The sequence below is a fragment of the Cricetulus griseus genome, chromosome 3 (genome assembly GCF_003668045.3).
Source record: "Cricetulus griseus strain 17A/GY chromosome 3, alternate assembly CriGri-PICRH-1.0, whole genome shotgun sequence".
Classification (NCBI taxonomy): Eukaryota; Metazoa; Chordata; class Mammalia; order Rodentia; family Cricetidae; genus Cricetulus; species Cricetulus griseus.
In genome coordinates this window covers 59,513,210-59,641,158 of record NC_048596.1, presented here as the reverse complement: position 1 = coordinate 59,641,158, position 127,949 = coordinate 59,513,210, and the positions used below count along the sequence as shown (strand labels likewise).

The 127,949-nt window shown below is 47.8% G+C and overlaps 2 protein-coding genes across 3 annotated transcripts; one reads left to right on the top strand and one right to left on the bottom strand.

Annotated features, from left to right (window-relative positions):
* The first annotated feature begins 15,695 nt into the window (after positions 1 to 15,695).
* Ap2a2 (adaptor related protein complex 2 subunit alpha 2) lies at positions 15,696 to 80,282 on the top strand. 2 transcript variants are annotated; one of them, XM_027408920.2, is made up of 22 exons: positions 15,696 to 15,901; positions 40,046 to 40,114; positions 47,644 to 47,786; positions 48,924 to 49,117; positions 52,374 to 52,503; positions 55,432 to 55,533; positions 60,147 to 60,255; positions 61,802 to 61,952; positions 63,082 to 63,250; positions 64,804 to 64,941; positions 66,700 to 66,882; positions 67,336 to 67,433; positions 67,728 to 67,959; positions 68,045 to 68,218; positions 70,802 to 70,965; positions 73,444 to 73,526; positions 75,108 to 75,197; positions 76,431 to 76,554; positions 77,254 to 77,370; positions 77,480 to 77,549; positions 77,625 to 77,759; positions 78,497 to 80,282. In XM_027408920.2, the coding sequence occupies exons 1-22, from the start codon at positions 15,835 to 15,837 to the stop codon at positions 78,572 to 78,574; spliced, it is 2,820 nt and encodes a 939-aa protein (XP_027264721.1). In that variant the 5' UTR covers positions 15,696 to 15,834; the 3' UTR covers positions 78,575 to 80,282. The 2 variants fall into 2 exon arrangements, with proteins under 2 accessions (XP_027264721.1, XP_027264722.1); XM_027408921.2 differs by having other exon boundaries at positions 15,697 to 15,901; positions 61,805 to 61,952.
* A 1,155-nt stretch (positions 80,283 to 81,437) lies between these two features.
* On the bottom strand, positions 81,438 to 107,934 carry Muc6 (mucin 6, oligomeric mucus/gel-forming). The gene is given in 40 exon segments (XM_035442098.1): positions 81,438 to 81,615; positions 82,097 to 82,199; positions 83,773 to 84,338; positions 85,542 to 86,331; positions 86,818 to 87,465; positions 87,958 to 88,464; positions 88,957 to 89,463; positions 89,956 to 90,561; positions 91,267 to 91,461; positions 91,954 to 92,259; positions 92,895 to 93,155; positions 93,706 to 93,885; positions 94,286 to 94,321; positions 94,730 to 94,792; positions 95,609 to 95,752; positions 95,983 to 96,139; positions 96,789 to 97,028; positions 97,131 to 97,316; positions 97,835 to 97,945; positions 98,029 to 98,170; positions 98,360 to 98,511; positions 98,987 to 99,096; positions 99,198 to 99,250; positions 99,337 to 99,586; positions 99,818 to 99,950; positions 100,040 to 100,134; positions 100,226 to 100,387; positions 100,628 to 100,765; positions 100,861 to 100,933; positions 101,043 to 101,147; positions 101,226 to 101,364; positions 101,471 to 101,591; positions 101,929 to 102,051; positions 102,177 to 102,384; positions 102,557 to 102,666; positions 102,755 to 102,965; positions 103,155 to 103,281; positions 103,351 to 103,591; positions 103,756 to 103,809; positions 107,874 to 107,934. Coding segments are annotated over 40 exon segments (8,592 nt in total).
* Between the last annotated feature and the right edge of the window lie 20,015 nt (positions 107,935 to 127,949).

Below are 127,949 nucleotides of genomic sequence, written 5' to 3'. Positions count from 1 at the left end.
CAAGTTTTCGAATCTGTCTGGTGATTGGGGTGACCGAGGTCCTGGGCTGGGACCCAGGAGGCCTGAGTTTTCCGGGGGTCTAACAGCACTGCTGTTTTCCAAGCCTAATAGGATGGTCCATTAAGATCTGCTTACAGCTGGGCGTTGGTGAGATCTCTGTGAGTTCGAGACCAGCCTGGTCTACAAGAGCTAGTTCCAGGACAGCCTCCAAAGCCACAGAGAAACCCGGGCTCGAAAAACCCAAAAAAAAAAAAAAAAAAAAAGATCTGCTTACAAAAGCTGGGTGGTGGTGTACACCTTTAATGGCAGCACTTGGCAGGTGGAGGCAGGTGGATTTCTGAGTTTGAGAGCAGCCTGGTTTTCAGATTGAGTTCCAGGACAGAGAAACCCTGTTTTGAAAAAACAAACAAAAATCTTCTTACAGTATTCAACTGTTTTTCTAATCCAAAGTCCAAAAGTCTTTCGATTTTCTCAAAAACAAACAAACCTAAAACAAAACAAACAACAAAAGTCCCACATGGGCTGGGCAGTGGTGGCACACACCTTTAGTCTCAGCACTCGGGAGGCAGAGGCAGGTGGATCTCTGTGAGTTCGCAACCTGCCTGGTCTACAAGAGCTAGTTCCAGGACAGCCTCTAAAGCCACGGAGAAACCCTGTCTAAGTCCCACATGGTCAGGTCTCTCACAGTAATACTCTACTTCTAGTACCAACTTCTGTCTTAGTTACTTTTCTATAATGATAAAATACCATGACAAAGGCAGCTTATAAAAGAAAGTTTTTGATTTGGTTTACAGTTTCAGAGGGTTAGAGGCCATGATAATGGAGCAAAGGAACAGCTGTGAATATATGTCTTGATTCACAATCATGAGGCAGAGAGACAGAGACAGAGAGAGATAGAGAGAGAGAGAGAGAGAGAGAGAGAGAGAGAGAGAGAGAGCATTTGGAATCCCACAAGTCTTTTCAAAACTCAAAAGTCAGTCCCAGTGACATATTTCCTTCAATGAAGCCACATCTCTTAATCCTTCCCAAAGGGTTGCATCAACTGCAGACCAAATATTCAAACATATATAAGCCTATAGGGCATTCTCATTCAAACTATCACACTTCCAATTTGATGACAATATCTCAATAGCTTCAGGAAAATCATTCAGTGGTGTTGAAAGGCCCAAAGGACCATTCCCAGTGTCCTGGGTTTCTGTTGTTATTATTGTTTGTTTTGTTTTTTGTTTTTCCGAGACAGTGTTTCTCTGTGGTATTATTTTTTTCTAATGTGAACTTGACAGAAGCTAGAGTTATCTGAGAAAAAACCACAATTAAGAAAATAACTCTGAAGCCAGATGTTGGCGGCACACGCCTTTGATTCCAGTACTTGGGAGGCAGAGGCATGCAGATCTCTATGAGTTCGAGGCCAGCCTGGTCTACAGAGCCAGTTCCAGGACAACCTCCAAAGCAATACAGAGAACCCTGTCTCGAAAAAAATACAAAACAAAACAAAACAAAACAAAAGAAAAACAAAAAAAGAAAAGAAAAGGAAAAACCTCTAGGGGCTGGAGAGATGGCTCAGGCTGCTCTTTCAGAGGTCCTGAGTTCAATTCCCAGCAACCACATGGTGGCTCACAACCATCTGTAATGAGATCTGGTGCCCTATTCTGACCTGCAAGGGTATATGCAGACAGGACACTGTATGTATAATAAATAAATTATTTTTTGGTTTTTTGTATATATGCACACACATATATATACACATATATTTGTGTACACACACACACACACACACACACACACACACACACACACACACCTATTAAGCCAAGGTTGGTTAGATGGCTCTATAGGTAAAGGCACTGGCTGCCAAGCCTAAAGACCCTTGTTTAATCTCCAGCACCACTTGATAGAAGGAGAGAAATGACTCCTCCTGAAAATTGTCCACTGACCTCCACACATGTGCTGTGTGAAGGGACCAGCTCCTCACCCAGCCCCCTGCCTTAGCAGCCGTGACAGTCTTCAGAAAAGACCCAGCAAGATGTAGGCATCTGACTCAGCAACATGTTGAGCTTCCTGACCTTGCCCAACCTCCTAGTCACTAGGAGGTCAGATACCCTCCGTGTGGCAAGGAAACTATCAAAAGTTAGCTGGCCAGCTCTTTACTGTAACAGAGGCTTACAGAACATAGTAACTGCCCTGGGAGGGCCTATAGGCCATAGCAACCAGTTGACCAATCAACACAGGACAGGTCACCCAAGCCCGGAAGTGCACCAATCCTGAGACTGTTGCAGACCCGAGACACTCCCCTTGTTCTATCCCAATAAATTCCCTGCCCCTTGGTACCTCTGGGTCCTTTTTGCTCCACCCACTAGTCTGATGGCTAGAGTAACCCAGTAGATACAGTTAGCTCGTTAATAAAAGACTCTGCTTTTGCATTGGATCGGGTCTCTTGTTGATTTTGGGGTTCAGAATTTGGGCACAACAATTGTGGCACCCCCACAAACTTACCTCCACCACACAAAACAATTAATTTGTTAGTTAAATGTTAAAAACAAACAAGCAAACCTTAAAACACCAGGTTTCTAGGAGAGAGGTTAGGAACTCAAACCGTGTCTCCAAATATGCACACATCACTTCTATTATGGCCTAAATTGTATCTCTAACAATTCCTGTGTTGAAGCCTGACTTAGTACTGCAGAATGAATAGACAGGATTAGGGTAGGTGTAATTATTTCAGATGAAGCCAAGAGGGAAGATGGTTCTTAATCATATATGGTAGAATTAAGATTTATTTATTTTTATGTATGTGAGTGCTTCCTGCATGTATGTATGTGTACCACATGCATGTTCAGTGCCCATAGAGGCCAAAAGAGGGTGTCAGGTCCCTGAAACTGAAATTATGATGAGTTGAGAGCTGTCATGTGGGTGTTGTAAACTAAATCCTGGTTCTCTGCAAGAGCAGTTACATGCCCTTAACCACTGAGCCATCTCACCAGTCCTGGTAGAATTCTTATAAGAAGGGGGAGCAGGACACAAACAAACACAACACCACCACGTGAGGACACGCGGGAAAGACGCTCCCTACAGGCCAAAGAGAGAGACCTTGGGAGGAGCCAGTTCTTGATCTTGGAATTTTAACTGTGTCAAAGAACTCGAGGACTTGCCGGCCGGTGGTGGGGCATGCCTTTAGCGCCTTTAGTCCCAGCACTCCAGAAGCAGAGGCAGGTGGATCTCTGTGAGTTCTGAGGCCAGCGTGGCCTACAAAGCAAATGCCAGGACAGGCTCCAAAGCTACACGGAGAAACCCTGGCTCGAAAAACAAAAACAAAAACAAAAACCAAACAAACAAAAAGAACTCCAGGACTATGTGAAAACCAGTGCTTGCTATATATTCAATGTGGCCCACTGTGGTACTAGTTATGGAAGGTGCAAGAAATTAATACTATCCTTCATGTTCTGTTACCACCTGGCAATGTCTAGATGCAGAGAAGGCTGGCAAATGTCTTTATTGTAGTTTTTATTCTGGGTAGCTGTAGGTCCACTTTAGGGTTAGGCTCAGGAGTTCACTTAGTGTAAAAGGAGGAAGACTTAGTGTGAGGAGTCAGCTGTAATCTCTACCATTGGCATACAAGTCTCCTCAGAGCTACTTCCTGCTCAGCAGGTCCTCTTTGTGTAATGGCTGTGGGCTGATGCAATGAACAAAGGCCTCAGAAACTCAACTCTGCAGAAAGGCCTCAAGAGGAGTTCTTTTGTGGCTCTATGGGGATTTTTCTAAAAAAAAAAAAATTATTTTAGTTGGCAGTGATCGAGTGTGCCTTTAATTCCATCACTTGAGAGGCAGAGGCAGGTGGATCTCTGTGAGTTGGAGGCCAGCCTGGTCTACAAAGTGAAGTTCTAGGACAGCCAGTGCCATGGAGAGAAACCCTGTCTTGAAAAACAAAACAAAACAAAAATATTTATTGCTGGGTGGTGGTGGTGCACACCTATAATCCCGGCACTCAGGAGGCAGAGGCAGGTAGATCTCTGAGTTCCAGGTCAGCCTGGTCTACAAAGCAAGTTTCAGGACAGCCAGAGCTGTTACACAGAGAAACCCTGTCTCAAACAAACAAACAAACAAACAGACAAACAAACAAACAATTATTTTAGTGTGTGAAAGGTTCAGGCATTATGCTGGCCTGCCCCTGTTACCTGGCAGAATCCACTCAGGCAGTACTCTGGTCAGCCCAGGGTTCCATGGGAACTAAGTCTGCACACAGGTGTAGAGGACCCCTCTAAAAGACAGACCCCTGACCACTCACTCTCTCTCTTACTCTCTCTTTCCGGTGGTCGACCATTATCTCTCGCTTCTCTCTTACTCTCTGCCCTGCTCTATTCTTCCATTTCTCTCTCTCTCTCTCTCTCTCTCTCTCTCTCTCTCTCTCTCTCTGTGTGTCTCTGTCTGTCTTTCTCCCTCTCTCTCTCTCCCTCTCGCTCTCCTACCCTATAATAAACTGGTTAATGTGCTCTCTATAGTTCGTGTTCATCTCTCGACTTCTAATTTAAGCAAAAACTCAACAGTGTGTGTGTGTGTGTGTGTGTGTGTGTGTGTGTGTGTGTGTGTGTGTGTGTGTGTGTGTGTACAGCTGTTCTCAGAGGCCAGAAAAGAGTGTCAGATCTAGAGCACTGGAAATCTAATGGGTTCCTTGTAAGAGCAGCAAGCACCTTCAACTGTTGAGCCATCTCTCCAGCCTCTCCAGCTCTCCTCCTGCCCTCCCTCCCTCCCTCCCTCCCTCCCTCCCTCCCCTCCCTCCCTCCCTCCCTCCTCCCTCCCTCCCTCCCTCCCTCTCTTCCTCCCTTCTTCCTTCCCTTTTTTTCTTCTTCCTTTTTTAAAAAATTGTTTTATATGTAGGGATGTTTTGCCTCTGCGTAATGTCTGTGGACCGTAAGTGTGTCTGGTGCCTGAGAAGCCAGTAGAGGGCATTGGATTCTCTGGAACTAGAGTTACAGATGCCACCTCATGAGTGCTGAGAATCCATCCTGGGTCCTTGGAAGAGCAACAGGTACTCTTAACTGCCGAGATATCTATCTAGCCCTGCAGCGTATCTTCCACTGTAGCCCAGAATAACCTGAAATTCACTAGGTAGCCAGATTAGCTTTGAATTTGTGAAAGTCCTCCTGACTTAACCCCTTGATGCTGGGACTATAGACTTAAACCACCAAGTCCAGTGCCCTGTTTTGTGTATACAGTGCTAAGGATCAACTCAGCGCCTCTTGCATGATGTGCAAACCCCAGCTCTAACTTTCCTTTTCTACTACCTGAGAATGACAGGTGAAACAACTATTCAGAAGCCAGAGACAAGTGATATGTGTTGGGGAACAGAAAGCCCTGCCAGCCCTGCAGAGTGAACATTCCATAGGGAACAATAACATTCTTCTCCAAGTCACTATTTCTGAAGTTCCCTTGTTAATCAGCTTGGCCTCTGTCCTCATGCATTTGAGAAAACAAAGGACTTTTAGCCAGGTCAACAGCTATGGGTGTGGGCCTGAGCTGATGGGCTTTATTGCAGAAAGAGGAGAAAATATTTCCCTTGGAGTCCCCTGCAAGGAAGTTAATGCTGAACCAGAAATATTTTTTGTTTTTGAGACAGGGTTTCTTTGTGTAGCCTTGGCTGTCCTGGAATTTGCTTTGTAGACCAAGCTGGCCTCGAACTCAGAGATCTGCCTGCCTCTGTTACCCCAGAAAGAATTTTAACAGTGTAACCTAATGTCCCTGCTGAGAGTGGGACAGCCTGGGGCATAATCACAGGAAGAGCTGCCTTTCCCCTGGAAAGGGCATTGATTTGTCTCATGGCTGAATTTACACACTTCTGCTGTTTCATCTGTTCTGTAAACTGTAAGACTGAGGGACTTCGGATATAGCTCAGCCAGTAAAGGGCTTGTCTTGAGAACCTGAATGATGCACGTATCTATGTAAAATGCTGTCATACCAGCATGCCTGTAAACTCAGCACTGAAGAGGATGGTATCCAAGGTTTTCCTTTGGTTTTTACATGCATGTGCACGTAGACAGACAGATGACAGACAGACAGACATAGACACACCAGGCACACACGCATACATAATTAAAAAATTGTAAGAGTACCACAGGGAAGGCGGAGATAAATTAAGATGGTTTTTGTTGTTTTCTAGTTCAAGTTTGGCCAACCTGTAATCAATCCCATATCCTTTATCAAGTCCTGGCCTCTCAGTATTTATTTATTTATTTATTTATTTATTTATTTATATTTTGTATATATTTATGCATGTGCTTGCACGTGTGTGTGTGTGTGTGTGTGTGTGTGTGTGTGTGTGTGTAGAGGTTAGATGACAACCTTGAGTGTCATCCTCAGAAACTCAAGCCACCTCCTTTGAGGAAGAGTCCCATCAGCCCACAACTGACTAATTTTGTGTTAGACTTGTGCTCTTGTGGATTTAATGATCCAAGGGATCATTAAATCGCCACCTCTCTCCTGGCTAGACTTTTTGTTTGTTTTATATTGTATTTTGAGACAGGGTTGGGGTCTCTCCTTGTAGCTTTGGCTGTCCCAGAACTTGCTCTGTAGACCATGTTGGCCTTGAACTCACAGAGATCCCCTGATTTCTGCCTCCTGAGTGTTAGGATTAAAGGTGTGCATCACCACCTCCAGGCTTCTGGCTAGTTTTATGTCAAGTTGACATAGGCAAGAGTGATCTAAGAGGAAGAACCTTCAATTGAGAAAATGCCTCTATAAGATGGGGCTGCAGGCAAGCCTATAGGGATTTTCTTAATTAGTGATTGATATAGAAAGGCCCAACCCATCATGGGTGGTGCCATCCCTGCACTGGTGGTCTTGGATTCTATAAGAAGCAGGCTGAGCAAGCCATACGGAGTAAGCCAGTAAACAACACTCCTCCATGGCCTCTGCATCAGCTTCTGCCTCCAGGTTCCTGTCCTTCTTGAGCTCTTGCCATGACTCCCTTTTGTGATGAATTGTGATATGAAAATGCAAGTCAAATAAACTCTTTCCCTCACAAGTTGGTTTTGGTCATGGTGTTTATCACAGCAATAGAAACTAAGACAAGCCCTTCAGTACTGGGATTCAGGATGTTACCAGGCCCAGCCTCTTCACCTGGTTTCTAGGGATTGAAATTTAGGAGCTTGTTCAACAAACATTTTCAATCTTGCTTGTTTTCTAAGACAGGTTTGAGGTAGCTCAGTCTGGCCTTGAACTTACTCTGTAACTGAGGTGGAGGCTGAAGTTCTGATCTTCCTGCTTCCATCTCCCAAGTGCTGGGATTACAGATGTTTGACATCATGCATGGTAAATGTTGACTTTTTTTCCCCTCTCTGGTGTTGAAATTGAGCCCAGGGCCTCATACATATTAGGCAGTGTTCTATTTTCATTCCATTGCTGTGATAAAACACCGACCAAAAGCAACGTGAGGAGGTAAGAGTTTATTTGGCTTACATGTCCAGGTCACAGTCCATCACTGAAGGAAGGTATGGCTGGAACTCAAGGCATAAACCTGGAAGACAGCTCACAGCCTCCTGCTTAGATAGCTTTTTCATTCAGCCCAGGATCACTTGCCTAGGGATAGTGCCACCCACAGTGGGCCAAGCGTTCCTTCATCAGTTAATATTCAAGACAATCATCAGACATGCCCACAGGCCAATCTGATCCAAACAATTCCTCAGTCAAGAGGCTTTCTTCTCAGATGAGTTTAGACTGTATCAAATTGACAAACCTAATTAGGACAGGTAAAAACTCTACATTTGTGCTTCATCCTAGCATTTATTTATTTATTTAATTTTGAAGTAGAGTCTCTTGTATTCCAGGCTTGCCTTCAACTCACTGTCTAGCTGAGGATGACCTTGAAGTTTTGATCCTCTTGCTTGTATGTATGTATGTATGTATGTATGTATGTATGTATGTATGTGTCCATGTATGTCTTTCCCTATTTTGAGACAGGGTTTTGCTGTATAGCTCTATCTGATTTGGCATGTACTTTGTAGCTCAGGCTGGCCTCAAACTCATGGTAATTCTCCTGCCTTAGCTAGGATTTCAGGTATGCATCATTATTCATAGAACCAGTTTTTCTTTTCTTCTCTTTCCTTTCCTTTCCTTTCCTTTTCTTTCTTTCTTTCTTTCTTTCTTTTTTCTTTCTTTCTTTTTTTTTTTTGAGACAGGGTCTGTGTATTTACAAGCTGACTATTTTTTCTTTTAGATGTTGTGAATAATAAAACTGAGATACAGCCAGGTGGTGGTGGCACATGCCTTTAGTCCCAGCACTCAGGAGGCAGGAGGCAGGCAGATCTCTGTGAGTTTGAGACCAGCCTGGTCTATAAGAGCTAGTTCCAGAACAGCCTCCAAAGCCACAGAGAAACCCTGTCTCAAAAAAACAAATATATATATATATATATATATATATACATATATATATATATATATATATATATATATATCTGAGTTGTAGAGCACTTCTTCAGCATGTTTGAGGTTCAACCCCTACAACACAACACACACACACATACACAGACATATACAGACACACACAGACACAGACATATACACAGACACACATACAGACACACACAGATACACACAGACACACACACACAGACATACACAGAGACTCACACAGACACACATATAGACACACACACAGATACAGACACATACACATACAGAGGCACACACACGTAGACACACACACAGCATTACTAAAATAAAAAATGTCCTCCTACATCTATAATCCTAGTACTTTGAAAATGGTGATAGGGGGATCAAGAGTTCAATATTATCCTTAGCCACATATTTATTTTACCAGGCTATTTCATCAGAACTTCTGAAGGTGGCCTGGCATCAGCAAGCACCAAGGATGTTCCCTCCCAAGGTCTCTACCTAGCTATCCTACCCTAGTTCTACCCAATGGTCATTTCTTACTCTCCCAGCCAGGAGGCCAAAGGGGAGTTTCTATTGTGGAGTTCAGTGCTTTGTCTTTTTTCTCCATTTTGCTGATAATCCACCAGGAAGGGAGGGCAGAGTTGAAATGTTACTTCAGGCTTTGTTTCTTCTCAGCAGCGCCTATCTCCTCTTCTGGGAGGCTCTGGGGTCTGGATCCTGGCCTGTTCTTGGAAATCAGGGAGGAACTAATGGTTTATACTAGGCATGTTCATCAAATCTGGAATTTTCTTGACTGAACAGGGATTAGAGAGTTGGCAATCTGTTGGCTCAAGGGTCCCCTGTGCAAGTGGCCTCCTCTAGTGCCTGTTAAACAGATCATTGATGTCACAGACTCTGTGGCCAGCAGGATATTCTGTTCCTTGGGCCATGATCATCTTAGCCAACCTCTTTTTAAAGCAGGGAGCTCACCTTTGCAACCGTTTCTGCTAGTCTAAGGGGATGATCTGCAGAGTACGAGACGATTCTGACTTTCTGTGTCTTATACAGTTCCAAAGTCAAAGGAGGGGCCAGACAGGCTCAAGCACTGAAGTTTGTGAATTCCTTTCTTTGCATTAATTATAGGAATTTCTGGAATCTTAGTTGTATTTGACAACAGGAGCAATGGTAGGGACAAGGGGCTGCCCAAACTGGACATGCTTGTGTCTTTCCACTGCATTAGATTTTACTGAATAACAATAAATTCATAAGTCATATCAGTTTTGCTGCCTGTGATTTACTAAGTAGTCCCAATTTCTCAATATAGTAATTAGCAATGGCAGGTTCTTTCTTTTTCACTAAAAAAGAAAAAAGGATTTATTTATCAGTATGCATATTTGGCTGCATGTATCACATGTGTGTCTGGTGCTCTTGGAAGTAAGAAGAGAGATCAGATTTCCTAGATTTGAAGTTATGGATGGCTATGAGCCACCATGTGGGTGCTGGGAACCGAACCCAAGTCCTCTGCAAGAGCAGCTAGTGATCTTAACTACTGAACCGTCTCTCCAGTATCCACAAGTTCTTTTATAGTGATCTTTTACTTTTGAAGACAGGATATCACATAGCCCAGGTTGTCCTTGAACTTGCTAAGGAGCAGAAATATGACTCTGAACTTCCTGATTTTCTTGTCTCTATTTTTAACAATGGTGGACTTGTAGGCACCATCACATCCAGTTTTATGTCCTACTAAGCATCAAACCCAGGGCTTTGTATATATTAGGCAAGTGCTCTACCAACTGAGTTTTATCCCCAGTGTTTCATTTTTTGTTTCAGTATTAATTGCTAATATTAACTCTCAGATCACACATTACACCTCACATAAGCGCGCGCACGCACGCACGCACGCGTGCGCACACACACACACACACACACACACACACACACACACAAACATATATGTGTATGTCTTTCCACAATGTGAGAACGTTGGTTACAGAATGACTAATGAAGAGTTAAACGGAAAAAAAGGGGGAAAAAAAAGAGTTAAACGGATGAGTATGGTAAGCATTTGGGAAGTGAAGGTAGGAAAACCAGGCGTTGAAGGTCATTCTTGACTCCATAGTGTGTTTGAGAGCTGCCTGGACTGCAGAAGACTCTGTCTCAAAAAAACAGAAACAACCCCAACCCCCAGCCAATCCTAAAACTGAAAACAGAAGCAAAAACAAACATATACAAAACAAATAAGGGAGCTAAAGACATGGCTCAGTGATTAAAAGAACTGGCTGCTTTTTCAGAGAACCCAAGATCAGTTCCCAGCATCCACATGGTAGTTCACAACCATCTGTAACTCCAGTTCCAGGGGATCCAAAGTCCCTTTCTGACCTCTCTCTGCAGGCACCCACATAGTGTGTGTGTGTGTATGTAGGTAAGCACTTATACCCATAAGCTAAAAGTAAATTTTTCTTTCTTTTCTTTTTTCTTTTTCTTTTTTTTTTTTTTTTTTTTTTTTTTTTTTTTTTTTTTTTTTTTTGGTTTTTCAAGACGAGGTTTCTCTGTGGCTTTAGAGGCTGTCCTGGAACTAGTTCTTGTAGACCAGGCTGGTTTCGAATTCACAGAGATCTGCCTGCCTTTGCCTACCAAGTGCTGGGACTAAAGGCATGTGCCACCACCCCCCAGCAAGTAAATATTTTTTAAAACAGCAGCAATAACAACAAAAAGGTTGTGCTAGCTAATTTTATGCCAAATTGACACAAGCCAGAGTCAGAAAGGAAGAAACATTACTGGAGAAAATGCCTCCATAAGATTGAGTTGTAGGCAAGCCTGTAGGAATTTTCTTTTCCTTTCTTTCTTTCTTTCTTTCTTTCTTTCTTTCTTTCTTTCTTTCTTTCTTCTCCTCCTCCTCCTCCTCCTTTTTTTTTTTTTTTTTTTTTTTGAGACAAGTTTTCTCTGTGTAACAGCCCTTGGCTGTCCCGGAGCTAGCTCTGTAGACCAGACTGGCCTGGAACTCACTGTCTCTGCCTCCTAAGTTCTGGGATTAAAGGCGTGCATTTTCTTAGTGATTGATATAGGAAGACACAGCACATTGTGGGTGGGGGATACCTCTGGGCTGGAGGTCCTTGGTTCTAGAAAAAAGCAGGTTGACTTGTGTTTAGTGTTGCCTGCTTTTAATCCCAGCACTCAGGAGACTGAGGCAGGCATATCTCTGTGAATTGGAGGCCAGCCTGGTCTACAGAGTGAGTTTCAGAACAATCAGGGCTACACAAAGAAACCCTTTCTTGAAAAACCGAGAGAGAGAGAGAGAGAGAGAGAGAGAGAGAGAGAGAGAGAGAGAGAGAGCTGAACAAGCTATGATGAGCAAGCCGGGTTTGAGTTTTTTAGTTTCCTGCCTTGGCTTCCCTTAGTGGATTGTGACTCCAGATGTGTAAACCAAACAAACCTTTTCTTCCTCAAATTGCTGTTTTGGTCATGATGTTTCATCACAGCGATAGTAACCCCAACTAAGACAAAGATAAAGAGGCCTCAAGATTCAAAGAAGTCTTACTGAGGACAGAGGCAGAGAGCTTATGTGCACGTGGTTAGATAAGATATTAGCAAGGAAGAGCTCCTGGTGATGTGCAGGAGCAGGGCCGTGAAGTGAAGGCAGGACTGGGCCAGATGGAAGGATGGACAGACTGAAATGTGAGTGGGCAGTGACAAGTAGTCAGGTATCATGCTGAGCCAAAGCCCCAGCCCCAGGGGACAATAGGATCCCCCCCCCCAACCTATCCATCCCTTGAGGCACATACTGCATGGGTTGGTCAGATGACAGTTTATTGGGTACTATCTGTGCCACAACTGCTGCCACAAAAGTGTTAGCTCTCTCTCTCTCTCTCTCTCTCTCTCTCTCTCTCTCTCTCTCTCTCTCGTTTTTCGAGACAGGGTTTCTCTGTAGCTTTGGAGACTCCTGGAACTCGCTCTGTAGACCAGGCTAGCCTCGAACTCACAGAGATCCCCCTGCCTCTGCCTCCCGAGTGCTGGGATTAAAGGCGTGCGCCACCACTCCCGGCAGGTGTCTCTTCTTTTAAGTGATCCATTGTATCCTTTGTGGCCTGGTGTGTTCAGTACATTCAAAATAACTGGATTTTCTTTCTTTCTTTCTTTCTTTCTTTCTTTCTTTCTTTCTTTCTTTCTTTTTCTTTTTGGTTGTTAGAGACAGGATTTCTCTGTGTATCCCTGGACCAGGTTGGTCTTGAACTCAGAGATTCACCTGCCTCTGGCCCCCCAAGTGATGGGATCAAAGGTGTTTACCACCACCACCCAGAAAGGCCTGACTTTCCTGAGACCTTTTAATGCATGCATATGTCCCTGTGTTCCAATATACTTTGATAAGGTCATAGGTGGTAACTTTGCAACTTGTTAGGGATGTCATTTATCAGTCTGTGCCTCATGGGTGGTGCTGGAAATGCCAGTGCCTATGTGCATGAATGAGATACAGAGTCGCCCTGCCTCTACATCTGCACTCAGAATACAGCCAAAGGCTGCCTGTAAAATGGAGTCACCCAAGGCAAGGCACAGCCTGAAAGCCATGGTTTTGCACAAAATGTAGTGACTTTGGGCAGGGCACAGTCTGATATATATATATATATATATATATATATATATATATATATATCACTTGGCCACTGAGCTACATCACCAGCGTTTAAAAAGATTATTTTGAAGGCCACTATCAGCTACAGAGCAAGTTTGAGGCCAGCCTGAGCCACATGAGACCCTTTCTAAACTAAAATTAATTTAAGTAGAGTCTCATTAACTTGCCTGTCTGGTCTTATACTTCCAATCCCCTTAGCATCTGAAGTAGCTGGGATTACAAGGTATGAACATTTATTTTATTTTTCTATGGTCCTGCGGATTGCATGTATGGTCTCATACATACAGGGAAAATGTTCTACCACTGAGCCACACCCACAACCACTTTAGAGTTTTTGAGTTCCTCCATATGTTCACATCATTTTTGGCAAGTGTTACTCTGCTTTTGGGACCTGGCTTTCCCTGTTTTTTTTTTTTTTCATTTCTGATGACCACAGGTAATTACCTATACAGAAATAGCCACTGGGTCTGAGGTCTACTGCATCCTTGTCCTTCAATAAGCCAGGATCTAGGCACATCTGTACTAGACAGAGAACCCCAATATTCTGTAAGCTTCGTTATCTGTAACCTACTGAAGCAATAAAAGGAAGAAAACTGGGTCATTTGTAAAAATGACAGGAGGTGTGAGCAGACATAGGTGAGCATAGGAAAGGCCAGGCTGTGTTGCAGAAGCTGTCTGTCTGGGATGTTCTGCTATTCTCTCTAAACAACCCCAGCTGGAGCTTGCAGAGCCCTTATTACCTAGTGGCTATGGTGGAAGGTAGAGCTGTTAGTACTGTTCTGACCTTGGGAAAATATGCTGTGATGAGGCTAATGTGACGTCTCTCGTTCAGACAACTTAAGAAACAGAATTGTTCCCAAGGATTGCACATTAGCAGCCTCTCAAGGAGGAGTGGCCTTTGTTTGGAAGGACGGTGTGCTCAGGTTCCAGGCTTGGGTGGGGAAAGTGATATGGGTATTTGTGTATCTGGGAGGGCAAAGGTGCTGGCAGTCCTTCCTGTGGCCACTTGTCTGGCCTGCTGTGGCACACTTGTGTGATCCTGTGTTAGTTAGTATTTTTTTTTTCCTGTGAGAAAACATTTGACTAAAGCAAGTTAAGAAAAGGAGACTTTGTTGAAGTTCACAGTTGGATGACAGTCCATCAAGGTGGGGAAGTCATGGCAGTAAGAGCTTAGGCAGCTGGTCACACATTATGATCACAGCCAGGAAACTCGTTCTTTTTGCTGGTGGGCCTTCCCATCTCAATTAAACTAATCTAGAAACGTCCTGACAGGCTTGCCCAGAAGTTTGTTCTCATGGGTGATTATAAATCCCATCAAATTGACAATCAAGATTAACCATCTTTCGAGATGGCTCAGCAGGTAAAGGTCCTTCCTGGGACTCACAAGATGGAAGGAGAGAGTGGACTCTCACATGGTGTCCTCTGATCTCCACACTGCATACCCCTCAATAAATAAATTACAATAAAATTTTATTTAAATATTAACCATCACAGGTAGGATGGATGTGGTGAATCTCAGAGTCAGTGTAATGGAGGAGTCCGAAATCCTCCTGCAGCCTCGTTCCTGTCTGGGCATAGGCGTTGGGGGGTTCCTATTGCTGCTGTCCAGCACTCATACGGCCCAGAAGCATCCTTTTGATGGGGAGGACAAGCTGGAGGGTAAACGCCTCTGCCAGGAGGTGGCTGTGGAAGTTTATTCTCCGGGGCTGGCCCTTTGCCTCTTAGAATCTCATCAGGCAAACTCAGCAACCTTGCCAGAGATTTGGTTTATTATGTTCTCAATTTCTTCTATCAGTCTTGGGGTCTTAGTGAGGGGCCTGATTCCTATGAGGGTCCTGTCTCTTCCATCTCCTGCCTAGGCTCCACCCGGAATGTGTAAAAGAGCATGGGAAGGGAAAAGTCTGCCTGGTGGGTCTGGGCCGGATAACCACCTGAAGTGGGGAGCTTCCTTTTCAAAACCATCTGGTTTCACAGAAGAGATCTGTGGAAGGATACTCTCCATTTCCCGGAGTGTCAGCTCCAGCCAGGTGCTCTGCAAAATGGGTTCATAGGAAGGATCCAATGGTCCACTTGACTAGGGAAGGAGACAGGGGAGCAGAAGCAAGAAATAAAGTGGCCTAGATGGTTGTTGAGAGATGTACTCCACATAGCAGTCACCTAGGCAAGGGTGGTCAGTCTATTCTCAGGTCTCAACTTCCCCATTTGTAAAGGGAGTGGGGTCCTGGAGCAGTGCGTGCTTTTGTCCCAGCTTAGAGGCTCGCAAGCGTCTTCGGCTATGGCTCCATGCGGGTGGCTTGGGGAAGGAGAAGGTTAGTCCCACCGCAAGGGAGCTAGGCTTGGGGCTGGTTTGACAGGCGAAGGTTGACCACTGCAGGTGGTAACGCAGCAACCTCCCCTCCCCCGCCCCGGTCTTCTGTGTGACACAGGGTTGGTCCGGCTATGGTGTCGGTATCCCTGTGTACATGAGCGAGATCTGGGGGCTAGACAGGTTTACATTAGAAGAATCCTTCGCCTGGAGATGGTAACAGGAGGCGCGGCGCCTGCGCGCTCCGCACAGCTTGGGTCCTCCCAGTCGCGACCCGGCCCTATCCAGGGCCACGCCCCTCGCCCCGCCCACACCGCGAGAATGCGCACGCCCTCTCGCACCGCCCATAGCCGGGCGCGAGGCTCAGCGTGCGCGTCGGCGCGTGCGTCGTGCGTGCTCGCGCGCGCGGCCCAGCGAGCGGCGCTCGGGGGCCCGAGTCGGCTGTGGCTAGGCGGCTCCGCGCTCCAGGGCTCCTCGGCGTGACGGCCGCGCCCGCGCTGTTCCAGCCCGCCGCCGAGGCCGCTCCCGGGGCGCGAAGATGCCGGCCGTATCCAAGGGGGACGGGATGCGGGGCCTAGCGGTCTTCATCTCCGACATTCGCAACTGTGAGTGCCAGGCGCCGAGCGGGCCTGAGCGGGGGCGCGGCTGGGGGTCCGCAGGTGCGGCCGGGGGCCTGGGGGTGCGGCCCGGACGGGAAGGGGGCTGTGGTCGGGCGCGCGGGTCGGCTCAGGCCTGAGAAGGAGGGCTGCGGGGTGCAGATCGCGCGGTGGGGCGGGGGTCCCGCGCGGGCACTTAGGGTGCAGAGCGCGCGTCCTGGGTGCACATCTGGCGGGAGTTGGTTGCCTGCTGCGGGGGCTCAGACTGGGGCGGGGGTGGTGGTGTCCCTGGTGCTGGACCGACGGTGGGGTGTAGAGTGGAGATTCAGACCAGCGTGTTGGGCAGGGTCCTGGACGTGCTGTCTGGCAGTGGGGTGGGGATAGGAAGCAGGGGTGCCAGGCAGAGATCAGGGGGTGCGGATCCCTGGTAGAGTGGGTGCATGTATCGGTTTGGACGACTGGGTATTGCCTGTAGGTGTTCAGACTGAGGTGCGGGGTTTAGGTGTCTTGAGATCTAGGGGTAGCGACGGGAATGTGGGGCGGGGTAGGGTGTCTGTGAGGTTTGTGGCACCGTCGAGGGGCTTCCGGCCCAAGACGCCCCTCCCCAGCATGATGTCATCTTGGTCTTTCTAGTAATGGAGCTTTTAACCCAGCCTTTCCCAAAACAGCGTGGATTTTCTCTTTGGGCGGGGATCGGGACACCGTACGTCTCGGACCTGATTCTGGAGGCATGTTGGACGATGATTAGATCTCACCCACTGCGATTAAAGTGACTCATTCCCCCAGGGAACCGGCAGCAGCCGGGTGTGGATGCTGGAAGCTGCTCCTGCTTCTCTTCTGAGCAGTTCTGTAGCCAATGTCCCCTGGGTTGGGGAAAAAAAAAATCCGCCGAAAGAGAAATGGGTCGGAAGGTTAAAGGTCAGGCAAGGCGAGTGCCTAGGACTTTGGCTTACAGAAACTTCTGAGGGTTATCAGACATCCCCTTACTAAAGAGAAGAAAAACCATTTTCCTGTCAGTTTTTTTTTTTTTCCTGGTATCCAGCAAATAGCTGACTCTATGACTTTTGTTACTTTAGAGATTAATGTGTGCCCTGAGGAATTTTGCCCAGTGCTGTCATCTCACTTCATTTTATACTGTGTTCCCTAAGGCTGGGTGCAGGACCCCGGCTTGCCTGGTTCTGTAGGATTCTGGAAGAGTAGACTTCTGCTCTGCAAAGATACAGGCATCCTTGGATTAGGGTGTACCAAAATTGTAGACAATAACATTCATTGTCATGATGTATTTTTCTTTTCTTAAAATTTTTGTAAAAAACTACATTTATAGGTGTGTGTATTTGTGTGTGTGTGTGTGTGTGTGTGTGTGTGTGTGTAGGTGTATTCACCTACAAACCATGGTGCCTGTATTGTGGTCAGAGGACAGCTCTGAGAAATCCCTTTTCCTCTTCCATCATGTAGATCTTCAGGGGTGGCAGCAAGTACCTTTACCCATGCCCCTATCTCCCCAGCCCATCCCTATCTTTTCTGAAGATGGTAACACTGAGCAGGACATTAAAAATGAAAGCCAGTTTCTTACCCAACTAGTTACCACTTGTTAGACAGGCATTCAATGCTTGATCCGAGGCGGCACAAGGTGAGAACTTGGTAAATAACTTATTGGCTGACTGTAGAGCAAGCCTTCCCTGCCTTAGCACAGGGCGATTGGCATTTGTTGTGGGGAGACCGTTCTGTGTCTTAGAGTATGTTTGGCAGCACTAGGTGCCTCAGTTGTAATAGTGGTAAATTGTTCCCCAAAGGTGTGGGGAATGTATAAGACCATCCCTAGAGGAGACATTGAAAGAGGGGGTACCTGGGCCTCTCTAGGAGCCAGGTCTCTGTGTAACCTAGCCATTCTCTCAGAAGTACCTTCCTTACTGTCAGGCCTCCATCGACACTGTGGCCCTCTTCTAAGGAGTAGTGTCCTCTATTGTGATGTCTTTTCCAGTGGAGTCTATGTCCGGCTGTATAGGAAGCACCAAAGTAAGGGCCCTCTGTGCTGTGCTCTTCATTTTGCCCCTTCCATGCCCCTCAGTGTCTGGCACACAATATGTGCTCTGTGAGTGAGTCAGCTCCAGGCAAGACACAGAAGCTCTCACTAGGGAGCAGGGACCAGATCTGGTGCAAATTTGATCCCTAGGCCATGGGGAGGGGGTCACTGCTTCCCCTTGTCCTAAGTTTGTGTTTATTGTTTTCCCTCATGATGAAAGCGAGTGGTAAGCTCTGTGGAGAGGGGGTTCCACCCAGGTGCAGTGTTGGATCCTGACTCCACTACCAGCCCCATAAGTGGAAGCCACCAGCCAGTGAGCCTCGGTTCTCAAGTGTTGCTTACAGGCTGAACTGTCATCAGAGTCTGTTTCACCTCTGTTTCAGCAGCATTTTTAACCTGACATTTCTCTCTTTGGAGGCCTTTGTTGAACATTGAGAGGAAGGGAAGGGTCAAGGGGAGCAAAGCTGGGAGGTTCTGCATCTGTTTGCACTTGGGTTACTAGTTTACCTTCTTAGCATAAAACTAACTTGCTCTTTCCTAATCTACTTCAGCCAGGGCTATGAATTTAGTATGTGATTTCAGTGTGTCAGAGTCCTGTAAATTGCTTCTGTTTCTCTTGCCTTTATTTTTATTTATGTGTATGTATGTGTGTGTGTACCTGCTTGTTTATATGTATCATGTGCCTGCAGGTGCTGGAAGAGGCCAGAAGGTATTGTATTCCCTGGAATGGCAGTTACAGTGGTTATCATATACCCATGTGGTTGGTGGATACTGGGATCTGAACCTGTGTCCTTTGCAAGAGCCGCAAGTGTTCTTGACTGTTGGGCCATCTTGGCTTGTTTCTTCTTTAAATAACAACACACTATACATCTGTATCTATATAGGTATATAGATAAAGTGTATGAATGTTTTTGCCTGCTTGTCGGTTTGTATGTATACATGCCACATGTGTGCCTGGTGCCTGTGGTGGTCAGAAGAGGATATCAGATTCCTTGGAATAATTGGAGTTACAGGCACTCGTTGGCAGCCATGTGGGTGTTAGGAATTGAACCAGTATCCTTTGCAAGAGAAGCCAGTATTCATTCATTCTTCTCGTCGTCGTCTTTCTCCTTCTCCTCTTTCTTTCTTGAGACAGGGTTTCTCTGTATAGCCTTAGCTGTCCTGAACTCAGAGATGTGCTAGTGTTATTAACTGCTGAGCCATTGATGTTTCTCTCTTCTTCTTTTTTTTTAATTAAAATAAATTTTATTTTTATTTCATGTACATTGGTGTTTTTGCCTGCATATATACCAGTATGAGGGTGTTGAATTCCCTGGAACTGGAGTTACAGACAGTGTGAGCTGTCATGTGGGTGCTGGGAATTAAACCTGGGTCATCTGGAAGAACAGTCAGTGCTCTTAATCTCTGAGTATCTCCCCAGCCCCATTTTCTCTCAAGTTATCAGGAAAAAAATTTTTGGACTGGTAAGATAGCTCAGCTGATGACCGAAGCTCCGTCCCTGGAACGCACATGGTGGAAGGAGAGAATGACTCACAAAAATTGCTCTTTGACATCTACATGCACACTGGCGTGTCTGCTGTGGTACATGTGCCTCACCAAAGGTTAAAAAAGAAAAATCCTAGCCTTTTTTTTTTTAAGTCCAAGTTTTAAAATAATTTTCTTTTCTTTCTCTCTCTCATTTGGTTTTTCAAGACAGGGTTTCTTTGTGTAGCCCTGGATATCCTGGAACTTGTTTTGTAGGCCAGGCTGGTCTCAAACTCACAGAGATCTTCCTGCCTCTGCCTTCCAAGTGCTGGGACTAAAGGTATGTGCCACCACTGCCTGACTATAATTTGTTATTTTGAAATAATTATAGATTCATAGGAAGTTGGGGTTTTTATTGTGATGATGAAACACCATGACCGAAAAGCAAGTTGGGGAGGGAAGGGCTTATTTGGCTTACACTTCAGCATTGCTGTTCATCACTGAAGGAAGTCAGGACAGGAACTCAAACAGCGCAGGATCCTGGAGACAGGAGCAGAGGCCATCGAAAACTGCTTACTGGCTTGTTTTCCATGGCTTGCTCAGCTCACTTTCTTATAGAACTCAGGACCACCAGCCCTGTGATGGCACCACCCACCGTGGTCTGGGCCCTTCCCATTTGATCACTAAATGAGAAAATGCCTTACAGCTGGATATCATGGAGGCATTTCCTCAGCTGAGGTTCCTTCCTCTCTGATGACTCTAGCTTGTGTCAAGTTGACACACAAACCAGCCAGTACAGAATTTGTGAAGAAATTGACAGGAAGGTCCTTGGGATCCTTTACCCCACCTTTCCTGTTGTGGACATCTTTTGTAAATAGGGTTTTTTTGTTTTTTTTTTTTGCTGTTCGAGACAGGGTTTCTCTGTATTGTTTTGGAGCCTGTCCTAGCACTCACTCTGTAGACCAGGCTGGCCTCTAATTCACAGAGATCCACCTGCCTCTGCCTCCCAAGTGCTGGGATTAAAGGCATGTGCCACCAACGCCCGTAAATAGGGTATTTTCTTTTTTCTTTTTTATTTTTTCCATTCATTTATTTAGGTCATAAATAAAGTCATGTACAATTATGATACACAATACGGTATGTTCACATTGTCATGGCTAAATTAAACCAATTAACATGTTATATCACACATATTCATCATTTTTGTTTTGAGAACACTTAAAGTATACTATCTCACAACTTTTAAAATAAATAGGGTATTTTCAACATGGGAAAACAGACAGTATAAACCACTGGGCTATTTAGTTTTCATTATTTTGATTATTTATTTGTTTATCTATTTGGTGCTGGGGATTAAACTGAGGGTCTTTGAGTATTTCAGCCCCTAGATGTCAGTAGTTTTTACCTGTACTCATGTGTATCTGAGTGTGTGTGTGTGTGTATGTGTGGTGCTGTGTGGCTTTAAGTGTGAAAAGCCTTGTGTGACTTCTACCTTTGTGAGAGACTACTCTGCTTTGTTACAATGAAGCTTCCTGGCATCAGCTCTTATAGCCACACCCACCGCCTCCCACCATGGCAACCACTAATCTGCTCACCAGCTCTGTAATTTTGTGATCTCAAGGATGTCACATAAATGGAATTGTACAGCATGTGACCTTTGGAGGTTGGCTTTTTCACTCAGTAAGGTCCTTGACACCCATATAGGCTGTTGTGTTGATAGTGTTCCAAGGAAACCACAACCCTTCTCATATTGGGGGTTTGGACTTTTATGTCCATGAAAGAGAACCATAGCATGTCTTACTCTTTCGTTTTTGCAGTGCTGAGAGTGGAACCCAGGCCTCACTCATGTTAGGCTAGAGCACTGTCATTGACCTACAACCCCAGACAAGTGGAATTTGTCTTTGTGCACTGTTGTTGACATATCAACAATCCAATATGACTGGAAATACTAGTGATCCCCAACTAAGATGGTTTGGCCTGATGGAGTTTTTGTTCTTGTTAATATGTATGAAAGCAATGCACAGTTCATGAAAATGTGGCTTTGAATTTGGTCTTTCCCTGGGCTGCTTATGGCGGTGAGTGCAGCATCCCCTCAGTCCTGGTTATCAATATAGACAAGTGTGATTCTGCAGTGTGTTGTGCTGCTGAGCTTGAGGCTCTGGGTTTAGTGTGTCCAGTGCTTTGTCTGCTGCGCTATTTTCACTTTACAGTGGGTTTACTCGGGCACAGCTTCATCACAAGTTGAAGAGCATCTTTCTATAACAGTGCTGAACACATGTTCTGAGAATTGATGTAGAACAGGCAGGACTTCAGCAGAAAGACGGTAGGTCCTTGTGAGTGTAGTCATGTTGCCACGGGCAGGAAATCGCAAAAATTGCCATTTATCCCTGTGTGGGGCTGGAGTTGGGGCTTGGAGGTAATGCAGGTGCTTTTATCATGCTTGGATGCCTCGTGGTTAATCACTGTAGAAGCTCAAGTGAAGGAAGACAGGAGGGTGGCCAAATGGTGTGTCTCTGAGGTTCCTAAGAGAAGAATGTAGTTTGCTGTGCTCAGCTGGCAGGGTCTGCTGCCGTGAATGTCCCTTTGAATTGTACTTTAGCATTACTAAAGTCCCAAACATTTATTTATTGATAGTATCTCAGTTATTAGCCATAAGCTGGACATGGAGAAATGAAACCTAACAACTCAAATTATGCTTCAGTTCTGTGTAAACATTAAAGTTGGTACTTGATTTTTCTGCGTAATGGTAAAAATAAGTTAGACCTGGTTTGTTGAATGTTTTTATTTATTTATTTAAAGGCTTTTTTTTTTTTTGTTTTTTGAGACAGGATTTCCCTGTTTTATTTTTTTGTCTGACTTTTTAAATTTTAATTATGCTTGATATGGTTTTGTGCACATGAGTGCAGGTGCCTGTGGGGCATCAGATGCTCTAGAGCTGGAGTTGAAGGTGGTTGTGAGTTGCCTGATGTGGGTGCTGGGGACCGAACTCAGGTCCTGTGTAAGAGCAGCAAACTGCTGAGCCGTCTCTCCAACCCTTTGTTTTAGTTTTTAAAATATTTTTACTTTTGTGAGACACGGTCTCATACTGTAGTCCAGGCTGACCTGGAACTCACTGTGTAGTCTTACTGTCTTAGCCCTCTGAGTACAGTGTGGGCTATCATGCTTGACATATTTATTAATTGGAAATAATTAACTAATTTGGAAATAAGGTCTTCCTAGGTATCCCAGGCAGCCTCTACAGTGCTGAGATTATAGTCATGTGTCACCATGCCCGATTTTTTGTTGAATTTTAAAAAGAACCTTCAAAAAGTCCATGCAGTTCACTTTGTCTTCTTTCTCAACTGTCCCATTGGAAGTGCTGACTTTTTGAGAAGAATGCTTGTCTTGCACATTTTCTTTTGCAATCTTCTGCATAATTCATATTCCTTAGAAACCTATTTTGAAAACTTGTGACAGTATGAAGAGGGATGAGATGAGGAAGGAAGTCTGCTAAAGCAGGGCTCCTATGCTGCACTGTTGGTTGGGGGCTTCTAGCATATGCCCACATGATCTTCATAGCACTTTCTCTCCCTCCTCTTCTGACGGGTGATGTCACTGTTTCTTTTATGACAAGTTGGTTATCCCATTGGTGGCACCTTCCCATCTCAGTACTTAGCAGTAATTCCCCCCCCCCCCGTGTTTCCCAGGCTTTTCTTGAATTCACATATACTCCAGGTTAGCCTTTGGAGTGCTAGGATTGCAGGTGTGTGGTACCATGCTAGGTACCTCTTTCCCTTAGAGTGATTCTCTGCTGCTTTGGCAACTGCTTGAAGCAGGGTTCTTAGAAAGGCTGTCTTTGTGGGATTAAATGGCATTTCCTTGGCTCTTTAAAAAAACAAATGAGTCAGACTAGAAGGGTAGCTGAGCATCTGCTGTAGAAATTTTTTTTTTAAGTCAGTTTTGTTTTATGTGTGTGAGTGTTTTGTTTGCATGTATGTCTGAGCACCGAACACATGCCTAGTGCCTGCAGAGGTCAGAAGGTGCAACTGGAGTTCTGGATGGCTGTGAGTGCCTTGTAGGTACTGGGAAACAAACCCTGGGCTACTGCAAGAAAACAAGTGCTCGTAACCACTGAACAGTCTTCCCATTCCCAGAAATGGTATTTTGAAGAGATTCACATTAGTGTGAGAAGAGTGGAAATGGATAGTGTGAACTCCTGAGCAGAAGGGCGGAAGTCTGGTGGATCTTACCTGTGGCAGATTCTTGAGCATGAGGCCAACTTTAGGATTTATTAGGTTCCAAAAATAAAAGTAGTTTTGTTAATCTGTAGTACATTTGTCAAAAATGTTGGTTGGCCTAGATTGTCAAAATAGGTAAGAGGGTTAAGGTGCTTGTGCCAAGCCTGACAACCAGAGTTTTTTTTTTTTTTTTTAAAGATTTTATTTATTTATCATGTATACAACATTCTGCTTCCATATATATCTGCACACTAGAAGAGGGCACCAGATCTCATAACGGATGGTTGTGAGCCACCATGTGGTTGCTGGGAATTGAACTCAGGACCTCTGGAAGAGCAGTTGGTGCTCTTAACCTCTGAGCCATCTCTCCAGCCCAACACAACCAGAGTTTGATCCATGGGATTCACATGATGGAAGGAGAAAACCAATTTCCTCAAGCTGTCCTCTGACTTCAATACATGTACGATGGCACATGTGTACATTCACACACATGCACGAATAAATAAATGTAATTTAAAAAGAAAGAAACAACAACAACAACAACAACAAAACACTATTCTGAAGCTATGCATGGTAGTGTAACCCTTTAATTACAGAGGCAAGACTGCATTTAATGTCAGCCTGGGCTTTACAGTGAAATGTACGATGGTCACAAAGAAAAAACACTCCGAAATCAGAAAACAAAACAAAACAACAGCAATAACAACAACAAAAAACCAGTAGACCAGCACTGCCATTGGGATGGACATGATGGGCCCTTGCCTGAGATTTCTCAGATCTGGAGGTGGAGTGGAATAGACACCTTTTTTCTTGATGAACTTCTTTGATTGGAGATGGGTGGTCCTACAGGAAACATAGAGATGTAATAGAGATAAGATACATAAGGTATTTGGATGTTACAAATCAGCAATTCCAAGGTAACTTTGGAGGACTGTGTACTTGGGTTCGGTGTTGCCCGGCAAGCATTCTTTTCAGGTGGAAATGTGTGGTGTAGTCCCCACCTGACTGCAGGTTAATAAAATACCGGAATGTTCCCCTCCCACCCTTCCTCATTTGGTCAGCAGTGAATGGCATGTGGCCTGATATAAGGCCTGATATGGAAGCTATGGGAGGTATAAAGTTGGATGGCTTCTTTCAGCTTCTATATGTAGAAGCTAAATAAAAATCTCCCCAGTTAGAAAGAAATGCAAGGTGAATGGCACTTAAAACACAAATAAACAAGCTGGGTGTTGTACACACCTGTAATCTCAGCACCGCCCAGGCTGAAGCAGGAGGAGCATCAATTTTAGACCATTCTGGACTACAGGGGAAGACCCTGCTCAAAAACAGCAGCAAGAACAAACCTCAAACCAAACCAAAGAGCAACACCAAATGGATTGTTTTTACTAAGTTGTATACTGCCTTACACTTAGATTACAAAAAAAGTAATGGCATGAAAGCTCAGGTGGCCCTGGAGCTCAGGCTGTTGCTCTCTGGGCTCCCAGGAAGCTGCTTAAGTGCAGGCTATGCTTCTTCTGTGAAGTAAGTGGTGGAGAGTGAGTCTGTATTCTAGTTGCAGTTTAAAAAGCACTAGGTTGATGGTGAAATCTTTTAAAATGATGAAAATGAGTATTTTGGAATATTTCTGGTTTGCGTTTTCGTAGTTCAAAATATAGTTCTGAGGCTGGGTGTGATGGTTCATATCTTTAATCCAGAACATGTGAACACTGGCAGGTGGATCGCTGTGAGTCTGAGGCCAGCCTGAGCTACATAGTTCCAGGACAGCCAGAGCTATGTAATAATAGACATATCTCAAACAACAACAAAACAAGCAAACAAGAAAATACAGTTCTGAAACCCAGCATTATAGTGCATTTCCATAACCCTGGCACTTGGGAAGCAGAGTCAGACAGGGGTGTCAGGCTATCCTTGACTAAGTAGCAAGTTTGAGGCTAACCTTAGATCACTTGAGAACCTTTCTGAAAACAAACCAAACCATAGCAAAAACACCAAACCACCCACAAAACAACAATACAAACCGGTTTAGTAGCTTTTTTATTTTTTATTTTTGGTGTAGGTGGTCACTGCTGGCCACAGTACCAGCAGATCAGAGCTTTGCTTTGAACCCCATTGTGCATATAGATGTTAGAAAGTCTTTGACCAGTTCTAAGCTTATTGGTACTGTGGGCTGTTGTGAGTCTGCATCCTAGTATTCCTTACCACCACACACACACATGCACACACAAACACACACAGAGTGGTGATGGCTATATGGTTTAGACTGGCCTCTATTTCCTGGGTTCAGTCATTTTCCTGTCTCAGCCTCAGGAGTAGCTGAGAAGACAGGTGTGCTTCACCCTGTTAGCTGCATTTAGTCAGTTCTCCGAGTTAAACTTTTGTTGCTGTGTTTTACACCCTGACTTGTCTCTGCACAGGGTAGCAAATCCCTCTTTCCGATGAAGTGAGTGTACAGCTGGAGGGAACTGCAGGTTGGCCTTCTGCCCCTGAGGCTGGCTCAGCCTCTGAAGCTGACCTTCCTTCCTTCCTTCCTTCCTTCCTTCCTTCCTTCCTTCCTTCCTTCCTTCCTTCCTTCCTTCCTTCTTTCCTTCCTTCCTACCTTCCTTTCTTCTTTTCTTTTCTTTCCCCCAAGATCAGGTCTCACTAAGTAGCTCTGGATGTCCTGGAACTCAGTATGTAGACCAGGCTGGCCTGGGATTCTCAGGGATTAAAGGCGTGCACCACTATGCTTGGATTTTGAAGCTGACATTGTCATTGTTTTCCTTATGGTGGAGGGTGTGGATCCAGTTCTGTGAAGTGCTATTTCCTTGATATTTTCTGATGTGACATTTACAGCAGACCTAATTTAAATCTTCTTCTTCTTCTTCTTCTTCTTCTTCTTCTTCTTCTTCTTCTTCTTCTTCTTCTTCTCCCCCCCCCCCCAGAAAACAAGCAGGTGTCTGTGGAGGTGTATACTTAGAATCGGAGCACTCTGGAGGCCTAGGCAGGAGGATAGTGGGTTTGAGGTGAGAAAAATAAAAATAAAATAAAAACCGCAGACCTGTGTGTTATGTTCTTGTCTTTTGCTATACTTTTATTTTCTTTTAGCTTTGCCAGGAGTAGAAGCCGGGACTGTGGGATCCCTAGGCACATGCTCTGCCGTACTATAAAGTAAATTACAGGTGATTTTTCCTTTAAACCAAGATCTCACTATGTAGCCTAGATTGGCCTTGATCCTTGATCCTCATCTTAGCCTTCTTAGTGCTGCTGGAATTCCACATACTACCACAGCTGACTCGTGTTGCTATGGTTACCCCCACCCCTAAAGACAAGGTCTCACTGTATAGACCAGGCTAGTCTTGAACTCAGAGATCCACCTGCTTCTGCCTCCTGAGTGCTGGGATAGGGCTTTTTTTTTGATATATTTTGGTGTAACCTCATCCTCGAAGGGTATTCTGAGGACATATATTTCAAATTTCCTGTATTTTTTTTTAGATTGTGTGTATGCATGAACACTCGATTGCATATTTTTTAAATTAATTGGTCAGGGATTGTGACACACATCTTAAATGCCAACACTAAATAAGTACATAAGGTTTTTTTTTTTTTTTCCTGTTTTGAGACAGGGTTTTTCTACATAGCCCTGGATGTTCTGGAACTTGCTATATAGATCAGAGCTGGCCTCAAACTCACAGAGATCTGTCTGCCTCTGCCTCCTAGGGGCTAGGATTAAAGGCGTGCACCACCACACCCATCTAAAATTAATTTTTTTGACACAGGTTGCACTATGTAGCCTTTACTTGCCTGGAACTCTCTATGTAGACTAGGTTAGCCTTACACAGAGATTGCTTGTTCTACCTCTTTAGTGCTTGGATTAAAGGCACGGGCCCTGTACCTGACCGAGATCTACCTTGATGCTATTCTGCCCTGTCACCTTTCATCCTGAATGATACATCAGGAAGGCAGATGTCTGATCTCTTGACTATGGATGCCCAACTTTTAAAATTGTTTGAAATAGGCACTGAAGAGATTGATTAGTGGATATAATAAGCACTTGCTGCTTTCCCTAGAACTCGCACTTAGTGCACCACCATCACCTGGCTGATGTTAATGTTTCTTATGCTTGGGATTTCAGTTTTTTAGATCAATGAGTGATGGGGGAAGTCTTTCTGTGTATATGTTTGTCTTATTGGTTGATAAATAAAGCACTGTTGGCAATAGGGAAGCAAGTTAGTTAGGTGGGGCTAGGAGTCTAGGAGGATTCTGGGAAATGTAGTAAAAAGGAAGTTGAAGCCGGGTGGTGGTGGCACACGCCTTTAATCCCAGCACTTGGGAGGCAGAGGCAAGCGGATCTCTGTGAGTTCGAGACCAGCCTGGTCTACAAGAGCTAGTTCCAGGACAGCCTCCAAACCCACAGAGAAACCCTGTCTCGGAAAAAAAAAAAAAAAAAAAAAAAAAAAAGTGTGTGTGTGGGGAGTCGCCATGTGACCCCAGGGAAGGGAGGATGCATGCTGCTGGTGTCCTCAATAAGTCTTTATAAAATATATAGATTAATGGTTATGGTTGATACTTAAGACAGAGCTAACAAGAAATCCTAGTCATTGGCCAGCAGCATTGTAACTAATATTAACCTCTGTGTGTTACTTGGGGGTGGAACTCAGGCGGCTGGCGGAGAGAGTTATCGTTACAAGTGAGTTTATAGGTCCGAAGTTTGAAAGACAGATGAGATAATCTACTTAAACAGAGAAAAAGTTGATTTTTGTCTCACAGCTTTGGAGTTTTCAGCCCATGAGTGGTTGGTCCTATTGTTTGTGGGCTTGTGGTATGGCAGGACTTCATGGAAGGAACACATGGAGCAAAGCCACTTAACTAAGCATCAGGAAGTGAAAGAAGTAGAAGCGGAGGATGGGGTCCACAGTCCTGAGGAGAGCGAGTGCTCAGGACTCAAAGAACTGCCCTGTGTCCCACTTCTTATAGGTTGTTTCCACCCATGGCCTCCCATGCTGGGAGGTCATGTTCCTTTAACACTTTGGCTTTTGGGGGACATTCCAGATTTAAACAGTAGCAGTAGTTTTCATCAACTTTGAAACGTGTTTGCACTTTCACCCACCCTTTAGTAGTCTGATGTCAGCCCCCGATGCAGTTCCTTGGCCATCACTGGTGGGCTTCTCTCTGTCTGTTCCACCTGCTTCTGACTGTGCTTCCAGCGACTGACCTGCAGTAGTTATTGCGAACATGCTGGCCCTCACATGTCTCACTTACCTCTCTTTATGCCCTGTGCTGCCCCACCTGCTCTACCCTTCTCCACTCACAGCCTCTGCCTATTAGTCGGCTTCTTGCTCCTTTTAAGTTGCTTCTGTTATTTTGCCGCAGGATGACATTTTCCTTGGATTTAGACATTGTGAATCCCACCTTGGTTTTTAATCATTCTCTAGTCTATAAATACACAGAGCTTTGTTCTGGCTGAAGCCCTGTCATTTGGGGACAGTTTGGTCTGGCAAGGAAGGACCAGAGCAGCCTCATGCCTGGGGCTAATTTCACCTTTCTCTCTCTTTAAGTCTTATAGGCCAGGCTGACCTCCAACTTTCTGTGTACTTACTGTGTAGTGGATGCTGGATTTGAACTCATGACTTTCCTGCCTCTACTTACTGAGTACTGTAATTACAGGTGCGAGCCACAATACCCGGCTCATTCCCACTTTTAAGCCAGGGTCCTTCTCCAGAAGCAGACCACATTGGGCTTCTTGCAGCTGAGTGGTTTCCTGTTAACCTGGTCAGTTCCTGTCTAGTCAAGGATCTTCCCACAGAGTCCCTCTTCTGCTCAGTTCAGCGAGATAACAGGCCAGGATCCCTTCTCCTTGGCAGGAGGCTGGAGCCAGAGCTTAGCTTTGGTATCTTCTTCTGTGTAGCCCTGGCTGTCCTAGAACTCGTTCGGTAGACCAAGTCAACTTGGTCTTGACTTCAGAGATCCACCTGCTTCTGCCTCCTGAGTGCTGACTCTCTGGAATCTCCTTAGATCTTTGAGAGAGAGGATAAGTCTGGGCCCTGCTTATGACCGATAGAGAGATGTTTGTTACAGAGTGGAGTTTAGAGAAGAGGTCTGGGCTGGAGATAGAAATACAGGGTATTACAGTTGGTATTTAAAGCTGGAGTGGAGGGCTCACTGGGTGAGGGCATGAAGGTACAGGCCCAGGAGGAGAAATGGAGTCATTACTTCGGCTACTCTGGGTTTTGTGCATTTCCCTACTCTAGTTGAGCAAGTGAGGCAGCTGCTGTGGCTACTGCTGCTGCTTCTGAGTGCTGGGGCCCAGATTCAGATCATGCACACCACAGACTGCAGAGCATACCCTCTTTTGAGGATGTCCTAGATGTGCTGGGATGGAGAGGATCATATAGGCCAGTAAGGAAAGAGGTTTAGGTAAGTTTGGTGGGGTGGCTAAAGGAACAATAATAGTTGGCTTAACCCTTGTAAGAGTTTTGTTGTAAGGGGCAATGAGGATGGGTGGTGACTGCAGAGGTAGTAGGTGTGTTGGCTTCCTGTCACTTCATGACAGGTCCCTGTAAAACCATAGCACATCCAAGCACCACTGGGGCTTTGGAGATAGATCGCTTAGTACAGTGCTTGCTACACAATCATGAAAGCCTTAGTTCAACCCCCAGCACCCATTTAGAAAGCTGTGTAGGGCTAGTAGTGGTGGCATAGGCCTTAATCCCAGCACTGGAGAATCAAAGGTAGGCAAATCTGAGTTTGAGGGCAGTTTAGTCTACATAACGAGTTCCTGGCCAGCTACATAAGGCTACATAGGGAGATGGTGTCTTTCAGCACCCTTCCCCAACCAACGAAACAAAAAATTGCATGTGGTACGGACCCTTTGTGGAGACAGCAGGGTGTCTATATGTAGACCAGGTTAGCCTCAAACTCACAGAAATTTGCTTGCCTCTGCTTTCTGAGTCCTAGGATTATAAGGCATGTATCACCATGCCTGTGTTACACACTTTTAATACCAACACTGGGAAGGAGGAGATGGGGAATTTCTGGGGCTGACTGACCAGCCAGTCTAGTCTACTTGGTGAATTGTAGGTTTGGTGGCAAAACAAAGACAAACAAACAAATCACAAAACAAACAGAACTCAGGATGGGCCTGGTGGTGGTGGCCCATGTCTCGGAGTTCAAGGCCAGCCTGGTCTATAAGAGTTCAGGGGCTATACAGAGAAACCTTGTCTTGAAAAGCCAAAACTAACCAACCAAACAAACCAAAACAACCCAAGGTGTAGATAGTGCCTGAGGAATGATACATGAGGGTGATCTCTGGCTTCTACATGCACACATGGGCAGGCTCATCCATGTAGACATATATGCAGATATACACACATGGAAGACAAAGAAGGAACGAACCCTAGTCACTGGCTCACAACTTACTTGAGTGGATCTCACAGATAATATGGTGTCTGAAAGGGATCTGGGGTAAATTCTCTTTTTTACTTACAAGCTATGTGCTGAGTGTGGCTCCTGGTGTACCCCCTTGACAGTCTGCTAGTCTAGGGTTGGTACATTCAGTAAGGATGGTGGCTTAGTGTTAAATATGGTTACCACTCTGTGAGGCATGTGTCTAAGAAAAAGGAAGTGTGTATACAGAATCCTGCGTGTGAATATTACTAGTGATGCTTGTTTGTTTTTGAGACAGACCGGGTCTCACTGTGTAGCTTTGGCTGGATGTTAATTTATTAAATTTTTGTTTGTTTGGTTTGGTTTTTCAAGACAGGGTTTCTCTGTGTAATAGTGGAATTAGCTCTGTATACTGGACTGGTCTTGAACTCACAGAATCTACCTCTGTCTCCCAAGTGCTGGGATTAAAGGTGTACACCACCATTGCCTGGCAAGTTTTTTTTTTTTTTTTTTAGATTTATTTATATTTATCTTATGTGTATGGGTGTTTTTTCTGCGTGCATGTGAGTATTTTGTGCGTGCCTCATATGTGCCTGAGGAGGCCAGAAAATGGCATTGGGTCTCCTGGAATTGGAGGCAGACAGACAGTTGTCAACCACATGTGGGTGCTGGGAGTGGACCCTAGGTCCTCTGCAAGAATAAGTGCTCCTGACTGCTTAGCCATCTCTCTAGCCTCATAAGATTTTTAAGATTTACTTATTAATTAATTTTATGTCTATGAATGTTTAGCCTGCATGTATATATGTGCACCCTGTGCATGCTTGGTGCCCATGGAAGTCAGAAGAGTGTCAGAAGATGGTAGTAGTTACCCTAGAGCTGGTGCTAGGGAGTGGTCATGAACTCCCATGTGAGTGTGGCCACTGAACTTAGGTCCTCTGCAGGAACAAGTGCTGTTTACCACTGAGTCATCTCCAGTTCCCAGGAATGTTATTCTTGATAGCCTAGAAGTAGAAAGAACCCAAAAAGCCACTAGGTAGCAAACTATGGAGCCCAGTGTGTCACTAATAAAAACGAAGTGCTGTGCTGACTGCTGCTTGACAGCAGACTTGGATCACACATCCTGTGCTTTTCCACTTAGATGAAGGACTGAGAGGAGGCAAGCCTATTAAAAGCCAGTTGAAGTTGCCAGGGCTGGGGTAGGGGCTGGTGAGTGAGTGCTAATGGTTACGGGTTTCCTTTGGGGAGATAAAGGACAGATAGATCTGAGTATGTTGGAAGCCAGTGATGTGACGTACATGTTTTATGTGAGTGGATGATGTGGTTTGTAAATCAGATCCCAAAAAGCTGCTGAAAAAGATGAGCCAGCTAGTGTGTCAAAGCCACATGGGTTTATCTTCTGGGGCTTATTTGCAGAACGATTTTTAATGTTCTGTGAATTAGTCCTTCCTTCCTTCCTTCCTTCCTTCCTTCCTTCCTTCCTTCCTCCCCCCTCCCTCCCTCCCTCCCTCCTCCCTCTCCCTTCCTCTCTCCCTCCTTCCCCCCACCCTCCTCTGCAGTCAAACTGCTTTAGCCTCACATGCTCAGGATCACAGGCATGTACCACCAGGCTGTTGAGTTTGTTGGTGTGGATTTTGATCAGGGACCCCCCCCCACACACAAATATTAACACAGAATACAGTGGCGTTTCTAACCATAGCCATGTCAAGTCCATGGCCACTCACTGTCTTATGCCCATTATCTGAAGTTGAGTTCTTCAGAGCATTCTGATTGCTGGCAGTCTTCTGAGGTGGGAAAAGCCCAGCAGCCTGAGTCTTGCAACTTGTGGGTGGGCTGTGAGTGGCTACTGTGGTGAACACCTTCAGTGCTTATTAAGTGTCTTATCTTCATTAAGGTGTACAGTCCAGTCTTTGCATACATTTGACGGAAACTCTTCACTTTAGACAAAGTTTTGTTGTACATATCAAAGCTCACAGTTTTAAAGTCTGTCTGCCTATCTGTTTCTTTGTGTAAGGTCTTACTGGGCTTTTCAGGTTGGCCATGACTTTGTGATCCTCCTGCTTTAGCCTTCTGAATGCTAGGATTAGAGGTATCTGCCAACATGCCAGCCTAGGCAGGTATTTTGTAATCCAGGCCATTCACTACCAGTCCCGTTAGGGATAAGTTTGGTCTGAGGAGAAGAAATGATTAACTAGCTCATTGCTGAGGCCTGAGCTTTCTCCCAGGTGCTCAATCCCAGCCTGTCCCCATTCTGTGCATTCTTTGAGACTCACTGAGGCAAATCACAGCTTGCTCCTGGCCAATGTCTGCATCTAGTCTGGGTCACTTATTAGCTAGTGGTGCTCCAAAGTCCATGCCGAAATTACTGCTGCATTTCCGAGAGTCAAGGTAGCTAAGACCAGATTCCCACAGCTCAGACTGTCTGGCAGGCTTGTTGACACAGGCCTGCTAATTACTCAGGCTGGTGGTTACCCTTTCAAAATTGATTTCTAAACTCAGAATAGGTCAGAAATCCCTGTCCTTGCTTATATCTAATATATCTAATTTTAATTTATTTTTATATGGACGGGGCTTCACTTTGTAACCCTGACTGGCTTGGAACTCCCTGTGTAGACCTGGCTGACCCCAATGCCCAATGATCTCAAATTCACAGAGATCTGCCTGCCTCTGCCTCCTGAATACTGGGATTGAAGGCATCCACCACCACATCCGGGCCCAAACTGATTCTTTGTCACGAGAGTTTTCTTTCTTTTCTTTTCTTTTTTTTTTTTCTTCCTTTTTCTCCCTACATCTGTTCTTAGCAAGATGAGTCCCTTTGCCTGAGGGTTAGAAGTGTGACACGAGGAGCATGGGCCAGGTTCAGGGACACATTGGTAATATATGATGCAGATGCCTCCTGCAAACATCTGTACGATGAGGGCAGGTCTGCTAGTGTCCCCTGCACTCTAAATCCTGTGTGTCTCTTCATCTGGTGGGATTTCCCCTCTGGCATTTCCAGAGTTCAACATTTGGTGACCCCTGTGCTCAACTGAGTGTAACACCTGTGGAGGGCAGTGTTTATGTCCTGTGTCACTCTTGCTACCTAAAGCTCACAGAAACACTGGGTTCTATGATGCTGTCTTCTGTATCAGACCAGGCCTAGAGCCATCACAGAACTGGAGAGCATGAGCCTATCTTGGGCAGCAATTCAGAGTCTGGGTATACATGCTCAGCTCATGGTTACTCCTCACGTGGGAGGTTTTGACCTGCTCTCCCCTCTCTATATCCCCTGCTGCTCCTCAGTCTGCAGTGATGGGAGCTAGTAGGCATAGGGCTCTGGCCAGGGAAAGGAGAGATGGCCTGTGGGCATCGGATCCGGGAGAGGGTGAGATGCCTTAGTTTCTAGTTGAAGAGGCAGTGGCGCTGCAGCCAGACAGGGATGCCTGAGTACGTTAGAGGGTTTATCCTGTTGAGCTGCCCCAGGAGTGTGTTGGTGACAAGTGGAAGTTCTTTAAAGGAATAAGGTCATTCCTTGTTCTCGGAAGACTCGTTTCTATAGGGGAAGTCATGGTCAGATGGATTGAAGGACCCAGATGAAGGCAGGGATGTCCTCATGTCTATCATGGAGAGTGCCTTGAGCAGACTCAGGTGACTGCCAGGATGGTGGGGCTGGAATGGCCTGGCCAGGGCCCCATAGAGCAGAGGCAGGGTAGATCAGAAACATAGGAAAGGCCAGGTCCACTAAGAGCAAGCCTGAGATCTGTAGGCGTATATTCATCATCTCCACTTGGGGTACTCTGTTCTCTGTTTCAGGACATTGAGCTAGGGCTGACCTCTGTTTTCAGGGCAGTACTGCTTCTGTGTTGTGGGTAGGAACCACTGAGTGGGGAAACTTAAGTTTTCTGAGTGATCACTCTCCTACAGTGAGGTGCTGCTACCCTGGGTGAAGGCTGAGCTACTGCCACCTCCCTGTCCTGCTGTGCTCCTGTGGGAGGTGTGAGTGACAGTTGCACGTTGTTTACATTGTCTGGACACAGTGTTTCTGTACCTAACTTCCCTTTGCATATCATGCATGCCCTCCCCTTGCACCCTCACCATCCTGTACATTTAGACTGTCCCCAAAACACTTAGGCCTACTCTTGCAGTCACCCCCTCCCCAGCTCATTCCTATGTTGATGTTTTCTGTGGTTCTTCTTGTGACTCTGGATTTCTGAGGTCCATGGCCCACAAAGAATTTAGGGAACAGGGTGGTCAAGTGTTCGAGTCTTTCTCTGTCTCACCACCCACCTTCCAAATAATAATACAGAGAGGCTTATTAATTATGAAAACTTGGCCTTAGTTTAGGCTTGTTTCTAACTAGCTCTTATAATTTAAATGAACCTATTTCTATTAATCTATGTGTTGCCATGTGACTTGTGACTTTTACTTCTCTTCATATGTCCTGCTTCCTCTGCGTCTCACTGGTGACCCCGTTTCTTCTTCTCTGAGTCCTCTATGTCTCTAGAAGTTTGGTCTAACTTCTTTCTGCCTAGCTTTTGGCCATCCAGCTCTTTATTTATTTACTTATTCATTCATTTATTTATTTTTATTTTTCCAAGGCAGGGTTTCTCTGTGTAACAGCCTTAGCTGTCTTGGAACTAGCTCTGCAGACGAGGCTGGCCTTGAACTCACAGAGATCCACCTGCCTCTGTCCCCCCCCCCGTCCCCCTCCCCGTCCCCCCCCCCCCGTCCCACCCCTCAAAGTTCTGGGACTAAAGGCGTGTGCCACCACCTAGCCATTCAGCTCTTTATTAAACCAATCACAGTGACATATCTTCACACAGTGTAAAAGGAGTATTTCATAGCAGTCTGGACTTTATGTAGTTGGTCTATGACATTTATACGTGACAATAACTTTGCTGGATATAAAGACCCAATGTCTTGTTTCTTTTGCTTGACTTATCTTAGATATATTATATTCATTCTGATTCTAACACTACCTGGTGTCCCAAGTGTTCCATGTAGTAATTTTTTTCTTCCATTTTTGAGACATGTTCCTGGAACTTGCTGTGTATGTAGACCAGGCTAACCTTGAACTCACACGAAAGTCACCACACTCAGCTAATTTTTCTTTTCTTTTTCTTTTTGAGGCTGTTCCCTCCCCCTCTATACGTGATATCCTGCCTAAAGAACAACAACTAACTTACATATATAGCACCCCACACAACAAAAGCTCTGAAGCTTGATTTTGTATTCATGGGGGTGTAATTGTCACTGTTCTTGCGGTGGTTAGAGGACAACTTGTGGGGATTGAATTTAGTTCTTCAGTTTGGTAGTAGATGCCTTTACTCACTACTATCTCACCAGCCCCCCAAGTGTCACACTGTACTCCAGACTGCCTTTGAACTCATGACAATCATCCTGTCTTACTTTTTTTTTTTAATGTGTGTGGTGCTTGGAGTTGAACAAGCCCTGGTCTTGTCATCCAGGCAGTCTTTCTGTATCTCCTCAGTCCCGTTCTTTTCCATAAGACTGTTTCTTACTCTATGAATTTTTGTTAGCCAATATCTTGAGTTGTTGGGGTTGGGGATTTAGCTCAGTGGTAGAGCGCTTGCCTAGCAAGCTCAAGGCCCTGGGTTCGGTCCTCAGCCCTGGAAAAAAAAAAAAAAAACAAAGAATTTGTTTCCCAATAGAGGTCCCCTTTCCTTTATTATAAGAAAATGAGAGCCAGGTGTGGTGGTTGACACCAAGGCATGGGGATTGCCATGAGTTCTAGGCTAGTTGAGGCTACCACATTCTTTGTCAGACCCTGTCTCAAAGTGGGGTGGGGGAAGGGAAAAAACAATATGAAACGCTTTACAAGTTAAAGCTGTTTTAGTTAATGTAAAACACAGAACAATTTAAGCAAATCTTTTCATTTTTAAGATTTCTTCTCCATGGCCTAAATTTTAATTCTCTAGAATAACTGAAGCCTCCCACACCCTTTCTGCACTATCCAGCAGGTGAACTGCTTCTGGATAAAAAGTAGGCTCACAAATGGGCTGCACCATTCCCTGGCCCCTCTGATTTCAAACGTCTCTTTGCTGAAATGAAACTCCACAACACTCTTCTCTGTAAATGTCGTCTATAATGCAGTTCATAGCCACAGCCCCGAAAGGAGGATCTGCCTCAATGCCCATACACAGGTGCTCCCCTGTCACCATAGGAACTGTACAGCTACAGCCCAAGGGTTTTTTGGGACCTCAGGTGACAGCTGTGTGCTCCAAGAGCCTCTCCTAAGGCTGGGCCTCTTGCTGGGGATACGTTGCTATCTCTGGAGAGCAGGATGTGGCAGAGCCTCATGCTCAGAGGAGATGTGGAGATGATGCTTCTGCTAAGGTTAGGGTGGGTGTGGCTTAGGTGGGTGTGGCTTTTTATTCGCTCTTTTTCGTTTTCTTTTTCTGTTTATACTGTTAACCCAGGCTAGCCTCCAACTCCTCAGCCTCCTGAATACTGGGATTATAAATTTGAACTACTGTACCTGGATATAGACAGGATTAATAAACTTCAGACAAAAAGCTTCTCCTTACCTTGCCCCTGGCAGTTTATGGAGCACCAGAGCTAAACATGTGCTGGCTGTGTCTACCCTGATGGCGCCTTTAGCTGCTCAGGCATGGCAGATGGGAGCCTGGGTCCTAAGTCCTGCTCCATCAGTGTTGGTGACAGTGAGATGAGTATGTTGGGCTCTAGGCCTTGCTGCCCTTTGCCCTCCTAGCATCATAGAGTCCTGTTTGCCTGTCCTAGAGCTTGCTAGGGCAGAGCTAGACTCAGACATGTTCTCAGTTCAGCCATAGTGAGCTTTGTTCATGGGCAAGTATGCACAGGAGAGAAGTGATGCTTGGCCTGTCTTTCTGAGAAGCAGATAATCTGGGCAGCAGCAATGTGAAGCCCGAACCCTCAAGGTGTGATGTGGATAAATCATTGTTGGGACTCTGACAGTCTTGGGCCTGGGTCAGCCTGTGCTGTGGTTTTGTATTGCAGATGGGTCGTTCCTTCTGGAAGACCAACCATTGAATCATGATCAGCTTGAGAGGGTCCTTTATTTTTATCTTTTTTTTGTTTTGTTGTGTGTTCTTTTGCTTTTGTTTTTTTTCAAGACAGGGTTTCTCTGTGGCTTTGGAGCCTGCCCTGGAACTAGCTCTTGTAGACCAGGCTGGTCTCGAACTCACAGAGATCCACCTGCCTCTGCCTCCTGAGTGCTGGAACTAAAGGCCACCACACCTAGCTTATTTTTTTTATCTTTTATTTATATCTTATACTCATACATGAATGCAGTGTATTGGTCATGTCCATCCTCTTCAATTCCAACATTTCCATTCTCACCGTCATGGAGAGGGTTCTTTAACTTTTTTTTTTTCCCCCCCCAAGACAGGGTTTCTCTGTGTAGCTTTGGAGCCTATCCTGGCACTCGCTCTGGAGACCAGGCTGGCCTCGAACTCACAGAGATCCGCCTGCCTCTTCCTCCCGAATGCTGGGATTAAAGGCGTGCGCCACCAACGCCCGGCAACTTTTTCTTTAAAACTTTGATTATTTATTTCATGTGTACAGGTGTTCTGTCAGCACGGATGTCTGTGCACAGGAGGGCTTCAGATCCCTGGGACTGGACTTACAGATGGTTGTGAGATGCTGTGTGGGTGCTGGGGATCAAGTCTAGTCTTCTGGAAGAGCAGACAATGTTCTTAACTGCTGAGGCAATCTCTCCAGTGCCCTATCCCCCATTTAAGATTTATTTTTGTTTTATTTGTATGAGTTTTTGCTGTATGTATGTGGTGTATATGCACCATGTGTGTACAATGTTCTTGTAGGCCAGAATAGGGCATCAGATCCCTTGGAGCTGGAGTTAGAGGAGTTGTGAACTTCATGACATAGATGAGTCCTAGGAACTGAGCTTGAGTCCTCTACAACAGCAGCAAATGCTTGTAACCATCTCTCTGCCTGTGAATCTATTTTTTTTATTTGAAGCCATTTTAATTTTACCTAAAAAGAACCCTAAAATTCATTTATTTTTAAGTTGTTCATGCCTAGCAAAGCTATTTTTAAAGTTTTAATGTTATTTATTAGTGCTGCATGTGTGTGGGGAGTGTGATATGCATGTGGAGGCCAGAGGACAACTCTGTGGAGTCAATTCTCACCTTCCATCTTTACCTGGGTTCCTGGGGGTCAGTCTCAGAGTGCCAGCATTGTGCAGCAAGTACCCTACCCACTGTGCTGCCTTCTGAGTCTTTTAAACTGTTTGCTTGCTGTTTCAAAAGTGATTTAAACATACAGAGACTTGTTTTTATGCACAGCTACCTTTAAGCTATCTGGTAAGATGTGTGGTGTGGTTAATTCCCCTGATCTCTCTGGACTGTGATTCATGTGCCAGTCTGGGTAAAGTTAAAAGATAGGCATAAACAAGCCAGCATTTGTGGAAGGATGGGTGATATCCAGCAGCAGAAATTACATGTGTAGAAGTTTGACTGTCACGAAGTAGCTGTTCTTCCATTTCTTCTAACTTCGTTTCCTGTTGTGGGTAGACTTTCTAGGTTTAAAGGTTTGGGAGTGTCATGAGAGAAGACAGTTCTCCTCTGGGATTTAACTGTGGGGTAAAGCTGTTCTTTCATATGTGCTCATGGAAGTCAGCTTCCATGAGCTATAGCTGGTGGCTTACTGGGAGAAGCCCTCAGTGGATGTGGGTGCTTTCCAGCCTCAGGGCTGTGGCGCACAGGTAGAAAGAATTGAACCAGTGGTGTAGTGCATCCCTTGTGAGGTGCTGTGGGCCTAGTTCATCACTGTCTTGATGGGGTCCTCGCCTTGCTGTGACTACGATAGGCCAGTTAACTAGAGTCTTGCATTCTGCTGCTGGCCTTGAATCAATTTACTTCATTCCTTGGCCTTACTTCCTGTCTTCAAGTTATGAGGCTGAGTGGAGACCCCAGGACTTTGTCTGTGGTTGTGTCCCATGTAGTTGGACATCCATGTTGCTCAAAGCCCTTCCCTACCCCAGCACCACTGAAAACCATGATTCTGGCATCAGTTCTCAATGTGGGTCCTAGCAGTAATGATTGCTTCTTTGAGGCATTGAAACAATGTATTTCTATTCTTTTTTCCTAGGTAAAAGTAAAGAAGCCGAAATAAAGAGGATAAACAAGGAACTGGCAAATATTAGATCAAAATTCAAAGGTAAGTGCTACCTTTTTGTACAACAGTAAGGGTCTTATGAAGATTGTTAATCTTCCTTGTCAACCTGATGAGATCTGGAATCTGTCTGCGTGTCTGTGAGGGATATCTAGGTTTGGTTCATTGAAGAAGGAAGACACCCTAAATGTGTGTAGTATCATTCCATGGGATCCTGGACTAAATTAAAAGAAGAAAGTGAGCTGACTACATCCCCCTTGCTTCAGGAGTGTTCTCAGTTCAACCATAGTGATCCCTGCTCATAATCAAATGTTCACTGGAGATAAATGATGCTTAGATCTGTCTGTGGGTTTATCTTATATGTTTTCTGACTGGATGCAGTGATCAGTCACCTCAAGACGTCCTGCAGCTGACGTCTTCATCATGATGGACATACCCTTGAACTGTGAACCAAAATAAACTCTCCTCAAATTGCTTTTGTTAGGTATTTCTGTTGCAACTATCAGAAAAGTAATAAAAGTAAATAAATAAATAAAAGTAATAAATATCAGAAAAGTTCAATCTTTGAACATCTTTTTTTGTTTTGTTTTGTTTTTTGTTTTTTTAGACAATGTTTCTCTGTGTAGCTCTAGTTCTGGCCTCAAACTCGCAGAGGTCTACCTGCCCCTGCCTCCTGAGTGCTGGGATTAAAGGTGTGTACCATCACTGCCTGGCTTTTAACATTTCTTTAAAACTCCTAAAACACATCAAGTTCTTAGTACAGTGAATCCAGCCATTGAGGGATCCAGGCAGTGAGAAGAGCTTGTGTTGATTGGGTTGTCAGCCCCTTCCTAGCTGTGGCCTTGCTCTTTTCCTGGGGTTGGAAATAACACTGACCTCTTGTCTTGTCTAGAAAGTGCTGCTCAGCACAATTGCCGAGGTGGAGCTGCCTGTGTCTGCCCAGATGAAAAATTATTTTATCCTGTGTGTATGTGTGTTTTGCCTGCATATGTGTTTATGCACCGTGTCTGATACTCACAGAGGCAAGAAGAGGGCATCAGATCCCCTGGCACTGGAGTTTAGATAGTTGTGAGCTGTGAATGCTGGGAATTGAACCTGGGTCCCCTGGAAGAGTCCTCATAACCACTGAGCCGTCTCTCTAGCCCCAAATGTTGATGTTTTTGTCAGTTTTAAAGCCATAAAGACTTTGGGCCTGAGAGATATGTAGTCCTGGCTGTCCAAGAACTCACTAACTATGTAGACTAGGTTGGCCTTGAACTCACAGTTATCTGCCTGTCTCTGCCTCCCAAGTACTGGGATTAAAGGTGTGTGCTGCCACACCTTGCACTAATGGCTCACTGAAAAAAGTAAATAGACATAGATGAAACTAAACTTTGATAACATAGCCCAGACTTCTAAAATATTGCTGCAACATATTATTGGCAGCAAAAATTACAAAGGTGTACTCTGTTTTTTCATGTAACTCTTTGACCCCATTTGTGTTTCTTTCACATTTGAACCCGCTGTATCTCCAGATTTCTGGCAGTGTGGGTCACCTCTACTGAATACCACCGGAGACCAGTCCTGCCACTGAAGTCAGCTGGGGAGTAGATAGTGTTCTAAGACCTCCTGGGCGCATCAGAGTGCCATGAAAGAGTGCATCCCAGGAGGTGGCTATGATTTGAGGCCAGGAACAGCACTATTTGTGCCTTTACTCTTACTGTCCTGAGAAAAGGAGTCCAGACAGAGCTGTTTTGGTGGCCCTAAGGACTTTACAGCCACAATCATTGTTTGGAATGATCTTGTCTTCCTTCTAAGAAATGTGCTTTTGGTTGTCAGCTAGGGGGAGGCTATAGGTGTCATCTGGTAGGCAGAGGCTAGAGGCTTTGGACACTCATAGGACATAGCTCCTTCCTACTGAGAAATACCTGGCTCAGAATGGCAGGATCCCCTGTGTAGAGGGATAAAAGCCAAAGTCTGGAGCCCACCAGATTGGAGACCTTCTACATCAAACCAAAATCACCCTAGAGCTTTGGGAACTGGGCCCACTGGCTTCTCTCAGACTGCAGCTGGGCTCTCTTGGCACGTGGCACTGCATATAGCCTCACTGCATTTAGCCTTAGACTTGGGTTGAAGTGAGGAGCACTAGTACTTTTGGTAGGAAAGTGTTATCTTCCTGACCTCGAATGCAGTTGGTTTAAATACACTAGTGTGTGGTCAGAGAGAACAAAGGGTGCTCAGAGAAACACGATCCTGTGAGCCAGAGCCCACAGAGGCCCAGGAGATGTAATCATGAGGACTTTTAAGTCAGGTTCATGTTACAATGAACGAGGTTTACATCATTTTAAAGGTTTAACAGACAAACTCGGTAGGAAACTTAGAAAGTGTCAGAAGTGAGGACAGACTTTAAGACCAGTTGCAGTAACTTAAATGAAGATACAGTGGGTGGCTGTGGTGTTGGGTAATTTAAGAGAACTTTGGTGTTCTGGAAGACTAGTCAGATGAAAACTATAGCTCAGAGGGAGGAAAAGACCGTGGATAGATGGTGGGAAGCACAGACTAAAGTCGATGCCTGGAAGGTTGCTTGGTGTCTTGGAGAAATGAGGTGGGTGGGGTGGGCAGATCTGATGGATGGGCTTTAGAAAACTAAGAATCAGTGGAACAAAAAGAATAAATAAAAGGATATCTCCCCTGAGTATGGTAGTATACCATGTTTGAGTTCAAAGACAGATGCTTTGAGCAACCGGGGCAGAGGGCCTGTCTCCACAGCAGCTGTGCAAGGCTGGCAGCTTTTGAGCAGGAACAGCAGGGAGCAGGAAGAAGGATGCTAAGTCCAGACATTGAGGAAGTCCATTCTTGGCTCAAGGAAAAGAGAATTAAAAAACAACCACAGGGAGTGGAGAGGAGGAGGAAAGGGGGAGAGAGAGAGAGAGAGAGAGAGAGAGAGAGAGAGTGACTTGGCAGGTGTTATAGTGGGACCTTGTCTCAAAAAACAAAATAAGTGCTGAAGAGATGCCTTGGTGGTTAACAGTCTTACTCTTGCTGGGTTTAATTTGATTCCCAGTGCCCACAGAGTTGCTCACAACCATCTGTAACTCCAGTTTCAGAGGATCCAGTATCCTCTTCTGGGATTGGATGCACATGATGATGTATGCAGGCAAAATACCTGTACTCAAGAAACCAAACAAGCCAAATTAGAAGTCAGGCATGGTGGCACATGCCTGTAATCCCAGCACTTGGGAGGCAGAGGCAGGTGATCTCTGTGAGTTCGAGGTCAGCCTGGTCTACATGACAGCAAGTTCCAGGCCAGTCAATAACACATAGTGAGACCCCATCTCAAAAAACCAACGCTTCTAAAACTAAAATAATAGTAATAATAACAATAACAATAATGCTTAAAAATATGTTTTAAAGACAAGTGGAAGAGTTTCTTAACAGTAGGTTTCTCTGATAGAGGAACTTTTAGATTCATGATTCCAGGTACAAGGTCAGTTTATACAGAAAGGAATGATAAAGCAGAGGATGCTGAGTAAATTTTAAATGGTGATTGTGTGTGCTGTCTTGTAGAGTTTAAAGTCTATGTAGAAATTAAGTCCTTGATAGCAAGCAGATAAAATGTGAGCAGTGAACATTGGAGCATTGATCTGTATCTGCTTATTTTTATAGCACTCTAAACTTACTTAAAGATTAATGCTGGGTTATACAAAAGGCCACTACTTTAATTAAGACTTAGAAGGACCAGGCTGGCCTAGAAAGTGTGATGTCATGAAGGTTGACTTTGAACTTCTGATTCACCTACCTCCACCACCCTAGTTCTGAGATTATAAGGTGTTTGCTACCACACCTGGTTTCTGTGGTAGTCGATTTGTGGGGATCAAACCCAGGTTTTTGTGCATGTTGGGCAAACATTCTGTCAATGATCTATGTTTCCAGCCCTTTTAGTTTATACTTGGCCACCTCAAAATAGTTATAACATTGAATTGGTCTACTTAAATACAGTGGTTCTCTGTTAGATAGACATATAATATTTAATTTTTTAATGAGACATTGTCTCATATAGTCTACAATAGCATTAAACTTGCTATGCAGCCAAGGCTGGCCTTGTACTTTAGATCCTTTTGCCTCTTGCCAAGTACTGGAATTACAGGTGTGTGCCATTATACCACAGGAGAATTGCTATAAGTTCAAGGCCAGCCTGGGCTACATAGTGAGTAACAGGCAGAAATACCAAACCTGCATATTTGTTGCAAATCATATCTGTACATGAGCAAGCCAGGAATTCACTGTAGGAGTCTATAGCTGTAGACAGTGAGTTATAGGAATTGTGAACTCAGTGAAACATCATTATGAAAACAAGTACTTCTTGTTGCAGCCTTCCACTGAACAGTACAAATACTGTTCCCTATGTAAAAAAAAAGGAGTGAGGAACTTTGAAGAGTCTGGATGAAGAGTTAGGATGGCCTAGAACCCAAAGTGATCCATCTGCCTCTGCCATCTTTAGTACTGGGATTATAGGCGAGCACCACCATGTCTGGCTGGGTTTTTCTTTTCTTTTATTCCACTCCCCACCCCCGAAAGACAGGGTTTTTCTGTGTAGTGCTAGCTGTCCTGGAACTCACTCTGTGGAACAGGCTGTCATCCAACTCACAGAGATCTGCCTGTCTCTGCCTCCCAAGTGCTGCGACTAAAGACGTGCACTACCACCTCCTGGCTAATTAAAAAGTTTCTTAATTTTTTTAAAATTTGTTTCTATTTATTTTTTGTGTGTTCGTGCACATATGGAGGTCAAGGACAACTGTGGAAGGGAGTCTATTCTCTTCACCCGTCATGTGAGTCCTTGCAATGGAACTTAGGATGTCAGGTATGGTGTCCTTTGCCCACTGAGCCATTTCTCAGGGTTAGGTGGGTTTGGGATTTTCTTACTATATTAACATTGTGGTACTTTAAAGATTACTATTTTAAGTTAATCCCAGCACTCAGGAGACAGAGGCAGGTGGATCTCTGTGAGTTCAAGGCCAGCCTGATCTGTGGAGTTCTAGGACAGCCAGGGCTACACAGAGAAACCCTGTCTCAAAACAACAACAACAACAAAAAGATTTACCATTTTGCTCTCCAATGTATAGTATGAAGAGTCTGGTAGGTGAAGATTGTCTCTCAGCAGTAGTAATGGATGGGTATAGGCTTTGACCTTAGGAGCTGCACATTAGTCTGTGATTAGAATGCAGCTGGTACACTGGTATTTATCTGCTGGTTCAAGGTCACCACCACACACAGGAAATCTATTTAAGATGTTGGTAGGTTTGAGGCTGGGGATTTGGGTCTGTTGCTTTTCTAGCTCACATAAAGTCCCAGATACTATTCCTAGCACCACATAAAATCATGTATGGTGTGTTCAACTATAATCCCAGCACTCAAGAAGTAAAGGCAGGAAGATCAGAATTTCAAGGTTATCCTCTGTTACACAGTGAGTTTGAGACTAGTCTGAGTTACATGAGACCTTGTTTCAAAAAAAAAAAAAAAAAAAAAAAAAGTTAGCAGCTTGTGTACCTGTGCATGCTCAGAGGTCAGAAGAGGATGTTGAATCCTTCAGAGGTAGAGCTACGGATGTTTTTGGAACACCCAGTTTGTTACATGTATGCTAGAATCTGAAAGCCATTCTTCATGAGTTAGTTCCCTGTAAGCACCCACCACAGCCTGGCCATCTTTCCAGCCTGATCATTTTAGGGTTTAACAGAATTGGATCCTTGCTTTGTTTAATTGGGCATCAGAGCTACAATGTCTATTAAAGAAGCAGACAGGATGACTTTGACTTTCACAGGCCTTCCCAGACTCTGTCGGTTTTGTTATTTTACCATACTAGATTGTAAAAAATTTCATTAACCTTTATTTTTGGTTTTGCAGACAAGTCTACGAGTACATATTTGTTCATTGCCTTGCTAGATTTTGACCAATTCCTTTCCTTAGCTCTTTCATCTTCCATCCAGGATGCATTCCTCACCAATCAATGATTGGCACATCCTCAGTGTCTTTTTAAAAAGTTTTAATTTTAGCTGGGTGGTGGTGGTGCATGCCTTTAATTGTAGCACTCAGGAGGCAGAGGCAAGTGGTTCTCTGAATTTGAGGCCAGCCTGGTCTACAGAGTGAGTTACAGGACAGCCAGCGCTACACAGAGAAACCCTGTCTTGAAAAACAAAAAAAAAAGTTTTAATTTTTATTATTTTTAATTATGTGTATGTGTGTGTTTGTATGTGTATATACACATATGTGCAGGTGCCCGCAGGGGCTAGAGGTGCTGGATCATCTGAGCTGGAGTTACAGGTAGTTGTGAGCTGCCTGGTGTGGTGCTGGGAATGAACTCTGTCATAGTCCTGCCTATCCTGGAACTCACTCTGTAAAACAACCAGGCTCTGCCTTTGAACTCACAGAAACCACCTGCTTCTGCCTCTGCCTCTGCCTCTGCCTCTGCCTCTGCCTCTGCCTCTGCCTCTGCCTCTGCCTCCTGAGTGCTGGGATTAAAGGCATATGCCGCTGCCACCACTACCACCTGGCTCTTTTAACATTTTGAATATTATTATTATTATTGAGACAGTCTCACTGTGTAGCCCTGACTGAAACCCATTATGTAGACCAGGTTGGCCTCAAACTTGCAGAGATCTGCCTCTCTGCCTACGTGCTACTACACATGCCACATACACATCGTAAGTACTGAATATAGCAGCAAGCTGAGATTAAGTAGGAGGTACAGCCAGCTAGATAGGGCCTCACAGTGTTTGAATTCTAATTATATTCTGCTGCTAGAAAGGAAGAATGGTTTCGGGGAGCTCCACAGGTCACTTTGAGTTGGTCTTCACCCAATGTGCAGGTGTTCTGGGCACCTCTGTCACCCTGCCACTGCTCAGCTCTTACCAAACAGAAGGGTAGTATTGCTGCGATGGTCTTGACCAGCCACATACCTTTAGACTGTACGTACTTTCTACTGACTCAGTGTCATTGGAAGGCCCAGCCCAGTGAGAAGAGGGTATGCCACATCCCCTCCTTACTGCTCCAGATGATGAAGTGAGCAGCAGTGTTGATGGTCTTGGTTCCCTGTGGAGCTTTGTGGTGTAGTAAGTCTCCTGTTGAACTTTCTTTGCTGTGATCAGGAGGGAGCTCAGCCATGCCACATGTTCCTGGACTTGTCTGTGTGTGGTTTTATGACTAGGTGATTTGCCCCATAATTGTGAAATGGAAGATAATTTATAGTAAGTGTATCTGCCTGTTTAAAGGATTAACTTGATGGCTTATGCAGGGCTTGCAGATCTATCCCTTCAGGGCTTTTGGGGCCAAGGCAGGTTGAAGGAGGTCAAGGCCCCACTGGCAGGCACTAGCAGGTCTTCTTGGGTACAGAGCACTAACTGCTAGGTAGTCTGTATTCTGGTGTGCACCAGATTAACAAATGATTAACAAATGAGATAGCTGCTCTGCCTGTGTCTGTAGCTGCATGTCTGGCTGGAGGCCTGTGCCCTCTTTGAGGCCTTTACTGTTACTCTGCTGCACAGTTCTCTGCCTTCCTCACCTTGTTCACTAGATAACCTTTTCTTCACCTTTTTCTGTAGGTGACAAGGCTCTTGATGGCTACAGTAAAAAGAAGTATGTCTGCAAGTTGCTCTTCATCTTTCTCCTTGGTCATGACATTGATTTTGGGCATATGGAAGCTGTGAATCTTCTGAGCTCAAACAGATACACGGAAAAGCAGATTGTGAGTATGGTTGAGGGGCAGTTGGCAGACTGACCTCCTACTACTCTGTCCCATGTTGGGTACTAACCACCTGTGCCTCTGGCCTGTGTTACTGCGTGGTGCTGGTACCTAGCAGCTATGCTCGTTCCAAATTAGTTCTTTGCTTCTAGGAAGCAGTGGTGCCAAGGATGGACTTTGATGGGGTGGCCTTCTTCCCCCTGCAGCTCCCTGTTGGCTTAGACTGGTAGATTCTCTGTGCTCACACCTGTGTCTGCTGCCCACAGCCTTCATTGCTTTCTTTTCACAGGACCTTGTTAGTGAGTACAGTGCCAGCAGTAACTTTACTCCATGACCTTTTGCATGACTGTGGAAAACAGGATCTGTGCCCACAGGGGCAAGAAATAAAACCATAGAAGGTGCTGTCCCTTCCCTTTCCTCTTCTGTATCAGAATATGAGGGTCCCTGCTATGCAAGCTGCTAACACTTGCTTAGGCTTGGTGTTTTAGCTCTGCATTCTTTTGTAGTAAGACTGTTTGTGTTTCAATTAACAGCTTTCTCTTTTGGTTAAACATTTAACTTACAGAAATTAAAAAAAAAATAAGCCAAATGTCTTAGGATTTTCGTTAAGAAAATAAGCCTTCCGTGTTTTCAGGCTTCACATCCTCACCTTGTCAGTGACAGAATGGTGATATGAGACTGGGTTTGAACAGATAGTGAGGTAACAATGGGGATAAGCTTGTGAGAGGAGAGGATAGCAGTGAACTAGGTTTCTGGACAGATATGCATATTTATTAGTGACTGATGCCAGGCTTGGTTTTCGCACTGACAACTCCCTCCCATCCAGACCTGAGGATGGTGTGGCTTCTGGACACAGATGTGAGCTACTGAGAAGGACATGAGGCTTGGGGAAGGACTGAGTGGTCTGGATTCCTTGCGCCTCTGGCTGTGCACATATTTTAGTGGGAATGCTGCACCAGGGCTGGATGGTAGCAAAAGTGTTGTTCACGTGTACATTGTCTGAATGTGTACTGTTTTCAGGGACAAGTCTCTGTGGTACCTACTGGGACGGTGCTTGAGGCTTTCTAGGCTTGCTTATCTGTGCATTGTGTGCTAGGCATCTTGTCATACGCTTTTTGTCCTTGCCTCCTGGGAATATAGGGCTACCTTTTCATCTCTGTATTGGTGAACTCGAACAGTGAACTGATCCGATTGATTAACAATGCCATCAAGAACGACCTGGCCAGCCGCAATCCCACATTTATGGGCCTGGCCCTGCACTGCATTGCCAATGTGGGTAGCCGTGAGATGGCGGAGGCCTTCGCTGGAGAGATCCCCAAGATCCTCGTGGCAGGGTATGTATCTGGGTGCTGTTGATAGACAGTGCTTTCCTTCTAAACACATTCCACTATATATAGTGTGGGATATCATGAAGCCCCAATATAGAGCTCAGAGGCACTATCAGATTCTTTCCCTGAGATCACTGAGACTTACAGCAGATGACAGAAGAAAGCCCTTCTTAGCCTGCCAGCCGAGAAAGGACTCCAGCCTTGTATGGACTGCAGGGAGAAAGAAACAAAGTTGTTTGACATAGCCCAAGCCTCATCCCTTCCCAGAAGCATTGGGGCAAAGGCCAAGCCCTTGTATCTTGAGAATTCTGCATCATCTCTCCCCTTAGTTCATTTGGAAAGCTGTCAAGTGGTGCCAAGGGGCTGCTCTGGAAGAGTTTGAAGCAGCTCTGGGCTGTTTTGGCTTCAGGGTTGGCAGAGGCAAGGCTAGCTTCTGCCTGGTCACGTGCTTTATACTGTTGTCTAGGCAATCTACAAACGAAGTGGTTACATTCATCATGGTCCAGGGGACAGGATAGGATAGTTGTTAGTGAACTGAATAGGGTGTCAAGACCCCGGGCGCTGTGGCCACAGCCCTCTGCTGCCTATATAGCTGAAGTATACGTAGGGGATCCCAGAGATCAGAGCTAGCCTACCTTCTCTATTTAGTCAGCTATCTGAGGGGAAATGGATGGGGCTGGCACTGAACAAAGACTCAGAGCCGTTACCATTTGCATAGTGGGGGCCTACTTTGGTCATCTAGTAGGCAGGGGCCAAAGGTGCTACTAAATGTGGCACAGGCACAAAGTAGTGCTGGCCTCTGTCCTGTGCTGTGGTGTAGGAGCTTTAAGCCAGCCTTGGCACCTCAACCTTGAGTATTGTGGAGCTGGAGAGAACCGTCCTGTGGAAATGTAGATGTAGACCACAGGTGATTGATGAAGACAAGCATTACAGAGCTGAGTGGCAGTGGGAACTCGAAGGCTCATTACTGTAGACTGTAAGCAGAAATAGAAAACACCATGGTACCCAAGGTAGGAGATCACATTGGTTTTGGGGTAGGGAAAGGAAGTTGGGCAGAATGCAAGTGTGAGCTGCTAGCAAGGCCTCCCTGGCCATCCTCCCTAGTAGTCATAAGGAGTCCTGTGGACAGGACACTTGAGTGTTGCCTGCTGTGTTCCTTGAGGATTGGATGTCTTGTTATGTTGCTGCTTTCTGGAACTGCCTCAGGGCTGGTCTAATGGAGGAAGTGCAGACTTCCTCCAATGAAAAACACTGGAGGAACAGGCATGTTTCATAAACTGTACAAGAGCACATGCAGAGTGACCACAAGGCCCAATGCTGAGTAAAGGTTCTTTAGCAGAAGACAGGTGGTGCCTCCCAGCTGGAGAATGTTGGGCCGTAGGACAGTTCATATGCACCCTGTAAGCAAGAGGTGGGCCCCACTGAGCACTAGGTGATTATGTGAATAGTGTTTGCACGCTGTCAGCAGTTAGGATGTGGTGCTGAGGTGGGAGGTGGCATTGGTGCCCTAGGATACAGTAGAGGATCAGAGATAATACCTTCAACAGGTGGGAGCTGCTCTCGGCTCAGTGGGTATATGAGGGTGTTCTGTGTCCTTACCTCTGAGCTGGCAGGTGCTTGCTCCTTTTCTCTGACCTTTCTGGGAACAAGGGGAGATGGTCTCCTGGTTCAGCATCCTGGTTGAATGTGTAGAAACAGACACGGTTCTTGTTACACAGACCCTGCAGTTGTATCTGCAGTGAGGGCACCCGACAGTGGCTCCCATGGGATTGATAGGAGGCCAGAATGAAACATTGGCCTGCTCGTCTCCCCATGGCATGAGTATCTAACAGGACTTTCAGGCTAGGCTGCAGCTTAGGGGTAGAGAATTTATCTAATGTGTGTGAAACCCTTGTTTCCACCCCCAGCACCTCACATAAACCAAAATTATTCAGAGGGGTATTTTTCTTCATTGGAATAGTCCTGGGGGAGATTTAGAAGGTTTTCCTATTAGTTTTGTATCACTTGGGAATAAAAAATCCGATAACCAAGAGATAGCTGAACTAGAGTCCACAGGCTCTTCTCTTCCTTCTCATCATAGCCACAGTTCCTACCTCAATCGCAAGAACTCCAGCTGGTTCTCATGGGGATTTCTGATGGCCTCCTCCAGCTAACTTGGTCAGCCTATTTTGTTTTTCCACTGCTTGTTTGTTTGTTTGACTGTTTTGGGACAGGGTTTTAGTATGTAGTGCTGTTGGCCTGGAACTCACAGAGATCCTTCTGCCTCTGCTTCCTGAGTGCTGGGATTAAAGACTATACCTGCCTCTTTCCTACTTGTAGGCTGGGTCTGATAGGGTGAAGGGGAGCCCCCAGAGCTCCTGTCTTCAACAGAGCAGAAAACAGTTGCTTTGCTGCTTGGTATCTGCAAACAACTTTTGTTTTGGCCTCTGGGTGGCCTTGGAGAGAGTAGAGAGAAGACAGCACTCCTTGATCCTAGAGACTGTCTCAGGCCCTTGTATGTACAGCATGGCTGGAGGGCAGCAGCTGTGTGCAAGCCGTGTGTCTGTCAGCGAGGAAGGGGACACGACAGCTGTATGTAGATACTGACGTGGGACTGCAGGCCAGGCCAGGACACAGATTTGCTTTCTTTTAAGACTTTCTTAGATTTGGGCATGGTGACATATACTTGTAATCTTAGCATTCAGGAGGCTGAGATGGGAATCATGAGTTGAGGTGAGTAGAGGATACATTACTACACCCTGCATCAAACAACAACAAAAATCAAAGCAGAAGGAAGAGAGACCCCACTTCCTCACCGGGACAACCTGAGCCTGCTTCCTCAGCGTAGTGCAGCATGGTGAAGTGTGGGGAGCAGGACACATTTTGTAGAAACCACTCTGGTATTTCAGGCCTCCGGTCTGTTCCTGCTGTAATGAACTGGGGTAGGGGGAATGTCATATGGTTCAGAGAGGAGCATAATAGACATGGCTGGCCTCCATAGTCCATCTTGTATTCATTGTCCAGGAGGGGATGAGAATTGAAGCCCTTGGAGACCAAAGAGCAAACAGTGCAGGCTTTTGCCTGTGGGTCAGTGTCCTGCTTGAACTTTGTCCTTTAGAGTGACCTGTGCAGGGCTGGCATTTGAGCTATGCAGGCCTTCTTGACTCACTGATCTTCTGGTTATTACGCTGTGCTTGCTACTCAGCTTCATTCTCTGCTTGGCTTAGCTTACAGGACCTTGAGAGGCCACCATTCTCCATAGTGACTGATGTCTGTTTTCCAGAGATACCATGGATAGTGTGAAGCAGAGTGCAGCCCTGTGCTTGCTGCGTCTGTACAGGACATCACCTGACCTAGTTCCTATGGGTGACTGGACATCCCGAGTGGTACACCTCCTCAATGACCAGCACTTGGTAAGTGCATTCCATTCCACTCTTACCCACCCAGTCACCTTTTCAGAAGAATGTTGTAGAAGTGGCCCTTTGAGACTCAGGATGATGAAGGTGATGCACTGTCTCCTCTGCAGCTAGGTACACAGGCTGCCAGCATCTCTCTGCAGCAAGGCATTCCCCAGGGATTCCATCTATGCAGGTGATTTTCACTCAGCACCTATGTCCTTATAAGCTCCTTGTGTGGGCCTGTGATGGGTGTGTTCCATCTCTTGGCTAAGAATAGTGTGCCAGTCTTACTAAACTACCCATTTTATAGATGAGGATTAGAGGTCTGTGATGGTGACTATGGCTGTTCACCTGGGTGGGAAACAGCTGTGGGCCATGGCCTCTGTTGCTTGGACTGCTGAGCAAGTGAGTCTGATGACCTGGCTGGGGTTAGACAAGTGTGTTTGCTAGTTAATTTTTTTCCCCAGGAAAATCTGATGTGAAAGTTAAAGATTGCTACATGAACATTCAGAAGACAGTACACGGGCCTTGCATTGAACATTTTACTGTGGAATAGCAGCCACTCAAGCTGTCCCTGTGTTGTGACTTCTTGCGCTTGTTAAGATAGGAGTTGGAGTAGATCTTGGAGTGCAGAGAAGCAGAGGGCCCTGGAGGTGAGCCAGTGATGCTGCTTTGTGAGTGGGCCCTGAGCTCTGGTGCAGATAGTTTAGACCCTGAAGGTTTGAGTACCACCTGGGGATCAGAAGATGTTGCTGAAGGCCATCAGCTGTGTCAGATAAATGGTAGTTCATCAATAGACTTTGTAAACTGTAAATAGTGGAATTCCCCCCCACCCCAGAGACAGGGTTTCTCTGTGTAACTGCCCTAGCTGCCCTGCTGTGTAGATGAGGTGGTCTTGAACTCAGAGAGATCCACCTGCCTCCCAAGTGCTGGGATTAAAGGCGTGTGCCACCACCACCCAGCTGTTTTTGTTTTTCTGAGGCAGGGTTTCTCTGTGTAGCCTTGGCTGTCGTGGCACTATCTCAGACTGGCCTCGAACACACAGAGGAGATTCACCTGCCTCTGCCTCCTGAGTACTGGGATTAAAGGTGTGTACCACCACTGCTGGGTAGGACTTTCCAAGGTTTTTTTTTTTTAAAGATTTATTTATTTATTTATTATGTATACGATATTCTGCTTCCATGTAGAGAGCACCAGATCTCATAATGGATGGTTGTGAGCCACCATGTGGTTGCTGGGAACCGAACTCAGGACCTCTGTAAGAGCAGCCAGTGCTCTTAACCTCTGAGCCATCTCTCCAGCCTGGAATTTCCAAGTTTTATAGCTGAGGAACCTGAGGCTCAGAAAAATTAAGATTCTCATAGCCATAATGAACCAGGTTTTCAGAGGCCCTGAGAGTCAGGTGTCATGCAAATGTGCAGGGGAGGCAGCTTTGAGGAGCAGTTCAGCACCTTCTGTGCATAGTTTTGTCTGTAGAATTCTGGCGGAAGTTATTTCTTGCTTCCTGCAGTCACCTTGCCATGGCCATCAAGTCATTTCCAGGTAGCAAGGCTGGGTCTTTGGTGCCAGGACATTGCCTCTCTCTGGATACTGATTCTTTGACCTCAATTTCTTGGTTGTTTTTGGTTTTACATATGCACATTATTTTGCTAGCATCTTGGCTCATGACAGAAACTCAGTTCAAAGTAAAGAAGGTCAGGGCATCATATCCAGACCCTTAGGCCTTCCTCAACTGTGTGGCATGCTCTTCTTTCAGCTGCTCCAAACCCATGTCCAGCTTTGCCACTGTAGAAGGCCTGAGACACTGTTTTCCTAGCCTCAAGCTTAGGGACTCTGGTAAGATGTCAGATGCCTGCTTATGCTGAGCTTGGTGGCCTCTTCTGAGAACAGTGTATAATCAATCCCAAGGCCAAGGTCTTCAGATGAGATCAGGAATGCAGAGAGGCTGCCAGGAGAGGCGTATACTTGTGGGGAGGCAGAGTCAGCCTCGATGGCTCATAAGGGTGGTGCTGTGGACCAGATGACTTAGAGCTATGAGGACTGAAATGCCATCTGGGGAAGAGATGTGGAGAGGGAGCAAAAGGCCAAGGGATACTTGGGGACCATGTGTTAGCATATGGCAGTGTGCTTCTTTGTTTTTAGCTTCCTGTGAGACCACAGAGGAGCAAACCATGATGTGGAGAGAGACCTAGTCAATGGCCAATAGTTAGGTATTTGCATATACTGTATTTTCTTGTGAATTTGGCCTATTCCAAATGCTAGGAACCCAGCATCGCCTGTTTTGAACCAGTGTCTTTCTATATAGCTTGGGCTGATCTTGAAGTAACATTTCTTCCTCTTCCTCTGAAGTACTGTGATCATAGATGTGCTATACTGCCAGGCTAGAGATTTCTTAACCAAAATCTTTCCAGAGATAATGTATTGGAAACAGCTATTTGTTATCCTGGGACAGTGGTAGACCTAAGGCCTTGTGGGAAACTGCCATGCTGCACTGGGGTTTTAGATGTTCTGATCTGAGCCCAGGTAGGGTGTGGGGACTCTGCAGGGGAACAGCCCTGGGTCTGGGACCCATCCAGTGAAGACACAACAGGACTGTGAAGATTCTGTTTCTCTATAGTGGGCACAGTATCTTAAATTAAAGCAACTAGAGCATATGGGGACAGAGGCATGCAGGTGACAAGCAGAATAAGACTCACAGGCTTTCCAGTTGTAGCCAAAGTACTGCTTCACCTGCAAGTACCTGGGCCAAGCTGGGCTAGATTTCCAGTTTCCAGAGAGAAGGTAGACCCAGAAGGAGCCAGTATGCCCTGCCTCAGTTTTGCACACCTCCTGGGTTAGTCAGGGCAGGCCTGGGGCTCAGGTGCTGTGTACCATAGATTGTACTTTTCATGTACTGGCACCTGTGGTGCCTGTGGACCTCCTGATCGCATCTTTGTCTTTCAGGGTGTAGTGACTGCTGCAACTAGCCTCATCACCACACTGGCCCAGAAGAATCCTGAGGAGTTCAAGACCTCTGTCTCCCTAGCTGTCTCTCGACTGAGCAGAGTAAGTCTATGGTGGGGACAGACACAGGGTGGATTTGATCTTCATTGCTTGACCTAAGTATTAGTTCACATTTTAGAATGAAAGATATCTGGCCCACTTTGTAAATTCCAGAATAAAAATTGCCTCTGTCAGTCCTTGATGTTTCTTTCTCTGTTAGTTGAGAAGCACCTGCCCTATCCGGTGTGCATATTGAGGGGCAGCTGCCAGTGCCAAGCATTCTCCTGTCCCCTCTCCTAAAGGGGAGAGAGCCCGGTAACTGGTATACTTCTTACCACCTTCACGAGCTAGGACTGGCTTCTGGCTTTGTGTCTTGGATTTTGTCAGCAGGTCTGTGTGGCATGTTTTTTTATTTTTATTTTTATTTTTTTGTCTGTCTGGAAGCCTTGGGTGTGAACCCCTCACTTTTGTTTGGAATGGCTGTTACTACTTTTCTGATCCTGCAGAGAAGTGGCTATTTGATGGACTGCAGTGTAGTCATCCTTGTTCTCTCGAGCTTTTTCTTACCTTCTGCTTGGAGACAATCGTTAGTGGCTGACCGTGAGAAGCCCAGGGTGTTTCATGGTTTATGTGTGTGAGGTGTTGGAAGCAGGTGGCGGCATTTCTCAGGCTGTAGGGCTGTTGAGTAGCTTCTACAGTAGTTGCTGTGGTACCTACAGCAATGTGGCTGGTTCCTCTGCTTTGGTCTTGCCTGAGGGTGCTCGCACTGGCCTCTTGGACTTGTGTTTTGTTGTGATTGGGCCTGGTAGTCATTAAGGCTGGGAAGTATTCATGTGGATTGGCACTGTTGGCTGCATTGGACTGGAACATACAACTTGCCAGCACTTACCCTTTGTTGTTCTTCAAAGGCAGTGGGTGTATATGGCATTCCCTGATCTGAGTGTAGAGTTTTGCAGAGTTCTCTGGTTAGAGACTTTAAGTTGCTGAGCCTCCTCTGGTTGGCATGCTAAATCCTATTTGTGAAGCTGGCTGCTCTGAGGCCACATCTAGGTGGTACAGCTGGCACTGTAAAGATGCGAGGGACCCAATATCCTGGACCACACTGGAGAACCTGCTACTAGGTGAGTTCTACTTCTTGCTCTCCCGACACTGCTCTCTGGAACTTTGCCAGTCTGCGGTCTCGCAAATCATCTGTTTATCTGGTTCCTACCCACAAAGTCCTATGGGGCCACTTGCCTTTGCAAACAAGGTGTCTCTGTAATCTTTTGTAGCTTTTTAAAATTTAAGATTTTTAAGATACTGTACCAATTTTAAAAGACTGTCTTTTTTTTTTTTTAAACCTCTGGTTAATATTTTTATTGTAGCATTTCCTTTTAAAAATTTACCCAAGACAAAAAAGAAAACAAAGACAGTGGCCCTGGAAGGAACACAGAATTTGTTTTAGTTTATAGCACAGAGATCCTTTTCTTAATTGGAATTGTTCAGCAGTAAATGAAAAAAAAAATCTTGCTCTTTTGAGTTCTGAGGGGAGGAGTGGGTGTCCACGTTAGTACGTTGGATAGGATATGCTATTGCTGTAACACTTCATTGTTGGGCTGGTCTTCAGTCACCATGGCATCCACCTGCTACTGGCCTTAGTCCCAGGTCTTGATGAAGTTGTCCCAGGACCCTGTTGCTACTGCCATGCCATCATCAGTCACCCCCAAGTGCCTTATATTAGAATGACAGCTCTGTTTTATGTTTAAAATGCTATTCTCAGTGATTGCTTAAAATTTTTACTTTTTTTTTTTTATGAGGTTCAGGGGATCAAATCTAGTATCTTGTGTACCTAGGTAACCACTCCACTGCTGAATTGTCTAACCAGTCTAGTGTAACACAAAAATTAAAAGACCCAGAGACTGATATTGGGGTTCAAGCTTCAAGCTGAAGATCAGAGAAGCAAAGTAGCAAGCCACTAGCTCTTACCTCTACCTCAGCTCAAACCAAAGGGGTGATTCTCAAACTGCTCCCGACTTCTCTGCTCCTCAGATTCACTCAAACTGCTGAGTTCTCCTCAACATGGCTAGAGACTAACTTTCAGACTGAGAGCCTCTACTTTTTATATCTCTCAAATCCTGGGATTAAAGGTGTGAGCTCTGATTCACTATCCAGTAGCTCAGGGTGGTCTTGGACTCAGAGATCCACCTGCCTTTCTCCTGAGTCCTGGGATTCCAACTAGCTTCTATAGCTAACTAGTGTGGCTGGCTTTGCTTTCTGTGCCCTCAGGCAAGCTTTAATAAATCATAAATAATATATCACCACAGTCTAGAATTTGTACCTCTATTATATGATATTATCTTATGCAATGATTTTTTTGGGGGGGGCTAGGTTTGGTGGCACCTGCCTTTAACCCCTGCACTTGGGAGGCAGAGGCAGGTGGATCTCTGAGTTCAAGGCTAGCCAGGGCTACAGAGTGAGAATCTGTCTCAAAAATGAAATAAAAATTTTAGTGTGGTATAATACCCATAAAATCTGTCATTCTGACTTTAAAATGTACAGTTTATTGGTGTTAAGCTGTGTTTATTGCTATCTTTGTTTTTTAATGTATATTTATTATTCGTGTACAAATGTGAGCATATATGCCATAGCATGCATGTAGAGGTCAGAGGTCAGCTTATGGGTGTCAGTTCTCCCCTTCCACATGAGTCCCAGGGATCAAACTCAGGTCATTAGGTTTAACTCTAAGCACTTTTACCCCTTAAGCCATCTTGCTGGCCCTCTATTTCACTTTTCACTCTGTAAACTTGAAACTGTCCTTATTAAACACCGATACCCGACCTGTCCCTTGCCAGCCCTTGATACCTTCTACATGACTGTCTCTGACTTTGACAACACTAACTACTTTACAAAAATAGAATCACATAATATTGTTTCATTTAATACCCTTAGGGTCCACCTGTGTTGCTATACTTCTCAGTATTTTCTTTCTTCCTAGTCCTGAATAATCTTTATTTATTAAGATTGTGTGTGTGTGTGTGTGTGTGTGTGTGTGTGTGTGTGTGTGTGTGTGTGTGTGTATGGATATGTATATGCACACTACTCACAGGAGACAGAGATACAGAGGAGAGGGAAGGAGGGAGGGAGGGAGGGAGGAGGTGGGAGGAGGGAGAGAGAGATGGGTCCCTAGGAGCTGGAGTTGCAGGCAGTTGTGAGCCACCCAACATGGTTGTCAGGCTTTGAGACTCCCCTTTTTTTGAGACAAGGTCTTGGTCTGTAGCCTAGGCTGGTCTTCCCCGTCCTGAGTGCTGGGATTATAGGTGTGTATGTTTGTTTTTTGTTTGTGCTTTTCCTCATAGGTGTGAGGTGTGTCCTGTGATCTTGATTTGCATTTTCCTAATGATGAAGTTGTTCGTCTTTTCATTGCTTATTATCCATGTGCTCATTTCATCTGCGGAAGTGGCAATCCTCAGGATGCCCCCCCCCCTCGAGGCAGTGTTGGGACTGAACCTATGGCTTGAGTCTTGGCAGTTTTTCTATCACTGAGCTGTGTCTTTAGCCCCTTCTCTATTGTAGCTTTAGGGGCCATATCTGAGGTGTGCTCCATTGACTGTATTAATTCCTCTGAAAGTATTCACTTTTGATTTTCTTGGTCTCTATTGTGTTTTCCTATTTTGCTACTGTTTATGTCTTTGTTGTCTTATTTCTTCCTAAACTTTCAAGAGTTATCTTTGCCTTTCTGCTGTAAATAAATGCATTTAAAGCTTCAGGTGTCTCTGTGATGTAGCTGGAAAATACACATTGGAAAGACGGATCATATTGGGCCTGTCTCTGCATTTCCTGGAGGGTGGTATGGGGCTTGTTTTTGCCTGGCTTGGTTGCTTGCTATCGACTTCTTGCCCTGTTGAGTCCTTTTCTGACTTTCCTGGCTAGTATCAGGATGAGGTTTCTAGGATGTGCTCACATGGCTAAAGGGTCACACAGGTACACTTTTAGGGAGGGAGCAACTCTGAGTCCTTAGAATGAGAGGTAACAAGCAGCCATGCATGGTGATACAGGCCTTTAATTCCAGTACTTGGGAGGCAGAGGTAAGTGGACCTTTGTGAGTTCGAGGCCAGCCTGGTCTACAAAGTGAGTTCCAGGGTAGCCAGAACTGTTGCACAGAGAAACCCTGTCTTGAAAACAACAACAAAAAGCTACAAGAGGTGGAGAGGACACAGAGCTGTCTGTGGAAATAGCTGTTGTCACAGCTGGGCCCAGGCCATATTGGATTAGGAGGTGGAGATTGTAAGTAGGGCAAGTGCTGCCTGGCTCAGCAAACTCACAGCATGGTTCATTCAGGCTTGGATGTGGTGGGGGTGTGAATCAGAATGTTAGCTTCTTTGGTTATCGATTCCCAGCCCACAAAGGAAAGACTGATTATCTTCTTCAGGTGTCAGTGTGCCTCAAGACACCATAGCCCTTGTGGTAATAGCATTTGAAGCTGTCCTCTGAAAGGGGTGTACTGACCCTTTCAGTGTAAGCTGATGTGGCCATGCTAGCTTCTGTTCATGGGGAGACAGGAAACAGTATTGAAAATAGTTAGCACTGCAAACTATTGTTCCTAGAAGGCTTGGTCTAGGGAACCACTGTGGCTCTTCTAAGGTTCCCCATGGAGTCTCTTGAGGACAGTGCCTCTTACCCACTCACCTGTTTTACAGATTGTGACATCTGCATCAACAGATCTTCAGGATTATACTTACTACTTTGTCCCAGCTCCTTGGCTGTCAGTCAAACTTCTCAGACTGCTGCAATGCTACCCACCCCCAGGTAATGTTCCCTGAAGCCCTTCTAGGTGTTTCTTACAGCACCCCCACCTCCAAGTAGCATTCCCCATTCCCCCCTTCCTTGATGTTCCCTGCAGCCCCTAGAGTTCACCACAGATCCTTCATGAGGAAGAATTTAATTCCTTAGTTGATTTAAAAGTTTACTAGGTGCTTCAGAGAGAGCTCAAGTTAGTGAAGTGTTGGCATGGCAGACACAAGGACTTGAGTTCAATCTAAAACACCACCATGGAAGCCAGGCTTAGCGGTACATACTTGTAATCCTAATAGCAGGGAGACAGAGACAGGAGGATCTAGTGTAAGCTACTGGCAAGATTCATGTCCCACTGAAAGAGCCTATCTCAAAAGTGTGGATGTGGATGACTTGTGAGGAAAGGAACCTGAGGCCGCCCCTCCCACATGCACTTATAGCCATACACAACTACTTGAGGACCACACATAGAATTCATTGGGAGCCTCGGTTCTGTTTTATCCTCTTCTCCTCCTCTTCTTTTTTTGCAATAGGTTCTTTTGTTTCTTTAGAGACAGGATTTCTTTGTGTAACAGCTCTTGCTGTCCTGGAACTGGTTTTGTAGACCAGGCTGGTTTGAACTCACAGAGATCCTCCTGCCTCTGCCTCCTGAGAGCTGGGATTAAAGGTGTGTGTGCTATCAATAGGTTCTTATTGTGCAACCCAGATGGTACTGGATTCCACTGTAATCTCTCTGCCTCAGCCTCCCAAGTGCTGGGACAGCTGGCTCCCATCACTGTGACTTGAATTTACTCTGTATAGGTTTTTGTTTTATTAGTTTTTACATTTACTGTGTGTGTGTGTGTGTGTGTGTGTGTGTGTGTGTGTGTGTGTGTGTGTCTGTCTGTCTGTCTGTCTGTCTGTCTGTCTGTCTGTCTGTCTGTCTGTCTAATTCAGGGGGCAACTTGTGGGAGTTAGTTCTGTGTTTCCACATGTGGGTTCTGAGGATTGAGCTCAGGGCATTAGGCTTGATGACAAATGCCTTTGTCCACTGAGCCATCTCACTGGCCAAAGTTTTGTTCTTAATGAGACAGGGTCTTATGCAACTTAGTCTGGTCTTGAACTTACCGTATAGCCTTGAGCTCCTAATCCTCCTGTCTCTGCCTTCTAAGTGCTCTGATAAAGGTGTGTGCCACAGTGGCTGGCTTTAGTTTTTGCTTATTGTCTTTTCCCTCTGCTTTGAAGGAAATTAAATAAAAAAAAATTCTTTCTCTTTATGTTGCTGTATATTTCCTCTATTTCTGTGGGTAATAGCAGAAAAAGGTCTCCTTATCTTTGAAGCTTCTTAGATGTTTTGCCCATAATTCTTGGATTTTATGACTAACATACTTTTGTCTCAGTGGAAGTACTTCTGAATCAGAAGCAGGTGTGGCATTTACAAATGTTCCCAGTCATATCTGCAGCTGGGAATAACTGTCAAAGGCCTCCATAGGACAGTGTGTCGGAGGCCTCTTGCCCAAGCGTGGGTTGGGCTGGTGGGATGAGTGCCTAGGAGCCCAGCCAACAGTTGTATCTTGCCCAGAAGACCCCGCGGTGCGTGGCCGTCTGACTGAGTGCTTGGAGACCATCCTGAACAAGGCCCAGGAGCCACCCAAGTCTAAGAAGGTCCAACACTCAAATGCCAAGAATGCTGTGCTGTTTGAGGCCATCAGCCTTATCATCCATCATGACAGGTGAGCCACTATTGGCAGCATATCACTCTCAGAGATAGCAGGTGGAGGCTGGCACTTGGTGTCAGTTTGTGCAGATGCTGACAGGTTGCTTCCCCTCTAGGCTTGTCCTGTGTCAGGTAAGACCACTGACTCCTTGAGCTTCTCTAGCTCATGTACCCTCTTTGGCCCCAGGGCATCCTCTCTAGATACTTTGGCTGTGGCATCTTCCCCTAGAGCTGCTTGTGTGTGTCCTTGTTACCAAGAGGCTTCTCTGAAAGGAAGGGACACCTATGTGCTGTTAGCTCTCTATTCAGGGAGGCACAGTCCAGTATTCTGGGGTTTCCTGGGGCAATGATAGTAATGACTCCCAGCTCCTGTAGAGGGCCATGGGTGGGTCACAGGCAGTGATTGTCTTATATAGCACAGGCTTGCTTCTGGTCTTTTATGTTCAATCCTGGTGGTGTGACTTGTATATGCCTGTGGCACTGTGCTCTGGGTCTGGGCCAGAGGCATGAGACTCAGGGGCAGGTCTGTAGAAGACAGCGACCCTAGTCTGCTTAGAACCATCTGTTTTTGCTACATCATTTAGTTAAATGTTACTATGACAGAAACAGTCTGCCAAACTGGAGCAGGGTTGAGAATGAACTGTTAAAAACAAAACTTGCAATGTGAGGGAGATCTTATTTGTCCTTAAGAAACTATCTATAAGGAGGAATTGTGCCGGTTTATCCTGAGTTCCCCAGTAGCCCTCACCACTCACTGTCTGCCCTAGCCTGGTCCACTTTCTTGCATAGCTCTGCTCCATGTTGGCTTCTGTCCAAGTCACTTTTCTGGATACAACTTGAAGTTGCCTTGCTCTACCAGAGCTTTCTAGAGTCCACTCTGGAGTAGGGGAGATCCTGGAGACTCACTAGAGAGCCACTCCCTCTTCGCTGCTGCTCCTCCTCATTGTAACCGTCTTCACAACAACCCTTCTTTGTACTCCCTCCTTACAGCACCCCTCCCTCACCCTCTCTGCACTTCTTCCTCTGCTGCCTCTTTACTCTGCTGCCCCCTCCTCCCTGCACCTCCTCTTTACGGTGTCTTCTTCTTTAGTTCCAACCCTCCCTGACTGTATTCCCCTCCTCACCATGTCCCCTCTTCCTTGCAGCGAGCCAAACTTGCTCGTCCGTGCCTGCAACCAGCTGGGCCAGTTCCTGCAGCACCGGGAGACTAACCTGCGATACCTAGCTCTGGAGAGCATGTGCACATTGGCCAGCTCTGAGTTCTCTCACGAGGCTGTAAAGACCCACATTGAAACTGTCATCAATGCCTTGAAGGTGCGCTTCTTGCTGGTAATGTGTGACTGCCTTCATGTGGATGCCAGATTAGGAGGTGCCTCCTGTGAGCATAGATGAGTTCCTTCAAGCTGTTTAGTTTGAACCCTAGGGTGTTTGCTTGGCTCCTCTTGCTTGCCGACATGTAGATGCAGCAATTGGGTGAGAAAGTGGTCTATCTTCCTGAAGAGTCCTGGTTATTCCCATAGACACAACACCTGGAACAGAGCTCTAGCCAAGCACCTTTACCTGAGTTTGTCTCCCTTGTGACAGTCCTGTCCCATGGGATGAATTCATGTGACACCTGCCTACAGTCCAAGATAGTATAGTTCAGTAAACTCAAGTAATTTTCTTTGGTAGACATGTGAATATTTTGTTCTTATCTCCAGGAAACTTCACCCTTTACAAAGCAAAATTCCTTGTGAGGTATTTTAGATTTTTTTAAGGATTAGAATTCCAGAATTTAAAGAGCCTAGCTGAGGTTACCTGTTCTCACACCTGCTTTTGAGTGTGAATGATATTACTGGTATGCTTCTATGGCATGGCACACACTGTCCACTGTACCTGCTTGTTAGGCTAGTACATTAGGGAACTATGGGTGCAGACCCTTCATTTTGGTGAGTCTTAAACTGCAGTAAAGCAGGTCTGGCCCTGATCTCTGTTTTTGTATAACTCAGTAGGCATTTGGTACCTGTCTTTTTGTTTTTGTTTTTTGAGATAGGGTTTCTCTGTGTAGCTTTGGAGCCTATCCTGGCACTCGCTCTGGAGACCAGGCTGGCCTTGAACTCAAAGAGATCCGCCTCCCTTGGCCTCCCAAGTGCTGGGATTAAAGGTGTGCACCACCAACGTCCGGCCTTGGTACCTGTCTTAAACATGAGGTTGCATTCTTCCTAGTCCTGATTGGTGTCTGTTCTTGTCATTCTCTTGGATCACAAAGATGACTCTCATCTCAAGCTGCTGCAATCCTTAGGTTTCCCTGTCCTGCCCTGGGTCATCCTGCACTGTTCTCTACCTCTGCAGGGGGCAGAGATACCTGCACCATCTTTCTCAAGCACTGTGTGTAGTAGGGTTTCTAGAGTCTCTTTCCCATGCTACCTGGAGAGGGGCCCAAGAACATGCCTCGGAACCAGCTCCCAGGCAACACGGAAGGTGCTGGCCTGTGCCCACACAATGGAGAGGCCTTAGTGACCACCTGCTCATTAGGCCTGAGTGTAGTCCTCAGAAGAGCTGGTCAGGGAGGAGGGAGAGTGAACAGACAGAGCCAGAACTGGATTATCCTGACTAGACTAAGTATGAGGGGACAGGCAGTGAGTTGTGCGTGGGTTCCAAGTGGCCTAAGTTGTTGGGTCCCATATATTGATAGTAAGGGGGCCTAGTAAGGGACTTGGAGATAGGGGAGCACCCTGCCTGATAGGTATGGTGCTGTAGGGTACCCCAAGATAGTTCCTGTGGAATAAATAGATGCTAGCTCATGGACTCTCGTGCAGCAGTGGGTAGGCACTGTTCCTTAACCTGTGTTTTGCAGAAGTGGCTCTTGACTCTGTCTTGTTTTCCAGACTGAAAGAGACGTGAGTGTGCGGCAGCGGGCAGTGGACTTGCTCTACGCCATGTGTGACCGCAGCAACGCCCAGCAGATTGTGGCTGAGATGCTGAGCTACCTAGAGACGGCTGACTACTCTATCCGAGAGGAAATTGTAAGTCCTGCAGCCTCAGGGCTGCCCAAGTTGCTCCTTACTGTGGACATGAGTTCCAGTGGATAGTTCCTGGATAGTTTTCAGTGCCTGACAGGCTTGCATGAGTGTCTGTGAGATGCTAGGTAAAAGATTCCTTGGCATCAGCTTCCTTGTCTCTTTGGCCTTCCCATGTGGATATTTGACAGTGCAGGGTGTAGTTGTCTGTGCCAGGCAAGCATGAACTGATTCTTGAGGGAAAAATTCTCCAAAGCTATTAAGAAAAATAAAATTATGAAATTCACAGGTAAATGGATGGAGCTAGGAAAAAAACCCATTATCCATTCATTAGTTGATGGATGAGTGTCTCTAGTAGTAGGATATAGAATCCCTTTGGTCTATACCCAAGAGTGGCATAGCTGCATCTTTTTGTTTTTTTGAGACATGCCTTTTTTATGTAGTCCTGGTTATCCTGGAATTCTATGTAAACCAGTCTGGCCTTGAACTCACAGAGACCCTTCTGTGTGCCTCACAAGTGCTGGGATTGAAGGTTTATACCACTATACCTGGCTTGTATAGCTGGATTTTGAGATAGATCTATTCCCAGTTTCCTGAGTTCTGAGGAACTGCCACATTGATTTCCTTAGTGGCAGTCGTAAGTTTGCATTCCCACCAGCAATGAATACGTGTTTCCCCTTTCCTGAATCCTTGCCAGCACACGCTATCATTTGTTTTATTGATCTTGGACATTCTGACTGGGGTAAGATGAAATCTCACGGTAGTTTTAATTTGCATTTCCTAGATGGCTAAGGATATTGAATATTTCTTCAAGTATTTCTAAGCCATTTATGTTTCGTCTTTTGAGAACTGTCTGTTTTGTTCTGTATCCCATTTTTAAATTGGGTTATTTGTTTTTTTCTAATGTTTATTTATTTTTTGTTCTTTATATATTTTAGATACACTCTATCAGATGTGTAATTGTTAAAGATCTTTTCCCAGTTTGTAAGTTGTGCTTTGCTGGAATGATGGTGTCCTTGCCATACAGAAACTTTTAAGCTTCATTAGGCCCTATTTATTAATCGTTGGTTTAGTGTTCATGCTGTCAGTGTGAAGAGACACCATGACCAAGGCAATTTTTGAAACAAAAGCATTTAATTGGGGCCTTGCCTACGGTTTCAGAGGGTTAGTCCCATGAGCATCATGGTGGGGGTTGTGGTAACAGGTAGACAGGCATGGCGGCTGGAGCAGTAACTGAGAGCTCATATGACTTGCAAATTGCAGGCAGACTGGGCCTGGCATGGGCTTTTAAAACCTCAAAGCCCACTCCTAGTGACACACCTTCTCCAACAAGGCCACTCTCACTCCAAGGCTTTCCCAAAAAGTATGACTAACTGGAGACCAAGCATTCAAACAAGATCTTATGGGGACCACGCATAGGCTCATTTAAACCACCACACTTTAGAAGTGTCTTGAAGTCAGGGAGATGAGGTGATGCAGGGTTGGGGTGTGGCTGACCTCAGTAGATTGTCTTGAGTATTAGCATCTTGTTCCAGGTGCAGCTGTTGTATCCAGTTGCACTGTTGTGTCCCAGAAGTTGACCAGTTCTCCTCACCTGAGTCAGCTGCTCTCCACTCTCTGGGCCTCTAAAGATCTGCTGAAAACTTCCTGTCCTCCCCAAGCTTTACGTTCCTTCTGCAACCTGGCATATGCTGTGTGCCAGCCTAGTCTTAGTGTGTCCAGTAGCCTTGGTAGCATTTGCCTGAGGGCCTCATCTCCCTGCAGGTGCTGAAGGTGGCCATCCTAGCTGAGAAGTATGCAGTGGACTACACTTGGTATGTGGACACCATCCTCAACCTCATCCGCATCGCAGGCGACTATGTGAGCGAAGAGGTGTGGTACCGTGTCATCCAGATCGTCATCAACCGTGATGATGTGCAGGGTTATGCTGCCAAGACAGTGTTTGAGGTATGGTGGGGAAGGGTGCACACCCCACTAGGTGCAATGGTGTCTAAGCTTAAGGGACAGAGATGGACCTCGGGTATTGCTTCTCACTCTTCTTGGTCCCAGTTGTGGTTATGCCCTTCTTGAACTAATGCCCCCCACCAAACTGCAGTTTCCTCTCACCCTAATCTCCAAAACCGTATTAGGGCTGATGGGGCTGTTGAGTGACCTACTAGCTCTCCTGCTGTATCTCAGGAGTCTCTAGGGACAGTCACTGGTCTTGCTGCTGGGCTCTCTGCTGTTGGCACTGCAGCCAACTATAGGAAGCCAGGGTCTGCTAAGGCTTTAGGGGGAAGCTCTCACTGACTTCAAAATATACCTTGCAAGGAAGGGCCCAGCTGTCTCTGCTTTGGTTTCACTTCATTCATGTCAGCTGCCTTTTCCGTGGCCTAGCTCCTGGTGTTCCCTGTTTCACAGGCATTGCAGGCTCCAGCGTGCCACGAGAACTTGGTCAAAGTGGGCGGCTACATCCTGGGGGAATTTGGAAACTTGATAGCTGGGGACCCACGATCCAGGTAAAAGACCCCAGGAAACCAGGGTTATGTACTGTGCTGGACTACCCTGCTGCCCACACTGCGTTGACACCTGAGGGGAGGAAGCCCACACGGGGAACTGGCAGTGTGTCTTCCTTCAAGAGGCACTGCTTTCGCGCAGGGTCCCCAGTGCAGGTGCGGGCTGAGCACACGGCAGCACATGGGCAGATGAGGTCGTGTGACTCCCGTCTGTGCTCTCTGCCCCTCTCAAGCCCTCTGATCCAGTGGGCAGATGAGGTCGTGTGACCCCCGTCTGTGCTCTCTGCCCCTCTCAAGCCCTCTGATCCAGTTCAACCTGCTCCACTCCAAGTTCCACTTGTGCAGCGTCCCCACCCGGGCACTCCTGCTGTCCACCTACATCAAGTTCGTGAACCTCTTTCCAGAGGTAAAAGCTACCATTCAGGACGTGCTACGCAGTGACAGCCAACTGAAGAACGCAGATGTGGAGCTGCAGCAGCGGGCTGTGGAGTACCTGCGGCTGAGTACTGTTGCCAGCACTGACATCCTGGTGCGGGCTCCTGGCTGGGCTGTTGGGGGCTGGGGCTGGTACTGGGTGCCAGGAAGGCCACACCAACCTTTAGTCTTTCCATTAGGCAACTGTCCTGGAGGAAATGCCACCCTTCCCTGAGCGTGAGTCCTCCATCTTGGCCAAGCTGAAGAAGAAGAAGGGCCCGAGCACAGTGACTGACCTGGAGGAGAGCAAGCGTGAGCGAAGCATCGACGTGAATGGGGGCCCTGAACCCGTTCCAGCCAGCACTAGTGCTGCGGTGGGTCCCTGCCACTGTGTACCTGGAGCCCATCAGGGCCTCATATCCCATGGTTGGGAATGGCAGGGCTGGTGTCTGTGGGAAATCTTGTGGATAGGTACTAAGAGTCCAGTGGAGTCCACTGATGGACATGTGGTCAGGTGTATTCCTGAGCCTAGGGTCTCCAGGGCAGCCTATGAGACCAAGTTATGGCTTCTTCTTGGGACCAGGCCAGCACCTGTGGCTCTCTGTGGTGACTTATGTGCATTGGTGTAAGGATACCAGATCCCCTGGAACTGGAGTTACAGACAGGTGTGAGCTGCCATGTGGGTGCTGGGAATAGAACCTGGGTCCTCTGGAAGAGCAGCCACTGCTCTTAACCACTGAGCCATCTCTCCAGCCCGTGGTGACTTAATTTTAATCCTGAGACCTGGTGTGAGTTCTCCATAGATTTAGAATGGCTTGCCTTTTCCTCTTGGAGGTTTCCTTAGTAACTGAAGTAGAACAAACTTCCCCTTGATGCAGTACAATGAAAATATCTCTGTGGATGTAAGAATGCAGTGTCTGGTGCTCATCGGTGGGAAATGCCATTTGGACAACTTCTTTACTGTCTTTCTGCAACTAAAACACAGGACATCTGTGTTGCTACCCTTTTGAAAGAGTTTTATAGTCATATGAAAGGGGCCAGGAGCTTACTCTGTCCCTAGTTTCCCCATTCCCTTCTTTGTGCTGGCCAGCAGCAGCAATTAGGCCTTTTCCTGGCCTGAGGCCTGGCAAGGCTGTCACTCACACTTGTGCCCCTTGCATGACAAAGACTTAGGGTGTCTCGTTTATTTGAAATAATATCCATACACATAGTCACATGCCTACACATGAACTTATAAAAAGCACAGCGTATTACATCTGTTTCAAAGGATAAATATTTTAGCTTCCCTGCTAATATATTTCTATACTGAGATTCTTTGCTGGGGCACACTGGAAGAACTGGCGCTACTTGAAGGAGCTCCTAGGGCTGGGACATCTGATTGCCACCTGTGTGCAGGGTACATGCAACCGCCGAGCAGCCACTCTACACAAGATGTGCTGTGTTAGAATGGCTTCAGGATCTAGTTACCTGATGTTTGCCTTTGTAAATGACCAGTAGGATATTCAAAAGTCATTCATAGTGACTCTTGAGAGAATACAGGTTCTCATGTCTGTAGAACCCCACATTTATAGACTGGCTTGGGGAGTTCTGTGGACAGCACACAGGTGTGTGAGTCAGCTGTGGTATGGCAGGGGTACCCTTGGGTAAGTCAGGTCTGGGGTATGAATGTGGGTTGACAAGCTGTGTCCTCGTACTGTGTGATGTAGTGATGACTTCAAGGGCTCTTCTTTCTCTTCCTCTCCTCCTCTTCCTCCTCCTCTTCCTCTTCTTTCTTTTTTTTTTCAAGACAGGTTTTCTCTATGTAGCCCTGGCTGTCCTGGAACTTGCTCTGTAGACCAGCTTGGCCCTGAACTCAGAGATTCGCCTGGTGCTGCCTCCGCCTCCCAAGTGTTGAGATTAAATGCATGCTCCACCACTGCCCGGCTTCAAGGGCTCTTATGCTTTTGCATGGACTGAAAGGAAGGATTTCCTAAGAAGTTTATGTGCTTATCTGCTTCCTTTCATAACAGAACCATACTTAATGCTGAAGTGAGCATGCATCCTAGCAAGCTGCTTGCTTACCTTTGCATCTTTTTATTTTATTTACTGTTTTGAATCTTACAGGTTTATTAATTAAATTTGTTCTTTGACAATTTCAGACGTCTGTATAATACATACCAATTATTCTCTTCCCACCTTTCTATCTCCCCATTCACCCCTTCTGCCTACTTTCCTTCCTGCAGGTTTCTTTCTTTCATTCCTGTCAACAATCACTTGCAGATGAGGGAAGGATGCATAGGGCTCTAACCCTTACTAATAAACTTTTGGCTACTGATAGATTTCTGGGAGAGGTGGAGTAGTTGTCTTCACTTGTGCATCCACTGCTGAACCAACCAAGCTCCAATAGATAGCTCCAAAACCATGGCTATATAGATGGCCCTTATTAAACTCAGTAGATCACATACCAAAGCTTTTCTGTTGTTTGTCTGAAACCAAGTCTTCACATTGTAGCCTGAAATTCACTGTGCACCCCAAGCTGGCCAAACACCCACTGTGTAGCAGAGGATAACCTTGAACTCCCTGTCCTCCTGCTTCTGTCATGTGCAAACCTTTTGAACAGTTGACAGTAATGTGCATGAACTTATTTTTTAACCTGTACATTTCAACTCTTTTGATGGCAAAACTTTTCTTTAGAACCTTGTTGTTTTGTTCAAATAGCATCTGTGGGAAAAATGCAGATGATTTTCTAGTTGTATGAAATTATGATGATATTATGAGGTGAATTTCTTCATCTGGGCTCATGGGTAGGCTTACTTTGTAAGTGGCCTGCAGCCCTTTCTTCCTAGTCTGCAGTCTCTGGACTGCTCACTGCCCCCTCCTCCCATCTCCCCGTTATTTGACTTGGGAGTGGACACAGAACTGTGTGGGTCTTAAGCATCCAAGTATCCATGCTGATGTACCATTTTCTTATCTTCCAGTCTACACCTTCTCCGTCAGCAGACCTGCTGGGTCTGGGGGCTGTTCCCGCTGCTCCCACAGGGCCCCCTCCTTCCTCTGGCGGTGGGCTGCTAGTGGACGTATTCTCAGACTCAGCTTCTGCAGTTGCACCTCTTGCACCCGGCTCTGAAGACAACTTTGCCAGGTAGCCCAGTTTCCGCGTACTGCCTGGGAGGTGTGGTGGGAGCTGTACCTCATGGGTGATTTGTGCTTAGTCCCTAGCACCTAAAGGGTATTATTAGAGAGGGGCTGGTGTTCTTGCAGACAGAGAGCATGTGAGTGGCTGTGCTTTGCTTTGGAGTCTAATGGCACCTTTACCATTTTTCTCCTTTGAGACATTTGATAAATTCTCTGGGCTTGTTACTTCTTCCCACTTATCCCCCAGTTCCACTCCATGTCCCTTGTGCTTTCAGCTCTGTCAGTTTGTCTTCCTGTGGCATATACCCTTTTAAGGAAATCCCTTCAGCTCTGTGCATAGATAGCTGCCTTTCTCCATAGTCTCAGGCACCTTGCCTGGCTCTTTCTTGCTGACTACATAGGTGGCTTCTGCTTGCATGCCCCTTGTCCAGCTACTTTCTCTGTTTTCTACTTTGAAAGGTTTGGGATCACTTTCCTTCTTGTTGGCTGATTTTGCCAGCTCCCCTGCTGCTCCTTACCCCTCTTGTGTCCTGGTTCCTGGGTGATGTGAGGCTCCTCACTTGTCCCCTCCTGTGACACAGTGGGTTTTGTCTAGGGGAGATTAGACTGCATCATATGATGGCCTTTGTTTCCTGCCTGAGATGATACCAGTGGTTTTAGAGTTTTCGTTTCCTTCCATTCATTTTGCACATGATCCTTCCTTCCTGTTAGGAAATGTGTGTTTGGAGTTCGTGTTGGGAGCAGGCTGCTTCTTCAGTCTGTGAACAGACCTCTGATGGCTTGAGAAATGCTGAGCTTGGTGTTTGGCAGCTGTGGAAAACCCACTTCCCAGACCCTTGTTGCAGAGGCAGCATGGGGTTCAACATATACCCTAGTTTTGACAGCGTTTGTATCCAGAAGCATCCTAGCCTTGCTTTGTGTCATTGCTCCATGACAGCCATGGGCCCTGGGTCAGCCATTCCCTGGTGTCCTGAGAAGATGGGGGTGGGGAATGTGGGTGGTAGTTGTTTACAGGCTTGAGTCTTTCTCTGTTGCTGTAGACTTCTGACATATGCTCCTCAACCCCAGGAGGTCATGCACCTTTATTTTTTTCCTTATCCTGGCCTGCTGGCCTGATCCTTGATACCATCTCTTAAGGTTCTAGGACAGTTCTTCAGGACACTGCCTGTGCAGGGATTTGCCTGTCTTGGTTTTGATGTGGCCACACAGGGTTACCACATGATGTTTATTGGTGCATCATGGAAGTCCTGTTGCTTTGGGCAGTGCAGCAGGCATGAGGGAGGTTGCATCTCCCATAAGGCTAACTTGACTCTTCACTTAGATCTCCTAGGTCAAGTGCAGTTGAAGTGACCTTTTGGAAATAGCCAGCCAGCCATACATGGATAGCAGGGCTTCTTTATCATTTGGATGATAGATTGAGATCCAGATCCAAGTGTGTGAGCCCCATAACCTCGGCTCAGGCTCCTTGAGTAACATTCAGGCTGGGCCTGGGTAGAGTGCTGGTCTAGGCTGGTGGGCCCTGTGCTAGATTTTGGAGCATCAGGCTAGGCTTGTGGCTCTGCTTCTCAGCCACATCCTACAAGGGAAGTCATTCTCATGTGCATTGTTATATGTTCTCAGAAGTGTTGGGAGAATGTTTTCTTTCTCTTTCTTTCTTTCTTTCTTTCTTTCTTTCTTTCTTTCTTTCTTTCTTTCTTTCTTGTTCTTTAAGATAGGGTTTCTCTGTGTAGCCTTGGCTGTCCTGGAACTCACTTTGTAGACCAGGCTGGCCTTGAACTCACAGAGATCTGCCTGCCTCTGCTTTTCACATGCTGGATTAAAGGTGTGCACCACTGCCTGTCCGGGAAAATGGTTTCTTTTACTGGATAGACAATGATTTATTTTGGGACATCTCGCTGTAGCCAGAGCTGGGCAGACAGCTGTTGGGTTGTGGCCTGGATGACTTGGAAGAACTGGTAGCATTTGGGCCTTTGGTGTGTTCAGTGGGGCCAGCAGAGCCTCTCTGCCCTGAATGCCCAGGCACAATGTAATGTCTTCACTGCAAGGAAGCAGCTCTTACATATCCTAGAGTGACAACTGTGGACAAGTTGGTTGAGTTGATTGATGTATGATCTAGGGCAGACATCACTCACCTTGGTCCCTGAGTCTGCTCAGGTGTGCATTGAGACCTTGAGGTGTGCTGCCACATGCCACTGTCTCAGGCACCCTCTGCATACCGCCCATCCTAGCCTCCTCAACTCCAGACCTCCCTGGGTGACAGTCACATCACAGGTGACACTATCTGTTTCTGAATGGCACCTGAGGCAGCTTGCCACTAGACACTGGCTCTATCTCCAGCTCTATAGATCATGATAAGTAAGGTTCTTGAAGCGTTTCCACTTTATCCCTTCCTGTCTCCACAGAAATATTTTACCCCTTTCTAAAACAAATTCTTCTACTTTCTGTGGGTGGCTCTGAGTGATGCTTCACTATCCTTTTCTCCTAGGTTTGTTTGTAAAAATAATGGTGTGTTGTTTGAAAACCAGCTGCTTCAAATTGGACTTAAGTCTGAATTTCGGCAGAATTTAGGTATGTGTTTTACTTAATGAAAATTTCTTTAGAAATTATTGGAAATAGCCAAGCATGGTGATACACATCTGTAATCCCAACAGTTGAAGACAGGGACAGGAGAATTGTGCATTTGAGGAAACTCTGGGCTAAATAGCACATTTCAGGCACACCAAGGTTACATAGCAAGGTCTCCCACCGCCAAACAATGAATGTTTTAAAGGCAGGACTGGTGCTTACATCTCCAGTCCTAGCACTTGGGAGACTGAGGCAGGGGGATTGTCATATGTTCCAGGCCAGCCTTGACCATAATGTAAGTTCCTCTCTTTAAAAAAAAAAAAAAGTTTAAAACACAAACAAAAAACCCCAAAAGGAATTAGGGGAAATTATGTAATAAGAAATGTTTGTAATCTTTATACTGACAAGTAGCATGGGGAATTGGATGGTGGGAATGGCTGTGCATTACTAAGCCATGCACCCAGCATGATTTGTTATATGCATTTTACCACAATTAAAAAGGGGGGGAATTTTCTTGAGTCCTGAAAGAAAACATTTTGCCCACCAGACAGACAGTTTGGAGTTGCTGCTAAGGTGGAGAGGGAGGAGGAGTGTGAAGGACTAAGAGCAGCATGCCTACCCTGCAGGAGCTGTGGGATGCTGGGGACCAGTAGCGTTTCTCTGAGAGGTGCCGGGCTGACGTCAGTGCCCTCTGTGCCTAGTCTGACTAAGGCTTTGCCCCTTCCCAGGGTGATTTCACCAGGTTTGGTTGAGGAAGGAAGCTACATTGCTTCTTTTATCTAGAACTTTGGGTGTTTGGTTTCATTTTAGAACTCTAAGGGTGTGTCAACAGGACCTGGCCAGTTGGTACAGGGAGCATGTCCTGGTTGGTCACTGTAGGGGCACGGCATGTTTGAAGGACAGTCTTGGCTGTTAGTACCACCAAGTAGGTTAGCTGGTAGACACAGTGGAAGATATATGGGTGGGTCTAGATGCCATCAACACAGGGCAGGCTGGTCCTCAGAAGGCTCCGGATGTTCTGTTTGTGCTACTGAACCTCCAGACCTGGTGTTTGCGGTTCTGGTTATAGTTTGCAGAAGACAAGATACCTCCCATTCCCCCATTTCTAATCTTGCCATGCTATTTTTTTTTGGCTTTAGTTTTGGTTTGAAACAGGTTCTCATGTAGCCCAGGCTGTCCTTAAATGTACTATGAAACTGAAGTTGGCCTTGAACTTCTGATCTTTCTGCCTCTGTCTCACAAATGCTAGGATGACAGATGAATGCTACTGTGTCCACCTGCCATGCTACTTTTAAACTAAAAGCTTGTATGATGGCTCATGTGTATAATTCTGGCATTTGGAAGCCTCAGACAGGAGGATTGTCATGCGTTCAGGACCAGCCAGGAATACATAGGGGAGTTTTCTAGGCCAGAGTAAGCTATATAGTGAGACCAATCAACTGTTTGGTTAAACAAAAAATTAGATAGCAACAGCTCACAATAAATACATTCAACTGGGAGTTGCAGGGGCCACTTTTGACTGACTATTCATGATAAATGTGACAATAATGTGTATAAAATAAAACTATCTCTGTTTCCTCGTAGGCCGAATGTTCATATTTTATGGCAACAAGACCTCCACGCAGTTCCTAAACTTCACTCCAACACTAATCTGTGCTGACGACCTTCAGGCTAATATCCTTGATTACCTCTAGGCTCTCAGATAGACAACAATTGGGGTTAGAGGAAGCTTGGGGGGGGGGTGTGCTTTTTGTTCATATGGCAGTGTTTTTCCATGGCTCTGTAAAATCAGGGGCCTTCCCTTTGAGTTGATCCGATGGTACATTAGATACCACCCACACAGCTATTCCTTTCATCTAGTTATATGAGTCACTCTCTTTGCTTGTTTTGCTCTCTTGTGGATATCATTTGCCCTTTACCCTGTGAAGTCCTCCAAAAGGAGCTGTGGCCAAAGGCAGAATGATCCTGTGGTAACTAGCCAGTGTGGAACATCTCATGCCTGCTGGGCTTATGTGTGCTTTGGCACATCCTTTGCTTAGGCAGAGGATGGCTCCATGTGGCCACCACGAATGGTCAGCAATGTTGGATGGTTTCAGCTAAGGAGCTGTGAGAGAGGGACGGCTGGAGTCTGCTACAGTGTGCAGACCAGGGTCCATAGTGGCCAGGGATGCATGCCTTGGGCTAGTACATAGTATGAACAACAATGAGTGTCATCTTTGTAGTGTATCTGTGTTCATTTGAAGATGATATATTTAAATATAGAACCCTTTGGAAACAAGTAAGAAATACTTGTGTGGTGTTTAGGGCTGTGGTTCAGTGGTAGATTGTACATTTGTGCAGTATAAGCAAGAACCTGGTTCCATCTCCAGCATTCCCCTGCTATACACACAAAGGACTGATGCAAACAGAACTACTGTCTATGTCTCCTTCCCCTGGGCTTCAAGGGGTCATGAGCTGTGGGCATAGATTGCCATGCAGAATGCAGAAGGAAGCGGAAGCTGCCGAGTTCCAGCTATGGTTGCATGGATCTTGGATACAAGGGTGTTACAGTGAGTCTAGAGACTCCTATTCAGATGTTTTAGTCTCTCGATTGCATAGGTGCAGAGCTACACTGATGTGTAAAGCTGTGTCTTTGAGTTAGCAGGCATGGCTTCTGCTGAGCAGTAGTTGCAGAGCTCAGTTCTGCAGTGCCAAGGCCAGTATGCAGCGAGTAGACAACTTCCATGACTGTGGGTGGTCTGGGCCAGTGGGACATGTTGAACGGTGGAAGGGCAGGCTAGCAACAGTTCTGGGCCTTGATTTATGATGTTGGCAATGTGATGGGTAGGGGCCCCTGCTGCTTTCTGTTATGGGCTGGTTGTGCTGGGCCCACTCTCCCTGCCTGCCTGGACTCCTTAATGCACTCACATCTGAACCTGCAGACCAAGCCCGTGGACCCAACTGTGGATGGGGGCGCACAGGTGCAACAGGTGGTCAACATTGAGTGTGTATCTGATTTCACAGAGGCACCTGTTCTCAATATCCAGTTCAGGTGAGGACTGTGTGCCTCCTGTGTTCTTTCCCAACTTGTGTGCTTCTCCTCGAGGGAGTTAATTGGTTACTGTTGTGCCACTGTGCATGCATGCAGAGTACTACCAGGCCCGGAGCTTCCAGAGTATAGGAGCAAGTGGAGAGGGAGCTGGCTTCTGTGACCATGACATATGGTACCCATGGGGTTTGAGTCTCCTGTGTGGTCTGCAGGCTAGGCTATTTCTGACCCAGATGATTTTTCTGGTGAGTAGTGGAAGAGCCAGGCTCTCTGCTGCCTGCTTAGGCTGGCTCAAAAGGACATTTTGAGGGATAAGGATGGTAGTAGCTGGTTTAGAGCTAGACTTCTGGGCCATAGTATATAGCCTTCTTTTTAGTCATCACAGTGGTTCCTTGTTGGGGAGCTACAGGCTAATTGATAGTCTACTTGGGCCTGGTCTGGGTCTTCATTTGCCAAAGGAGTAGGACTGAAAGGAACTGGTCCTCTGACACTTGGCACAAAGCAGTGGCTTGGTCCCTTGCTCACCTGTGAATGGCATAGACATGGATTGTAACTGGAGGATGTGGCTTAGCCCTTCCAGGAATGCAGTCTTTGTGGCTATTATTGGGATGCCACATAGCCTTTCTCTAAGCCCTGAAGACTCATCAACTGGAACATTTTAGCCAAGCGTTTGTTGTCCATAACATGACTCTATTTTCACAGGTATGGTGGTACCTTCCAGAATGTGTCTGTTAAGCTGCCCATCACGCTCAACAAATTTTTCCAGCCCACAGAAATGGCTTCTCAGGATTTCTTTCAACGTTGGAAGCAGTTGAGCAAGTGAGAGGGCTATACTATGGGTGGAGGGGGAGAATGGGGGGCTGTCCCTGGACAGGATGCTCTATGGGTGTCAGCATGGCTTTTAGCATTAACTTTCTGTTTTTCATAGTCCACAGCAAGAAGTGCAGAATATCTTCAAAGCAAAGCATCCGATGGACACAGAGATCACTAAAGCAAAGGTAAAGGGTTGTATGGCGATGTAGCTGAGGCAGGAGTGATCAGTGTGTCCTGACCTGCCTCTTCATTCTGTACAGATTATTGGATTTGGTTCTGCACTCCTTGAAGAAGTTGATCCGAATCCTGCAAATTTTGTGGGTGCTGGCATAATACATACCAAAACCACACAGATTGGCTGCTTGCTGCGCCTGGAACCAAATCTGCAAGCTCAGGTGAGGTCTCCATAACAGGAGGATGGATATGATTGTGTTGCTTTTTATTTTGGACAAGTTTATAGAGACACTCAGATTCTAACTGTTATTGGTCATGGTGGCAGTGTTGACACTTAGACAGCTACTGGTTATCCCTCTCCTCACAGAAGGCCTGGCATGCCACCACACTCCCATGTAGCAGCTTAGCTGAGCTGTGTCTGCGCAGCTCTTCTAGTGAGGTCTTGTTCTGCCTCCCTCTGTGAATGTGATATACATCGCTGCTTGCTTCAGCAGTGTTCCTCTAGAGACTCCAGTCTGTGTATTCTGTTGTTTACGGATACTGTTTTCACAACATTTGGGTGATTCTGCCAGTATAGTGGTCAGCTCAAAGGGTGGTGCATAGTTAACTTGATGAGAAGCTCTCAAGCTGATTGTGCATGGTGGTGCATGCCTGTAATCTCAGTACTCAAAAAGAGGGCAGGAGGAGTACCAGTTCAAGACGAGCCTGGGCTACAAGTAGGACTGTGTGTCTCAAAATACAAAACGAAAGAGCTTTCCAAAGTGGCTGACTGACTTGCACCTCTACTAACAGCCTCCTCCCCCACACACTTGCTTTTATTAGACTTTTCTATTTTTACTAGTGAAACAGTGATGCTTTGGGAGGGGCTGCTGTGAATGGTGAGGCCTAGGCCACAAAAATACCTGTTAAGAGCCTGGAGCTCAGTGGCCGCTCACCCTGCTGCTCTCTCTTATTTCAGATGTACCGACTCACGCTGCGTACCAGCAAAGACACCGTCTCTCAGAGACTATGTGAATTGCTGTCGGAACAGTTCTGATCCACAGACCAGAAGATCAGGCTCCTTGTTTGTGCGTCTTCTTGTCTCTACCGTTTGTCTTTGTACCACACTGCAGATAAACACCCCCTGTCTGAAAACTGCCATTCAAGGCACCTTCAGTCCTACACCTACAGCCAGCCCCTTGGGTGTGGAGATAATGCAGGACACAGTTTGAGAAGGGCTGCAGCAGGCCTGCCCCATCAAAGAAGGGTGCCTGGGCCTGGAAAATCAAGGCAGCCCTGTGGTTCAACCTACAAATTAAAGGGAAATTAGAAGTTTGAACGAAAGTGGAAATTTTGTTCAAATTTTATTAAAATGCCACTGGCTCATTCTCAGAATCCAGACAGCTCCTTGTGCGTATAGGGTTAACACAGGGCTGTGTGGCCATGCTGGGTGGTGACAGCAGTGGCTTAGAGGTGTGTGACCTCATGGGCTGAGCAGAGTCCGTGGGGTTTGCTATAGCACTATCTGATGGTGCCGAAGTGCTTGTGTTTTATGACTGTTGGCAAACTCCATGCTCCACTCATGGTAGGATCCTGTACCTAGTATACCAGTGTTCTAGAAGGGACAGTTCAAACATTTGACCACATATTTGAGACCTTAGGTTTGCAACATGGTGAGTAAAGAGGTTCCTATTGACTTTGGAAGACATGGACATCACCCATCTTTTGCTTTTAATGAATGTACTGTCCCTGTGGTCATTCTGGGGACTTGAAGGTTAATGGGTCTGGTGGGAAAGTACTAATTCATATGGTGTGCTTCTCTCCAGAGGGTCTTAGTTGTTGCCCCAGTATTGCATTCTCACTTCTGTGAAGCTCTTGTGGTTGTGTGGAAAAGGGAGGCCTAAGTGTGGTAATGGAGTGAGAGGCTGGGGTGAGAATGGCAGCCCAGGCAGGTGCTGTGCTAAAGGATACACTGGACTTCCCAGCTTGACCACTGGCAGCTCAATTGTTAGTTAACCTCTTGTGGGCATTGGACTGTATGTGCAGCCCATCGGGAAATGCATAGACCAGAAGCCTTGGGAGTCCAGGCTGGGACCCTGCACTCTGCCTTGAGATGATGCCCAGGATTGCTGAAGATCCAGCCGTACAGGTTTATCTGTACTTACACAGGCAGTGTTGATGCCCCTTGCTCACTAGAGCACTGATGTGGTCACATATGCATGGTTTTGTTTTGTTTTGTTTTTTTGCCTCAGCCTCAGGCTACCAGCCTGCCATGGTGGATTTGAGGACAGTAGCAGGGTTCCTATCCCACTCAAGCTCCTGCAGCCCCATTCCATACAGCCCAGGCAGTTTCAGAACAACCAACACCTGCTGTGCTGACCTTTGTTTTCCATGAAGCTCTTGGTCTGGCTGTCATGTGATGTGATGGATCCACACTTGCTATGACACAGGCTTGTGTTGTAGGAGGGTGATCTAGCTGTGGCCACAGTGATCCTCTGAAGTTATCTTGCTCCAGTAGCTGGACAGTGCATTTCTCTATTATGTACAATCCATGCACTACTGCAAGGACCATGTGGATAGCTCAACCTGTGTGGCTGTGGCTTATGTACCATGTGCTTCACAGTGATGGTGTCTAGATCAGTAGTGCCCCAGCACATGGAAACTGTTGGGGCACAAGCCCGCCCTCTGTGACTCCTGGGCCTTCATCAGTACAGTGTGCTTGTTCTCAGAGAAAAAAAAAAACCAATAAATGCTAGGACAGGAAACTGGAACAAGTGTGTGATCTTTGTGGGGAGTGTCCTGTACTGCCCTAAGTCTGTGCCCTGTGGAATTGAGTACAATTCAAGAGTGAGGGATCCTGGAGTGTCACCTGCCTCTCAATTCAGGGGTACTTTAGGAAGTGATTGTCCTGGCTCTGCCTGTGTGGTGCTGGGTGTGTTGAGCCTAGCCTGGGTCCACACACTGCCATAAGACTGTGGCGGCTATAGTTCCACTGAAGTCTGTACCTGGAAGATTTGGTCTAATACACAGGACCCATGGGCTCAGGACTCCTCTCTTCTGCTCCAGTCTGGGACTGCACATGAGGGATGGTCCTTGCCTGGGAAGGTAGTGGGTTTCACCACAAACTTGGCAAAATCCTGGGTGGGGGTGTCTCAAGACTATGGCTGGTGGTTATTCTGTCTTAATCTCACCTGGCACATGGGCCTGGATAGTCCCAGGTCCTGTGGCCTAGCCTGTGCAAATGTTTGTAATTTCATGCTCTGGATTCTGGAAGACAGCAACAACATGTACACACCAGGTTCTGCCTTGAAAAGAACCAGTTTATTTGAAATCTGTTTATTGTTGGGTGATAGCTTCCTGCCCAGCGGGTGCCAATGCTTTTGCTCCACCATGCCTTTGGGAGACCTCCTCTCCTTATGCCTCTTTGGTGCTTGCCTTAGTGCCTATCCATACCCAGGGCTCATACCCCTACATCTTCCTCCTGCGTCTCCCCAGGACCCTTGCCCTGTCTTCCCAGCACCTGCTTTTTGTGCTATGATCTCTTGGGTATGACAGCCAGAGGCTAGGAAGTGCTATACAGGTGGACAGGAAATTCCCAGGACATCAAGGTTGAAGGGATGCCGGTAGTTCATTTCCACTGAAGGCCTGTTTTTCTTGGTCAAGGTCTGCAGGAGGTAGGTGGTAGGAGGCTTTGCATGATGGATGTTGCTGTTTCTCTGTTGCCTCAGGATGAGCCATGTCCAAGGTCTCTTTGAGGCCATGCCCATGGCCAATAATGGGATGGCTTGTTACAGTGTTGGGAAGTGTCAGGAATGGGTTTTTGGGGTGTGTGTGTGTGTGTGTGTGTGTGTGTGTGTGTGTGTGTGTGTGTGTGTGTGTGTGTGTGTGTAACCCCTTATGCCTAAGAAACCAATTGCTGTTTAGTCCTTGCATTGCAGGGGGCTACATGCACAGCTGCTGAACACTTGTAGGGTGAGTGTGAGCTGCTGGCCTGGTGTACTGGGATCTGGGCAGGGCAGAGAGAATTGCTTCTCATAGGTGCTAAGGGGCTGGCAGCAGCCACAGCGGGTCTCCAACTGTAGGGTGTCCGTATTGAAACTGCCAAGAAGCAGAGACCAACAGGGTCAGGATTGGCCCCCTCCCTCCAGGCCAGTCCCAAAGTAGAATGAGCACTGTAGCTGATTTGTAGGCCAGGCCCTCTGGAGCAAGCACCTGCTCATGGGCAAGGAAGGTGTGGCCAGAATGAACTGCCTAGACCAGTGGCTTTCAACATTCTTAATGCTGTGACCCTTTAGCACAGTTCTTTGTGTTGTGGCAATGCTCAACCATAAAACTATTTTCATTGTTACTTTAGAATTCTGCTTCAGTTATTAATCATAAGTAAATATTTGCATTTTCCAGTGTTCTAAGTTGATTCCGTGAAAGGGTCATTTGACCCCTCCCAAAGGCTGTGACCCATAGGTTGAGAACCACTGGCCTAGACCTCTGTTGGTCAGAGTAGATGTGGGAATTATTGAGAACTCAGCTCCTGGAAGGGTTCTGGTCCCAGCAGAAGGGAAGGTGTTTGTCAACAACTCACCTGACAGAGGAGGCACAGAAACCCTGGCAATGAGTTAGAGTTACATTTGCCACGCAGCCTTGGTAGGTAATCTGTCGCTCCTCTTCCTGCAAGCTGCAGGCTCCTGGAGATGGAGGCCCAAGAACAGGTCACTTTAGTCCCCACCTGGCTCTCTCCTCTATGTAGCTCTTTATCCCTTTAGTAGTCAAGGCTTTCTTAAAGAATCTGGCATTGAGTCAGCTAAGCCCAGGTAGCTCTGAGTCAGTCACCCATAGTCTCCAGTAAAGGTGTCTTAGGTCTGTTGGATGTATGGCATACTAGGGATCAAAGGAAGGTATTGAAGGAGAATGTCCATATTCCTCACAAAAGAACATGCACTATCTGAGAATAAGCAATGTTCCACTTGGGTTAAGGGTCACAGCAGAGAAAGCCTTTGTGAGTTCAAGGCCAGCCTGGTCTAAGGAGAGAATTCTAGGACAGCCAGAGAAACCCTATCTTGAAAAACCAAGATCAAAACAAAACAAAACAAAACAAAACGAAGAAACAGGTAAGATGGTTCAACAGGTAAAGGGTCTTGCTGCCAGACCTAATGACCTTTTGGTCCCTAGTACACACATGATGAGAGAACTGGCTCCTTCAAGTTTCTGTACAATACACACACACACACACACACACACACACACACACACACACACACACACACACACAGAGAGAGAGAGAGAGAGAGAGAGAGAGGGGGGGAAACTTAAAAATGATTTGTGGGCAGCAGATATGCTCTATTGTATGTATCTTCTCTCTCCTCTGCTTGTTTATTTCTGCCCTGCTTCTCCAAGAGGTTTGGGGAGGGTCTAGTGGACTTATGTTCCTCTTCTACAACACTGCTTGCTCTCCTCACATCCTGAGGCCATTTTCTCAGGAAACAGCCTGAACTTAAAGTGGCAGTCTATAACCATAAGACAGTAACTGATTGCTTACTCTGTGGGAACGTCCTGCACAAGGAGGCCTACAGGATGTGAGGGGAATCTGGCCCCAAGGTGGTGCCTTGAGAGGAACACAAGAGTATAGGCTGAGTTCATGTTCCTGTGCAGGTTGACATTGTGTAGGGATCACTGCCCTGTGAGGAGCCCTGGTTGCAGTAGTGTAGGAGCTATTAGAAACCGTGGGCAGCAAGAAGTGTACATACTGGTTTCCAGGTCTTGCCTGGCCTCCATCCCCACTTTTGCCTCCTGCATGTAACCTGGGATGAGCTGTGCCTGGACTAGGCACTGAGGTAGGTTGAGTTCCCAAACTCAAGGGCCCAGTCAGATCATACTTGCTGGCTTCCCAAGGGGCAGGTGTGGAGAGCTGCTTAGAGATGTCAGACCAAGGGAGGCAAATGGTCCTCAAGTGAGTGAGCCCCTTGCAGGAAACAGAAGCCCAAGAAGTTAAATGGGCCTGAAATGTATGGGGATCAAGTCCCTAAATCAGCCAGCCTGGGTGAACACAATAGTGTTCCTGAGAGGGGAAGAGAAAGAAATTTGTAGTTAGGTCAAGAAACACCCAAAAGAAGCCCCAGGACCAGGCTTTCATGGAGGCACCAAGGGAAAGTGGAAGGAAAATACTATACAGGAGAACCACACTCTGTAAAGAATTCTATGGAGTAACAGTTGGAACTAAGCAGGCTAGGGGCCAAGGACCCAGACAATGACACCACTTACCAGGATGGGTGGGTGGAGAGGAGATCAAGGAGCCCGGATGCGAGGGTGACACTGGGGTAGAATGTGAGGAGCTTCCAGTAGGAGGAGCTGGGCTGCTCAGGAGCACAGATGTGGGCAGTGGACTGGTACCAGGAGGCCTAGTGGTATGGTTGGTGTCTGGGGAACTTGGGAACACTGTCATGCCCATGGTTGAAGACAGTAACCCTGACGTAGAGGCTTGGGTAGTAAGGGAGGTAAAATGGGAGGTGGTGGACTTCGAGGAGGATGAAGAAAAGGAGGGCACGTGAGATGTGGTCTTGGAAGTGGACGGAAGGCTAACACTGGTGGTTGGCCTCCTAGGTGGGGTGGGAGTCATGTGGGTGGTGGGGAGAGCAGAGGCAGGAATGGATGAGGTGACAAGTGGGAAAACAGAGGAATTAACCGGAGTAGAGGCAGCAGTTCCTGACACAAAGGCAGGAACAGATGAAGCGTGCGATGATGTGGGTTTCGTGAAGAGTGGGGAATGGGACACTGAGCTGGGGGGAGGTGTATGCTGTGGAGTTGAACCTCCAGACATTGCAGTAGATGTGAGAGGCAAGGTCATGGAAGAAGATGGGAAAGCTGCTGAAGTATGAAGAACAGAGGAAGTGATAGCAGAGGTAGCAGGGAAGGAGGGAGGTGACGTCACAAACGGAGAATGAGGGATATTAGTGATAGAAACCACACTGGATGGAGAGATAGGTGGGGTGGAGGAGGTAGTTGGTGTAGATGAAAGGTAAGGGGAAAAGGTAGAGCTGTGGGGAATGAAGGGTGGACTCGACTCTGAGGGAGAAGTTTTGGCAGTTGTAAAGGAAGAGACAACTGCTGTAACAGCAATTGTCGTAGAAGTGATAGGTGGTACTGTTTTGGGGGAACTTGTACCCTTCAATGGGGTAGTCCTAAGAATGATGCTCAGTGGCATGGATGTAGAAGTTTGTGATGCTGTGTGTTGGCTGGTTAGACCGCTAAGTATCTCAGATGTTGTCAGAGGTGAGGTTGACAATGATGGCAGTGGTGTTGTCAAAGAGCTCTGAGGAGCAGATGGTGTTGGGTAGGTGGTGGTGGTCTGCTGGGATATTCCTGAGGGATATGTGGTGTGTGGTGTGCTAGAGACGGCAGCTGTGGGTGCAGAGTGTGTGGTATGTGGTGTATTGGCGCTGCTAGGTGTGCCGGAGGTGGTGTGCACCACAGGGGTCCCTGTTACACCCATAGTTGGTGTAGTGAAGATAGAGGTGGCTGGAACTGGTGTTGATTGGTAGGGGGTCAACAGGGAAGTTTGTGAATTGTGAGAAGTAGAGGTCCTGTCTGTGGAGAATGAGCTTTGGGTTTGGGTGATGGCACTGGTTGTGTAAGTGACGGGTAGTGACGTTTGTGGAGGCCTTGTGCCTTCCGTCGTGGTTGGAAGAGGCGTCCCTGGTGGTCTGGAGGTGGACACTGCTGATGATGTGTGTTGGCTGGTTTGCGTGCCAGGTATCACTGAACTTGGTGTCACAGAGGAGGTGGAAAATAGTGGCAGCTGTGTGGAGAGAGAGGTCTGAGGAACTGATGGGGGAGGCAAGTTGGAGGTGGTCTGCCTGGATGTTTCTGAGGGAAGACCTGTGGTGTGTGCTGTGCCGGAGACTGCAACTGTGGTTGAAGGGTGTGTGGAGTGTGGAGCGTGAGGACTGCTAGCTGTGCCTGAGGTGGTGTGGACCACAGGGGTCCCGCTTACAGCCATGGTGGGCCTAGTTGTGTCAGGCACAAGTGTGGATCGGTGGGAGGTCATAGAGGAGGTGTCTGGGAAGTGTGAAGTGGAGGTCCTGTCTGTGGAGAATGAGCTTTGGGTTTGGCTGATGGCACTGGTTGTGTAAATGACAGCAGTTGGTGTGTGTGGGGTCCCCGTGGCCTGGCTTGTGGTTTGTAGAATGGGGGTCTGTGGCGTGGATGTGGAAGTTGGTGATGCTGTGTGTTGGCTGGTAGGACCGCTAAGTATCTCAGATGTTGTCAGAGGTGAGGTTGACAATGATGGCAGTGGTGTTGTCAAAGAGTTCTGAGGAGCAGATGGTGTTGGGTAGGTGGTGGTGGTCTGCTGGGATATTCCTGAGGGATATGTGGTGTGTGGTGTGCTAGAGACGGCAGCTGTGGGTGCAGAGTGTGTGGTATGTGGTGTATTGGCGCTGCTAGGTGTGCCGGAGGTGGTGTGCACCACAGGGGTCCCTGTTACACCCATAGTTGGTGTAGTGAAGATAGAGGTGGCTGGAACTGGTGTTGATTGGTAGGGGGTCAACAGGGAAGTTTGTGAATTGTGAGAAGTAGAGGTCCTGTCTGTGGAGAATGAGCTTTGGGTTTGGGTGATGGCACTGGTTGTGTAAGTGACGGGTAGTGACGTTTGTGGAGGCCTTGTGCCTTCCGTCGTGGTTGGAAGAGGCGTCCCTGGTGGCCTGGAGGTGGACACTGCTGATGATGTGTGTTGGCTGGTTTGCGTGCCAGGTATCACTGAACTTGGTGTCACAGAGGAGGTGGAAAATAGTGGCAGCTGTGTGGAGAGAGAGGTCTGAGGAACTGATGGGGGAGGCAAGTTGGAGGTGGTCTGCCTGGATGTTTCTGAGGGAAGACCTGTGGTGTGTGCTGTGCCGGAGACTGCAACTGTGGTTGAAGGGTGTGTGGAGTGTGGAGCGTGAGGACTGCTAGCTGTGCCTGAGGTGGTGTGGACCACAGGGGTCCCGCTTACAGCCATGGTGGGCCTAGTTGTGTCAGGCACAAGTGTGGATCGGTGGGAGGTCATAGAGGAGGTGTCTGGGAAGTGTGAAGTGGAGGTCCTGTCTGTGGAGAATGAGCTTTGGGTTTGGCTGATGGCACTGGTTGTGTAAATGACAGCAGTTGGTGTGTGTGGGGTCCCCGTGGCCTGGCTTGTGGTTTGTAGAATGGGGGTCTGTGGCGTGGATGTGGAAGTTGGTGATGCTGTGTGTTGGCTGGTAGGACCGCTAAGTATCTCAGATGTTGTCAGAGGTGAGGTTGACAATGATGGCAGTGGTGTTGTCAAAGAGCTCTGAGGAGCAGATGGTGTTGGGTAGGTGGTGGTGGTCTGCTGGGATATTCCTGAGGGATATGTGGTGTGTGGTGTGCTAGAGACGGCAGCTGTGGGTGCAGAGTGTGTGGTATGTGGTGTATTGGCGCTGCTAGGTGTGCCGGAGGTGGTGTGCACCACAGGGGTCCCTGTTACACCCATAGTTGGTGTAGTGAAGATAGAGGTGGCTGGAACTGGTGTTGATTGGTAGGGGGTCAACAGGGAAGTTTGTGAATTGTGAGAAGTAGAGGTCCTGTCTGTGGAGAATGAGCTTTGGGTTTGGGTGATGGCACTGGTTGTGTAAGTGACGGGTAGTGACGTTTGTGGAGGCCTTGTGCCTTCCGTCGTGGTTGGAAGAGGCGTCCCTGGTGGCCTGGAGGTGGACACTGCTGATGATGTGTGTTGGCTGGTTTGCGTGCCAGGTATCACTGAACTTGGTGTCACAGAGGAGGTGGAAAATAGTGGCAGCTGTGTGGAGAGAGAGGTCTGAGGAACTGATGGGGGAGGCAAGTTGGAGGTGGTCTGCCTGGATGTTTCTGAGGGAAGACCTGTGGTGTGTGCTGTGCCGGAGACTGCAACTGTGGTTGAAGGGTGTGTGGAGTGTGGAGCGTGAGGACTGCTAGCTGTGCCTGAGGTGGTGTGGACCACAGGGGTCCCGCTTACAGCCATGGTGGGCCTAGTTGTGTCAGGCACAAGTGTGGATCGGTGGGAGGTCATAGAGGAGGTGTCTGGGAAGTGTGAAGTGGAGGTCCTGTCTGTGGAGAATGAGCTTTGGGTTTGGCTGATGGCACTGGTTGTGTAAATGACAGCAGTTGGTGTGTGTGGGGTCCCCGTGGCCTGGCTTGTGGTTTGTAGAATGGGGGTCTGTGGCGTGGATGTGGAAGTTGGTGATGCTGTGTGTTGGCTGGTAGGACCGCTAAGTATCTCAGATGTTGTCAGAGGTGAGGTTGACAATGATGGCAGTGGTGTTGTCAAAGAGTTCTGAGGAGCAGATGGTGTTGGGTAGGTGGTGGTGGTCTGCTGGGATATTCCTGAGGGATATGTGGTGTGTGGTGTGCTAGAGACGGCAGCTGTGGGTGCAGAGTGTGTGGTATGTGGTGTATTGGCGCTGCTAGGTGTGCCGGAGGTGGTGTGCACCACAGGGGTCCCTGTTACACCCATAGTTGGTGTAGTGAAGATAGAGGTGGCTGGAACTGGTGTTGATTGGTAGGGGGTCAACAGGGAAGTTTGTGAATTGTGAGAAGTAGAGGTCCTGTCTGTGGAGAATGAGCTTTGGGTTTGGGTGATGGCACTGGTTGTGTAAGTGACGGGTAGTGACGTTTGTGGAGGCCTTGTGCCTTCCGTCGTGGTTGGAAGAGGCGTCCCTGGTGGCCTGGAGGTGGACACTGCTGATGATGTGTGTTGGCTGGTTTGCGTGCCAGGTATCACTGAACTTGGTGTCACAGAGGAGGTGGAAAATAGTGGCAGCTGTGTGGAGAGAGAGGTCTGAGGAACTGATGGGGGAGGCAAGTTGGAGGTGGTCTGCCTGGATGTTTCTGAGGGAAGACCTGTGGTGTGTGCTGTGCCGGAGACTGCAACTGTGGTTGAAGGGTGTGTGGAGTGTGGAGCGTGAGGACTGCTAGCTGTGCCTGAGGTGGTGTGGACCACAGGGGTCCCGCTTACAGCCATGGTGGGCCTAGTTGTGTCAGGCACAAGTGTGGATCGGTGGGAGGTCATAGAGGAGGTGTCTGGGAAGTGTGAAGTGGAGGTCCTGTCTGTGGAGAATGAGCTTTGGGTTTGGCTGATGGCACTGGTTGTGTAAATGACAGCAGTTGGTGTGTGTGGGGTCCCCGTGGCCTGGCTTGTGGTTTGTAGAATGGGGGTCTGTGGCGTGGATGTGGAAGTTGGTGATGCTGTGTGTTGGCTGGTAGGACCGCTAAGTATCTCAGATGTTGTCAGAGGTGAGGTTGACAATGATGGCAGTGGTGTTGTCAAAGAGCTCTGAGGAGCAGATGGTGTTGGGTAGGTGGTGGTGGTCTGCTGGGATATTCCTGAGGGATATGTGGTGTGTGGTGTGCTAGAGACGGCAGCTGTGGGTGCAGAGTGTGTGGTATGTGGTGTATTGGCGCTGCTAGGTGTGCCGGAGGTGGTGTGCACCACAGGGGTCCCTGTTACACCCATAGTTGGTGTAGTGAAGATAGAGGTGGCTGGAACTGGTGTTGATTGGTAGGGGGTCAACAGGGAAGTTTGTGAATTGTGAGAAGTAGAGGTCCTGTCTGTGGAGAATGAGCTTTGGGTTTGGGTGATGGCACTGGTTGTGTAAGTGACGGGTAGTGACGTTTGTGGAGGCCTTGTGCCTTCCGTCGTGGTTGGAAGAGGCGTCCCTGGTGGCCTGGAGGTGGACACTGCTGATGATGTGTGTTGGCTGGTTTGCGTGCCAGGTATCACTGAACTTGGTGTCACAGAGGAGGTGGAAAATAGTGGCAGCTGTGTGGAGAGAGAGGTCTGAGGAACTGATGGGGGAGGCAAGTTGGAGGTGGTCTGCCTGGATGTTTCTGAGGGAAGACCTGTGGTGTGTGCTGTGCCGGAGACTGCAACTGTGGTTGAAGGGTGTGTGGAGTGTGGAGCGTGAGGACTGCTAGCTGTGCCTGAGGTGGTGTGGACCACAGGGGTCCCGCTTACAGCCATGGTGGGCCTAGTTGTGTCAGGCACAAGTGTGGATCGGTGGGAGGTCATAGAGGAGGTGTCTGGGAAGTGTGAAGTGGAGGTCCTGTCTGTGGAGAATGAGCTTTGGGTTTGGCTGATGGCACTGGTTGTGTAAATGACAGCAGTTGGTGTGTGTGGGGTCCCCGTGGCCTGGCTTGTGGTTTGTAGAATGGGGGTCTGTGGCGTGGATGTGGAAGTTGGTGATGCTGTGTGTTGGCTGGTAGGACCGCTAAGTATCTCAGATGTTGTCAGAGGTGAGGTTGACAATGATGGCAGTGGTGTTGTCAAAGAGTTCTGAGGAGCAGATGGTGTTGGGTAGGTGGTGGTGGTCTGCTGGGATATTCCTGAGGGATATGTGGTGTGTGGTGTGCTAGAGACGGCAGCTGTGGGTGCAGAGTGTGTGGTATGTGGTGTATTGGCGCTGCTAGGTGTGCCGGAGGTGGTGTGCACCACAGGGGTCCCTGTTACACCCATAGTTGGTGTAGTGAAGATAGAGGTGGCTGGAACTGGTGTTGATTGGTAGGGGGTCAACAGGGAAGTTTGTGAATTGTGAGAAGTAGAGGTCCTGTCTGTGGAGAATGAGCTTTGGGTTTGGGTGATGGCACTGGTTGTGTAAGTGACGGGTAGTGACGTTTGTGGAGGCCTTGTGCCTTCCGTCGTGGTTGGAAGAGGCGTCCCTGGTGGCCTGGAGGTGGACACTGCTGATGATGTGTGTTGGCTGGTTTGCGTGCCAGGTATCACTGAACTTGGTGTCACAGAGGAGGTGGAAAATAGTGGCAGCTGTGTGGAGAGAGAGGTCTGAGGAACTGATGGGGGAGGCAAGTTGGAGGTGGTCTGCCTGGATGTTTCTGAGGGAAGACCTGTGGTGTGTGCTGTGCCGGAGACTGCAACTGTGGTTGAAGGGTGTGTGGAGTGTGGAGCGTGAGGACTGCTAGCTGTGCCTGAGGTGGTGTGGACCACAGGGGTCCCGCTTACAGCCATGGTGGGCCTAGTTGTGTCAGGCACAAGTGTGGATCGGTGGGAGGTCATAGAGGAGGTGTCTGGGAAGTGTGAAGTGGAGGTCCTGTCTGTGGAGAATGAGCTTTGGGTTTGGCTGATGGCACTGGTTGTGTAAATGACAGCAGTTGGTGTGTGTGGGGTCCCCGTGGCCTGGCTTGTGGTTTGTAGAATGGGGGTCTGTGGCGTGGATGTGGAAGTTGGTGATGCTGTGTGTTGGCTGGTAGGACCGCTAAGTATCTCAGATGTTGTCAGAGGTGAGGTTGACAATGATGGCAGTGGTGTTGTCAAAGAGCTCTGAGGAGCAGATGGTGTTGGGTAGGTGGTGGTGGTCTGCTGGGATATTCCTGAGGGATATGTGGTGTGTGGTGTGCTAGAGACGGCAGCTGTGGGTGCAGAGTGTGTGGTATGTGGTGTATTGGCGCTGCTAGGTGTGCCGGAGGTGGTGTGCACCACAGGGGTCCCTGTTACACCCATAGTTGGTGTAGTGAAGATAGAGGTGGCTGGAACTGGTGTTGATTGGTAGGGGGTCAACAGGGAAGTTTGTGAATTGTGAGAAGTAGAGGTCCTGTCTGTGGAGAATGAGCTTTGGGTTTGGGTGATGGCACTGGTTGTGTAAGTGACGGGTAGTGACGTTTGTGGAGGCCTTGTGCCTTCCGTCGTGGTTGGAAGAGGCGTCCCTGGTGGCCTGGAGGTGGACACTGCTGATGATGTGTGTTGGCTGGTTTGCGTGCCAGGTATCACTGAACTTGGTGTCACAGAGGAGGTGGAAAATAGTGGCAGCTGTGTGGAGAGAGAGGTCTGAGGAACTGATGGGGGAGGCAAGTTGGAGGTGGTCTGCCTGGATGTTTCTGAGGGAAGACCTGTGGTGTGTGCTGTGCCGGAGACTGCAACTGTGGTTGAAGGGTGTGTGGAGTGTGGAGCGTGAGGACTGCTAGCTGTGCCTGAGGTGGTGTGGACCACAGGGGTCCCGCTTACAGCCATGGTGGGCCTAGTTGTGTCAGGCACAAGTGTGGATCGGTGGGAGGTCATAGAGGAGGTGTCTGGGAAGTGTGAAGTGGAGGTCCTGTCTGTGGAGAATGAGCTTTGGGTTTGGCTGATGGCACTGGTTGTGTAAATGACAGCAGTTGGTGTGTGTGGGGTCCCCGTGGCCTGGCTTGTGGTTTGTAGAATGGGGGTCTGTGGCGTGGATGTGGAAGTTGGTGATGCTGTGTGTTGGCTGGTAGGACCGCTAAGTATCTCAGATGTTGTCAGAGGTGAGGTTGACAATGATGGCAGTGGTGTTGTCAAAGAGTTCTGAGGAGCAGATGGTGTTGGGTAGGTGGTGGTGGTCTGCTGGGATATTCCTGAGGGATATGTGGTGTGTGGTGTGCTAGAGACGGCAGCTGTGGGTGCAGAGTGTGTGGTATGTGGTGTATTGGCGCTGCTAGGTGTGCCGGAGGTGGTGTGCACCACAGGGGTCCCTGTTACACCCATAGTTGGTGTAGTGAAGATAGAGGTGGCTGGAACTGGTGTTGATTGGTAGGGGGTCAACAGGGAAGTTTGTGAATTGTGAGAAGTAGAGGTCCTGTCTGTGGAGAATGAGCTTTGGGTTTGGGTGATGGCACTGGTTGTGTAAGTGACGGGTAGTGACGTTTGTGGAGGCCTTGTGCCTTCCGTCGTGGTTGGAAGAGGCGTCCCTGGTGGCCTGGAGGTGGACACTGCTGATGATGTGTGTTGGCTGGTTTGCGTGCCAGGTATCACTGAACTTGGTGTCACAGAGGAGGTGGAAAATAGTGGCAGCTGTGTGGAGAGAGAGGTCTGAGGAACTGATGGGGGAGGCAAGTTGGAGGTGGTCTGCCTGGATGTTTCTGAGGGAAGACCTGTGGTGTGTGCTGTGCCGGAGACTGCAACTGTGGTTGAAGGGTGTGTGGAGTGTGGAGCGTGAGGACTGCTAGCTGTGCCTGAGGTGGTGTGGACCACAGGGCTCCCAGTTATGTCTGTGGTGGACCTAATTGATAGGGTTGTAGCAGGATTTGGTGTGGATTGATGTCCTGTCATTGAGGAAGTTTCTGGAAAGTATGAAGTAGAGGTTTTTCCTGTGGAGAATAAGGTGTGCATTTTTTGTCTGCTTTTCAATCATGTTCGATTAATTGTAATTTTCAGTACCAACTCAAGCTTTTTGTTTCCTTGTTAATTTTACTACTTTGAACACCCCACCTCCACCTCCTTTTAACCTTCACCTGTGTTTCCTATAATCTGTATTGTTACTGGGCATCATGGTCTGTCCCTTTCCTCTTACTGCTAGGCTGCTCTGAGCTCTCATTGTCTCTCACTTCCTGATCTAATTATTTCCTGTTTCTGAGTTGATTATTCTGTTCTCAGGGCAGAGTTGAACTATTTGCTCTAGTACCCTGGCTTCCCATGGGTCTAGACTCACCTTGGCTGGTGGACATCCCAGGTCTTTCTGAGGTTATTGGTGTCACAGTGGTACTCTCTGTGAACTGAGCTGTGGTGTTTGTGGATGGGCTCAGGGAGGAGACTGTCGGCTTGGTTGTGGCTTGCGTCACCGGAAGCATTGAGGGTGTTGACTTTGGTATGGATGTAGGAGGCAACGGCGATGTCAGTGCTGTGGTAGCCACAGTAGTTTGAGGGAATTCTGTAGAGGAAATTCATGGTCATAGTCTCCTTTCCTACCTGCTTTTCCCAGATGCATTTTTGAGTCCCTGCTGTTCTCCTGCCTTCAAGATAGTCGTTATCTCTTCATAGTTTGATGAACACTAGTCTTGTCCCTTCCCCAGCCTTCAAGTCCATCTTGCTAGGATGGAATCATTTCAAGGGCAGAGACCACAGGCTCTTATAGTCCACTGGTCGTCCCTCTGCCCACAGTTGAGCTCTTTGCACTAATATTCCTTTCTGCTTGGTGTCCCAGCAGCATCTGGGACTGCTGCTGTGTGTGAGTAGGGCCTGCTTAGGATGGAGGCCCAGCAGATATCATACATATTCTAGTGGAAGTTTCAGACAGATTTGAATGGCCACACTGAGCGACCCTCTAACTTGAGTTGTAAGCTAGGTTTTCAGAAAAGTCTCCACCCTGCCTTTCATGCCCAGGGAATTCTGTGCTGAGACACTGTTGAGGCATATCTCATTGGAAGACGATGAGTGACTCCTCCCTACCCTATGGTTCTACTGTGCCCTCTCCTTTTTACCTCCTGAGGAGACTGTGGATTTCTTGGGGGTAGTCCAATCTGTTACTTCCTCAGTGGAGGATGGAGCTGAAGCTGGTGGTGTTGGAAGACCTGGCAAGTAGGAGGGGCCCACAGGTGTGGCTGCAGAGCTGGAGCTGCTGAACTCAGTGCTGGTAGGGGTTGCTGTGGTAGGCTGTGAACCTGTTGGGGGGCGGGTATGTGCTGTCATGAATGGGCAGGATCTGACTCTGGTGCCTCTTTGGGAAAAGACTGATCTGCCAGCTGAAGGGCATAAGGTACAAGGTGGCTCATGGACCTCTGAAGGCGGCATGGACTCCTGGTAGACTTACCTGTTGAGGCCCTGCTTCCTGCTCAGTCATACCTCAAGTGAGTCAAGTGGCCAGGGCCAATGGCTGGCCAGGAGCTAAGTTGTCTATGCTATTTGCCTTCTGACTTGGGACTGCAAGGTACTTTACCCATCCTCCCAGGACCCGGCAGGCACAGAGCCTGGGCTGGTGGGGTGGGGAGGACTGTCCATTGAGCTAGGGTGAGCCCTCAGCAGGCAGCCTTCATCCTGTGCTGCCAGATAGTAAGCAATCACCTGTGGTGGCCGGCGATGGTGTGGTAGTGGGTGATGCTGCAAGAGAAGGGAGTCAACAGGAATTGCTCTTGACTGTCCCATTGCTCCCCCAACTGTCCCTCTCCTTTCCAGCTTCCTTTCTTCCCTCCCTCGTCAGCCTGGCAGGGAGAGTAGGGGACCACCCAGGGTGCTATGGCAGGGTAATGTAGAGCTGGGTTCACAGGAAAATTCCCATTATGTACCCAGGTCACTTGACTGGCTTGTGGCACTCTGCTCTAAGATTGTGGCTCAGCAGTGGCTTCGATGTGGACCAGAGCAGAGGCCAAGGGGACCAGAATTGCATTTTTATTTCTGCTGTGTACTATGACACTATTGGAGCCTGTGTGTCAGTGTCCTGAGGGAAAGGATCTAGGAAGGAGTTCCTGGGGCTGGACCATCCGGAGGCCAGGGACCTGCTAGACTTACCACAGGGTACACAGGTCCCTTCTTTGTGGTCGAAGTACTCATTCTGGGAGCAGTTGTAGCAGCCTGGGGCAGAAAGGGTCCAGATCAGCACCCCTTTTCACACCCACGTGTCTCCCAGGACCGCCACCTCTCAACTCTGCTGTCCGCCACCTACTTCCTCCCACTCCACAGCTTCTGAAGTCACCCACTGGGCTCTAGAACTCTGCCCTGTGTGTCCTTGCTTTAGCTCTTGGCACGTGTGTCTTAACCGCCTTTTCATGTTTTTGATTTTGAGACATGTCACTATTTACCTCTGGCTGACCTGAGACTCACTATGTAGCACAGAATGGCTTTGAACTTATAGGAATTTGCCATTTGCCTGCCTCTTGAGTTCTGGGACTAAAGGTATGCACCTCCATGACTGGTCTAATTGCTGTTTTATTATTTTTTTTATGTGGAGACCCCTGTCTTTGTCCCAACTCCTGCCCCCTCTTCCACTCTGCCAGAGACTCTAGAGCAGCAGCAATCCATCTAGCTGTGCTGTTCCTATGGCCCCTGCCTTAACTTCCACTGGGGTAGGTTTGTCATCTGACAGCCTTTTGATTTCCCAGGCTAGAGAGCAGGGCTAGTTTGTGTGCCACCAGGTCCGTCCATAGTCAAGAACAAGGCCAAGAATTCAGGACACATTTGCTGAGTGTGTGAATGGATGAATGAGCACTGGTAGGGTAGGTGTGTGCTGAGTAATGGGTGGGTGAATGAATGCATGAGAGTGGATCTGTGTGTGAACGAATAAATGTGTTATGAATAGATGTGTGTATGAAAGAATAAATGAAAAAAACATATGAATAAATGAATGAACAAAAGCCGCGTGCGTGGCATGTGTATCCCTGTGCCCGATACCTTCAATGTTGGTGTCCAGGAAGCTCCCCAAGCTGCCAGGGCAGAGACAGGGCTGGTAGTGCCACGTGCAGTTGGCCTCCTGTGCATACTGGTATTGGTTCTCACCCACCAGTGTGTGGATGTTGTAGAAGTCACAGTAGACAGCTGAGAGGAAGGATGTGTGTTAGCTGGCATCAAGGCCTAAGTGCCAGTATGAAGGGTTTGGTTGCTCTTGGAGGCTGTCTCCTCTTGATGGGTCTGGGAAGGGAGAGCCTGGGGAACAGCTGGGGACCCAGGGTTGCTCTGCAGGGGTACAGCCTGGTGCCTGCCTAGAGAGAGGCTTCTGAGGTAGGTCCCTGGCTGGAGCAGATTTGGGCATGGGATGAGACACTCACGGCAGAAGTCTGGGGTCCTCCAGTCCACACACACCCCCTTGTCCAGACAGGCCTTGGCATAAGCAGCCACTGCATCGCACAGACACTCGCAGTCTCCGCCCATGTCGCACCCACAGGTATCACGCACGCAGGCCTCATAGTAGGGCAGGTGGTATACCTATGGAGTGGAGGGTCTCATGTTGCCATTTGGCTTGCTGTGCTGGCAAGGTGGAGTTAGACTTTGCTGCATCTGTCAATGGTTACCACCTTCCAGACATACATGCTGTTGGTGCTCAGTCAGCCCTGCCCTAGGATGTCTGTTAGAAACAACTCCTATTGGGACCAGGTTTGGCAACCTAAGGCTGGGTGTCTCTTGCTTACATACCAGATCCTCTTAGGGTCTCTATTCCCTTCTTAGGCTCTCCTGAACACCCAGATGACTCCTGGCTATAGGGCCTTTGCACTGGCTGGGGTAGCCCCGAGTCATTCTTACTGAGCACCAAGAATCAGGGCTGTACTAAAAACTCGTGAGTCCAGAAAAGCTCACCCCTGGCCCTTGCTAGTTCCCTTATGACTGAATATTTCTTCTCTGGGCCATGCATCCCAGAGCATCCAGCTGTCTGCCTGAGGTGACACTTTCCTCACTGTCTCGTCTGCTATGGTTTGCTAGTAGGCAGAGGTCTGGGCACTGCTTACCATCTCTAGCTTGTGGATGGCCCTGGCCTCAGGTGATGGGTATTCCCCTCTCCACACCTGATACCTCCAGCCAACTTGAGTCCCATGGTAGGACTGTGTCTGATGTCTCCATCTTGGAGGACAGGGCCTACCTTGCTGTGACAGGCGGCAAAGGTCTGGCTGTTGATAATGTTACATTTGCGCTCAGCCCAGGGGCGCCGGAAGGTATTTAGGCTACAGGGATCCACCACATAACTAGCATCTCCACACAGTGGACTTTCTTTCCATGAGTTCACAAACTCCAGTTCATTGGATGCCACGTATTTGCTGCGTGTCTCAAAGTCATCTTTCATGTTCCCATTGGAGTTGCCACACAAGCCACAGAGGGCATCCTGTGGGAGAAAATTGCTGGGGAACCATACAGGCTTCATGGTGGACCCCTCGCCCTGAGACCAGGTGGAACCATGGTTCACTGGCAAGCATGCGGTGAGTACCTGGGTCGCATGGCGGATCTTGATAGAGACACTCATGTGCTTGTTCCACACAAGTGTTAGGTTGAGTCTTCCGGGGATGCCTATGTCCAGGACAAGATTCAGGGGGCTGGGCTTCACCTGAAGGTGCACCAGGGCTTCCTCCCCACTGACTGTGTAGTTTCTGTCCGCCATTGTGATGGAAAGCCCCTGTGTGGAGAGGGCTGTCACCATTTGCTTTCTTTTCCTGCCCATCCCAGTACCTAGGCTGTCTGTGATTTGAATGGTTGGGGGGTGGAGATGTAAAATCCAATGTAATAAATTTTCATCTTTGTGAGGATCAGGAGTTCAAAGCCAGCCTAAACAGCATGATAAACTTGAGGCTAGCCTAGGCTACTTGAGACTTTGTCTCAAAACAATAAGGACAATGACAGAAGTGTAGGAGTATCTGCTTGGAGTCAGTTCTGGACAGAAGGTTCTAGACGTGGAAACAGATTCAGCTTCCTGGAGAGAGCTTTCTTTTCCTCCCACAAATGCTGTATATCCGTGTGGCCACTAGTTCTGAGGGTGTAACTACTCAGGTGGTCACCAATCTCTGGCTACCCCTTCCTGTCATACAAATGAGGAGGGATGGTGGGAGGACTATGCAGTAAGGTGGAGGCAGGGAGACCTGGGAACTGATGTTCAAAATACAGCCCTCTCCCACCCTTTGGGGCCCAGCCACTTACACCCAGGGTGATCTTGATGGCTCGGGAGCAGGTGACCCCTGACTTCCCACAGATGACGTTCTCTGTCAGGACCTTGAAGGTAGGCTGTGAGCTATTGCTACCACAGTCATCCTGTAAGAAAGGGTGTTGAGGAGTAGCCCTCATGGTCCCCACCCTGACTCCTTGCAGCCTTTGGCACTGGGCGCAGTGGTTACCGTGGCCAGAGTATACTCGCAGTTGCCATCAAACACAAAGCGCTGTCCATCAAAAGTTATGATGTGGCCTTCGCCATAGAGGACACAGGTAGATGGGCATTGTTCGTTAAGCTGGCAGGTCCACCTTCCTTGTGAGCAAGTGCTGGGGAGATGGAAGGGGAGGAGTGGGTAGAGGCAGTCTTTTAACACAAGGAGGTGGGCCAGAGGCCTGGGTCATGACCCTAGGATACCCTCCTCTGGGAGCCCCACCTTGGGGGACAACTTACTTTGGGAGTCCTTGCTTGCCCAGATGGCCCTCAGGATCTGGGTATTCAGGCTAAGGATGACCTACCAGGTTTTACAGTCAGTATGGAGCTCAGAACCACCAGGATAGGACATTCCTGCAAAGTCACATGGGCATTCCTCTGCAGGCACACACTGCCCTTCGCTGTTCTCATAGAGCCCCTTAGGACACGTACAGCCAGGCTCACATTTGGTGGGTACCTGGTGGAGAGACAGGGTTCTTAGCTTCTCAATAGTGTGCTCCCTGAGACTCCCCATGTCTTTCTGTTATGTCCAGCCTTCTCTGTCTCTGTCTCAGTCTGTCTCTGCCTGTTTCTGTCTCTGCCTGTCTCTGTCTCTGCCTGTCTCTGTCTCTCTGTCTCTGTCTCTCTCTCTCTGTGTGTGTGTGTGTGTGTGTGCGTGCGTGCGTGCGTGCGCGCGCGCGCGCGTGTGTGTGTGTATCAGACTGGGCTGCCACATATACAGGGACAGGTGGCCATAGTTCCCAAGGTGGGAACCAGTCCATGTCTTCACAGAATTGTATAGACAAGCACCCAGTCCTCCAGCTACCTAGCTGCCAATCAGCACTAGCTATTGAGACAGACACATGCCTAGAGGGACATTGTGGGTGCAGCGTGGCCCTCCCTGCCCTGCACTGGGCTCCTGCAGATTTGTGGAAACCCTCCTCACTGCTTACACAAGCAATTCCTGTGGCCAGCATCTGACATGTGGGGGCACACGCAGCCCCGAACTTGTCCTCTGATGACTGGCTGCAGGACTGGAAAGTCTTGGGCTCTGGGCAGGATGCTGAAGGTAGAGAGAAAACAGGTCAAGTGGACTGGGGGACACTAGGTGGTGGAGGGGCCTGCTGGACAGGGTCTCATGGCGAGCTCCTGGTATGCACTTACCCAAGAACATCTCTGCCTGCCGTGGGCAGCTCAGACGGCCATTGATGCAGTAGCTATAAGAAAGGGGCAGGGGCACATGAGCTTACAGGTATTCAGGGCCCCACCCTCATCAGGCATTGCCCAGCCCTGCCGTCCATACCATATGACCCCATTGATCATGGTTGACTGATCAGCCTGGACGAACTTGTTGCTGTCCAGCAGACAGGGGCACTGGGCCTTGTGCACACATTCTGCCTTGTGGTTCAAGTAGGTGCCCTCAGGACAGTTGCAGCCATCCACTGGCACAGCACTCGTGTGACACTCTGTCTCACGGTCCGACAGAGACAGGCAGGTTCGGTCACAGGCCTTGCTATCATAGCTGAATGTGCGATTGCCAGTGCAAGGCACAGCTGTGGGAAACTAGGGGTCAGGTTCTCAGGACAGGAAGTGGTGCAGAGAGGGTCTGAGGCTTGGGGATGTGATAACTAGCAGGCAGAGAAATGGCTAAGGCGAAGGCCCTAGAATTCCTCAAGATGACCACAGACAGGGGCTCTGTTGGGGTCCAGGCTCCCATTCGTCCTATGCCCACAGCCCTGCCCCTTCTGACCCCTCCACACCCTCTCACCACAGCCAGCACTCACTGCAATTGTCCACACTGTTCCTCCAGCCCAAGAGCAGGGTGCCTCGGGAGGAGCAGGCATGGGCATAGGCCCCCAGTGCAGAACAGATGTGAGGGAAGGTCTCCTCGTAGTTGCAGGCCTGGTACACACACCTCTGTGGGGAGGGCAGGACCCAGATGTCGAGAACTGCCTCTGCTGCCACCACTGCCCCTCATCTCTTCCTCAAATGCCCATTGGACCCACCTTGTAGAATGGCTGGGGGTTCACCACAGTGTGGCACTTCTCAAACACACTGCCCTTCCTCAGCAGCATGGAGCAGTGGGTCTCTGCACACACCTCTGGGGGACAACAGGTGCAGCTGTGGGTATCCTGTTCCTTCCCCATCCCAACAGGCTTAGGTGGCTGAGGGTGGGGGTGCAGGAGACTCACTATTGAGCTGGCTCATGGAGCAGGGGTCAGTTTCACGTTCTAGGGCAGCTGGACAGTTCCCTGCACGCCAGGAGTCCACGAAGAGTGAGGCAGTGCCTTCGTCAATGCCCATGCTGGTTGTGAATTCATCCGTTGTGTCCCCATTGAAATTGCCGCAGAGCCCTGAAGGGGCCGGGATGTGAGAGCAACTGAGTCTTGGCCTTCAGTTTCTCCATATCCCCTAAAGCTCTCTTCTCTCCAGCTATGCCCCTCTGATTAACCATCACTGTCCTCATGAGGCTGGGGTGTTCCCTGGTTGTGGAGAGCCAGTATAAGGCACTCCTGGGTCTCTTCTGCATCTAGCTGCAGCAGAGGAGACAAGTCATGCTGGCTCTGGGAGTGACCAGCAGGACAGTGGCTCACCTCTGGTCTTGCCTTTGAACCGGGGCCCGACTGTGATGTACACCTGGAAGATAGGCTGCAGCTGGACCACAAGTTCCAGTCCAAAAGTGGTAGCCATCTGGAGGTGGGTAGATGTCTGCCTGAAGATGGTGATGTTGTCTGCAAGATTTCAGGGCTAAGTAGGCTGTCCTTGCTGTCAAACCCCAAAGGCTCAGCAACACAGAATTCTCATTGCCGGCCCTAGAAAGACTTACGTGTCTTGTATGGCAGCAGCTTGGTGTCTCCATTGTTGGTGACCATTTCATCCTCTGAGATCACAATTTTGTCCTGGAGGGACAGAGGAGTGTGAGAAGGGAGTAAGAGAAGCAGGGGCCGGATGCTGGGTCTGCAGGTGGTTGGCCACAGCATGTGCCTGATTGAGGGTAGGTAGCCTTACCTTCTTGGACATGTAGATGATGGACACTAGGGAGGTCTCTGAGTGTGAGTAACCCGACTTTTCATACACAGCCATGAGGGTGCCTTCGTTGGGAAGCTGCGGGCTCTGGAGAGGTGAGTGAGTAAGTAGGTCTCAGGCATGGACAGACTCTCCCCCCCCCCCCAGCCCTAGGGCTCCTCCTACCTGGAGAAGAGTGTAGGTGCAGGTACCGTGGAAGCGGTAGGGTCTGGCGTCAAATGTGGTGACAAAGGAGCCACCTTCTAGGGAGCAGTGGCCAGGACATGGCTGCTCTGTGCACGTCCAACGGCCCATGGTACACTGGCTGCAGGTGGGCATTGGGGTAGTCCCCAGTGGATTGTGAGCCCCAAGGTAAGTAATACCCCTTCTCAGGTTCCATACCAGCGGAACTTCCTGTACTCTATACTTACCAGGTTTGGCAGGCTGTCCTTGTGATCTCCCCGGGGCCATAGACCACACCATTGAGCATACAGGGGCACTGGCTGACTGGCACACAGGAGTGGTTTCTGGATATATCATCAAGCAGTGTACCTGAGGGCATGAGCTCAGGTTGGATGGATGTTCCTTAGACAGCCTATCACTGTGGGAACCCCTCCTAGGTGGCTGTCCAGTGAGTCCCAGGCTCTGCCCCTCCCTCATCCAGGCCAGCCCCAGGAAGTTGCCTTGGATGGCTCAAAGCCCACCTCTCTTTAGTACCCTTGATCCCTCTTCCCCACTGCTCACTCTGCATGGAGTCCTGGGTTGACTGGAAGTTTTGGGGTAGGTAGATAAGGCCTGGACCCGGGACTCAGATATAGAATGTCTAGACCAAGCTGGGTCAGAGTGCGAGTGAGCTTTGGAGAAAGTGGGTGCTGGTAGACGTCCTCACCATGGGGGCAGAAGCAGCCGAAGGTGCAGAAGCTGGAGCAGCTGTGCTGTGGATTGGAGCACGTCTTGCCGCAGACCTCACCACACTCCCGGTACACCTGGTTGGCCGGGCACTGGCTCACAGCTGCAGGCAGCAGGCATAGGGTCTGGTAAGAAGATCCTGCCCACCTTCCTGAGTTCCCACTTCCTTTTTGCTTAGCTTCTCCCATACCCGAAGCTCCTTTCCCTTTCACCCTGCCTAGGACTCACGGCAGAGTGCAGGGGTTCTCCAGTTGCGGACAGGCCGGCCGGCCATGCTGCATCGACGGGAATACTCAGATAGTGTGGCACAGCTGCAATTTTGCTGGCCTGGCTGGGCACAATCAGCCATGTCTGCCTGGCAGCTCAGCACCAATGGCTCTTTAGGCACGTCACACCCAGGGGACACCAGGGTCAGTAGCTGGTTACAGATCTGGGCCTGAATAAAGAGCCGCTCAAAGTCATATGGGTTAAGCCACATCTTGTACCATACATACCCAAGGCTTGGGAGACTAGAAGTGGGGGTAGCATTGGCCCCAGAGACCCTTTACACAGCCCCTGCCCCTGTGTCAGCTACATTCTGTCCCTGAGTCCTGGGCCACCTCACATACGTATCTGGTCTTCAGGATGGTGGGGCTGGGGATGGCTTCATGGGCACAGATCTCACTGGGGTCATCTAACTTCTGGAGTGTGGCATACTTGTGAGGTTCCAGAAGTTTGCCTGGAGGCATAGGACAGAGATCAATCAGCATGTGGAACAGACTACAGATGGGCCTGGCTCTTGGCCACCAAACTCCAACCCAGCTTACCATCCTCGCTTAGAAATTCATTGTCTGCCTTCCCGTCGAAGTTCCCACACAGTCCACAAAGCTTTCCCATGTACTTCTTCTCCACCAGGACCTGCAGGGCAGCACTGTTAGTCCCTGTGGGGAATGCATAAAGGTTCCCCACCCAGGCTGGAAAGCACTTAGATTCTTGCTTCTAGGTTCCAGGTGTTCCCACCTCCCCTCCCTGCCCTCTCTGGGATGTGGGGTTCCTTTCCTGGTTGGATCCTCCTCCTTTTCAAATGGGGAAACTGAGCTGCTATCTAAGCTCAGATCCTCTTGGGTTGCTGGCCTACAGTCAGTGCTGTTCTGCCAGTCTGGGCTCCTGGGACTCACTCTGAGGAAGGCCCTTCCTGAATTCTGTTTGTCAGCTCATGGCTCTCACCAGAAGATGGTCATCTTGATCCCATATGGCAACTAACTCCATTTCCAACTGCTTGGCCACCAGCCGCACGCTCCGGCCATATGGTGTGATCTGGAGGCCATTGCTGGTGTAGGGCAGGCTGACAACCCTGTGGGTAAGGCAAGTCAGCAGCTGTCCCTTCTGCCTCTGACCCTGGCTGCCCTGCCCCATAGCTTACCCAATGTCCCTGACAGAGATGATTGCCTTGTTCACAGTGACCACAGAGGCCCCCAGTTCTATGATGATCCGGGAGATGTTCCCATCCCCATCTCTCCGCAACTGGATGCTAAAGGTGGGCAAGGCATCCCCACATGTGGACGTAAATACATAATTGCACATCCCTTTGAAATCATACTGATGGTGGTCAAAGGTGGAAAAATGGCCATCTCCCCACGTGGAGCACCAGCCCTTTTCTGGGGCTGCAAAGAAAATGAAACACTCCCAGTCCCGTGTCCAATGACCAGGCAGGGTGTGTCTGGGGCAGCCTGGCTCAGAAGCTGGGACCCTGGATAGCCCACCATAGCCCCAACCCCACATGGCCACCCATCTCTGGCCCAGGCTCTGCCTTCTGTCTAGGTCTTACAGGACTGCAGGCTATCCTCAGTGTTGGAATCTGTGGCATCTCCAGTCCAGGCACCTGTAATGCAGGAAGCTACAACTCAGCATCCCACCCAGGGACAGGCACCGAGGTCACAGTGCCCTGGGTGGGAACTCTAGGCGGGAGCCTGAGCTGTGGCTTTTATTGCTGGATCCTTCTTGTGGAAACCCCAAACCACAGCACTCCCAAGGCCTGCGTGCTATACATGGGTGTGGTCAAACAATATTGCGTGTGTGTGTGTGTGTGTGTGTGTGTGTATGTGTTGAGGGGTGGCCTCCTTCTTCCTGCACACTGGGGCCACTGGGCCTCTGGTAGATACTGCTGTCAACAGCAATGTGGTTGCTGATGCCTCTCACCTTTTTGTGGAGAGTCCTTCAGCTTCCAGGGACCTAGGCTGGCAAAGGAGGTGGTGTCCAGACCTGCATGGACAGGACCCATGGTTAGTGTTGTGACTGTCATCTCAACTTGTTCCACCCCACTGTCGTGCCTGATGGGTTTGTCTACTTCAACCCAAGGCTGCCCAAGTGTGCAGTCCCTATTTGTAGCAGCGTCCTGCTCTGGATCAGCACAAGCTTTCTGCAGTATGCTTAATTGAGTAGGTAGCAGGCTCTAAGGGAGGACAACTCCAGCCCAAGCCCTGGCATCTCTGCTCATTTTCCCACAGCATTCATTCATTCATTCATTCATTCATTCATTCATTCATTCATTCATATATTTGATCTTTGGCTTAGCTTGGCCGCATGAAGCTCCTGCTTGGTGCCTATCACCATGAGGTGCTGCAGGTCCACAGCACGGGACTTGTTCCTACAAGGTCCCAGGAAGATGGCACCCACTCATACAGCACACACATGCTGCAGAAGTGACCTGGAGTGATGAGGCTGAAGCAAGGAAGAGTAGTCAAAGGCTACTGTGCATTCTGGAATGGGAGGCAGCCTCTCTAAGGAAGTAGTGTTTGAACAGGGCCTAGGTCACTCTCTACTCTGGGGTGTGCTGGAGGGACATACTGTCTTGTGGAGGCCATCAGGGAGTGGAGTAGAACCAGCAGGACATCCCTGGGGAGCAAGTGCCATTCCGGGATGGGGGTATCTTGGGCATCGATGCCTGTCTGCCAGGATCACTCCCCATTCACTGCTCAGTTGAGGCAGGCTGCAGAGCTTAGCCGACAGAGAATCTAAATGTAGGAATGGACCTGCTCTGCACAGGCCTCATCTCCATGAAGCTCCTGGTAAGGATACAAGGCTGTGGGCCTGGGGTATGCTGAGAGGCAGCAACTTAGGAGAGCACAGAGGGCTGAGACAGATTTTGACTGTCTCCTGTGCTGGGCCACACCCAGTGTGTTCCTGATCTGGCTGCCCAGTCTCCCTGTGGGTCTATTCCAGAAACTACCTACTCCCCCGTCTGGTGCCCTGCACTTCATTTTCTTCCCCTTTTCCTCCTTGGCAGCCTCTCAGTAGTAGGCCCTTGGACTGTGGTAATCATTGCGAAAAAGCATCAGTCATGGTGACTGTCAGGCAGGGCTAGGCAGCCACAAGATGGCTGTACGAGGAAGGTCTCCTCTGGAGCTCCCAAGGCTGTAATGTTCTGACCCCTCTGCCAATGCCTTACTGGACACGCTTTCCACCCTGCTGACCAGCTCTGACCATCCTCTGGGATGCAGTTCTCCTCCTGGACCCTACCCTGAGCCCTCCTAAGTTTGGGATGTTGCTTCTAGCTGGGGAGTACAACTGCTCATATACACACCCTTGACCCAACAACAGTCCTCCTCTATTGAGGAAGGCATCTTCTGAACCAGTATAGCTTCAGGAGGGTCTCACATGGAGCAGTGAGGAAGGAAGGGGTTGCTTTCTTAGCCAAGAATCAAGTTCACATTAATGTGGTGACAGATGCCACAGCCTCACACCATCTCATGAGCTTTGGGCAAGATGCTCTCTTTCTCACTGCTGCCAGTCACAGAGTATGTGCACCTCTAAGTGACACCAAGAGCAGAGATGGACCAGCTGAGGGCTTTGTGTGGCTTATGCTAATGAGGAAGAACTACCATGGCATTTCTCTTATATTTTTGGTTGTGAGCCTACCCTTTAATGGCTGAGCTATCCCTCCAGCCCCTACCATGGCATTTCTGAGTTTTCCTTGGGACTTAGGGTCTAGCTCATGAGTCCTCCCTGGCAATGTAGTGAGGATCTGACAGGGGCAGAAGTGGGACTCTTACTGAGCCCCAGCCTGGTGCATGGCCACCCATCACCCGCCCTACTCCCCTCAGGATCTAGCAGGCAATGGGAATGGGAGATCAAAAGTAATGTCTAGGGAAGTCAGTAGTACCTGCCCCTGACCAACGATTCTTTTTTTTTTTTTTTTTTTTTTTTTTTTTGGTTTTTTGAGACAGGGAGGGTTTCTCTGTGTAGCTTTGGAGCCTATCCTGGCACTCGCTCTGGAGACCAGGCTGGCCTCAAACTCACAGAGATCTGCCTGCCTCTGCCTCCGGAGTGCTGGGATTAAAGGCGTGAGCCACCAACGCCCAGCTCTGACCAACGATTTTTAAGGGTGTGGAGAATGGGCCAGGTTCCCTGAGCAACACCCTCAGTAGCTCAAATTTCTGTATCTTCCAGACAGGATGGGGACACCGGGGGCTATCCCCCTCTATGAGGTGTGAATAGCACATGCTCAGGTCCTGGCCCATCTAGGTCCCATACCTGAGTCTGGCTCCATTGTCTCACTATTCTGTCTATTGTGCTCCTAAGGGGATCTTGTCCCATGTATGTGGCTCCGTCCTCTCATGAGTCTCCCCTCTCCCAGGCCCCAACCTGAGTCTGGCTGTCCTGGTTTTCTTCCAACTGGTCTCTAACTAGAGGCCCCTTTGAAGGTGTTCAGGAGACTACCAGCATCACTACCCCTTCTGCCTGGACCATCTATCTGTACCTGTGTTAACTGACTCCTCGGCCATGGCCCATGGTACTCTCATTCATAGAGTTTTCCTTCAGCTTGTTTGGTGGCCTTACCTGTCCTGGGTTAATCCCACTGGCTCAGGTGTCTCCTTCCCAGCTTCTGTAGCCTCAGGTCCCATCTGGCCTGTCTGACCTCATACTCTTCTACTTCTGCCCTCCCTTTAGGCTACACAGAAGTGATACTCAAACACTGCTGTCAGAGCAGCTCTATCCCTTCAGCCTCCCAACTCTGCAGCTCTCCTGAGCCTCTCCCATCAGCCCCCTCCTGTGACTTATTCCCCTATCCCTGGCTGTGGGCCCAAGGGACTAGGTTCCTGTCAGCACTGCCTCCTCTTCTTTCCAGGAATGCTGGGTAAGGGGCAAGACAGGGTCCCAATTGACCTGGTAAGACCTATGGGCATTGCTTTATGGTGTTCAGAGCTACCTTTGATGTGGACAGCTGGCCCTAGTTAATGGGGAGGCCATTGTTGAAGAGAGAAGCAGAGCAGCCTGGTGGGAGGGACATCATACTATTTCAAGTCTGAGACCTACCTAGCACCTTTGTCCCCAGGGCTGAGTGTATTTTGAGGTTGAGCTCTATATGGCTTATCCCCTAGGGAAGGTTCCTGACAGCTGGTGATTGGCATACAGAGCTGTGGGCTAGGGTAGCATAAGCTGTCTCCCCACATATACAGAAGGGGAAGTTGAGACCTGGAGCCAACCATACAGTTCTGTTAGTGAGTGAGGTCAGGAGTGATGGAGCCTGGATTCTGCCTGGGAACTTTGGCTTTAGCACCAAAGGAGCAACTCTGTTAGGGTAACACATTCCCCTGCCTCTACATACCTTAAAGACCCCTCAGCCAGAGCCAAGGAGGAGAGGGAAGAGTGCCAGGTCTGCCCTGTTGCTAGCCATTGTGTTCTGTTATCACCAAAACTGCTGAGACTATGCAAGAGGGAGCCCCATTTCAGGTGAGCATGTTCCTTTCCTGGCCATCACACCCAGCTCACAGGAGGTAAATGGGTTTGAGTAGTTTGCTGGGCCCCTTTTGCCTCCTACTCATCAGTGCCCGCATGGCAAGAGTCAATGAGGTGAGACAACCTGGGGACTGCCATGCGCAGGGACCTGTGGAGGGCATTGGGTACCCCCCTCCCCCTGGCATAGCCAGGCTGATGCCCACTCACCAGCATTGATTAGTGATCCCCCGAAGAGCAGCAACAGCAGCAGCTGCTGAACCCTGAGCATGGTGGCACTCCTGGAGCAGAGAGGCAGCCACCAGCCCTGGTCTACTGCTGGGCGCTTAGGCAGTCTTGCTGCTGCCTCTGCTGCAACTTGAGTGTCTAGCTCTCCGAAGCATATATAGGGGTGGTGTGCCCTTCCCCTGCCGCACCCACGTGTGCCCCATACTCCAGGCCTGTGATCACCACCGCCTGCTGGGCACAGCGGTGGCCAAACAGGATATGGGGTTCCGCTTTATCAGGGCTCAGACTTCTTTGGAAAATTCTGCAGTGGCTGAGGCCCCATTATCTTTCTACTCCCAGTGGGGGGCCTAACACATGCACTCTAGGGGCCCACAAACACCTCCTGCATCTGGCTGTCCTAGGGGCCATGGTGGGTCCTGTCACAGCCCTCCTAACTGCCAGGTCACTGTGGACACCATCAGTCACACACCTGGGTGCCTGGGATGGGGCTGGTCCAGGTGGATAACAGAGAGGCTCGGCCTCCTCCTGATACTGCCAGATAATCCAGCCTCTACCCTGGATCCTTGTATCCCACCAGAGATACTCATTTTCTGGGTGTACCCCCTTTATTATGAGTTTTCTCCCCAGGAGAAAGATCACCTGGGAAGGGATCCTGCTGCCTGTACTGTGCGGTTGTCTGGCACTGTTTTTTGGGCTCTGGGCTCTTGTTTTGTGGGTGAAGTTACCATTACAGCATCTCCATGGGTTGAGTGATCTGTGGGTCCCCTTAGACAGCTGGTCAAACCTATTTGGAAGATGGGCTCCTGGGAATATGAGAGGCAGGGGCTAAATGTGGGGTGCATGCTAGGGGCTAACGCTAGGGTTAGGACAAAGATCAGGCTGAGGGCTAGAATCAGGGTTAAAGTTGGGGTGAGGAAAGGGCAGGGTCTTCCTTGAGACTGTCTCTCAACCATGATATGAGGTGGGATCCAACAAACCACTGAGTCTGTCCAGTCCCATTGCGAGCCTGGGATGAAGCACGGGGATCTCCTGGTGGCAGTTTTGGTCACTCTAGCAAGTACTGAGTGGTACCACTTGCACCCCTGAAGGAACTCAGGACCAGCCCTTAGCTGTGTCCATTGCAGACTTGGTATTGGCTCTAGCCCTACCTGAGTCTGGGTCCCCAAATGAGCCTGTATTTCATAGCCAGGCTCAGCCAAGCCCCATAGCCTGGACCCAGGTTGCCTGCACTGATCCCCCATCTCTACACTGGGAGATCTCAGATTCTCTTCTCACTTGGCTCGGCAAATCCAGCAGATCCTATGACAAAGCAGTGGATGTTGTTTTCTGTAAATGAATCTTAGCTTTAACGGGATGTTTTGGGCTTTGGGTGTGGCACTGTGATACAGTGTATATCTAGCATATTTGAAGTCCTAGGTTTGACCTTAAGCACCCGCCCCCCAAAAAACCAACAACTCCCCACCAAACCAGAGAGAGATCATGATCCTTACGGAAACTCTGAGTTCAGCCTTGGTGGGTGGAGTGGTCATTTAACGCTGTGAGTGCTTTTGGGTGGACTGTTGTTACTCTTATCCTTCCTTCCTCCTCCCTTTCTTTTTAATAGATTTATTTGTCTTGTTGTTGTTGTTGTTGTTGTTGTGGTGGTGGTGGTGGTGGTGGTGGTGGTGTGTGTGTGTGTGTGTGTGTGTGTGTGTGTGTGTGTGTGTGTGTGTGTGTGTGACGCGCGCACTCGTGGGACTGCCATAGTGTGTATATGTGCACCATGTGCATGTTGGTACCTGCAGAGGCCAGAAGAGGGTTGGAACCTGAATGCATTACTATGTGGGTACTGAAAAATAAACCTGGATTATTGCTAAAAGCAAGAGGTGCTCCTTTTTAAAAGAGGTTTATTTATTTTTATTTTATGTGTATGAGTTTTTGCCTGCATGTGTGTCTATGCACCATGTGTGTTACTGGTACCCGCAGAAGCCAGAAGAGGACTTCAGCTTTTCTGGGACTGGAGTTATATATGGTTGTGGGCTGCCGTGTGGGTGCTAGGAATCGAACCCTGTTCCTCTGGAAGAGCAACCGGTACTCTTAACCACTGAGATGAGTTTAGTAATGGCAGCAAGTGCTCTTAATGGCTGAGCTGTCTCTCTAGCCTCAGTGATTTCTCTCCTTTTTAGTTTTCATATTTTGATTTATGTGTGTGTGGTATTTGTGTGTAGGTGTGTGCATGTGGGTACAGGACCCAGCAGAGACTAGAGGAGTCAGAGTTGGAGCTGGAGTTTAAGTTATAGGCAGTGTTGAGCTGTGATTTTAACCACAGAGCCATGTCTCCAGCCCTCTTAGTGGTTTCTTAGCATTCAACAGCACCCACTCAGGTGAGAAACTGAGGAACACAGTGATGTTTTGCCCAAAGTGACACAAATGGAGCTTGTTTAGCTCTGGCTGCAGCCTTGCAGCTGGACTTGGGCAGGTGAGGAGGGATTCAGGGTGGACCCAGACACAGGGCAGTCACGTAGAAGCACTGTGTGGCTAGGAGCCCTATGTCTGCTTGGCTGGCTGGCTGTGCTTGTCTAACAATCTGCAGGGCGTGTGCATGTGTGCACGTATGAGTGGCTCCGAGCTGTACCTTCCAGGATCTTCTGGGCTGTTTTGGGTTGCATGCACCTGTGGCAAGAAGGGAGCTCTAGGGAGTGGCATTGCCTTTTCCCGGGTCAATGACTCCATCCTGGTGAGGAGGGGCCACAGGAGGGCATCAGGGCCCACCTTCTACAACACACTTACTTGATTGGCAGGAAATCACGGCTCAATAGTGTTTTTGTCCTTTGACTTGGGAGAGCGAATGCACTGAGTAAACAGCTCTGACAGCTGAGATTGTTCTGACGGGGAGATAAGTGTGTGTGCGCCATTGTTCTCTCAGCAATCACAGTGATAAGTCCCAGGTCCCTCTGGTGGGCCAGGAAAGCGGAACCTACAGCTGGACAAGTGCATGATTGTCCTCTCTCACGTTCAGCTTAGACCCTTGCCCTCCACGTCCATCAGTGTGGCCAAGCCCTGGACAGTGGCCTCCCAGGGCCTAGGCTTGCCTGTGAAGTATGGCCCAAGCCAGCTCTGGTCCTAGAGCAGTGGCTCTCAACCTCCCTAATGCCGAGACCCTTTCATTTAGTTCTTCATGCTGTGGTGACCCCCAACCATAACATTGTTTTCATTGCTACTTTATAACTGTAATTTTGCTACTGTTATGAATTGTAATGTAAATATCAGTGTTTTTTTGATGGTCTTAGGCAACCCCTTGAAAGGGCCATTCAACCCCCAAAGGGGTCATGACCCACAAATTGAGAAGCACTGGTCTAGAGAGAGGTGGCCCAGGATCATGCACAACTAAAAGCAGGCCACTGTGTGAGCTTTTGTCCATAGCAGGTGCTTCCAGCATCCTTCATTATGCCTGGGTCTTCACTCCCGCCACAGGTAAGAAACCCCAAATCCAGGGTTTGCTTTGTCTCTCATAGAGGTACAGGAGTTAACATATTGGTCAGCCCATCCAAACCATCTGTCCCTGACTTCTGGGTCCATCTGGGTTAGGTGTGACATTCTCTGGGGGAAGAGCCGGTGTTTCCCCAATCCCTTTGGCTTGGCAGCCATACACCATCAGATGGAAAGGCTTTAGGGAGGGTTTGTGAAAGATGCCCATACCAGAAGTAGGAATTTTCCCCTGTGGCTGAGCCATGCTCTAGAAGGGTGAGCCAGGACTGATCAACGTGGACTCTGGGTGGAGGATATAGCTCGGAATTCCGGAGGACTGGGTATGAAGCATGGGGCCGTGGGTCTGATGTTTCTTGAAGGTTGAGGGTGGGATGCCTGTACCTTGGTGGTCAGTGAGCTTCAGAGCTGACTCATGGGCACCTGTTATTGGGGAGAAGGTGAGAACTGGTGACCCTGGACACAAGCGGCTGAGGGACTTCAAACCTTGGAGCGGGAGCCGTGCCTGCCATGTCCTGTGTGTAGTAAGTGACAGTCAGCTTTTGACTCTGACTTAGAGGGGCCTGAGCTTCATTAACTGTTCCAGAAAGGGCTGTGCCCTCCTCTCCCTCTGTCCCCAAGTATCAGTGGACCCCCCACCTCCAATTCTCATATGCCCTGACCTCCTGGTTGCCCTGATAGTACACAGGAGATAAAATATTCCTGGTCCACCTCCTCAGGGACCTGCAACCCTTGCCCTAGGATCCTACTGGTTGGTACCCCTACCTGGAGCCATGCTGTGCTATTCCCCTACCACCTCTACAGAATGTCTAAGCTCCTATTAACTCCTGGTCTCTGGTCCCCTACTCTAGCCAACTCCTGTTTCTCTGGCTCTTGTAGAATTTACCCTGAGCTGCTGGAGTCAATTCTGATGAAGGTAATAATGAAGCCAGCAAACTTGTGCTATGGCCCTAGAGGGTGTGTGTTCCTTCCATAGCCCCTTCAGTGACGGTTTCTTAGTTTCTACCTAGCAGAGTTCCTAGATCTCACCGCTTGCTTTGGCTTTGGTTCTTGGCCTGGGATTTGGTTGTGATCAATTCCTCCCTCTGGATTTGGGCCCTGGCCTCTGGTCTTGGCAGAGAAGTGACTACCTAAGGTAGGTCCTACCTGGGTGAGGTGGAACTATGTTCTGAAATGGGCAGAGAGCTCACTACCATGCTCCCCTGGCTGAAGTCCTTTAGTCCTTTTTGTTCATGGATGTCTTGTATTGGTGCCTAATGGAGGGGCTGCAGATAATAGGGGTGACATCAGAAAGGGGTTCTAGGTGGGCCTGGACTCCCAGGGAGCCAATAGGTCTTAGCCTGGGGTGAGGGTGGCTGCGCTGGTACCTACCTTCTTCTTAGTTCCTCTTGAGATCCAGGCTCATGTAGCCCAGACTGGTGTTGACTTGCTATGTAGTTAAGGATGACCTGAACTTCTGCTCCCTGGTCCTCCTCCTCCCAGGGGTTGAGATGATTAGTCTGGTGTGAGCCACCAGACTTGATTTGTGAGGTGCTGAGGATCAAATTCAAGGCTTTGTATATGCTGATGAGCTACACACCCAGTCTGAGATACCCACCTTTTGACTGGAAGGCTTCTGGTTCAGCTGTCCCTTGGGTCAGGGCAGACATTGCACCTCCGAGTCCCATGCCTTCTCATACCCTTCATTCTACATGCAGGAGGGAGGGGAGCCCTGGGCCTCACTGACTACCAGACAGAAGCCCACTATGTGACTTTCCCCACTGCTTAGATGCCTCGGTAAGCCTCCCAGGACACTGATCCTAAAGTCCTGCTCACAGCAGGTATTCCAAAATCCCCCAAATCTTGGGAAGACTTCAGGATCCCAACAGATGGGCTGCATCCAACCTTGGCTAAAGTTACCACAGTTCCAGCTTCCAGGCCACATGTAAGGGCGCCCTCAGCCTGGCAAGCAGGAAGCAGCACAGGGTTGCCAGAGAGCCCTGCCCAAACTGCCCTGCCCCCTACAGTGCTGATCAGCGGATGTTGAGGGAAAAACAGATAGGGTTGGCCTGGACACAGGGCTCAATCCCCCAGGCGCCCCAGGTGGCACTGTGGACCAACCACCTGTCAGGCTGTGGTTTCCTGGGCTGCCTTCTGCCCTGCAAGCACCTGTACCATATGTAGTGTCAGTGAAGACTTGCTCACTTCTGGGAGTTACAGGGGGCGATTTGAGAAGTTCAGGAAGGTCCTAGACTATGTGGGTGACTTTGGAAGCTAGAGGTCAGATGTTGAGCTGAAGGGCCACATGGCCATTCCTCCTAGACATCTTTAGTTTCTATTACAGATGGATAATGTTGGGGACCCATCAGGACCCCAGAAACACAAGTCAAATGGTCACTGAAGCCAGGTGCATTACAGAGCAGGGCAATAACAGCCAAAGTTACAGGAGGCTACCATCCTATCTGGGGCAGAGCCATGACTATGGAGGCCTGGCCTGGCCAGCAGCAAGTCCTCAAGAGTGTCTTGGACCTACAGTCAGCAGGGAGAAATGGTTAAACTGAACCTAAGAGCTGATGGTGGTGAGGGGGCTTTGAACTAGCCCTGGGTGTAAGCAGGGCAGCATGGGGTCTGGGTAAGGTGTCTCAGTAGAGTTTGAGGACATTCCAGCAGCATGGTAAACAGACATGCACAGAGGCCACAGCCTTGAGGCCACAGATCCCACAGGGAATTTCTAGAAAGTCATGGCCTCTCCCTTGAGAAGCATGGCAGCTATAGTCAGAACAGTGCAATCCTCAAGAACTCAAAGACCATCCCAAGCAGTGGGAAGGGGAAGGTGGCTGTGGCATGGGCAAGCATCTGGAAAGAGGGAAGTTCTGAGCACAGAAGGGCTGTAGCATTGGCCGTGGCTGTTTGTAGATTCAGGAGGGTTGAGTTAAGTAGAAACTATGGGAACAGGTGGACTTCTGGGGTCCCTGGGAATCGGGCTCTAGCCTCTCCCACCAGCATCAGATTGAGCAAGGCTGAGACTGGTCTTAGAAATGAAATGCCTAGGACTGGGAGTGTAGTTAAGTGGTATTGTGCTTGTCTAGTATGTGTGATGCCATGGGCTCCGGTCTCAGCACCAAGGGAAAAAAAAATAAATGTAATGTCCAGGGGCAGCAAAATGGCTCAGCATGTAAAAGTGCTTGTGCAAGCCTGACAGCCTGAGTCTGAATGCTGGAATGCATGGTGGAAGCAGAGTACAGATTCCCAAAAGATGTATTCGGACCTCCACATAAATGCTGTGGCTCGCTTGCCCTCCTATCCAATAATAATAAATAAAAATGTAAATATAAAACAAAGAAAAAGAAAGTAAATGTAATGTCCATGTGCCTGTGTTCCAACTCACCCTTGGAGCCTGGCGCATGCTCACCTCCCTTGTTGGTTGTTAATTGGCTTGTTTCCAGCTTGCGCTAACCTCAAGTGGGCTGTTGGGAATGTGTGCGTAGAGGCTCAGGTGCTCACACTTTGCTATGATCAAGTTTTCCATGGACACATAGCTGGTGTCTTTGGATTGTGTACATGAGAGACTTCTAGGCCCTTCACATCTCCCTAGGTATGTGGTCAGTGATGCCATGTGACAGACTACAGTGCCAACTATGTGCAGTGCTGTGGAAGGACAGTCCACAGTGCCAACTATGTGCAATGCTGTGGAAGGACAGTCCACAGTGCCCACTGTGTGCAGTGCTGTGGAAGGGCAGCTTCCAGTGGGCTTCCCCTATCTACTGTTTTCTCATGATTTTCTTCCTTTCTTCCTTCATTCCCTTCCTTTCCCTTCTCTTCCCTTCCCTTCCTTCCTTCCTTCCTTCCTTCCTTCCTTCCTTCCTTCCTTCCTTCCTTCCTTCCTTCCTTCCTTCCTTCCTCTCTCCTTTCTTTGTTAAAATTTTCGTTTTACATCCCAACCACAGTTCCCCCTCCCCCCTCCCTCCCCTCCTCCTCCTTTCTACTCCTCCCAAACTGAACCTGTTTCTTCAATGAAGTACTTCAGATCCCTGGTTCATCTTCAGATTGGGTTATTTGTTTAACCATGATTCATTTGGAAGTGAACACACACACACACACACACACACACACACACACACACACACACACAGCACATGCAAGAGCTGTGAATTGAACTCAAGTTTCATGTATGCAAGGCAAGCACTCTACTCTCTGAGCTATGTCCCCAATCCTTCAAGTCCTTTGTTATCTGCAAGCTTATCAAGGTTATGGCCTCTCTTAATTATGTCACTCATATCTTTTTCATGGAGCAGTTGTTCTTCAGTTTAGTAGAATTTGATTTACCAGTGTTTCTTTAACATAATGCTTCTATTATTGGAGTTAAGAACTCTTTGGAGGTCACACGCTTTTGGCAGTCTTTTCATTATTAAATGAAAACGCTCTGTTCATGGTAATATCATTGCTCAAAAACCTGTTTTGTCTGATAATTAATATTGGCATGCCTTCTAGAAGATAAAGGATCCACTGTTAAAGTAGTGGATTTGAGGCAGGGTCTCAAGTAGCCCAAGTGGGGCAGGAGCTGCTTGAGTCTGGGATAACCTTGAACTCTAATCTTCCCATCATTTAAATAATTTATTTGTCCTTTATAATATTTTTTTTAGAGACAGGGTCTTTCTTGCTATATAGCCTAGTCCAGCTTTGAACTTCCCACCTTCCCATCTTAGCCTCCATAGCAATGGGATTCCAGACATGCATCACCATGTTTGGCTGCTATAGTGAGTTTAAATGCCCTGTAGGATGGATAATTTTACCTTTTGCTCTAGTCTGGCAAGCCATGCATGTGTTTGACTGGCGTGTTATCGATGTGGCTAGGGAAAAGTCTGCCACCTGCTGTTCATCCTTCCATCCTTCCACTGTGGTACTGAGCAGAAGTAGGGGTGTAAGATGAGGGCTGGAGAACAGGCAGGTACCTTTTCTCACTTTTGTAATGTGTACTTTTTCTGTTTTGGTGTTTTGAGAAAGGGTTTCTTTGTCTATCCCTGGCTGTCCTGGAACTCTCTCGGTAGACCAGGCTGGACTCAAACTCAGAGATCTGCCTGTCTCTGCCTCTGGAGTTCTGGGATTACAGGTGGGGTTTCATAGCTCAGGGTGGCCCAGACTATCGCTTAGGTGCTGGGATTGCAGATGTGCACTATGGCATCTAGCTTATCATTCTTTGTTATAACTGCTATTTCAGCTATTGCCTAAAGTTTAGTTCCTAAACCTTGGGGATCTAGCACCTGTCTCACCCCACAGGCCGCCTTCCAGAGAGACCCTAACAGCCCACAATGGAATTTAAGCTCTAACAGGGTGTTTCCTTTCTTTATACCCATATTTTGTGTCATTCTCTTATGCATTTTTCTTTAGCTGTTATTGACCTAATTAGGTTATTTTTTCTTTTGTCTAATCTTTCAGAGCTAAATATGTTGCTCAAAGGTTAGTGTGCTCGCTAGGTATTCACAACACCCAGGATTTGATCCCCAGCACTGTAAAAATAAATTTGAAAGATAATTAAAATAGAAGAGTGACAGGGGTGTGTGTGTGTGTGGGGGGAGCTGGAGAGATGGCTCAGTGGTTAAGAGCACTGGCTGCTCTTCCACAGGATCTGGGTTCAGTTCCCAGCATGGTAGCTCATAACAGCCTGCAACTCCAATTTCAGGGGATTCAATACTTTCACAGAGATATACATGCAGGTAAAACATGAATGTGCATAAAATAAAAGTAAATAATTTTTAAAAAGAAAAGTGACAGGCAGCTGGAGAGATGGCTCAGAGGTTAAGAGCACTGGCTGCTCTTCTAGAGGACCTAGTTTTAGCTCCCAGCACCCATATGAGGTTTACAGCAATCCATAACTCTAGTTCTAGGGGATCCAATGCCCACTTCTGACCTCTGAAGGTGCTAGGCATGCACAAGGTACATACACATACATGCAGGTGAAACATATATAAAAAGTAAATCTAAAAAAATGACAGGGTCTGGAGAGATGGCTTGGTGATTAAGAGCACACATTGCTCTGGCAGAGGATTGGAATTTAGTTTCCGTCACCCACATCAGGTGGCTCACAAGTGTTTGTGACTAACTCCAGCTCTAGGAGATGCAACACCCTCTTCTAACCTCTGAGAATATCTGAACTCAGGAGCATATTCACACACATACACATACATAATTAAAAATAAAAATAGGCCAGTGTAGTAGTGCACACCTTAAATCCCAGCACTTGGGAGGAGAGGCAGGCAGATCTCTGTGAGTTTGAGACCAGCCTGGACTACATAGTAGCAAGTTCTAGGCCAACCAAGACTTACATAGTGAGACCCTGTTTTACAAAACCAAAATTAAATAAATAAATAAAATCTTTTAAAAAATAAAAAGTGACAAATAGAAGGGTTAGGAATGTAGCTCAGTGGCAGAACATTTACTTAGCATGCCTGAGGCTCAAGAAAGAAAAAATATAACAAAGGGGACTTTTTATTTTACATATTTTCACACAGGACCTTGTTTAGGCGTTTCTGGCCCTTGGTGGGTCCTGATTCCTTTCCTTATGTCTAGAGGTCTTTGTGTCATACTCCAGTGATAATCAGAGCCATAGTGGTATGTACCAAAAATATCTGTACTGCCTTTGAGGATTTTCCATGGCCATTCAAGGAGGACATGGAGCAACCAAGGTCTTGGGGCTCATCCTGTGTGTCTTCTGCCTCCATTGGCTGATGTAGACCCTGCTGTCTGGGTGCCTGTGTGGGATCACCTGGAGCCTGGGTCTGAAGGTCAGAAAGACAAAAGTGGGACGAGTAAGAGCAGATGACCTCTGACCTCTGTGGTTCCTGAGAATGTGAAACTGCACATCTGGTTTCCAAAGGGCAAGCAGCAAGCTGGACCCCAGAGGAGTTAAGAATGAGGGGGACTGTGTGGGTTAGATTCTTTTCTTTTCTTTTTTCTTTCCTTTCCTTTCCTTTCCTTTTCCTTTCTTCCTTTCTTTTTCTTTTTTCCTTTCTTTTCTTTCCTCTTCTTTCCTCTTCTTTCCTCTTCCTCTTCCTCTTCCTCTTCCTCTTCCTCTTCCTCTTCCTCTTCCTCTTCCTCTTCCTCTTCCTCTTCTTCTTCTTCTTCTTCTTCTTCTTCTTCTTCTTCTTCTTCTTCTTCTTCTTCTTCTTCTTCTTCTTCTTCTTCTTCTTCTTCTTTTACAACTTGACACAAGTTATGGTTACCAGGGAAGAGGAAACCTTAACAGAGAAAATACCTCCATCAGATTGGCCTGTATGGTGATTGATGTGAGAAAGTCCAGCCCACTGTGGGTGGTGCCCCCTCTGGCAGGTGATCCTGGGCTATATAAGAAACAAGTTGAGCTTATACGTCAGGGTTAGATCCTTGTCCTACGTCAGCAGCCCCTCAGATAGCCCCAGATTCACTACTGTCTCCCACATACAGAGGGCCTAGATCTGTTCCATGGAGTCTCCCCAGCTGTGGGTCTAGAGTTCATGAGTTTCCACAAGCTTGGTTCAGCTGTCTCTGTAGCTTTCTCCATCACGCTCTTGACCTCCCTTGCTCATATATTCCCTCCTCCCTCTCTTCGACTGGATTTCTGGAGCACAGCCTGGTGCTTGGTTGCGGATGTCTGTATCTGGTTCCATCAATTACTGGATGAAGACTCTATGATGATAGTTGGGTTACCCACTAGTCTGATTATAGGGGTAAGAGAGGAGATAGACTCCTCTCAGTATTGCTAGGAGTCTTAGCTGGGGTCATCCTTATGGATTCTTGGGAATTACCCTAGCACCACGTTTCTCCCTAACCCCATAGTGGCTCTCTCTATTAAGACACCTCTTTCATTGCTCTTCCACTCTGTCCCTCCTTCATCCTGTTCCCTCATGTTCTTATTTCCCCTCTCCTTCCTTTTATGGTCCCCTCCCCCAGTTTACCCAGGAGATCTCATCTAGTTTCCCTTCCTGGGGCAATCCATGTGTCCCCCTTAGGGTTCTCCTTATTACCTAACTTCTCTGGAGCTTTGGATTGTAACCTGGTTATCCTTTGCTTTATATCTAGTATCCACTTCTGAGTGAATATATACCGTGTTTGTCTTTCTGAGTCTGGGTTACCTCACTCAGGATTTTTTTTTTCTAGTTCCATCCATTTGCCTGTAAATTTCATGATGTTGTTGTTTCTTACAGCTGAGTGATACTCCATTATGTAAATGTATCACATCTTCTTTATCCATTCTTCAGTTGAGGGGCATCTGGGTTGTTTCCATGTTCTGGCTGTTACTAATAATGCTGCTATGAATATTGTTGAGCAAGTGTCCTTGTGCTATGATTGAACATCCTTTGGGTATATGCCCAAGAATAGTATTGTTGGGTCTTAAGGTAGATTGATTCCTAATTTTCTGAGAAGCTGCCATACTGATTTTCAAAGTTGACTGTACAAGTTTGCACCCCCACTAGCAGTGGAGGAGTGTTCCCCTTACTTTACATCCTCTCCAACCTAAGCTGTCCTCAATATTTTTTAACTTAGCCATTCTGACAGGTCTAAGATAATGTCTCAGAGTCATTTTGATTTGCATTTCCCTAATGATTAAGGATGTTGAGCAATTCCTTAAATGTCTTTAGGCTATTTGAGATTCTTCTGGTGAGAATTCTCTGTTTAGCCCTGTACCCCATTTTTCACTTGGATTATTTTGTATTTTGATGTATAGCTTCTTGAGTTCTTTAAATATTTTGGAGATCAGCTCTCTGTCAGATGTGGGGTTGGTGAAGATCTTTTCCCATTTGGTAGACTGTCGTTTTGTCTTATTGACTATGTCCTTTGCCTTACAGAAGCGTCTCAGTTTCAGGAGGTCCCATTTATTGATTGTAGCTCTCAGTGTCTGTGATACTGGTGCTATATTTAAGAAGTAGTCTCCTGTGACAATGCATTCAAGGCTACTTCCCACTTTCTCTATTAGGTTCAATGTAGCTGGATTTATATTGAGGTTCTTGATCCATTTGGACTTGAGTTTTGTGCATGGCAATGAGCTAGCTTGTTGGAGCCCATTCCCTATGGTGGGATGCTATGTTCAGCCTTAATTCATGGGAGAGGAGCTTGGTCCTGCTCCAACTTAATGTGCCAGACTTTGTTGACACCTCATGGGAGCCCTTACCCATGTGGAAGAGTGGACAGGGGTGGGGGGGATGAGTGGGCTGGTGGAAGGGGGAAGCCAGGGGAGCAGGAAGAAGGGCAAGAGGGAGAACTGAGGTTAGGATGTAAAATGGAACTTAAAAAATAAATAAACTATAAAAAAGAAACCAGCTGAGTAAACCAAGGAGAGCAAACCAGTCAGCATGTTGCTCCATGGCCTCTGCTTCAGTTCCTGCCTCTTGGTTCTTTCCTCCTGCTCCGGCTCTCCTGATGATGACATGTAATCTCTAAGACAAAACAAACCTTTTTCTCTTCAGCTTGCTTTTGGTCATTGTGTTTATCACAACAGTAGAAAGTAAACTAGGACAGGGTCAGTTCCTGGGGGGCCTGTTGCACATATTCCCACTGCAGCAGGACCTCAGAGAGGACAGTAGTGACAGTTGCAGCCATTCTCATGGTTTTGAGAACATGTCCTCATATACTCATGCACCTTACCCACACACATGGGCCACATAGGCTCATCCCTTAGTGGGCACACACCCATGTACATATATATATATATATATATATATATATATATATATATATATATATGTTTCCTCTGGTTATCAAGTTGTTTTATGGTTTAAATATAAAGTGTCTTCCCACAAGGCTCACAGAGCCATTCGGAAGGTGCTGGAAAACTCTAGGAAATAGGGCATATCTGGAGGAAGTATGGGAGAACTCGAGGGAGCATGGAGGGTGGAGGAAACATGGGAGGCCAACTTTGAAGATTATACCTGCTTTCTCTTCAGCTTTCTTATTTTCAGGTTTCTTATTTTCTACTTGTTTCCCAGTTTCCATGAATGTTAGAACTTTGTCCACCACACAGTGCTGCCACCATGATATAGAACAAGTGGCTGAGGACTAAGCCCTCTGAAACCATGAACCCAAACAACTTTTTCTTCCCATAAATTGCTCATCTTAGGTACTTTTGCCACCATGATTAAAAAACAGAAGCAACAACAACAACAAATTAATCCAAGGCATAATGTGTTTAAATTGGATAGCACAGCTCTTAACCCATGCAATCTATGAATTTGCATATGCTCACACATCTGTGTCCCCCTTGCCTGTCCATCTATGCCAAGCCAGTCCCACACTTCAGATTTTCTATTATCCTAACTAGTCTGGCCTGTTCTAGAATGTACCACAATGGAGCCTTGTGTGTTCAGAGGTGACAGAGACCCAGAAGGCAGCACCTATGGCCCAGCCCTCCTCTGAGGCATTGTGTGGGCATCAGGTGCCACCTGCTGGCAGGTGAAGGCATCTTGGTTTGGCACTCTGGAATCTTCCATGGTTCATACACTGGCAGCCTCAGGGTTGGCTAGAGCTGGCTTGGGAAGCATAAGGAAACAGTGGAGTCAGAGGGGGAAAACCTGAATTAGGCAGGGAAGACATGGGGGTAGGAGTTTGTCAAGCTCTGCTCCCCATAACCTGGCTCTGCCTGCCTCCCTAAGAGATAGGCAGGATCATCTCCTGGGACTTATGGAGTCTCCATAGGGGAGGGGAGTCCAGCCAACCTGACTCAGGTCAGGCTCTACAGTGGTCTCTACTGGTCAGTTCCAGAAGAGGCCCTTCCCCAGACCCTTGACTTGAGAAGCTCTGTCAGGAAGCTGGTATACAGTTCCTGCCTGTCAGAGCTTTAGGTCTGGCCAACACAGTTGGCCACTCACATCCTGGAGACTGAAGGTAGGGACAGGACTTCCTTAGCATCTTTGGGACTTCACAAGACATGGTTGTTGCTACCCACACCGCAATACAGTCTCCACCCAAGTCTGTTTGCTCCCCTCCCATGTAATCTTCCTGCTCAGACCAGATCACAACCCTTGTGGTAATGTTCAAAGTACCAGCTGTGTCCACAGGCCCCACATTAGCCATTTGCCCACTCCATGAGGGGTATGGAAACACTGCTGTACTCCTCAGGCCTACAACAGGGGCACTGAGGTTTCTGAGAGGCTGGGTAACTGACCAGGTATGCAGATTCCCAGGTACCCCATTCAAGACTGGGGACTCAGGACTCAGCCCACTTTTCCAATACCATGGTTCATCTAGGGGTATCAGAGTGGCAGATGAGGTGCCCTGGAAAGGTTACCTCTGCCCTCACCCTAGGCCAGCACTCTGGGCAAGCCCTCTTGAGCTAGGTGATCACAGCATGCTGAGGGTGAGAGATCCTTGAAGCGTCACTGAGGCCCTGTTGGCTCTAAGCCACCAGGAGTGTCTGCTCCCCTCCCTGGCCCGTCCACAGAGGCCATGTGGGTAATGGTAAGTGTAAAAACTTCAGCTGACATGTGGCATGGAGGAAGTGGCTTTCCCAGGTGCCCTTAACTGGGCAGAGAGATGGGCTTAGCAGTAATGTCTTAACAGTGCTTCCAGTGCCTATTGGATGTCACCTGGGCAGGACCAGGAGAGGCTATCTAGACTCCTAGTACCTGCTCTCGCTGTGTATTCAGGGTAGCTGGTCTCTACTGGTGACCCTGTAGTCCCCAGTGGTGCATGTCCAGAGAGGACAATGGGCTTAACTCATACCCTTCAGGACTGGGTGATAACAGGCAGATTTCTTTGAAGGTGGTATTGGACAGCCCTGAAGGTGTAGAATGGATACTCAGTTGCCCAGCTCTTGCTCTTTACCTCTCATGGTCTTGTGTCCTACATCTCTAGTGTCTGAGCATGCTGCATCTCCCTAGACTCCTGAGCCCAGGTCCTTATCCTCACAGATCAGTCCAACTCCTGGCCTTCAAAACACATCCTACATAAACTTCTTGACGCCAACATTTTAGTCCTTAGGTCTACTCTGTACCCCAGGCCCTGGCTGTTGATCCTCAGCCTTGTTCTCACTTCCCTGTCTAAAACACCCTGGCTAGTCAGGTGTGGTGGTACACACCTTTAATCCCAGAACTTGGGAGCCAGAGGCAGGTGAATCTCTGTGAGGTAGAAGCCAGCCTGGTCTACGCAGTGAGTTCCAGGACAGCCAGGACTATGTAACAGAGAGACCATGCCTCAAAAAAAAGTCTCTTGGCAATCCCCACACTCACCCTCCACATTTGTATCCTCTCTCTCTTGCTGGAGAGAGGATAGCAGACCACAGCCATCAGTGGGTCCTATCCCCTTTAGCTACTTTCATCATTCCTGGTATGATGCCTTGTCCAGAAGACACCCAGGCAGCCTGGGATGGGAGGGACATGTGTTAGGTGGTTAATTTATAGTCCCTCTCTCTCCTACATTGCCCCAGCTCTTAGGTCTGCTGAGAAATAAATTCCCTCTCCTGCCAGTCCTTCTAACTCTCATGTCCTGGTGCCCCATGCCCTGTGGTTCCTGGAAGATGCCAGTAAGAGGAAGGGTGGTGGTGCTGGACCTGTGCCTGCAACAGGACCTGGCCATAAAGCTGGGTGGAGTGAAGCCCTGGTGTGGAGAACTGACCCTCCTGGTGGACTTTCCTCCCGGCCTGGCCTGCAGCTGTTGGCCTTGTTTGTTCCGTGAAGGAGCTGGTGCTGTTGCATGCCAGTCCTCAAGCTCCTTCATAAATCTGCTTTTCTCCCTCTAGTTGTGGGTGCTAGCTTGGAGAGGCTGCCAGGGACTGGCAGGAAGGCTGAAGTCCCCACAGGACAGAGATCAAAAGGGCAGTTCTCTAAGGTGGGACCAGGGGCCAGTGGCTCATCTTAGGTATGTTTCTCCTATGGCTGGCTTAGCTTGGTGCCACCAGGGCCACTCTTGCTGGCTTCAGTTTTGAAAGGGGACCAGTGTGGGGAAATTACAGTGTCCCCCTCCCCCCACTTCTTCCTGGCTGCAGCTGGGCTGAGTCTCCACCTAAGGACATTCACCTGGTGACACTGATTATCCTCCAGAGGGACATTGCTGCCCCCACAGCTCTCTGTGGAAATCTATCAGTCTTCAGGGGAGGTCTTCATCACCAAACTATTTTCAAAGTAAGATGAGAAACCACTGGCCTGATACTTGCTCTGACCCCATGTGTCCCAGCCTAGCAGAATCCTTGACCTCCCGTGGTTATGGAGACAGAACAGAGGAAGGTGGGATGTCTTGGCGGCTCAGCCAATGTCATTGAGTTAATTTGCATTCTTCTTTGGGCCCTGGAATGTGAACACCATGTGCAGTGGCCTGGTGTTCCTGGGACTGGGTTGGCTGGAAGAACCTCTTGCTGTAGTAGGGAGATTATACATACCCAGCTTCTTGGCAGAAATCTTTTTCCCAGTGGATGAAGTGAAGACAAGTGATGGACTTAGTGGCTACGATAAATTCATGTTTTCTGGAGAAAATCTGGATTCTGCACCAGGGTGGCTTCCCTATTTGAAGACTTTTCTAAGGAGAGAAGTGATGATGAGTGTTCTAAGGAAAGAACTGTGAGCCTTACATATGCAGGTGGTGTTAATGTTTGGAATATCATGGGACCTCTCCCAGGTTGAGAGCTGTTCATGGGGATCCTTGATGACCAAGAAGGGGTTTAAGGTGGTCTTTCCAATGGCAGATCTAGATGAAGTGGTCTTTCTTGTCATCTTTTCCCCAAGGCCGTGTGTTCTGGTAGATGGAACAGGCACCAGTCCAACTAACTGCTTGGGCAGAAACTGGCCTTGGAGATGTAAAACCCCCAACACAAACAAGGGGAGTGATATTAGCTCCTCAGCCCCTCAACATTCTTGTTTTGGAAAATAAAGTAATTGCTTTTCCTGAGAGTGTTAGGTGTGTTGGCGCATAACATACTTATTATTAGTTGATATGGATGACACATCTTGTAGCTTTCTGTTTTAATGTCCTGTAGGTAAAATATCAAGATTTTTCCCAGGTTTTCCAAAGACCAGTACTCTGTACATGTGAGCTGGGGTCCTGAGGTAGAGGAGAATGTAAGTTGCATCGTCTACTCCATCTTAGGGACACTTAGGTGACAGAACTGCCCTTCTTCTGGATGCTTCCTCTGTGGATCTCAGGTGATGGCTGGCCACTTAGCATTTTTATATATTTATTTATTATTTAAAATTGCTTTACTCTGTATTATTATTATTATTTTTTATTTTGGAGCCTAGAGAGACGGCTCAATGTTTAGGAGCATATACTGTTCTTACAGGGGACCAAGTTAGTTCCTAGTACCCACATTGTGTGGATCACAATAGCCCATACATAACTTCCAGCTCTGGGGGATCTGAGGTCCTCTTCTGGCCTCTGCAGTATCTACCCACATATGTGCATATCCACACTCAGACATACACATAAATAAAATACTTCAATACTAAAATTTTAGTTTTTGGCAGGTGTGGTGACTTACACCTATAGTCCCAGCAGGGAAACTGAGGCATAAGGACTGTGAGCAAGATGCCAGCAAGGATACATAGTTTGACCCTGCCTCAATTATTTTTGTTCATCTCTGTGAAGTGCACACTTCAGTGGCAAGAAGCACACTACCAATGTCATACAGCTACCTCCACCATCTTCCAGAACATTCCACCTTCCCAGGCTGAAACTCACTTCCTATTAAGCACTGACCCCAGTCCCTGGTACGCCATCATTCTTTCCTTCCCCCCCTCTCTCTCTTCCTCTCTCTTGTCCTCTCTTTCCTTTTTCTCTTGGGTATCATTGTAACCCAAGCTGGACTGGAACTCACTATGTAGCCCAGGTTGTCCTCAAATTCCCAACCATCTTTTCTACCACCCCCGCAATGGCTGGTATTGCAGAGTGTGACTTGTGGACTTGTAGCTTGGAGTTCATCCTTGGAGAGTCTCTGGGGCTTGACTTAGATGCCCTGGACCTCAAAGGCATCTTGCAGGTGAGGCCTCAATTGATATCTCAGCTGGGGGCCTGTACCTCAGGTTTCTGCATCCACTTGTTACCCATTTTATGCCTGTAGAGAGACATGTCCCTGGATGTCATCATGTCTGAGGCGTGGGGGCCTGCATTTTTGTCTTTAGAAGTTACTTGAAGCCTGCTGTGAGCTCTCCAGGGCTCAGAGGTCCTATGGGCCCATGTCTCTGAATCCCTGGCAGTCTGACAGGATGCAGGGTGAGGTCTCAGAATTTCACTTCAATTTCAGTTTCATGCTGGATCCAGGGCCCAGGAAGCAGGACTTCCGGATCAAGTGCCTTTGAGCTGGCCGGGATGTGGTAGCTATGCCAGGTCTTCAAGCAGGCATTTACCATCTTTATGGCTTTCTTCCTTTATTGTACTATTTAATTTTATCAAGTAGGGCCAAGGTGTGAGATTCAGGAGTTTATGGCTGGACCTTCTCATTTTCCTTTGTGAGTGATGCCTGTGATGCTCTGTGCCCAGCTGTGATGCTTGAGGGTTGTTAAACCATAGAACAGGAGTAAACAGAGATGCAAGACATGGCTCTGTGCTACATAGAAAGCTAAGGATGCTCATTGTAGGAGCTGGGCAATGCAGGACACAGGTGGAGGAAGGAAGTTGCCTTTTTAGCCAATTTAGGGATTTCTCTGCACTCTGATTCTCTTTATATGTAGCATCACTTTCTGAGTTTATAGGAAATTGAATGCACCAGAGCAATGTGTGGAGCACAGGAAGGTGTAAGGAGGGTGCTGCATCTCGCCTCCTGCACTGAGGTCTCAAGACAGCTATCTGGAGTTCCTCTGGTGGATATTGTTCTGATCTAGTAGGATTGGGTTCTAGTGCTGCTGCAGACAACTGGGTAATGTGGCTTTGTCCCAGGGAAGCACAGTTGTCCTGTGTGGTGGCTGATGACGGGTACACCTGCTCTGGTGGCAGAGATGACTTGTGTTTGTGAATCTTTTCTCCACTAGCACAGAAGCCATGCTGATTATTGCCTTGGATTGCTTTACAGCCTTTCCATCCTAACAGCAAATGCACTGGGAACATGATTTTAATGGCTCTGAAATATTCCATGGCACAGCTGCATGGCCCTTCATTCATCCAGGGCCTTTGGCTGGATGGCTGGACAGCTGGGCAGCGGCAGATTGGAAAGGCTTCAGGCCACTTCTGGTTGCTCACTTCCTAGAGTGACATCCTTAGAGAGATACTGGGTACACCCTCACTCCACAGTGCTGGCATTCCTCACTGTCGTGTGCCAGAGACCATGCTTTCTTGTACCCCAAGGGAACACTCAAGAAACACCCTCCTTTAGAGTCATTAGATCTAGGCATGGTGACACGTGCCCATGAGCCTAGAACTTGGGAGTTTGAAGCAGGAGAATTGTCATGAATTTGAGACCAACCTGAGCCATATAGTGAGTTAAAGCTAGCCTAAGCTACAGGGCAGGATACCCCCATTGGATGGGCTGCTGCAGTGTGAACCTGGGCTGAGCTCCATAGAATGCCTTGTTCCCCAGGCTACAACAGTGTGAGGTGTCCAGAGCCAGACCTGGTGGGCTTCAAGAGCTCTGACAACACACACACACACACAGTTATCCTAGAGTGTTGGGGAAGACTGGAGAAAAACTAGCATTATTTTCAGTGGCATCCTGGGCTCCTTCTT

What these genes read in the sequence shown, in the direction of transcription:
- Ap2a2 (XM_027408920.2), top strand. Translation starts at nt 15,835, where the DNA reads ATGCCGGCCGTATCCAAGGGGGACGGGATGCGGGGCCTAGCGGTCTTC. An exon ending in ACTCTATCCGAGAGGAAATT is followed by an intron (nt 64,942 to 66,699) that starts GTAAGTCCTGCA and finishes ATCTCCCTGCAG; the next exon opens with GTGCTGAAGGTGGCCATCCT. An exon ending in TTGCCAGCACTGACATCCTG is followed by an intron (nt 67,960 to 68,044) that starts GTGCGGGCTCCT and finishes TCTTTCCATTAG; the next exon opens with GCAACTGTCCTGGAGGAAAT.